This window comes from Bos indicus, chromosome 12, assembly GCF_029378745.1.
Source record: "Bos indicus isolate NIAB-ARS_2022 breed Sahiwal x Tharparkar chromosome 12, NIAB-ARS_B.indTharparkar_mat_pri_1.0, whole genome shotgun sequence".
Taxonomy (NCBI): domain Eukaryota; kingdom Metazoa; phylum Chordata; class Mammalia; order Artiodactyla; family Bovidae; genus Bos; species Bos indicus.
This window is the reverse complement of record NC_091771.1, coordinates 24,979,681-25,101,576: the sequence shown is the minus strand read 5'-3', so window position 1 is coordinate 25,101,576 and position 121,896 is coordinate 24,979,681. Positions and strand designations below refer to the sequence as shown.

Below are 121,896 nucleotides of genomic sequence, written 5' to 3'. Positions count from 1 at the left end.
ATGAGTATATCATTAAAAGCAAGTGTAATGATGCCAACCTTAAGGCTTACTAGGATATTTAAAAAATCATAAGAATGCTATTAGATGGTTTATGGTCTTGAGAAAATTACTTTCATACAGACAAAAAAACAAACTTCTAGAAGAAAAGCTAAAGATAAGATTGATAGCTCTTTCTTATCTATTTCATTCCCTGAAAAGTATGTGAACCATTAACTTCACAAGTTAAATATTAAAATGAAAAAAGGTAAGAAATATAAACTATCCAGTTCAGGAATCACAGATTGAATTTTGAAAGACAGCTTGATCTTGAAATCTTTTTTACTGGTCCTCTCATGGCATTCATTGTCTTCTGATTCACTGAATTACATCTTACCCTGAAATAAGATAAGCATTAATCATGATTTTTCAGTTACCATTGTGTGCAACAAAAACACTAGTATGTCACATGGGGAGAATTACCTAGTTCTCCTAGTTCCCCCAGTCCACAGTCCTTCACAGAGAAATCTCTCTATGCAGATTTTCTGTTTACTGTATAATCCTAAACAGCCATATGTTACAGCAGCTCACCAGGCTCCCCCGTCCCTGGGATTCTCCAGGTAAGAACATTGGAGTGAAAATGACAGAATAGGGACCCCCAAAAAATAATTTCCTCCTTAAAAACAATGAGACAATTTACAAAAAAAAAAAAAAAAAAAAGGTCAGAAGCAAACTTTTAGAACTCTAGAAATTAACCAAAGGCTTGCAGCAATCCTGGAGAATTTAATACATACACACACACACACCTATGGCAAAATCCAGTAAGAACACTGAACTCTGTAGCTATTTAACTCGCCCTACTCCACTCTTTCTTCAGCTCTGTGGTAAAATTCCTACGATGAAACTGACGAACTAATCCTAAAATGTATATAGAAAATAAAGGGACTCTGAACAACCAAAACAATCTTGAAAAGAAGATTAAAGGACTCACTCACTGATTTCAAAACTTTATGAAAAGTTATAGTCATCAAGACAGAATGGTACTGGCATAGGGACAGGCTTACAGACCAGTGGAATAGATCTGAGGCCTAGAAATAAATTTATATATTTATGGCTAATTTTTATTTTATTTTTTTATTTTTATTTTTTTTAATTTTATTTTTAAACTTTACATATTTGTATTAGTTTTGCCAAATATCAAAATGAATCCGCCACAGGACGGCCCAGAGGGATGGTATGGGGAGGGAGGAGGGAGGAGGGTTCGGGATGGGGAACACATGTATGGCTAATTTTTAAAAGGATGCCAAGGCAATCCGACTCAGTAAGAATAGTTTTTTCAGCAAATGATGCTAGAATAATTGAATCAGTTCAGTTCAGTTAAGTTCAGTCGCTCAGTCATGTCTGACTCTTTGCAACCCCATGAATCGCAGCACGCCAGGCCTGCCTGTCCATCACCAACTCCCAGAGTTCACTCAAACTCACGTCCATCGAGTTGGTGATGTCATCCAGCCACCTCATCCTCTGTCGTCCCCTTCTCCTCCTGCCCCCAATCCCTCCCAGCATCAGAGTCTTTTCCAATGAGTCAACTCTTCGCATGAGGTGGCCAACACATGCAAAAGACTAAAATTAGATGTATTTCACATCCTATACAAATATTCACTCAAAATGGATTGAAAAAAAGAGCTAACACTATAAAACTTAGATGAAAATATGTATAAATTCGTATGTTCTCGGATTAGGCAATGATTTATTAGACATGATACCTGAAGCACAAGCAACTGAGAAAATAAATCCTAGGAAGCCAGTAACAATTGGACTTCATCAAAATCAAAACTGTCTTCTTCAAAGAACATCATCAAGAAAGGAAAAAAACCAATAAATGGGAGAAAATATGTGCAAATCATTTATCTGATTAGGTCCAATAACTAAAAAATATAAAGAACTCTTATAATGCAACAAAAATAACACAAACAAGCTTTTTAAAATTGGCAAAGGACTTGAATAGCTATTTCTCCAAAAAAGATATACAAATGGCCAGCAAATATATGGGCACTAAATATCTAATGTGAGCCCCCGGAATCAACCTTCACAGCTCATTGCTGGAAGAACTAAGTTTCTGCAAAACTCCACTGGGGGAACTTTTAGAAGCTTGTGCCTGGTTCCCTCCAAACTTCATCTCACACACCTCTTTCCTTTGATGGTTTTGCTTTGTATCCTTTTACTGTAATAAATCTTAGCTGTGTGCACAAATAGATGCTGAGTCCTGTGAGTCGTTCTAGTGAACCACTGAACACGGGAGTCGTCTTGGGGTCCTCTCAACACAGAAGTACAGCATTTTTCAGAAGGAAGTCCTTTTCTACAATTGACTTAAATGCTTTAACTCCATTGTATTTCCATTGATTATTCATTATCTTGTACACTTCAAGTATTTATGATTACTCAAGGAAGAATAAATACATTCTTATCCATCTAGCCAAATTCTGAACAGAACGTTGCTATTCTATGAATTTCCACCAAAGAAACCTATTATACTACATGCACTTTGAGTGCCTGTGTTTGAAAAGAATTCTGATCTATAGATAGTTTATATCTTTGCTTACAATTTTAATACTGTTAAGTTTTATATGAATATATTGTCTGCGTGAGATAAGGTTATAGAAGACAAGGATTGCCTGAGTAATTCTTCTATACTTAGTACAGGACCAGAGAAAAGTGTGTGTAGACATAACCTCCTAAACTTCTAAAATATTCCTCTATTCTTTATTCATCCTAAATTATTTTTATTCACATACAAAAACATAGTTTAAATTGCATTGACACCTACATTTATTTCAGTGTCCATACTTGCTCATTAAAAGGTTCAGTTCAGTTTAGTCGCTCAGTCGTGTCCAATTCTCTGTGACCCCATGGACTGTAGCACGCCTCTGTGTAGATCGCCAACTCCTGGAGTTTACCCAAACTCATGTCCATTGAGTCCGTGATGCCATTCATCTCATCCTCTGTCATCCCCTTCTCCTCCCACCTTCAATCTTTCCCAGCATCAGGGTTTTTTCTAATGAATCAGTTCTTTGCATCACATGGCCAAAGTATTGGAGTTTCAGCTTCAACATAGGTCCATCCAATGAACACTCAGGATTTATCTCCTTTAGGATAGACTGGTTGGATCTCCTTGCAGTCCAAGGGACTCTCAAAGGTCTTCTTCAACACCACAGTTCAAAAGCATCAATTCTTCTGCACTCAGCTGTCTTTATAGTCCAACTCTCACATCCATACATGACCACTGGAAAAACCATAGCCTTGACTAGACGGACCTTTGTTGACAATGTCTCTGCTTTTTAATAAGCTGTGTAGGTTGGTGATAACTTTCCTTCCAAGGAGTAAGCGTCTTTTAATTTCATAGCTGCGGTCACCATCTGCAATGATTTTGGAGCTCAAAAAATAAAGTCTGCCACTGTTTCCACAGTTTCCCCATCTATTTGCCATGAAGTGATGGTACCGGATGCCATGATCTTAGTTTTCTGAATGTTGAGTTTTAAGTCAACTTTTTCACTCTTTCAGTTTCATCAAGAGGCTCTTTAGTTCTTCTTCACTTTCTGCCATAAGGGGGTATCATCTGCATATCTGAGGTTATTGACATTTATCCTGGCAATCTTGATTCCAGCTTGTGCTTCACCCAGCCCAGTGTTTCTCATGATGTACTCTGTATACAAGTTAAATAAGGAGGGTGACAATATATAACTTTGAAGTACTCCTTTTCCTATTTGGAACTGGTCTGTTGTTCCATGTCCACTTCTAACTGTTGCTTCCTGACCTGCATACAGATTCCTCAAGGGGCATGTCAGGTGGTCTGGTATTCCCATCTCATTCAGAATTTTCCATAGTTTGTGGTAATCCACACAGTCAAAGGCTTTGACATAGTCAATAAAGCAGAAATAGATGTTTTTCTGGAACTCGCTTGCTTTTTTGATGATCCAGCAGATATTGGCAATTTGAGCTCTGATTCCTCTGCCTTTTCTAAAACCAACTTGAACATCTGGAATTTCACAGTTCATGTTCTATTGAAGCCTGTTTTGGGGAATTTTGAGCATTACTTTGCTAGTGTGTGAGATGAGTGCAATTGTTCACTCACCCAAAAAATGCCTTTCTTTGGGGCTGGAATGAAAACTGACCTTTTCCAGTCCTGTGGCCACTGTTGAGTTTTCCTAATTTGCTGGCATATTGAGTGCAACACTTTTACAGCATCATCTTTTAGGATTTGAAATAGCTCAACTGGAATTCCATCACCTCCACCAGCTTTGTTCATAGTGATGCTTCCTAAGGCCCACTTGACTTCACATTCCAGGATGTCTGGTGAGTGATCACACCATCACGATCATCTGGGTCATGAAGATCTTTTTGGTACAGTTCTTCTGTGTATTCTTGCCACCTCTTCTTAATATTTTCTGCTTCTGTTAGGTCCATACCATTTCTGTCCTTTATCGAGCCCATCTTAGCATGAAATGTTCCCTTGGTATCTCTAATTTCCTTGAAGAGATCTCTAGTCTTTCCCATTCTATTGTTTTCCTCTATTTCTTTGCTCTGATCATTGAGGAAGGCTTTCTTATCTCTCCTTGCTATTCTTTGGAACTCTGCATTCAAATGGGTATATCTTTCCTTTTCTCCTTTGTTTTTCACTTCTCTTCACAGCTATTTTTAAGGCCTCCTCAGACAGCCATTTTGCTTTTTTGCATTTCTTTTTCTTGGGGATGGTTTTGATCCCTGTCTCCTGTACAATGTCACGAACCTCCATCCATAGTGCATCAGTCACTCTATCAGATATAGTCCCTTAAACCTATTTCTCACTTTCCCTGTATAATCGTAAGGGATTTGATTTAGGTCATACCTGAATGATCTAGTGGTTTTCCTACTTTCTTCAATTTAAGTCTGAATTTGGCAATAAGGAGTTCATGACCTGAGCCATAGTCAGCTCCTGGTCTTGTTTTTGCTGACTGTATAGAGCTTCTCCATCTTTGACTGCAAAGAATATAATCAATCTGATTTCAGTGTTGACCATCTGGTGATGTCCATGTGTAGAGTCTTCTCTTGTGTTGTTGGAAGAGGTTGTTTGCTATGACCAGTGTGTTTTCTTGGCAAAACACTATGAGCCTTTGCCCTGTTTCATTCTGTACTCCAAGGCCAAATTTGCCTGTTACTCCAGGTGTTTCTTGACTTCCTACTTTTGCCTTCCAGTTCCCTATAATGAAAAGGATATCTTTTGGGGGTGTTAGTTCTAAAAGGTCTTGTAGGTCTTCATAGAACTGTTCAACTTCAGCTTCTTCAGCATTACTGGTCAGGGCATAGACTTGGATTACCATGATATTGAATGGTTTGCCTTGGAAATGAACAGAGATCATTCTGTCATTTTTGAGATTGTATCCAAGTACTGCATTTCGGACTATTTTGTTGACTATGATGGCTACTTCATTTCATCTAAGGGATTCTCACCCACAGTAGTAAAACTAAAAGGTTAAGACAGATCATTTAATTGGATTTGTTGTTAATGGTGTAGTTCTAAGCTCTACTTGGGAACAGTATCATTTTAGCTTAGAAAATAACATCATGTTTGAGGATGAACAATATTCCTGGAACCTACCAGATATATATATAAATAGTAAATGGAGAATACAAACTTCTCTAAGTTCTCTTAACATCTGCTATTTTACATTGTTGCTATAAAAGTTAAGCTTCCAAAATATAATGGACACCTGTTTCGTGAATACCATTCACATTTGAATGTAATTAATTAGAATGGAAAGATCTAGACTTAGGTTTTCACTAGATTCTCTTTCATTTTAGGCAGTTGATCCATCTGTTTCCTTTGAGAAACTTGGTAGGAGCCAGAGGTCTGAAATACAAATAGTTGAGCATTTATCCTCTTATTTCTTGATTGCTTTCAGAGATAAGAGGAATAGTCAATTCTCAATTAACTCTTTCCTAACCAAGTATGGATACTGTATGTTAGATATAATGCTGTTGTACTACATTACAGTGTAAAAAAATTTAATATGGACTAGAAACCAAAAAATTCATGTGACTCACTTTATTGTAATATTTGTTTTATTTTATTGTGATGGTCAGGAATCAAATCTGCAATATCTCCTAGGTATGCCTGTGTATCTTTTTTTCTCCTTTCTTTCTTTTTTAATTGAAGTATAGTTGATGTACAATATTATATTGTACATCAAAATTATACAGTATTGTATTGTACTGGTGTACAATACAGTGATTGACAATTTTTACAGGTTATACTACATTTTGGGGGCTTCTCTGGTGGCTTACATGGTAAAGAGCCTGCCTGCAATGCAAGAGATCTGGGTTTGATCCCTGGGTCAGGAAGATTCCCTGGAGAAGGGAATGGCAACCCACTCCACTATTCTTGCCTGGAGAATTCCATGGACAGAGGAGCCTGGCAACCTACAGTCCATGGGGTTGCAAAGAGTCAGACACAACTGAATGACTAACACTTTCACTTCATTTTGCTGTATACTGTATAGTTATTATAAAATATCGGCTAGATTGCCTGTATAGTATTAAAAAGCAATGTCCATACTGTCCACATACCGTGTAAATTGGAAGAATCCTAAGATGTGGAAACTCAGTTTCAGCCAAAACTGTGAAGCCAGCAGAAATATAAACAGCAGACTCAGCAAACAGCTCTAGTTATCTACTAACGAATCAATTATTTATGTATTCAGCATGGAAAGAATGGCAAATCATTCATTGACCTTTCCAGTCACCATAGTATCCACATAGTCAGAACAATCTTTGACTATAAAGATTAACAATTCACTCTGGAGTGAAAATCCTTATTAACATTTATACAGGGAAACAGGATTAACATCTTCCTGGGAAGCTGTTAAAATAGGCTTTGATTGTATGTTCAGTGATCCTGTATAATCAGAGTAGGAGCTATTCCACCCAAATGATTTTTTTTTCAGATAAACAAAGCTAAAGGAGGATGGCTAAGGCAAGTAGAAATGCTGATGCCCCTGTCACAGAGGGAGGGGCTAGGGAGGTTGGAAAGAAAAACAGGAAAATAATATTCAGTTTATTGGAATTTAGAACCAATTATGTGCCAGGCATTTCACTCAGCACTTTACATACATCATATCTCCAGAGCCTCACAAATCCCTGGCAGGATACTCCAACTACTTCCCTTATACAGAGGAGGAAAGAAATCGAGGCCTCCAAAGGTCACACCACAGTAGGTACAAATCTGGGATTCGAGTCCAATTCGCAGTGACTCCAAAGTCTGTGGCCTCTCATCATCATGGCCTCATAAAGGAGAGGGCGTTTTGCTACACCTTGAAGGAGGCAGAACTGGAATGTAGGAGAAGCAGCATATTCTGAGGACACAGAGAGTGTGGTCTGAGGAAAGGCCCCTGGATGCCGGTGCAGCAGGAGGAAGCAGGGCTTCCAGCCAAGCACCCAGGACTATACAAGGTGGACTGACTGTCCATTTCATGGGCAAGAGACCATAATTTTGTCTCAATTTCCTACTTACCTTCGTTGGCACTAGAAGTCCAAGCTTGCCTTTACCCCTCACCCTGACTTTCATTCTCAAGTTGTTCTGTGCACCCCATTCTCTATTCCAATTCCCAAAGCTAACTCCCTTCCTTCCAGTCCCTTCATTGAGCCTCTGGAAACACCAAATCAGTGATCAGCTGATTACTTTTATGTCAAAACCAGCCCTCAAGGTCCTCTACCTCAGTGTCTCAGGTACCTATGTCTTGAGGACACTGACCCTCTTTTCGGCTCTTCTTCCCTGGCTATCACTCCTGAAACTCTTCAGAGCTGTATCTCAGACTATCTCTTCACCCTGTGTATTCTCCCTGATGCATGTGATTCATTCACATGGGGTCATTTACTATCTATATGCTAATAAGTTCTAAATCCATTGCTTCAATCCTGATCTTTTATTTTTTTCTCTTAGATTCATACATCCTACCCCTCTTTGGACACTTCCATTCAAATCATGCACATTGAAAACTGAATTTGCATCCTAACCTGAAAACATATATCAAAATAGTTAATAAGGATTAAATATCTAAATATCAAATATTAAGCCATATAAGTACTAAAGAGATGTGATGAATGTTATGAAACACTGAGACAAAGACAGTCTTTTAAAATATGATACAAGAAGCCATAAATAAAAGATAGGTCTGACAACATCCAAACCAAAACTATATACCAACAACATCATAAATAAAATGGAAAAGGGAATGAAAAACTGTGGAAAGTATGTGCAGTGTCTTTCATAATTCATTGACCACTTCCTGTCCTGCTGCTTGTAAGTGCACACTTTCTAGCAATAGCAGTGTGGGGTCTATCTTAGACTTCATCATGCATAGCTATGAGATAAAATGCCTTGACTTTCATGACAGAGAAGTGATAACTACTTGTTTGAATTCTAGTAATTACAAATCAAACTAAAGGAACAACTAAAGAAACAAGTACAGAAAATATAATCTTAATTTGGGAAACATATATCTTATTTTTACCTTTTTATAAAAGTTACATATTTTCTTTTTCACCTTCCATATATAGAAACTTGGTACTGTTTCTCCTTTAATTCCAACAGCTGCTTCTCTACTAAACCAAACCAATCAAAAAACCTAGAAAAGTGAAAAACATAATTTACAGTACCTCTTAAAAACTGAAGGCAAAGAAACAAAAGTTACCTGAGACATTTCAGCAGGGTATGTACGGCGCTCATTGCTGGTCCTGTGGCAAGCTTATGTGAAAGATATAAAAGTCAAGAAACTGGTATCAAAGAAGATTTACAATACTAGCAAGACCACTGCTAAGTTATGTCTCTATGCTTTTTCCAAATAGTATACAAAATGGTTTTGTAAGTATACTGGAAAATTATATAGTATGTTTTTAATAACACACCAAAAATCATGCCAGTTCCAAAGGAATTTCTTAGCATAGAAATAAAAACAAACCTTTGACTCTTGTTCCAGTCTCAGTGCATAGTCTTTCACTTGATTTTCAAGATTCCTTTTCTCTCTAATTGTTTAAGCAACGCATTTAAGGATTTCTGAAAGTATAACAATGTTTTTACATGCACTCACATTTTAAATAATATTAGGACCACCAATTTCTTCATTGGCAAATTCCTTCTATTCCATATCATTCTGTGACTTCAAAAGTCTATAATATGTACCTTTTCAGCAATAATATTTATTGTTACAATATGCCATGTACTGTGCTAAATCCTTTCTACAGATTATTTAATCCTTATTACAGCCATGAAGATGGCTAATATATTCATTTTACTGTTGAGAAAATTGCATCTGATAGAGCTTAAATAACTTGCCCAAAGGCACAGAGCTAGTAAATGGTAGAGCTGGGTTCCAGGTAATCTGACTCCAACGACAATACACACTAAATGATTACTATATGTGTGTATTCATACGATTGCTATCAGGGTAAGTACAGTGTTAGAACAGGCAGTAAGGCTTTCCCTGGTGGCTCAGTGGTAGAGAATCTGCCTGCAAATGCAGGAGACATGGGTTTGATCCCTGCTCTGGGAAGATCCCACATGCCACGGAGCAGCTAAGCCTTTGTGCCTCAACTACTCAGCCTGTGCTCGAGAGCCTGGGATCCGCAACTGTTGAGCCCACGTGCCGCAGCTACTGAAGCCAGGGCCCTCAGGAGCCCGTGCTCCACAACAACAGAAGCTCCCACTGGTGCAGATAGGGAAAAGCCCACACAGCAACGAAGACCCAGTACAGCCATAAATAAATAAATAAAAAGAGGAACAGGCAGTAAAGTTGATAATCAAGGGAACTGTGAAAATATGGCAGAGTAGAATAGTTCTGGAAACCATGACATCAACCTATCACCACAAATAGGTGAACAGCATAGAGGAGAAAAGGGTTAGCCAAGCACCAGAACAATAATGCATTACACAGATTGGGTTTAGAATGTTAATTCCGAAACTAATAACTGATCTTTCCCAATAACTCCCATTATTTCTCATATTCTGACACTTTAAATTTAAAAATCTCCAAGTCAAATTCTACACAGCTCTTGCTGGTCATGATCTGGGTCACCGAATCTATTATAAGAAACATTCAAATAGAAATGGAAGCAGCTGATTTAAATCGCCACAAAGCAAAACAAGTTATTTTAGAGCTCATACCCACCTCCTGAAATTCAGCTCATTCTCTAAAAACTTACTGATTTTCTCTTAGATACTTGCTGGTAATTATTAGAAGTGTAAAAAAATTGTATTAATGGGAATAATTAGGTCAGCTGTAACAGGACAAGTTCTAGTGTCTAAAAATAGCAGCAATGATAAAACAAATCCTTTGGAAGTGGCAATTCTCCACTGTGCATGTTTGCTTAACATCTCTGTTAAAACATGGTCAGTGATACTTCTCAGGCAGCAGTTACTTGTCTTCAAAAATTATGCACTGGTGTCCTAAGTGGTTTCCAACCCCCCACCCCCAAATACAGGCTTCCCTGGTGGCTCAGCGGTAAAGTATCCGCCTGGATTGCAGGAGATGCAGGAGACCCGGGTTCAATCCCTGGATTGGGAGGACCCCCTGGAGGAGGAAATGGCAACCCACTCCAGTAGTCCTGCCTGGAAAATCCCATGGACAGAGGAGCCTGGCGGGCTGCAGTCCATGGGGTCGCAGAGTCAGGCACGACTGAGCATGCATACATACATACATGCCTCCAAACACAAACTTGCTCCAGAAGAAAATCAATGAAAGCCCTATCAGTAGAAGAGGATAAATGGACTGAGTTCTCTACAGAAAATTAAACCCTTACGAAGTAAACCAATGCTCCAAAATAAGAGTTATTGAAGGGACAATCAAGGAGTGATGGATGTAGTCCAAAATTTTGCTACATAGACCCTTGTTCCAAGGATTCCCAGCTTTGCTTTCTGTAGTAATACGCTTCACTTACATCATTTGTTAATACATTTTTAGAGATGTAAATAGAATCTAATCATTTTTAATACTGAGTCAATGGACAAATGCACTTGAAATACTGAAAGAAATTAATTTACAAATAAACAAATGCAACGCAAGTTATTTTCATATTAATGAGATATGAATGAGATACACTCCAAAACTCTAGAAGCTCAAACAAGAAATGTAGATAGGAAATAGATGAATTCAAGAGCTGAAGGAAAATATCTGAGCAATTAATAAGAGGCAAGGTAAGATAACTGGGGAGGAGAAGACAATGGCACCCCACTCCAGTGTTCTTGCTTGGAGAATCCCAGGGACGGGGGAGCCTGGTGGGCTCCCATCTATGGGGTCGCACAGAGTTGGATACGACTGAAGCGACTTAGCAGCAGCAGCAGCAAGATAACTGGGGAAGGTCCTGGTTAGAGAAGGCTTAGGATGCTAAGTTCAGGAGTCGAAACACCACAGCTATTGAAAGTTATTAAAGAAGTGATATGATGAAAGCAGGGGTTTAGGAATATTAATCAAGTGGTAGTTTCTACAATAAAAGGATGATTTCTGTTATTTGTCAGTGTGGGTTTGCAGTTTTAACCTTTGAAGCTTAAGTATTTTCCATCTGCTTTCTCTGTGTTAAGACTGTATCTTGGTGCTATTCCAATGACGATCTGATTCCTTGTCTCCCAATTTTACAATTCATTCCTTTATGCAAAAAATATTCATCAAGCACCTCCTGTGTGTCAGGCATTGTGCTGGGGATTCCACAGTGAGACTGACAAGCCCAGACCCTAACCTCATGAAGCTCAGAGTCTAATAGGGTGCCTAGAAGGTGCTTTACACTGGTGAATGTTACACCCAAGCTTGAGGAGAATCTGTATTCTGCTGTAGTGGGATGGGACATTCTATAAATGTCAACAGATTGAGTTGACTGATGGTGCTATTCGGATAAGCTATTGAGTATTTTTATTGATTTTTCTGCCCTCTTGATTTATCAATTACTGACAGGGCGTGTTAAGTCTCCAACTTTCATAATGGATGCGCCTATACTTCCTCCAGTAATGCATCACAATTACCATTTAAGTGTTCCTATCAGTTTGTATACTAGGCTAAGCAGATCTCAATGCCTGTCTGGATTTGTCTGTTTACACAGATTTCAGGGTGGGAATTTGCTCTGCAGATTCAGTTTTTAATGAGTAAAGAAGAGTCACCGATTTTCAGGTTACCCATCTTTGCTGTTGTTGTGGTGACAAGATCCATGACTTCCAAGCACTATACATACCTGGAACTGAAACTAGAAGCCACAGATTGGTCTTGACTCTCTTTTCTAGTCAGAATGGAAAGAGTATACTCTCCAAGCAGTGGCTGCACACCCTGCACTGAAGACCTGCTAGTCTGCTCGAGCAGTGATACCACACCTGGCAAAACAGGTGGGGCTACTAACTGGTTAAGCCTGCAGTAACCTACAGTCTTTCTCTAAGATACACCCAGGTTTGCAGAGGTCAGACTGGCAAATTAAACAGAGCGATGTTAAGCCCTCTGCTGTCTTCCCTGGGATAAGAAATTATTTGTGTTTGGCAATTTTGGCCTGGGTGGGGGAAGGCACCATTTCCCACATTTCTATATGGTTTTCTGCACCATGATAGCTTTTACTTCAGAGATGAGGGCCTGATGGAAGGTTAACGTCAACTGCCAAGTATATGGACTTCACTAGATATTCAGGGACTGAGAAAATCATCACTGTGGGGTTAGGCGAGTCTGTGGGCACATGGCCCACTGTGATTTGGACTTCAGGCTTAGACCCCCATCCTGGTTATTTCCTTTCCCGCAGTGTACAGCCACTTGGGCACGCGGTCAGAGGTCTCTTGAGGGGCAGACTGGAGATACTGTCGTGATATGTACTTGGACTGCTACTGCAGGGTCCTTCCTTCCAGTAACCCAGCCGCTTCTTTGGTCAGTGATTTCTGGATCTAAAAATTGGTTAGCTCTGGGAAATAAGGAAAGACTCATGCTTTTCACTAGGCTAACTGTCCTCAGCCTCCACTCCTCTGTTCTTAACTTTTTAATTTTAAAAATTATAGATGTTGAACACCACCCTCACTGATTGTCTTGGCAGCCAGGAGAAGAGGTGGGGACAGCTCCAGAGGGGGCAGATGGTCGCCCTGTTGGCGAGAGGCCTGTGCAGCAGCTTCCAGGACTGTGAGTGCTCCAGCCCTTCCCAGAGCTAGACGTGGGCCGCCCCTGCCCACCCAGAGGGGCCGGGTGGAGGGGTAGAGTCATTACGGGCAGTCATCCAGATGTCCTGCCACAGGTTTAGGATCCCTGGTTCTTCCCATCAGGGCCCTGCCCTTCCCAGCAGGCCTGCTTGGACAGCCCTGCTGTTCTATTGTGGCTGCCCTTTCACTACTGTATAGACAGCCTCTTGCAGACACCACCACACCAAGGCTCCCTGCTTTTCATTGTTAGGCATTAAGGGCTTGCTAACTATTCTCAGACGCTCATTATCTTTATGAAGGATGGAAATACAACTTAGTAATAAGCCTGTATTTTCCAAATGCCTGCATCATGGCTTCTTTCACAGAATTTTCCTCCACAAGAACATTTTCCAAGGTTGCCATCGGCGAAGTCCTTAGCAACTGAATGCCACACTGAGCCAGGATCCACTGGTGCCAATCTATTGATCAGGACAGCACCTTCTGGCTGTCACTCAGTAAGTGAGCCAGGCCCAAATCTCACGTTACCGCTGTTTTCTCATAGCACCCCCAGTACCACTAGCTGTAGATGCGGTCTTCTAAGAAGCAGATACCAAGATGGGATTAGATGTGAAAATAATCCATTCTTAGAAATGCCTGTGTGAAAGGAAACACGAAAGGAGCAGGAGAGGGCTGGGAAAGCAGTCAACTGTAATGCAAGTGTGACCCCCCGTGAACGGGAGAATGGGAGGTCAGGAGAAAGCGGAAGCAGCCCAGGCTGGCAGCCGCCTAAGGAAAGTCTGGCAAAGTTACCCACAACGGGCTAACTGTGTTTCCCAGGAATACGTCTGCCTTGGTATCCCCTTGCTTCTGACCATGTGGTAGGAACAGTGGGAGGTGTGGTCTTGATGAAAAGCAGTGATGGACTTCGAAGCCCAACACCAAGGGTCCTCAGTCAACGAACCTTCCTGTGCGGGGAAGTCTGTGAGATACATTCTCCGGGTGGACACACTGACTGCTCTTCCTAAGGGCATTTTAGTTTCTCAACTGAAGAACTCCCCAATTTCCTATGCTGTGAGGAGTAATCCTGGCTGCTGGTTTTCTGGGAGTAGAGCAAAGGGAAGAGAGCTGAGAAAATGAGGACAAATACTGGATTTTGTGAAAACTACATTAGTCATGGACCATTAAATGCAAGACATTTGTGATTCCATTTATAAAATTATTATACACATTGGAAATCCTTTAAAAATTATAAAGTCATACTACAATAACGTTAAGGTTCATTCTAGATTTTGATTCTTTATTTTACTGACTTCAAAATAAACTAGTATTTAAAAATGATTTTATCAAAGGCACACAGTCTCTTATCCCATCACATCCAAATCACTGGAAGACTCACAAGTTCTTGGTCTTCCCAAAGAGCTGGTTTTATCTGATTATATAATCAGTGGTCACATGCTAGAAAATTGCAGCTTGGAAAGATATACTGAAGCTACAGCTAAATTGAAGACTCCACTAGAAATTATGCCCCTTCCCCACCCCTGCCCCATCTCACACACACACACACACACACACACACACACACAATTCAACTCCTATTATGGAAAAGCTGTTTTGTTTTATTTTTGAAACTAGTCAGTTCTTAGCATTGCAAGCAGTATCATACTTCACCTATATTCATGTCTTAATCTGTAAAAAGTCACCTTCTAACAGAAGACTGAAACAACAGGGTAAGAATAAGAAATTTCAGGGTATATTTACACACCTGAAATCAAACATACTTAGATTTTTATGTCCCTTTTCTTTATCCCAAGTAGAAAAGAGGCTCTATTAGCCACCTCAATTCAGTTCAGTTGCTCAGTCGTGTCTGACTCTTTGCAACCCCATGGACTGCAGCATGCCAGGCCTCCCTGTCCATCACCAACTCCTGGAGTTTACCCAAACTCATGTCCATTGAGTCGGTGATGCCATCCAACCATCTCATCCTCTGTCGTCCCCTTCTCCTCTTGCCTTCAATCTTTCCCAGAATCAGGGTCTTTTCAAATGAGTCAGTTCTTCGCATCAGGTGGCCAAAGTATTAGCCACCTATTTTTCTAAATAATGGTAATTGCTATGCTAAAGAACATATAAAAACTACAAGCTTTAAAAATCACTCTATTGAATGTTTACAAGAGAAAACCCTAAGAAAACAGTTAATCACAACTTGTAGATATGCCATACTTCTCAAGGAAGGCAATTTTAACAATGCATGCTTAAGTGTCAAGCGCCCCCTGGTGGACAACAATAGATTTACATATAAAATTTGTTTTAACTTTTCTCTGATTTGAGGTTACATTTGTCTCCAAATTAACCATTCTGATCTTTGGGGAGAACACAAATCTGGTGATGTCTGTGACAGAATACCTCATATTGATTCTACAGACCATTTTCAACAAATTGAACCTTCCTGAAAATGCCTTAAGATATAAGAACAAATTATAAGGATTTGGATTTTGGCAAATTGTCTTTCCATGAATTGATTTTCTATAGATTGACCAAGAGTCCTGCAGAGAACACTTGAGGTGGACCAAATATTTTCCTAAAGAATGTTTTTTTCTGTTTCTACACCCCCTTCCTTGTGCCTCACACCACCAGCCCGTCTTGTTGGCTTTAGGAAAGAATCTCCTGTGCTCTAACCATCTGATTGACAGACACATGTGTTGGTGAGAGGTTTCCTTGAAGGGTCCGAGTTGTCTGGATGTAGTGGAAAACAAAGGAGAGGACACTGGGGGAAAATTAGAAACAGAGAGAAACAGGGGTGCTACAGTCTGAGTGTCCCTCTCCCAAACTCATATACTGAAATCGTAATGCCTGACGTGATGGTGTCAGGAGATGGGGGCCTTTGGAAGATGGTTAGCTTATGAGGGTGAGCCCTCATGCACAGGCTTAATGCTCTTATGAAATAGAACCCCCCGCCCCGGATCTCCTTCGCCCCTTGCACCATGTGAGGATACAACAAGAGGGCGGCGTCTATGAACCGGAAAGCGAGCCCTCAGCAAACACTGAATCCGCTGGCATCATCATCCTGGACTTCTCAGCCTCCAGAACTGAGACAGATAAATTTCTGCTGCTTAAAAACCACTCATTTTGTTTGTTTGTTTTTTAATAGCAGCCCAAACAGACTGAGATAAGGGATCACTGTTTTCATGATTCCAAGTGTGTCAAGACTAGGACTTCCACTTTGCAGTAGAGCGGGCCATAGGGAAATGGCGAAACTTGGTGATAAAAACTTTATAGTAACTCTTGTCACAAGACAGGCTGTCTTGCACATCTTTCTCTGAAGGATATAAATTCCCCAAATCTTTTTTTTTCCCTTCAAATTGTTCTCTACAATAGAACCTATTGAAATGCCTGCTAAAAATACTAGTGTTCAGGGCTTACCCTAGACCTACGAAATGAGGATCTCTTAGAGTAAACCCCAAAACGTAAACTTTCAATACATTATCCATGTGATTCTTAAAGAGTTTGAAAGTTAAAGAACACAACTTGATAGACTGGCTAGCAGCTAAGGATGTGGCAGTGCTGGTCAGTAAAGGGACGTTGGGAAGCAGAGGAGCCAATCTTCTTTCCTGTGTGTGGCACAGTGTCATGGGTACGAAGCTTGACTTGGCCTAAGGAAGCTAACCTAGGAAAGAAGGCACACACTGCCAAATGTTAGTCACGACAGTAAAGCACTGAAAGATCGCTCAGCACACTGCTGGGGAACCATCCGTGGGGCTGCATAGCGGAGGTCATCAAGTTCTGATAAAGAGCATAGTGCATCCTCAGCCCGTAACCTGCCTAAATGAGATTAATGAAGAAACCCAGAGGGCCAGGTCAGAACCTGAGAACTCGCTAGTGCTCATCAGAGGTGAAACAGCCTAATTAGCCTTGACATTTAGTTGTTTGGTACACTTAAAACAGATTCTAGCTTTCCAGGGAAAGGCTGCAGATCTTTGTGGGACACATCTGAAAATTCCTGGAACATTAGGGAGGCTCTAGGTTCTGTTTCCAGTGGATGCAAACAAAAGGGGCTAGAAAATGTACAACCCAGCTGGCCCAAGGGGAGTAAAGGTTCTACACTTTTTATTTGAAGCATTAAATCCCTACAGAGGTCCCTGCTATCTGCTGCTGCTGCTAAGTCGCCTCAGTCGTGTCCAACTCTGTGCGACCCCATGGACTGCAGGCTACCAGGCTTCTCCGTCCATGGGATTCTCCAGGCAAGAACACTGGAGTGGGTTGCCATTTCCTTCTCCAATGCATGAAAGTGGAAAGTGAAAGTGAAGTCGCTCAGTCATGTCTGACTCTTAGCGACCCCATGGACTGCAGCCTACCAGGCTCCTCCATCCATGGGACTTTCTGGGCAACAGTACTGGAGTGGGGTGCCATTGCCTTCTCCCCCCTGCTATCTGGACAGGTACAAAAAACCACAGAATTCTACCAGAGCTTTAAGAAGGTACCAGAAGATTCACAACTTGAATGACAGCAGAGCTTAGTAAGTCAGATTGCACATCTCTGGGCTTTGCCCTCGCCCTTATTCCTTCAAGTGGATCAAGGTTAATTTCACAACAGACTTGCTTCAATGAAATTATACTTCTCTTTTATCAAGGGAAGGAAGGAAGGGAACTAACATGCAGCTCACTCTGTCAGGCACTATGTGTACTGGTTTTATATATCTCTAGTAGCCTTCATGACAAAAGAAGCGTTCATCCTTTTGTTGCTCATAAGCAAACTTGCAATTTGTTTTTTTTTTTTTTTTTTTTTTGCAAACTTGCAATTTGAAGTTACTCAAAATCAGTATTCAAACTAAGAAACATCAGTTTCTTAAGTATGCATGTATAGGTTACTCCAAAAGACTAAGCAATCTACAACAAGGATAAAGTGTCTGTAAATTTACAAACAAAAACAACTAATTTAAGCCCTTTTCTCTGATTATCAACCTAAAATTAACATAAAACCAAAATGTTTGCATTACACAAATGGTACATGTCTGATCCTCACAAATATTGCTTTTTATATAAAGAATAAGACAATACCTCTTCAGTCCTTGGAAAAGAGAGATTTCTTGACTGGATGCAGGATTCTAGGATCCCAAGTTTTTTTGCTTAGCAGTTGGCTACTTCCAACTTCCCTCATAGCTGAGTTGGTAAAGAATCCACCTGCAATGCAGGAGACCCCTGGTTCAATTCCTGGGTGGGGAATATCCGCTGGAGAAGGGTAGGCTATCTACTCCAGTGTTCTTGGGCTTCCTTTGTTCAGCTTCCCTTGCTCAGCTGCTAACGAATCCACCCGCAATGCGGGAGACCTGGGTTTGATCCCTGCGTTGGGAAGATCCCCTGGAGAAGGGAAAGGCTACCCACTCTAGTATTCTGACCTGGTGAATTCACAAGGAGTCGGACACGATTGAGCGACTTTCACTTTCACTGGCTACTTCCAGCACCAGCTCCGTGGCTAGATTCCTAATCCCTGCTCTTTAGACAAACTCCTCCTGAATTCCGCTGTGTAAGAAAACCAGAATACTCAGGGTACCTCCCAGAGAAGAGAGAGGGTCAGTGCCTTAAGAACCTGAACTTTCATTATCTTTCCTTTCTGCTTAGTATGTGGCCCCACATTCTTGGTTCTTCTAACATTTTTTTGTTCTTTTGAAGAGAAATATAATTCTCTATTTCTTAGAGAATGACATTTTCTTCAAGAATAACAATTCATCAAGGGAAATAAATGTATTTTTCATGAACATTAGTATGTCACAGAGTCTGAGGTAGCAATGAGAAAACTGATGAAATCCTTCCTAGATATGCAGCGGAGTCTTCTCTCATGTCACACCAGCACTCTGTTGCTAACTTCCATAATGCTGCTGCTGCTAAGTTGCTTCAGTCGTGTCCGACTCTGTGCGACCCCAGATGGCAGCCCACCAGATCCCAGCTCCGCCGTCCCTGGGATTCTCCGGGCAAGAACACTGGAGTGGGTTGCCATTGCCTTCTCCAATGCATGAAAGTGAAAGTGAAGTCACTCAGTAAGTGTCCGACTCTTCGTGATGCCATGGACTACAGCCTACCAAGCTCCTCCGTCCATGGGATTTTCCAGGCAAGAGTACTGAAGTGGGTTGCCATTGCCTTCTCCGTAATGCTAGATGCCCTCATTTCTTGAGCTAGGACTGGGGGTGGGTTATCTAGAAGAAGGAAGCCAGAACGTTTTATATTCTGTAGGCAGTACTTGATATTTTATATTCTGTTGGTGCTGCTGCTGCTAAGTCGCTTCAGTCGTGTCCGACTCTGTCGACCCCACGGACTGCAGCCTACCAGGCTTCTCTGTCCATGGGATTCTCCAGGCAAGAACACTGGAGTGGGTTGCCATTTCCTTCTCCAATGCATGAAAGTGGAAAGTGAAAGTGAAGTCACTCAGTCGTGTGTGACTCTTAGGGACCCCATGGACTTCAGCCTACCAGGCTCCTCCGTCCATGGGATTTGCCAGGCAAGAGTACTGGAGTGGGGTGCCATTGCCTTCTCCTCATAGACGGCAGCCGACCATATTCTGTAGGCAGTAGTAAAATTCTACCGACAGTTAAGAAACACTACATTTAAAACAGCCCTTGCAGCAATTTCTAAATACCACAAGATGGAGCTATGACTCCATGGCAGAGGAAAAAAACTTGGCCACTTTTCCAACAAGAAAAAAGAACAAACAAAAAAACCATATTATTTTCCTGACTTTCTAAAACACAGTCACAATGGTATTTCTGGATTGTACATAACAGGTTTGCAAAAAAAGTTACTTTATCCCTAAATTCATTAACAAAAGTAGACGATTTTTCTATACCTTTCATTAAAGGTTTGCAGTTATTCAGAGTATTCTCCATAAATGCCCAGGAATACAGCAGGCACTTAGTGCCTTACCACAGGTACTAAAACACACATTACTTCTGATTAGCAGTATTGCAGGGTTGTTGGTACAGCAGAGTTAAATGGCATAGTTTTAAGAGTAAGAGAATTTGAATCCACATTTCCAGATGTGTGAAACTGAGTAAATCATTCAGAGTCTTTAAGCTTAAAATCACATATATTAAAATAACAATATTAAATTTTATGACATGGGGTTTGTTGCAAGACAGAAATAATGTGTATGGAATTAATTTGCATATTATATACATATGTTTAATTATGGACAAATTATTATTACTATTAAGAGTAATGTTAAGTCCTGCTAATTTAGTTGAGTATTGTATCTTCATCTTCATGCACAGTACCCTTGATTTATTTACAAGCTTTTCATGTTTCTCTGAGTATTCTTGCAATAAAAACAGCAAGAGTTCGACATAAGTCATGTTAGGGGCCTCCTCTACATTTTAAACAAATATTCAAAAATATTTGAATGAATTAAATGCAAATAAATATGCTCTGTAAAGTATAAAACATAAATTCATTTATCAGGGATTAAAATTAGGAGATCCAACCAGTCCATCCTAAAGGAAATCAGTCCTGAATATTCATTGGAAGGACTGATGCCGAAGCTGAAACTCCAATACTTTGGCCACCTGATGCAAAGAACTGACTCCTTTGAAAAGACCCTGATGCTGGGAAAGATTGAAGGCAGGAGGAAAAGGGGACAGCAGAGGAGATGAGATGGTTGGATGTTATCACTGACTCATTTGGCATGACTTTGAGTAAACTCCGGGAGTTGGTGATGGACAGGGAAGCCTGGCGTGCTGCAGTCCATGGGGTCGAAGAGTCGGACATGACTGAGCTATTGAACTGAACTGAAAATTAGCTCTCAAAGGAAAAACAATGTCGATAGGCAACCAACAAACGAAGTAGGTAAAGCAGGCCAGTGAGGTAATTGAATGGGTTGTTAGATTTTATACATATTGTGTGTGTGGTGTGTGTGTGTGTGTGTGTGTATTCTAGAGGAACTAGGATGGAATTGATGGGTATGAGGAGAGCTATTTCCAGTTGGCGCTAGTGGTAAAGAATCCATCTGACAATTCAGAAGACACGAAGAGACGTGGTTCAATTCCTGGGTTGGGAAGATTCCCTGGAAGAGGAAATGGAACCCACTCCAGCATTCTTGCCTGGAGAATCCCATGGACAGAAGAGTCTGGCAGGCTACAGTTCATAGGGTCACAAAGAGCTGGATATGAGTGAAGTGATTTAGCACACAGCACACAGGCACTTTTAGATTACAAGGAACAGATACACTCAAGCCTGACCACTGAGATCCTTCCAGTTCTATTTGGTTTGTACTTGCAACAGAATCTCTGTCCAAGTTTATAAGGGAGAGATCAAGGCCATATGTATAGGATTCCTTACATCCTGAGAAAAGCTCCACTGAACAAAGTATTTTATTTGGACCTTTAAAATTTTGTGTAGAATCTGCCTGGGGGCAGGAAATACACATAATTTCCTTCAATTATTCCTTTTATTTAACCATCTTTTACTCACCACTGGCATCTGTTCATAGACTCAAATAGAAGACAGTCTGTCTATAACAAAGCAAATATAAGTAATTGATCTTTTATCAGTTTTTACTCAACTTATGAAATATACATATATATATATAGTTGCTTCCATATCTGAAGGATTTCCACGATTTTTTTCCATTTTCTCTTTGAGAGAAACAATTTGCTTTTCTAGTTGATCATTTAGTTCAAATTGTGTCTCCTAATTCACCACCTGAGTGAAAAGGGGGGCACCTCACCAACTCTCATTATTCATGAAAACAACATTAATCAGCTCAGCCTGACTGTGTCACTATACTGGGCTTTATCAGTAACACAGATGCACCAGAGTGAACTAATGTCTCTGTTAGACAGGATCTGTGTAGACAGCAGACTCATAGGTTCCCACCGGCCTGGACCTCACAGTCACTGTTCTATGATTCCTAGTCTGCTCACTCTCTGCCCGCTTTTGTTCTTTGAGTTCTTTGTGTATACTTATAAGGAATTCTATTAGAGGAAATATCAGTAACACGTTTCTTTCCTTAGAACTTGAAATAGCTATAATTCGGCTGGCCGAAAAAGTTTGGGTTTTTCCATAAGATGTTATGGAAAACTCAAACAAGCTTTTTGGCCAAACCCAGTGTTACAGCCTGAAAAGTACTAGCCTCTCATCCAATGTAATATTCTCCTTTTTTTCCTTTGCAAAAGAATTCTGAGTCCATTTAACAACTACAAATTATGTGTTTGCTGTGTTAAAAGCACACAGTGCCTTATATATATTAGCAGATTCAATCCTTATTTACAAACATTTAGTTATCCATTTAACAGATAAGGAAAACAGGCTCAGAGATGTCAAATAACATTATTAAGGTGACAAAGCTAATAAATGGGGAACTGGGGTTTCAACCCAGTTTGTTCTGACTTGAAAGTGTGTCCTCTTAACCTCTGTGCTATGGTAATTATCTGGCTACCTGTTCAAGCATTTTTTCTTATCTGTAAGCAGTTTTCTTTAAATTCCTTTGGCTATTGAGGCCAAAACATCTGTCTTATTGCTCTAGGCAGAGGAGGAAGATACAGCCTAGAATCAAAAGCTCCTTTTCGTGATGTGTATCTTCTTTGTGAATTGTATCTTTTACCATTAAAAATATTCATGCTTATTTCATTTAAAATATACAAATTTTAAAAAATGTAAAAAAATAAACCAAAAATTTTAAAAATAAGACATGAATGAGATTTAAAATTTTTCAAGAAAATATTAAATACTTAAAAGAAAAAATAGAAGTACACACATACACACAAAGCTCCTTTTCAGCTTTAAGGCTCAAAGCTAATTTTTTTGTTTTTGAGTCTGGAAAGTCATACTTTGTAAAAGAGAGAAAAAAAATAGCTTGTTTCTAAACTTTAAATGTTTTTTACATATATGAGGCAATTTCTACTACACAATAGTTGATGGAGGAGTCTAAGCAGAAAGACATTAGCTCACATTACTACCAATGTCTTCAACCCTGCACAACCCTGCCCTCACCCTCATCTCTAAGCAAATGTAGTCTACAAGGAGAGGGGGCAGGAATGTCCTCCCATACCCAAGTCCAAAGTCATTAATCCAAATACTCAACAAGTGGATGGAGGTCCACAAAACCGGAAATTAACAACTTTTTTGCTTTCTTGCTACATAACAGTATTGCTGCCCCCAACCCCCAATCTGGTCAATTTCCTACTATCAACTGTTTTATTTTTCTGAAAAAAATGAGCACACTGAGCTTTATTTTCCCTACCACATTTTGTTCTGTAATAAGCCAAAAGTATTGAATATATATATATAGGAGCCGTGGCTCCATGGGTGCAGGAGGGCCTAGAGGAGCTATCCCATGTTGAAGGTCAGGAAGGGCAGCGGTGAGGAGATACCCCTCATCCAAGGTAAGGAGCAATGGCTGTGCTTTGCTGGAGTGGCCGTGAAGAGATACCCCACGACCAAGGTAAGAGAAACCCAAGTAAGATGGTAGGTGTTGCAAGAGGGCATCAGAGGGCAAACACACTGAAACCATACTCACAGAAAACTAGTTAATCTAATCACACTAGGACCACAGCCTTGTCTAACTCAATGAAACTAAGCCATGCCCGTGGGGCAACCCAAGATGGGCGGGTCATGGTGGAGAGATTTGACAGAATGTGGTCCACTGGAGAAGGGAATGGCAAACCACTTCAGTATTCTTGCCTTGAGAACCCCATGAACAGTATGAAAAGGCAAAATGATAGGATACTGAAAGAGAAACTCCACAGGTCAGTAGGTGCCCAATATGCTACTGGAGATCAGTGGAGAAATAACTCCAGAAAGAATAAAGGGATGGAGCCAAAGCAAAAACAATACCCAGCTGTGGATGTGACTGGTGATAGAAGCAAGGTCCAATGCTGTAAAGAACAATATTGCATAGGAACCTGGAATGTTAGGTCCATGAATCAAGGCAAATTGGAAGTGGTCAAACAAGAGATGGCAAGAGAAAATGTCGACCTTCTAGAAATCAGCGAACTGAAATGGACTGGAATGGGTGAATTTAACTCAGATGACCATTATATCTACTACTGCAGGCAGGAATCCCTCAGATGAAATGGAGTAGCCATCATGGTCAACAAAAGAGTCCGAAATACAGTACTTGGATACAATCTCAAAAATGACAGAATGATCTCTGTTCGTTTCCAAGGCAAACCATTCAATATCACAGTAATCCAAGTCTATGCCCCAACCAGTAACGCTGAAGAAGCTGAAGTTGAACGGTTCTATGAAGACCTACAAGACCTTTCAGAACTAACACCCAAAAAAGATGTCCTTTTCATTATAGGGGACTGGAATGCAAAAGTAGGAAGTCAAGAAAGACCTGGAGTAACAGGCAAATTTGGCCTTGGAATACAGAATGAAGCAGGGCAAAGACTGATAGAGTTTTGCCAAGAAAATGCACTGGTCATAACAAACACCCTCTTCCAACAACACAAGAGAAGATTCTATACATGGACATCACCACATGGTCAACACCGAAATCAGATTCTTTGCAGCCAAAGATGGAGAAGCTCTATACAGTCAGCAAAAACAAGACCAGGAGCTGACTGTGGCTCAGACCATGAACTCCTTATTGCCAAATTCAGACTTAAATTGAAGAAAGTAGGGAAAACCACTAGACCATTCAGGTATGACCTAAATCAAATCCCTTATGATTATACAGTGGAAGTGAGAAATAGACTTAAGGGCCTAGATCTGATAGATAGAGTGCCTGATGAACTATGGAATGAGGTTCGTGACACTGTACAGGAGACAGGGATCAAGACCATCCCCATGGAAAAGAAATGCAAAAAAGCAAAATGGCTATCTGGGGAGGCCTTACAAATAGCTGTGAAAAGAAGAGAAGCCAAAAGCAAAGGAGAAAAGGAAAGATATAAACATCTGAATGCAGAGTTCCAAAGAATAGCAAGAAGAGATAAGAGAGCCTTCTTCAGCGATCAATGCAAAGAAATAGAGGAAAACAACAGAATGGGAAAAACTAGAGATCTCTTCAAGAAAATCAGAGATACCAAAGGAATATTTCATGCAAAAATGGGCTCGATAAAGGACAGAAATGGTATGTACCTAATAGAAGCAGAAGATATTAAGAAGAGATGGCAAGAATACACAGAAGAACTGTACAAAAAAGATCTTCATGACCCAGATAATCACGATGGTGTGATCACTGACATAGAGCCAGATATCCTGGAATGTGAAGTCAAGTGGGCCTTAGAAAGCATCACTACGAACAAAGCTAGTGGAGGTGATGGAATTCCAGTTGAGCTATTTCAAATCCTGAAAGATGATGCTGTGAAAGTGCTGCACTCAATATGCCAGCAAATTTGGAAAACTCAGCAGTGGCCACACGACTGGAAAAGGTCAGTTTTCATTCCAATCCCAAAGAAAGGCAATGCCAGAGAATGTTCAAACTACCGCACAATTGCACTCATCTCACACGCTAGTAAAGCAATGCTCAAAATTCTCCAAGCCAGCCTTCAGCAATATGTGAACCGTGAACTTCCTGATGTTCAAGCTGGTTTTAGAAAAGACAGAGGGACCAGAGATCAAATTGCCAACATCTGCTGGATCATGGAAAAAGCAAGAGAGTTCCAGAAAAACATCTATTTCTGCTTTATTGACCACGCCAAAGCCTTTGACTGTGTGGATCACAATAAACTGTGGAAAATTCTGAAAGAGATGGGAATACCAGACCACCTGATCTGCCTCTTGAGAAATCGGTATGCAGGTCATGAAGCAACAGTTAGAACTGGACATGGAACAACAGACTGGTTCCAAATAGGAAAAGGAGTACGTCAAGGCTGTATATTGCCACCCTGCTTATTTAACTTCTATGCAGAGTACATCATGAGAAACACTGGGCTGGAAGAAACACAAGCTGGAATCAAGATTGCCGGGAGAAATATCAGTAACCTCAGATATGTAGATGACACCACCCTTATGGCAGAAAGTGAAGAGGAACTCAAAAGCCTCTTGATGAAAGTGAAAGTGGAGAGTGAAAAAGTTGGCTTAAAGCTCAACATTCAGAAAATGAAGATCATGGCATTGGGTCCCATCACTTCATGGGAAATAGATGGGGAAGCAGTGTCAGACTTTATTTTTGGGGGCTCCAAAATCACTGCAGATGGTGACTGCAACCATGAAATTAAAAGACGCTTACTCCTTGGAAGGAAAGTTATGACCAACCTAGATAGCATATTCAAAAGCAGAGACATTATTTTGCCAACAAAGGTTCGTCTAGTCAAGGCTATGGTTTTTCCTGTGGTCATGTATGGATGTGAGAGTTGGACTGTGAAGAAGGCTGAGCGCCGAAGAATTGATGCTTTTGAACTGTGGTGTTGGAGAAGACTCTTAAGAGTCCCTTGGACTGCAAGGAGATCCAACCAGTCCATTCTGAAGGAGATCAGCCCTGGGATTTCTTTGGAAGGAATGATGCTAAAGCTGAAACTCCAGTACTTTGGCCACCTCATGCGAAGAGTTGACTCATTGGAAAAGACTCTGATGCTGGGAGGGATTTGGAGGCAAGAGGAGAAGGGGACGACAGAGGATGAGATGGCTGGATGGCATCATTGACTCAATGGACGTGAGTCTGAGTGAACTCCAGGAGTAGGTGATGGACAGGGAGGCCTGGCATGCTGCGATTCATGGGGTTGCAAAGAGTCGGACGTGACTGACTGATCTGATCTGATCTGATTGAATATACTGAGGTTTGCAATTTTTTTGCAAAATTTCTTGAAAAATAATTTTTCATCTGTCTTTAAAATGCAATACTATTTAAATTATGCTCTCGACTGGGAATAAGATTAACAATTAAAAATGGCAAATTTTGGAAATAATCTTGATTCTAAGGAACGTCCAGAGCCATCTGAAAACATCCCAGATAAGAGATGTGGTGCTGTCATTAAACAATCACAACAAACATGACTCCAAAAAAGATGATCCATGACCTTGAGCACAACAGCAGCCAAACTATCAAGGCCTAAGATGAACCCATAAAAAGTCATTATTAAAATGCAGATTATGAGGATAAAAGTTTAGCAGAAACATCTGTGTCTCTTGGGAGAAAAAGTACCCTGAGTAATAATTCCATGAAACCATTGTCTTTATGGTAACTCTAAACACAAACAAAAAACAAGCAGTGTACTTTGGAGGGGAAAAATCAAACTGCTTTGTAATCTCAAGAGGGATCTTGGCTAGAATCACTACAATGAAAAGCAAAATCACACCAAAAATTGAAAAATACTGGAAATTTGATTTATGGTAAAAATTGACGTTAAAGGAGGAAGTTCATAAAGCAAGACAATATTAGGTGGAGGCCTACCTTTCTGATATGGACTTTTCTTTTTCCCCCAAAGAGAGATAGCATGTTAACAAAACAAACAAAGCCCAACTAAACAACAATGCCAAATATTTTAATTGTTAAAAAGAACATAGTTAAATTGAAACTTGACCCTACATAGACTTTCATGTTTGTGTTGTTCACTATATTTATTACAGTGATGGAGTTATATTAACTTGAAAAAACTCTGTAAAATAAGAAAATGTTAACAAGGAAAGGAAAGAGCTTACTATGTGGCACTATACAAGGCACGAGGGATACAAAACTAAAATAGACATAGTCCCTGCTGTCAATCAGCAGTAGGACAGTTAGGAAGCATGAAGAGTACAGAGACATACCCAGAATATTTGTGAGAGTCTTTGGTTAATTGGATGTAATGGAACACAGAGAAGGACATCCAACCTGGAAGGTGGCAGAAGGGAATGAGAAATGAGATCAAGACTGAAGAGGGGCAGAAAATGCTTCTTGAGGGAAATGACATCTATTCTAAGCCAGAGAATAAGAATATTCAGTGAGAATTACATGAATAAAAATACCAATATGTCCCAAAGGGAAGTATGGTGCAAAGAGTATCTCCTTTGGGTAAAGTTGTCCCCCTAACCAAATTTTCAAGAGACTCCATAAGGAAAAACATCTCCAAAGAAGGACTAGTGGGTTTAAGTCATGTCTCCACCATTTACTAGTGTCTTTCTGTGATCCTGAGCAAGTTACCTTTCCCGTGCCTCAATTTCTCATCTGTAAAATGAGAATAATTAAAGTTCCTACCCTCTTGGGTATTGAGAGGATTAATTAAACGTGAAATTCTTAAGACAGTGAAACACACACAGAAATTGCTATAGAAATTAGTTGGTTTTGTTATTATCATTTTTATCATTAGAAATTTGCTGCAAAATTGTTTCCCCAAAGGGTAGTACTACATTGCTTTCAGTAGAGTATAACATTCCCATTTCACTTAAAATAAAACCAAAAAAACTCTACTTTTTTAATAGGCAACGCATTTCTTTCTTTTTTTTTTTTTTTTAGGCAACACATTTCTTTAACTTAAAAACAATTTGGGTCCTTTTCCATATTTATGAGTTGTCTCTATGTCCTACTTGTATTTATCTACTGGGACTTAAGTGTTTTCTAACTGAAACTGCAGAGAATACAAGCCAAGAAGGGAGATCTCAGAAGAAACCAACTCTGCCAGTATCATGATCTTGGATTTCCAGTATCTAGAACTGTGAGAAAATAAACCAGTCTGCAGTACTTTGCTATGGAAGCTTTAGCAAACTGGTACACTATCTATTCTGTTCTACTGATTTGTTTCTAGTTTTAGTCATTATAGCTTTATTTTATTTTACAGGAGTCCCTCAACCCTGTGTCAACTACAAATTGGCACTTACCTAAAGCACTGCCAACGAGAGAAGAACAAAGGCATTTGCCCTCTGCCTCTACGGAGACTGAACCCCACGCTGCTATAGCTGTTTACCTTCAACACACCCTGAGGGAGTTCAGAGTGGCGTGAGGCACTCTGTGCTCCAGGGAATCTCCTGGGACAGGTCTTTAGATAGTTGGATGTTTTTAGGAACAGATTTTATGGTCTCAACCCTTGCATCTCCTCATATCTAGAGAAACACTAAATCCCTTCATGGTGACATCAGATCCTCACGACTAATAAAAACCTTTTGTAAAATGAGTGCTTCATGGCTCTGAACTCCCCTTCACCAAAACCTTGCACGTTGACTTTCCCCCACTGCTGCTTTGGAGCAGTCTCTCAGAGATATCTGAGATGCTGCCTCCCGGGCTGCAGTCCTCATTTTGCCCCAAATAAAACTTAACTCACAACTCTCAAGTTGTACATCTTTTTTTCAGTCGACACCCGCTACACAAATTCTTATCAGTTATCCATGTCTACTTATGTACCTAATTAACTTTAGAGTCAGTTATTGAAGTTAAGAAAAAACAGCTTGGTGTTTTAATAAGAGTAAATTAACTTGATGAGAATGAGCACATTTATAACATCCAATTCTCCGATATAGAAAAAGTCTATGTCCTTCTTATAAAACCTTATTAATAAATTCTCCAATTAAATTTTATTTTAGGGTTTCTCTCCAGTATTACATTTCTCATGTTAAATAAGTGAGAATTCTTGCTGAATGGCTATTATCTCATTATAGTCACAGTCTTTTTTCTCTTCATATGGATCCTGACTATTTCTTATCAAGTATATTATCAGATATTTGATGATTTAGGCCAGAACTGTTGTGCAATATTAAAAAACTATTTTCCAACTGTTACTGCTACACAAAATGTTTTTAATAAATATTTCTTCCACTATTGCATTCAACCATTTTCTAATTTTTTACTAATATACTAGTTTTTCCACTGACCCTCTGGAAAGTTATAGATATCAAATTATAAAAGTTTAAAATTATAATAATTTTATATCTTCCTATCTAATAGCTATAACTCTTATTTCTGTTTCACATTTTATTGCTTGACTGGAACCGTCAGTTCAGTTCAGTCACTCAGTCACGTCCGGCTCTTTGCGACCCCATGAACTGCAGCATGCCAGGCCTCCCTGTCCATCACCAACTCCTGGAGTTCACCCAAACCCATGTCCATTGAGTCAGTGATGCCATCCAACCATCTCATCCTCTGTCGTCCCCTTTTCCTCCTGCCCTCAATCTTTCCCAGCATCAGGGTCTTTTCAAAGGCGTCAGCTCTTCGCATCAGGTGACCAAAGTATTGGAGTTTCAGCTTCAGCATCAGTCCTTCCAATGAACACCCAGGACTGATTTCCTTTAGGATGGACTGGTTGAATCTCTTTGCAGTCCAAGGGACTCTCAAAGAGTCTTCTTCAACACCACAAAACAACATTAAATTTTAATTGTGGCAGGAGGCATCTTTGCTTTTTTTTCCAGGAATGGGGATGCCTCTAACGTTTCATCATTAAGTATTATGCCTGATCAAGATAAATAGAAACATCTTTTAATAAGGAAGATTAATTTTATTAAAAACATATTTTAGCATTTACTGAGATGAGTTGTAAAAACTATTTGATCTACCAGTATATTACTTAAATTGAATTTTTTTAAATAAGAAAGACAAACTGAATTTTATGAAAACACTTTTTAGCATTTATTGAGATGAGTTGTAAAAACTATTTGATTTACCAATATTTTACTTAACAGCCATAGAGTTTTAAACTAGAAACCAGCCTATAAATGAAGACGAAAAAGGAGTTCAAAGGAGAGGTCTGGGATGGAGATATGTCTGTGTGTTGTACACAGATGGCATTTAATACCATACGACCAGAGGAGATCCCCTAAGTAGTGGGAGCATACATCAGAGAAAAGTCAGAACAGAGGCACTCCAAGTTTTTAGAACTCATGAAGATGAAGAGAAGTGAGGAGTAGCCAGTAGATATGAAGATAACCAAGGGAATTTGGCATCCCAGAAGACAAGCAAAGGGTTTCACGGATGAAGGTGATCAGCTGTGGCAAGACTGTTAATAAGTCAAGATGAGGACTGAGAGTTGACACTGTATTTTGCAAATTGACAGTCACTGATGACCTTGATAAGAACAGTTTCAGGAGATTCGAGGTGAAACTTTTGATTGGAATGATCAACTCCAAGACAGAATGAGAAAACTGTGCTTGTGCTGGGCAAATTCAGCCCATTTTTATGCCTAGATTATCAATGTCCCAGAGCCTCAGTAAATCAAGGTTCTCTTCTCCAGATGAAAAAAACTTGAGAAGCAAACTTAAGAAACTTCAGTGGAAAGAAGTAGAAGCTGAGTTTGGGCTCTGATGCTGGAATGCCTGGATCCAAATTCCAGATCTGTCCCTCCCCACCTCTGCAGCCTTGAGAAAGCCAGTGAGAATCCCCAAGGCTGTTTTTCATCTATAAAATGAGGTGATACATTTTTTAAAGGGTAGTTGCAAGGTTTCAATTTTTAAAAATGCACTCAAACCCCCTACACCAATATGACTCTTCTCACTTTTTAAGTCTCCTGGATATTTTTTTTTCCTGTTCCTTGTCTTGTGGCCAAGTTTTAAGATGGTGAAATTCAGATTTACTTCAAACATAAACCACTTTTTTGCATATAGTTTCCTATGAATCCTAAAGGGCTTCAAAAGGCCACTAAAATATGTGAATCCTTTTGAAGTTCATTGTGTTGGCCATTTTGCCTAAAAATTAATCCTGTCACAAACCAAGTAGATTAAATGATTAACTAGGAATAAAGAGGTAAGAGTGGAAATTAAAAAAAAAAATCGAAGAGTTTTGCTATACATGGAGCAGTGAAAGGGGAAAGGGGATAATGGTAGAAAGTGAAATGTGGAGCCAAAGGAGGGTTGCTATTTGTTTTTTAGATAAAATAAAGTCAGCTTGTCTGTGTGCTGTTGGGGATGAGCCAATGGAGCAGCGAAAACAGATGGTGCAGGAAAGAGAGAAGATGATCAATTGTTGAAGTTATATCCTGGAGGAGGTGAGGGTAGACCAGATCTGCTGCACAAGTGGAGGGATTATCCTTGAATCTTGAACACAGAACACACAGAGGAACAGGAGGGAAGGAAGATGAGGTGTAAAGATGCAGGTAAGTGGGTAGCTCAGTTGAAACACTTGGAAATTCTCTTCTGATTGTTTCTTATCTCTTTTTGGAAGAGAAAGGTACGCTCATTTGCTGAAAGTGAGAATGGAGAGAGAGGTGACAAGATTTGAGGAGGTGGAAGTGTGAAAGAATTACCTAAACAGATGTGCATGTATTTCTTTTATAATGTTGAGCAATAATAAATTTATTTTGAAAACTCCTTTAATCATCCCATTGCCTTCAGGATAAAAGGGCTTTCCTCATAGCTCAGTTGGTAAAGAATTCACCTGGAATGTGGGAGACCTGGGTTTAATCTCTGGGTCGGGAAGATCCGCTGGAGAAGGGATAGGTTATCCACTCCAGTATTCCGGCCTGGAGAATTCCATGGGGTCGCAAAGAGTTGGACGCAACTTTCACTTCACTCCACTTCTTCAGGATAAATAAAAATACATCAGCATCATATTAAAGATTATTCTTCCTCTTCTTCATAAACCTTAATCTCATCTCCTGCCACGTTCTCGTCACAATCTATGTTCTGTCTTCATCAGTTACTTCAGAGTTCTCAAAAGACATATTTAATGCTCCCTATGGCAGACTGAATTTTCCAAAGATGACTGCAAGAATCTATCTCATCTCACCTGACCTTGTGCAATGTGACCTTGACAAGTAGATTTTCTCCATCCTCTCAAATCTATGATTGTTTTGACGAATAGAATACAGTGGAAATGACACTGTCAGTTTCGGGAGTAGCCCTTACCTAGCCTGGCAGTTTCTGTCCTTGCTCCTTTTAGTATGCTTGCTTTTGGGTACAGCCTCTTGGAACCCAGGTACCATGTTATGAGAAGCAAAAGCTGCATAGCCAAAAGCAGGCACTTCTGATGGGCCGTCCCAGCTGGGCTCCCAACCACACCCAGGATGAGATGCCAGCCATGTGAGTGAATCATCTGGGAATGTCTAACCCCACTGAACTTACAGATGACTGAGTGCCAGACTACATCTGACTGCAATCACATAAGAGACCCGAATTAGGAACATCCTAGATGAAGAAAGTCAATCCACAGGCTGTGAGAAAGATGTTATTTAGGCCCCTAGATCACAGGGTGATTGGCTGTGCAACAGGAGATAACCAGAACTGTTGAGCACTGACCAGGGAGACAGCAGTCATCATGGTAATGGTGGTAGTGGTAGATAGGTGATTTAGGATAAAGTCATGGTTCTGCTGCTCCCTGGCTGTGATCTTAGCAGGCGACTTAAATTCCTGAACTTCATTTTTCCATAAATGGGGATAATAATAGTCACCTCTGCTGGCCTTAGCTGATGCTGAAGAAGGCATAAAGGTTTCCACCTTCCATCTTAGGCTTTAGCTTAGCCCACTGAGGAAAGAACTTTCTCACCTATCATTTTACCTTTTCTCTTTATACCCACAAACCAGCTCTTCCCCGTGAGAAGAGCTGTTGGTAATACAACTTGTTGGGCGTACATTTTACCAGTGACCAAAGTTATTGCATTGTGTGTGTACCTGTGAGCATGACCTGTTTTGTCTATAATTAGCTGGACGAGGAAAGTCCAGCCAGCCTTAACAGTGCAAATACTCAGTAAGTGTACTCAACAGTCTGCACTCATGGAGCCGGTTTCATTAAGGATATAGATAGGGAAGCACAGGAAGCTACTTCAGCCTTGAGATAAAGTAGTGTTCTCCAATCAAGCTCTAAGAGAGCATTAGGCATTATGAAAAGTAGCATTGTATTTGTCATATGGCTGCTAATCCATTCTGTTTACAGCTTCCCCAATAGAATGGAACAGCAAGAGCTGGTTTAAGAACCAAAGCCCAGCCCCATAACCCTAATAAGCTCCTACTGTTCTCTAGCATTCAGTTCAAGACTGCCCCTTCCCTCATGCAGGTTGTGTTAGGTTGCCCTTACCTGAGGTGCCATTTCTCCTTATGCAGAATTTACATTACTTGTCATGTTCATATTTTAATTTGACACTTCCTCCCAATAGTCAGTGAACCTCTTTAGAAAAGGGAAAAGAAAGGTCCTCCATTCAAAGTGTTGACATATGGCAGGATCTCAATCAATATTCGTGTAACAAATTAACAACTTATATACATTACAAATTTTAAGGACATATGGATGCCTGTGTGTTAGGTGTGCCGTGTGAGTGCAACACTCACCTGCCCCTTCCCCATTCTTTCAACACAAATAGTCAAAACCTAGATAAGGATTTTAAGGTTATACTTCAACTTTAGCAGTTAAGGTATAAAAGTTATTACTCAAGTTATGTAGAAAACTTTGTGATAATTATTTATTTAAATAAATATTAAATTATTAATATAATTAAACATTAATATATTGTAATAAATCTTAATATCAGATATTGTCTATTCAATAACTTTATCAATATTATTTTATTAAATATTTACTTTATAAATAATATATTTATATATTTATTTATATATAATAAAAATATTTTTATTTATCAATAATGAATTGATTTCACATAACAAAGGTTCTTCTAATTGAAGAATGAACATTTTGAAATCATAAGTTGATAAATAATTATAAAATAACAGGTTTGACATTCCAAAAATCAATTTTTAAAGCCTCTATATTAAATTATTATTAATGCTGCCAAAAAGCAAGACTAAAATTTGGGCACTATTATTCCAAATATGTAATGTACTATAGATATCATAGTACAATGAACAGTAACTATCTAGGAGTCACACATAAAAATATTTACTTATATACCTTCTTCATCAGTATTGAGTTTGGTTTCCAGTTCTGCAATCTTGTGTCTTATTTTAAGCACTGAGAGTTGCACTATATCGCTATTACTGAACACATTTAGTTGATTATGATTCAATTAAAAATAATATGAAAAGAATAACACATGGTAACTCACTACTTCAGAAACACCATACTATGAAATATCCCTCACTGATGGTCTGGTCGAGAACAAGGAATCAAGAAAAAAACACAGGCTTCTGATAACCTGGGTCCAGAAGGACACTCAAATGCACTAAAGCTCAAAGCTCTCCATGTAACCACTTAACACTCTTTATTCTTAAAGTTGACCCCAAAAAGTCTGACAGTTTTTGGTTATCTGGTTTCTCAAAGCCCAACAAATGAGCTGCAAATTACTATAGAAAGGAATAGCTAGGACAACAGGTAACAACTGGCAACCTGATATAAACAGAAAAAAAGAAGCACTAAAAAAAAAATACATACGTAACACTACAGAGATAATCTATTTAGGACATCAATAAGCATAGTAGTTCTCAAAATATAATAGAATCATTTATTCAGTACATATTTTTGAATGCCTATTATGTTAGAGGCATTGTGATAAGTGCTGAAGATACACCCAAGTAAGAAGAGCAATATGCAGCAGCCAACTTCCACTGAATGTTTATCACAAGCCAATGCTGAGTGTTGCAAACATTTCATTTAGTCCTGGTAACGACCACATGATGTGTGAGATAAACATTTCTACTACAGTCTTAGATTTGAGAATACAGCAGCTTAGAGGTTCATTAACTTGCCCAAGATCATGTAGTTGCTGAGTGAAGAGTGCTGGGATTTGAATTTGTACAGGATTCCTCTAAAGTACTGGTACCTATACTCTACTGTTTCAGGGACTACAGAACCTGTCCTCAGAGGGCTTACAGCTTACTGTCAGACCAAGAATTGACTGGGCAACTAAAAGAGTGTGTTTGGACCTGTTAACAGTGGAAAGCAAAGGAAGCTATAAAGACCACTGCTTCCACACAGGCGGGTCTACCCTCCTGTGGCCTACTGGTGGGGACAGGGGAACCTTAAAAAACAAAACAAAACAAAAACTGCTTAAAATGTTCCAAAGTTTTAGTAAGAATGCTTATATGGAGAATTTTAAGAAGTATATATATAGGAGGGGCTTCATTTTTACAAAATGTCACCAATTCTTAAGTGCTTCTAAAGGGATGAACGGAGCAGGCAATGGCACCCCACTCCAGTACTCTTGCTTGGAAAATCCCATGGACGGAGGAGCCTGGTAGGCTGCAGTCCGTGGGGTCGCTAAGAGTCAGACACGACTGAGCAGCTTCACTTTCACCTTTTACTTTCATGCGTTGGAGAAAGAAATGGCAAACCCACTCCAGTATTCTTGCCTGGAGAATTCCAGGGATGAGGGAGCCTGGTGGGCTGCCATCTATGGGGTCGCACAGAGTCGCACACGACTGAAGCGACTTAGCAGCAGCAAAGGGATAAAACAGCAGTATAATAACTGAACAAAATGTCTGGCAATTGAAACAGAAAACCTGAACCTACTGGAACATCAAAAGTGCACACACACATTTTAGCATTAGAGCATATGCACATAGTACACTCCATTTGACTTGATCTTGAAGGCAGTTCAAAACCTGCCTCTTTGTAACACCAAATGTACCAGGTCAATGAATCTATACTGCTTTCAGATGTCACCAGCTCTGCCCGGATATCAGTGACCCTGCAGCTGTCACATCGGCCTCAGGGGCTTCGACCTTGAGCCCTGGACCCCCCCACCCCCCAGACGCCGGCCTTCGCGTTGGCGGCGTGGCCGTGACCCCCACACCCGGCGGGAGTGCGCGCTGGTCCCCAACTCACTTCAGGTGCATTTCTTCCTGTAACTCCAATTTAAGACGGTCGGTGCTCACATAGTTGAAGTCGTCGCCTCTTCCTTCCAACATAGCGTCAGTTCAGAGGCCACCCACGCCTTCCCCTCACACAGCTGACACTAGACCTGAGGGGACACTCAGAAGCCGGGTGAGGGGAAGATCTCACAGCCGTTGTCGGGGGAACGGCCTCGCTCTCGGCCAGGCTCCTTGTAACGTCACAGGGTGGCGCCGTCAGGCTGGGTCTCTCAGTGGTTCACAGGTGTTAGAGGGCCAGTACTGGAAGTTTCGAATTGAATTGTTTAAACAGAACGTGATGTAGTGGCATGTTAGACGGAGAGGGTGTTTAGTGTCCAAAAGAACAATCCTGGGTTGTGGGCCAAAGATAATTGGCAGCATTGTGAGGCATCAATTCAATTAAATACAATTGAAGGCTTATTTTGTACAAAGTGATGTGTAAGATACCAAGTACGTGCACTGGCTTCAAAGAATCTAGTTTAACTGAAAAGTGCAAAAGAACTCTCCTCACAGGATGTCAATATCACATGGTATGGCAAATTTAGTACTCCTAACTTCTGTGCCCAACCTGAGGCAGGTTGTGGGGAGCGAGGTGCTGGTCACCTCTCAGACACTCACCAGTGTCTGTTCTGTCTTGGTGGCTCCCCTTCTGGTCCTTAGCCACTGTTCTTAGTTCTCTCATAGACTGGGGAGGTGGGGTGAGAGTGAGCTGGATGTTAGAGAGATCGTCACATATTTTCCCAAATCTGATTCACACATAAATCATAGCTTTTGAAATGTCAAAATCTAAGAACTGATGGGTTTATTCTCTAGTTTGTCTATAGAACTCCTGCTCCTTTGGGTCAGGAGAGTCAGAAATGCTCTCTGCCTCTAATGCTGCTTCCAGCATCACTACACGCTTCCATCTTCATGTAAAAACCCACTCCTCTGATACGCCATCTTGGGTGTGACACCATCCACTTTTCCCCTTGCTTCACCCAGACTTACTAGTCACAACCTGTCTACTGACTGACTAAAAAGGTAATCCTTCCACTGTCAATCTTTCTTCACCCTTCAGTTTGCAACTCCCAGCACTTTAATTTCCACCCCACTTCCACAGTTACAGACTGAATACTGTCATCAGTGTGGTTTTAGTTCAAAAGCCTTAATTTAAAAACTGCTGTTGATCTGAAACAGCAACCCACAAACAAGTGAACAGAGTAGAATGAAGTGAAAGGGACAAGTAGGTTTCTGTTGCTGACCTGTGCTCTAAGATAATTTTTTAAACTCCAGGCTCCATTAATTGTCATTCCATTTCTTAAATAAGGCAGAGACTGACTGAAGGCTATTTACTAATTCGACTTTATTTCCATTTCAACTAGAACATTATCCTTGGCCCTAGGAAAAGGCTCTGATTCTGTGTTCCTGAAATACAAGCCCATGAATACATCTGAGGCCAAGTAAATCAAAGACAGTTTATTCACAAAGTGCACTCTTTAGCTTCAAATAAAGTCTAATAAAGTAAATAGCAATTGGAGATTCAGAAATATCAGAAAGGACTATAGTATGAAAACCAATGCCAAATTTTTTAAAATCAAGAAACAAAAGTAAAATGCCATTAGCTATTTTTATAACATGTTTGTAGCTTACAGGTCTGTGAATATCCTGTCTTCTGCCAAAGTGGACACCATTATGCCATTCACGATGGATAAATGCCTGAAGTCTTCACATTCTTTACCTGAATTATGAATAAAATCTTTCTAATAATTTAATTCATTGGCTTTTTGGTATATACAATTTTAACGACTGAATCCCAAAATAAAAATTATTTACCGTACATTAACTCAACTGTTTATATTTTAGTTTTCACTAAATTTTAGCCTTTTGGAAAAACTTACAGTAGAAGTGATTACATTTTTGTCCAACTGAACTGATAATAATCACTTTGTATTGTTACAATACCAACCACAGTCCGAAATTTCCTAGGCTCCTAATAGATCAGTAACAGTATAAATCTAGAAGACTTAATTCTAGAAGACTTAAAAATCTGTTTGTAATCATTTAAAATCAAAAAGACTGTCCCATTTACTAACAAAGAGATAAACTACCAAATAATTTTTATAGAAACTCATTTTAATTTTCATGATTAGTCTATTCCTTGTTTTGAAAAAGTCTTTTAAATGTTATGCAAGAATTCTTTTCATTTAGGATCACAGTTTTTGTTTAGCTTACATACTGACAATTCTGACAAGCACCCTAAAAAAAAGTCCACAATTAGTGCAAAAAGAGGAAACAACTTTTTAAGTCATTCCTTCCTAGTACACATAGAACTAAGGTTACTAAGTGCCAATTTTATGTATATGTGAATATAATATAATGATTTCCTACTTCACTTTCTGAAAGACAGCAAATACAAAAATAGTTTAACATTAGGTTTAATGAGGTTTATAACACATCTATTATTAGTCTTATTTTAACTGCAAAAATATTTTAGCCACATTTAGAAAAAAATAAATTCACAGAGAATGTTAACTATATTTCTAAAGATCAGATGCAAGAATACTGATTCTTTTCCACAGAAGTAGAATACATGACATAAAGCTTATGAAATAGTCACTTTGTAGGAATGAATACATTTTAAAAATCCTGGTTAACCTGTGAGGATTATCACATTAGCCTATTTAACAAAATTGCATCCGTCTATAAGGCTTTGGTATAGGCAATGCATAGCACTTCCATCACTTATCTTTCTTCTTTGCCCCGTTCTTCTCTGGCCCCTCTTTCTGCTCATCTTTCTCCCCTTTCAGGTTTGCACTTGCTCCTCCTCCTGGATTTTCCCCCTTAGAATTATCAATGATTTTATAGTCCTCAAGCAGTGTGTGTCCTGTTTGTTTTGCAGTTTTCTTCACCATTGCTTTGATGCCAATGTTGTCAATATTATAGGCAGTTACACCAACATTGATGGCAGAATCTACTGCGTTGTGTGTAGCTTCTCCTGCAGTATGCCCATATCTTTAAAAGAAAGATTAGAGAAAGCACAACAAAATTACAAATACAAATCAAAGTTTTCTGAATTTTAGTGTTAAATAGCGCACATGATTAGTATGTTATCCTTAGAAACAAAATCAAAGATTATGTTTCAATTTAATGAATAACGTAAAACACAGTAAAGAATAAAATCGCACTGTGCACACACTCTATTTTCTCCTTCAGTAAAAATACTACGAAAATAAACTGAGGCTGAGATTAATGCAATGAAGACTGTTTATGCTGAGTGTAAATTTTAATAAAGGTTGTTAATCAGTCATTATTTCCTGTTTTGTCTCTTTCTGGAAATATGAGAGAATTTTAACTGAAACAACTATCAGTTCAGTCACTCAGTCGTGTCCGACTCTTTGCGACCGCATGAATCGCAGCTCGCCAGGCCTCCCTGTCCATCACCAACTCCCGGAGTTTACCCAAACTCATGTCCATCGAGTCAGTGATGCCATCCAGCCATCTCATCCTCTGCCGTCCCCTTCTCCTACTGCCCCCAATCCTTCCCAGCATCAGAGTCTTTCCCAATGAGTCAACTCTTTGCATGAGGTGGCCAAAGTATTGGAGTTTCAGCTTTAGCATCATTCCTTCCAAAGAAATCCCAGGGCTGATCTCCTTTAGAATGGACTGGTTGGATCTCCTTGCAGTCCAAGGGACTCTCAAGAGTCTTCTCCAACACCACAGTTCAAAAGCATCAATTCTTCAGTGTTCAGCTTTCTTCACGGTCCAACTCTCACATCCATACATGACCACAGGAAAAACCATAGCCTTGACTAGATGGACTTTGTTGGCAAAGTAATGTCTCTGCTTTTGAATAAGCTATCTGGGTTGGTCATAACTTTTCTTCCAAGGAGTCTTTTAATTTCATGGCTACAATCACCATCTGCAGTGATTTTGGAGCCCAAAAAAATAAAGTCTGACACTGTTTCCCCATCTATCTGCCATGAAGTAATGGGACCAGATGCCATGATCTTCATTTTCTGAGTGTTGAGCTTTAAGCCAACTTTTTCACTCTCCACTTTCACTTTCATCAGGAGGCTTTTTAGTTCCTCTTCACTTTCTGCCATAAGGGTGGTGTCATCTCCATATCTGAGGTTATTGATATTTCTCCCGGAAATCTTGATTCCAGCTTGTGCTTCTTCCAGCCCAGTGTTTCTCATGATGTACTCTGCATGTAAGTTAAATAAACAGGGTGACAATATACAGCCTTGACGAACTCCTTTTCCTATTTGGAACCAATCTGTTGTTCCATGTCCAGTTCTAACTGTTGCTTCCTGACCTACATATAGGTTTCTCAAGAGGCAGGTCAGGTGGTCTGGCATTCCCATCTCTTTCAGAATTTTCCACAGTTTATTGTGATCCACACAGTCAAAGGCTTTGGCATAGTCAATAAAGCAGAAATAGATGCTTTTCTGGAACTCTCTTGCTTTTTCCATGATCCAGTGGATGTTGGCAATTTGATCTCTGGTTCCTCTGCCTTTTCTAAAACCAGCTTGAATATCTGGAAGTTCATGGTTCACGTATTGCTGAAGCCTGACTTGGAGAATTTTGAGCATTACTTTACTAGCGTGTGAGATGAGTGCAATTGTGCGGTAGTTTGAACATTCTCTGGCATTGCCTTTCTTTGGGATTGGAATGAAAACTGACCTTTTCCAGTCCTGTGGCCACTGCTGAGTTTTCCAAATTTGCTGGCATGTTGAGTGCAGCACTTTCACAGCATCATCTTTCAGGATTTGAAAGAGCTCAGCTGGAATTCCATCACCTCCACTAGCTTTGTACATGTAGTGATGCTTTCTAAGTCCCACTTGACTTCACATTCCAGGATGTCTGGCTCTAGGTCAGTGATCACACCATCGTGATTATCTGGGTCATGAAGATCTTTTTTGTACAGTTCTTCTGTGTATTCTGGCCACCTCTTCTTAATATCTTCTGCTTCTGTTAGGTCCATACCATTTCTGTCCTTTATCGAGCCCATCTTTGCATGAAATGTTCCTTTGGTATCTCTAATTTTCTTGAAGAGATGTCTAGTCTTTCCCATTCTGTTGTTTTCCTCTATTTCCTTGCATTGATAGCTGAAGAAAGCTTTCTTATCTCTCCTTGCTATTCTTTGGAACTCTGCATTCAGATGGGTGTATCTTTCCTTTTCTCCTTTGCTTTTCGCTTCTCTTCTTTTCACAGCTATTTGTAAGGCCTCTTCAGACAGCCATTTTGCTTTTTTGCATTTCTTTTTCATGGGAATGGTCTTGATCCCTGTCTCTTATACAATGTCACAAACCTCTGTCCATAGTTCTTCAGGCACTCTATTAGATCTAGTCCCTTAAATCTATTTCTCACTTCCACTGTATAATATAAGGGATTTGATTTAGGTCATACCTGAATGGTCTAGTGGTTTTCCCTACCTTCTTCAATTTAAGTCTGAATTTGGCAATAAGGAATTCATGATGTGAGCCACAGTCAGCTCCCGGTCTTACAACTATAGGTCACTATAAATGGTTTTGAGTTCTAACTTAGACTCTAGTTAAGCCTTTCAAACTACTGGAATCTGAGTTTGTCTCTAAACAGAGATTCTACAACTTTCTCTCTCACTCCACTCCACACTACTGCAGACTCAATGGCCTTCCTGCTGTTCTTTGAACCCACCAAGCACACATGTAGTGGCCCTATGACCTTCGTACTGGCTGGTATCCACCTAAGACTACTCTCACCACAGGTATCCACATGGCTAACTGCCTCACCTTCTTCAAGTCAGGTATAATCCTCTTAGCATTTAACCTATTTTAATTGCCTCATCCCACAGCCAATCAATCCTCCCTTAACAGCTCTTTCTTCTCTAACTTAATGCCTGTTTCTTCTATGGAACTGACTCACTGGAAAAGACCCTGATGCTGCAAAAGATTGCAGGTAGGAAAAGGGGATGACAGAGAATGAAATGGCTGGATGGCATCACCAACTCAATGAACAGGAGTTTGAGCAAGCTCTGGAAGCTGGTGATGGAAAGGGAAAACTGGCATGCTACAGTCACAAAGAGTCGGACATGACTGAGCGACTGAACTGACAACTACAGAACAACTTTCTAAACACCAAAGCAAAAACCCCCACTGTTTTTGTTTTGCTTGTTTGTCTCACTAGAATATAAACCTCATTATAAAAGGATCTCTTTGCTTTGTTCATTAATGTATCTTAAGTACTTAGAACAGTGCCTAATACCTAATATTTGTTGAATGAATAAAATAAGTAAGTCCTGCCCTAGCCATCTAAGAGCTTCCTGGGTTCTCAAGTAGAGCAAAGGACTGGGGAAATTGTAAAACATCACACAAAGCAGTTACTTCTGACCATAATCAATACAATTGATGGTGTTTAATACCATTTCCATAAGAAAATACAACTTGAGGCATATACAAGGACACTAAACCTTATTCTACTTTGTTTTACTCTTTACCTTTTTCTAAGTACCAGGCTTTAAAATCTTTTCCTGTCCATAGGTTTCCCCAAATAGAGGACTGCTTAAACAACAAACAAGAACAAAGAGGCAAAATTCTACAGTCTTTTTTTCCAGAACATACTGAAGTTTCCTAGATGCTTTGTGACCAGTATCTGGACATTTTTTCTTACACTGGATCAGATCTCCAAATTAACAAGTCCTCTATTAGTATCAGTCTGGCCTTCTGTGGTTTGCGATCCTACTGGTTTATTCATGTTTTTTGTTTTTTTTCAACTTCAGTGCTGGAAATATGCAATAATCTTATAATGCTTCTGAATATTCCATTCACAATGTTAGAGCACAGCAGAGCCTACAATCTGTCAAACCTTATGTCTATACCACTCTTGACTGGGGTTTTCACAACAGTTACCCAATGGAAAAGCTCCTGACTGCTTTTTGCCAGTCCCTGCTGCTTTGCAACCCCTCGGAATTCCACAGAATTGCTGATGTTGCAAAAGACATGGGGCTTTCTCACAGTCAATTACGCCCCGGTCACAAATACAGTCATCACGTGGCAATGGCTCAGGCTCAATGAGAAGAAAGGGGCGGAGGCAGTTTCAGCACTGGAAGGGTACCCCAAACTCCTGGTTGAGCAGGTCCCTCTCAGGGCTTCTCTCTCCAGGCCTGGGTTAACTGCAGTCAAGTGACATGATGACTGAAGAATGTGGCCATATTAGTGTTTGGAGAAAACTACTAAACTGGGAGTCAGAAAATGAAGATTCTAATACCAAATGGGCCAACAGTTAGCCATGTGACCCAGGTGAAGTCCCCACTCTCTGTACCTCATAAAATTTCCTCTCCTTTATGAGATGTGTATGTGAAAGCACTTTGAAAATTCCATAGGACTAAATATATTTTTAAAGACCCTACAGAACAGTTTTTCAGAAGTTGTGTTTATTTTTTAAATATCTTCTCACTCATCACCTCTGCTTCCCAACATGCCCAGGAGCCAGGATTCCTGGCAGACATCCCTTTCTCCTCTCTTGCCTTAATAACTCTTCAGTTCTTCTCTTTATTCAGACTCAAACTACACCGTTAAAGACTCCTAGAAAGCCTATCTCTGGCCAAAAAAAAAAAGCTTATTTTTTATTCTTCCTTTTAAAAAAGTTAACTATAATTAGCTAATTGAATTACATCTTACATACTGAATACTACCAATTTAAGAACAATAAAAAATGAATATAAAGAATGTTCTAAATAAGTCAATGGGATTCGGATGTCAATTTGAATGACACTTTTCAGGAATTTCTCCAGTGCATTCAGTAACATATAGCAAAATAGCACCCTGGCAGTGATTCCAGATTTCACTCATTATAGCAAAATTTCATCACAACTTTCTAATAAATCTGCCTAAAATTCAATTTACATGCAACCTTCAAAGTTATTCTTAGAAATATTAACCTTAAATATTTAAAACAGAAATAGCTTCTTAATAGTTCTCAAACACAGATGGGTTACAAGCAACCTTATAGGTGAAGCTAAGGAGTTTAAACTTTATCTTGAAATCAGTAGGAACGGTATGACCAAATTTGTATTTCAGAAGGATCTATCACAGGTTGCATTGTGAACTGTAAGGGTTTAACACTGAGGACCAGTTAGGAAACAAGTTTTGAGCTGGATGAAAAATGATGAAAATATATTCTAAGGTAATGCTAATGAGGCTGGAGCTAAAGGGATCAATTAAAAAAAAAAAACCTGTGGATTGAATGGGTGCAGTGGTATGCAGTTGGGATGTATGAGCCTATAGATTAAAAGTTAAGAGGAAATATAGATCTAAGAGCTGCTGAGATATAGGTGATAATTGTGGCCATAGATGTGTGTGTGTGTGTATATATATATATATGATATCCACAAAGAGCAGAAAAGGGAGTACAGAGTAAAACCATACACAAAACCAATATTTAAGAAATGGGTGTGGAAGACAACCACCCTAAGAAGTATCTGTAAGACAAAACTGAAAGGTGGGAAAAGACAATACTGTTAGGAGATGTGTAAACAGCTGACCCACCAGTCTCAATAAGTATTAAATCTTGGATAAAGATCAATTAGGAAGAAAGGCTACAGTAAGCATGTGATTTGACTTTATCCACACACACACACACACAAAAAAAAAACCCTGTGGAAAAAAATCTTAAGATGTAAGAAAGACACGTCTTTCAACCTACAGGTAACTCAAAATGTAAGGCTAACATGGCACACATCAAAATCTGAAGCCAAAATGATAGAATTAATGATGGGTCAAAATCAAAATCAACGAAGTACAATTAAGCCAGAATAAATGTAAAGTTTTATTTAGGTACAAATATCAACCGTCTAAAAATAAGGCAAAGGTTCAGATTGTAAAGCAATTATAATTCAGTTAAGAAAAACAAGTTTGATATGGGTCAATAAAGTAACAGCTACTATAAAGACATACCCTTTGTCTTCTATTCCATATTTATCACATGCTAAATATGACCAAAACAAGGGAGACAACCCCACTGTATTCAATCTGGTTACAATACCTCTAGAATATTAGATTCAAGTCTGGGTTCCATATTTTGAGAACATTCGTGAAGGAAAGATGTGGAAACCATACTATACATGGAATTGTTAAACTGGGAGTATTTAGTAGAAAAGAAAAAATAAGCAAAATACATAATGACCATATTTAAATATTTGTACAGTTACCATATTGAAAAGACCAAGACTGATCCTATACAACTCCTGAGTAGATGTGATATAGAGTTTTATGGATAATATGACATCTGCTAAAGGGGATAACCTCAAATGGATTTGAATTTGTCCCTTCACCCAGTGAAAATTTAAGGGAAACTTTAATTAAAATTTACTAAATAAACCAGTTAAATACTAGACCTTAAAAGAGTTAATTTGCTACAGGAAAATATTTTTACTAAGCTTATTCTTCACAAATATATGTTCTAAGATAAAATATTACTGAGGGGGAAACAAAAATGTACCTAACTTACTAAAGTTATATTATTTTCCTCTAAACAATTTAAAGTGGAAAAAAGGAACTTAAAGGTGAAAGTTAGAAGCTATGTAGAAGAGTGATGAATTATTTAGCAGACACTATACTGCAATCAGGTATAGTAGGTTTAAAGTTACTCAATTGCTTTTTCCTTATTCCTGTAGGTCTTCTTGCTCCTAAATCTATATAACAAAAGTAGTAATATAACTGACAAAAATAAAGTATTAACAAATCTTTCTTATACATTTACCTCAAAAAATTAGGAGTGTATTTAATTATATAGGTCATTGGTAAGTCATTCATAATGAATGAACACAGTCCTGAATTAGAATCAAAACCATAAAAGGCATGGAGAATATACTTATCTAATACAACCTGCCTTTAAATATACCTAAATTAAAAAAATAATAATTCTTTGTATTTGCTTATACTACAAGAAACTTGATATGGAAATTTATGTAACATATTTTTCTCTTAGGCATAGTGCAAATAATTAAGGCAGATTTGAAACAACTACTTGGGAGAGTAATTTCTCATAGGCAATAAGAATACACATGTTCAAAAAATAATAAGTTTTCTTCATTATACCATCATCAGTGGATTAGAGTAGAAAAATACAAATGTTACATCTGTATCAAATAGCTTTCATAGTCTAAATAGGTATAAATTCATAAATATAAACAAATATAAATTTATGTCAATTATGGAGAACTAAAATTGTTCAGTGATAAATATCACTGAATTATTACTGGTTTAATACCTGCAGTTTCTTCCCCTAAAAAGCAATTTCTACTTCTGGGCAAGATTATTCATAAGTGAGAAAATAGTATTACTTGGACAAAACCTGTTATTTCCACTGTCCTTCCTGTCTTTCCAAGTTTCTAATTAAGTTACTGCTAACACTAAGGTATCCTGATAATTGGAATTACAAATCTAATTAACTAAATCCTCACCTGCTTCTTTTCTGAAAAAAAGAACTGAATCTTTGGAGGAAAGGATAAAACTAGCAATATACACCATAACAGAAATAAATTAGCTCCAAATCACAGTAAAAATACTCTAATATCACATTAAGTTCTCCTCACTAAGGACAAAAAATACAAAATCTACACTAAAACCTTGTACTTCCTAGTTGGGTAAACTTCAAACTTTTTAAAAGACTCAACTTAATTCAAGTACTCAGGTACATTTTTTTTTTTTTAAGGAGTAGGAAATGGACAAATCTAATAAAGCACTTCCTACTTACTCATGTGACCACCTATTTACCCAAGCTAGCACATAATAATCTAAAAATAATCCACTTTTGGTCTAAAAGACACTTCTGACTTTCTCCTGTGCTTGCAACAAAAAAAGAAACCATTTTTCTAATGATGACTAATCCATCAAAGTAACCTAAAAGGCGTAACAAAAAGAGTATTAGATTAGAGGTCAATGCCAAGAGTAGCAAGAAGTCAGCTGGGAGACTTGGGTTTTACATTTCCATCAAAATTTCAGATCTACTCTGCATCTGCTTTTCCAAATCCTCTGGTAAAACTGACACTCCTTGATGACAGGCCATGTTACTTTTACTCAAAGGTATGTTTGCCCCGGACTGAGCAGACCAAACCAACTTAGGCTGGAAATTAAGTTAGTAATTTACTAGTTAGCTAATTTACTATGATGGGAGGGAGTCTAAACGTACTGATGTAGTGCTGGAAAAGAATTCCAGATACTAAACTCACACAGATATCCCGTCAAGGGGAGTGGTGGCCCGGCACTGTTCCCTGACACTGCACGATAAAGACCTGGCTTATATCTCAGCTCTACCCCTTACTAGGGTCCAATTCTTAACCAGGTATTTAATGTTCTATGCTCTTGGTTTCTTCATCTATAAAATGGAGATAACAGCATTAAAAATTAAACACTACATATGAAAAGCAGTGAACACAATGTCTGATGCAGAGGTATGAACTCAAATGCTGTCAGTGAGTAAATAATTAACACATATAACCAAGAGCTGAGAACACGATTTTTTCTTCTAAATAAACATTAACTATTAAGCTCTAAACAAACTCAAAGTTAAAAAAGGCAACTCAAGTCCTTCATACTAAATTTGAGTTTAGCCTTCTAGTACTTATAAAGACAGAATAAAAAGCTAAAATCCTGTTTTTAAGTCTCATCTTTAACACCACTTATCAGATGAGCTTGGATGAATAATTCAGTTCTATGTTTGTTCATTTCTTAATGGCATGTCTTATACCATCTGTCTGTTCCAATACACATGCACAGTGGTACATTCAAATAAGATGTGAAAATTTAATATTCTTCGTATATAGAAGGGACTAGTACTAACAAAGTGTAATACTTCAAATATAATTCAAGTTTTCCCCACCAAAATCACAGATAAATAAACACCACTCACAAGAACATGAAGGCATATAGAAACTCCAGGCATTAAAAATAATATGAATCTATTCTTTCCATTAATGATGAACAAATATAACAATTAGTAATACAAGGCAAAGTCACAGTAATACTATTGATTTCTAGAATCTTTACTCTTCTCCCTATTTAGAAATAGCAAGTGAAAAAAACTGTTTTACCAGATATTTAATCAAAAATAGATATACAATCATTTTAATTGTCCCCAGAGTTAAACAAATGCTATGAGATCTCATTATTAAAATGATAAAATTCAACTTACTTGTATCTGACAGTTTGTACAGTTTCTGCTGAAACATTGTTAACAATGCATTTAGCTGCACATTCCAATCCTTGCCAGACAGTTGAGAATCCTGAAAATACAATCAAAGGTAAATAAAACCAACCCTTGGCAAACAGACCTTCCTAAGTTTTCAGAGTTTTATGTTACCTTGAACACTACTTGCTGCTACAACCATAGCGCCATCCAGGGTAGACTTTCCATTTCGGTCTTTTTTAAGAGATTCTGGAACAAGTTTGCTTCCGTGCTTCTTGACGTGTGGAGCTAATTCCTTTCCAACACAATTTGCCACAGTACAAACTCCATCAACTAATATAACCATTTAAAAGAAAAAAAAAACTTAGAAAAACATGTATTTTTCCCTTGATTTTACCATTCTCATTAAGCAAAATTTTTTCATGAGTAACTAAAGTTGTTTCATTGTACAATGTTACCATTCCTATTTAAAAAGGATGAAAACAAGGCTGGTTATTTTTTTAAACAAAGGCTATTGTTTGGTTTAAGGATGTGTTTGCAAAGCTTCAGTTCAGTTCAGTTCAGTTTAGTCGCTCAGTCGTGTCTGACTCTTTGTGACCCCATGAATCTCAGCACTCCAGGCCTCCCTGTCCATCACCAACTGTGAGTCTTAAATATAATGTTTCATCATTTTGCTTAGAAGAGAATCATTCACCTCTTCTATTTAAATGCAAGACTGGTAGATCCAACTATCATGTTTTCCAGCTAAGCGAATTTGTACTTTTTCTCCCTATCAGCAAATACTCAACTGAAATAGTAATTAAGTATTTAAGTGTATATGAAAGTAACACACCAAAAATCTGATTCAAATGCAGTGACTTGTCCTTGAAAGCATGTGTCATACTCCAGGATGGTAGATACACTTGGCAAATACATTCCCTTTCAAAGGCACAGATGCTCCCCTCTCCAACCCATCAAAATAACCTTTAACCAGTGCTTCTCAAGCTTTAATCAGCAAGTAAGAATCACTGAGACATCCTGTGAACTGGAAATACCCAATCAGTATGTGTGTCAGTGCCTGACATACTTCTAAGGCTTTCAGGTCGGTGCTGCTGGTCTACAGATCCCACCACAAGTAGCAACATAAAGCTTCTTTGTCCGAATTCTTTACCCTCAAAGTTAAACCATCTAAATGAGATTAGATTAATGGACTAAAAGAAAATTTTTAATGTAAGTAAAAAGTAGTAAAGGAATCTAAAGTCACTTTACCCAGAAACTGACTGACTTTGGCTGCTCCTCCAGTCGCCTGCTTTGCCATATAAAGTCCCTTGGTCACAGCTGGACTAACTTCCACAGGCTTTTCTTCTGGTTGAATTCGTTCTCGAAGTTTAGACGCTCCTTTCTGGATGGCTTTGCCAGTAAACTCAGCACCTTTGACCAAACCCCAACTCACCCAGGAAGCACCTTTTAAAAGGAAAAATAACTGGATAAAATTAGGACTGATTATCTGGGTTAGATCCCTGGGTTGGGAAGATCCCCTGGAGAAGGAAAAGGCTACCCATTCCAGTTTTCTGGCCTGGAGAATTCCATGGACTGTACAGTCCATGGGGTCACAAAGAATTGGACACAACTAACTTTCACTTTCATACTTTCATTGTATACATTTAATACCTATACCAAGATTAAGAGGGGATTTCCAAGGGGAAAGGAAAATAACTTATTTTACGTTCAGAGTTATTCTGAAAGCTTGGGGTTTCTTGAAGCTTTTCACTACCAATTCTCCCAAGAGTAAAAAAAGAAAAATAAACCAAGAAGAACTTACACCAATATGACAATATGTAACATTCAAAGAGATCAGTTCTATTTTTAAGTATTTATAAACTGATCATTTAAAACCAGAATATAAAATAGTATCTTTCCAACTATTCTCTAATGGGACCCACCCAAAAGCTTCACATCATAAGCGAAAAAAGTTATCATTACTGTAATACCTGACAAAATGTTGTGAGCCACTTTCTCACTCCATTCAGGTAACTCCTTTGCTTTTTCTTCTGAAACTGGCTCACAGGGTACAATGTGACTCAGATTAACTTCTTCACTTGAAGTTCCTTTGGTCTAAATGGTAAAAATGTTTCAAGAAGTGAAAATAATAAAAACTAAGATGAAGGAAAACCATAAGCATTTTGTAATAAAATATTAAGCCAATAAATACTAATGAATGAAAATATTTCTAGCCAACCTAATTATTAGTACATTTTAGTACATAAAACACAATACCCATAACCACCATGAAGCTGAAAACTGTTCTGGTCTTATGCTAGGTCCCACTGGTAAGTAAGATTTAAATACCAACATACTTCCAATACAGCATTTATTAGATTATATTTAAATTGACTTTTTTCTTTCCTTGACTAGACCGAGTTCCTTCAGAGGGCTATCATTCCCCTAAATACCCATACGCATACAGTCTTCGGTAAGGTTAAAAGATGTGTTAAATAACTCAATCAGTAATGAAGAATGCATCCAAATGAACTGGTTTTGACAGACTTCCAGTAAAAGCAAATAAAAATACATAAACACAGAATCTGCCATTCCATTTGAATGGAAACAAGAAACATAGAAATACTTGCTAATTCAATGGCTAGGGCCAACACTCAAAATTTCAAAGCTAAATTTATTTTTTCATTCTAAATACTTAGCAGCAGGCTAACTCAGACCTCATAATATTATAAAACAACTTGAAACTCAAATTTAACCCAACAGAAATACAACCTGATTTAAAATATAAAACATTAAAAACAAAAACTCCTACATGTGGGGGAAAGCCACTCATAAATAAAACCTAAAGACAAAATGAACAAAATACTTGCAAGTTCTATCTTTGACAATGGGCCAATGTCCATAATATATAAAGAGTTCTTAGAAAATGAGAAGGACTGGCAACCCAGTACTAAAAATGGACATGACTAGACATCACAGAGAAAGGATATGACTAGACACCACACAGAAAACAAAATTCGAGTTACCCTTATACATCTGCTCAATTTTACTCACAAAAAGAGCAATGCAAATTAATATATTCCAGTATATTTCTCTCACCATTGCACTGCCAAAATACAGAAAGAGCAACCATCCACTCTGCTAGCAGGCTGTGGGGAGACAGGTGTTCATGTACCCCTAGTACCATCTGAACTGTGTAATCCTTAGGAAGGGTAATGTAGCAAGATCTATCAAAATCACAAATGCATTTATCTGTTGACACAGTAACCCCACCTCTAAGAAATTGATGAATTACCTACAGATGTATGAATCAATAGCTCTACAAAGTTATTCACTGATGCATTGTTTGTAATAGCAAACAACCACACCAAATACCCCTCAATAAGAGGCTGATTAAATAAACTGTGATCTATTCATACAATGAAATACAACGTAAAAAAGACCAAGTTCTGGGACACTCTATATGATGCCACCTTTTATATAAGAAAGAGAGAGAAATAATAACAGATTTTGTTTGCTTTTATCTACTTCAAAAAACCCAGAAAATAAACAGAAGACACTAATAAAATTACCTACAATGGCAGAAGGAAAGGTGTAGATAGGGATGAAGGTGGAAGTAAAGCTTTTCGAAGATATCTACCATCTTATGTAATTTGATATTTTTTAATCAAAGAATTAAATTTTAAAAAATGAACTTCTAACTTCCATTTTGAATGCCCATGTCCTCATAAAGCTGTCTAAGATGCTCAACATAACCCACAGTGACAGTTGGTGTGTAAAAGTACAATATTCATGTGACATTCATTAATTCCAAAGACAATTACCAAGCACTTAAGAGTTACAACAATAAACAATGCCAAATTGTTTACTATTCAATGCTCACACAACGGTACTTTCCTTCTTCACAGGTTTGCTTACTTCACCTCAGGACTTATCTCAGCCATAATGCCCCCCGGAAGGAGCCTCCTCAATTGCTTCCCACACCACACATCTTCTTGGAAGGCACAACCGAGTCTTCTGTACAACTTGTGTACTTTCATCTAACCATCATGTTGGGCAGAAATTCTCTCTTTGCTAATCTATCCTCTACACTAGATGGTAAATATTTGAGATGAGTAATTTAAACTTTTTTCTATTATGTTCAGTTTTCTCAGTTTAGTTCAGTCGCTCAGTCGTGTCCGACTCTTTTGCCAACCCGTGAATCGCAGCACACCAGGCCTCCCTGTCCATCCCCAACTCCCGGAGTTCACCCAAACTCATGTGCATCGAGTTGGTGATGCCATCCAGCCATCTCATCCTCTATCGTCCCCTTCTCCTTCTGCTCCCACCCCTCCCAGCAGCTTTCTAGCACTCAATAAATACTTACTGACCTCTAATCCAAATTCAACATTTGGTACACAACACAGAATCTAAGAAATGAAAGAAAAAATGCTAAATATGTATTTTTAAAAGGCCATTTTCTCTGTTCTGCTGACTACATGAAGAAATAAGGAACTGAATAAAAATGGCAGTATAAGGAAAAGTATATCTAGACCCAAGATCTTGGTGTATACAGGAAGGTAGAAGATAATACAAAACAAAAAAGCATATGCATCATTAATGTGAATATAAAAATCTTTCCAATAGTTGAAAAAGATGTATCCTCCAAACACAGACTATTGTTTAAGACAGTTTAAATAAATACTTGGAAAGGGAAACATTAACACTGGTTCTAATTACTTTAACCAGTGATCACTCTGTGGTCTGGAAGTTGCTCTGCTTTAGTAAATGGGGATCTTATAAATAAACTGGTGAAAGGTACCTTTAGGCTAGAACACACCCTCATACCTTATTGATTTTTCACTCACTTTACTTACCTTTTTCCCTCGTTTTCCCTTCTGACGCACATCTTTACTGCTTGGGTCCAACTGTCTCACGTCAGTGCCACTGGCTTCCTTCAACTGGTCAGAGGCAGATCCTGATATTCCAGGGATCTGGAATTCATTTTCTCCTTCTGCCCGGTCCCAGTTGGTCTAGGAATAAAGGACTCAGTTTAGTTCAAATTCACATTTCTTCTAAGCTATGGTGCATCATGCTGCAGTAATATACTTATTCAAATGACAGTGTTTTACAACTACTTTTGCTAGTCTTTCTCTATATTTTTGTCTCATTATCAAATCTCAAACCTTTTTGAGTTCTCTGGTTCACGGGGATAGGGCCTAAAGTAAATTTCAAAAAACAAAAAGGTATGCAAGATAAACTTACAGCAGTTGCTGGTGTAAGTGATCACAAAATCAGATGCAAATACATTTGAATTTAATTAAACAATAAATGTTTCAGGAAACACATATAGGACTAAATGAGTTTAAAGGAACTCATATCCAGTTTAATTACTCTGCATTGTTGGAAGGCTGCTTTTGTTTTTTCACTTCTGCACTCAACACTGAAGGTAATCTGCTTACATACACTTTGCTGAATGAATGCTTAAGAGTAAAGACAAGTCAAAAGTACAGCGAGTAACTAAGCTTTTCTTTACTGCTGGAGCTCTAGGACAATACAGAAAACTAAAAATAACATGCAACCGAAAAATAAAACTGAACAGAGGACATAAACAACTAAACTAAAGGTCAGTTTAATTTCTTGCCTAGAGCTTGGTAATACAGGTCAAATGAATGTAGGGGTGAAGAGAATAACAGCTCCATAAAGTCTGGATTACTTAAAAATGTCACTGTCTTCAGCTAGGAAACAGCAAAGCTTAGATTTGAACCCACACCCATTTAACCACAGTGCTGTCTTTGTAAACTCTCCTGAGCATATTGAGGCTACACACACTTCCGTACGGGGGTCAAAAGTTTTGTTGGCATAGCTTAAATATGTGGCATTTTAGTTCATACTGATCATCAGGTCACTCTCATATACTGTTCTTACAATCTAATGCTGAGATGACTCTCTGACCTATCTCTTACCTGGTGATCTGCTCCCATCACCTTTGCCCTTAAATGTTTGATATAGGTATGGACTGAAGGTGTATTCTACTTTCTGAGATAAAAGGAACAAATCTTTCATAACTGGACTCAAAACTATTTTGTGAAATCCTCCCTGACCTCCTTTCACTTTTTTCCATTATCGATTACACTATACTATTGTTATTTGACAGACTATTAACATGTTCAAGAATAGAAGCTATTATGTATGTATTTTTATAGCCCCCTCTGTTCTTCCTTACCATTCCATCATTTAACACAGAACCAGGTTAAATAATGAATTCTAAATATCTGTTGATTGAAGGAGAAAATAAAAGGTTTTCTATATATACTATTATGTATATATTACCCAGGCTATCAATCTTCTTCAACCTCTAATAACTGTCAATATGCACAATCAAAAATGGTTTCCTCCCTTGTCCTACATTAGGATGGGCAAGAACAGCTAAAGAAAACATCCCCATTATACTCTATTTCAACTTCCTAAAACAGATCAGTATTGGGCAGAGAAAATGGGTTAAATGAGGCAAGTTCACAGGATGACCAACCACTTTTTAAATCACATTTTGCCTTCGTTCATCATAAGAACAAAGACAATTTCCTGAGACAAAACCTGTTCCTCAAGACATACCCCTAAAACATCTAACACTATCCATCTGCTAATGCTGAAATTAACTTCCCTGGTGGCTCAGACAGTAAAGCGTATGCCTGCAACGTGGGAGACCCTAGTTCAATCCCTGGGTCAGGAAGATCCCCTGGAAAAGGAAATGGTAACCCACTCTAGTACTCTTACCTGGAAAATTCCATGGAACGAGGAGCCTGGTAGGCTACAGTCCATGGCGTCGTAAAGAGTCAGACACAACTGAGCAACTTCACTATCAATGCTGAAATTACCTCCACTTCACCATTGAGTCCCATTTTGGGGCTCTTTCAGCCCAGTTTTCCAACCGAGAAGACAGTGGTCATAACAAGAGCTAATACCACACTACTTGCTAGCACTGATGTAAGTGTCTTAAGGCATTAACTTTTAATCTTCATCATAGCCCAATAAAGTGGATGTTAGTATCTTTATTTTATGATAAAGAAACTAAAGTATAGGGAACATCAACATTCAGGTAACTTTCAGTTATAGATCAACTTGAATTAGACAGCTATTAAGTGCAAGAGTTCAAATTCAAATCGAGACAATTTGATTTCGGAGACCACAATAATCATTATTTACAGCCAATTCCCAACGTGTATTAAATATTTGTGAACACACAAGCAAATTATATACTATTTCCTACTGATCAAACTGGAGCTTATTACAATTTCTTTGAAAGCAGGAGTGATTACGTTAAAGTAGGTTTTCATCCTGAAGGTGGCACACAAGTTACCTGGAGCCGAAGGTCAGACATTTGTCTTAATAGATCCTCGAAGAGTTCTCTGTCATCTTCTGGTAATTCAGATGACAAGACGACCCCCACAAAGCATCCCGATGCTTGTAACATCGTATCAGGAAACATGTAGGCACCTACAGTACATTTAAGAACTGGAGACCTATCAGGAACTAGAGGATACAACCAGTCACAAACCTGAAAGGATTAATTAAAAACAAATCAATTAACAAAGTTTTCACTGAGGTTTTAAATATTGTTTGATTAGCAAATACACACTTTAAGGTTTGAAATGCATTTTATAAGGCTTTGTAGAACCATCAGCATCAACAAACCCCCAATAAAAATAAATCATTTGCTAGCCTGATTCCCCTGCAAAACACAGGAACTGTGCTAAAAATCTTATTACTCCTCTAATTTAACAGTCTTAAAACCAGTGCCCTGAAATAGCCCACTGTTAACCGATAATGAGTCTAGCTCTAAAGAAATAATAGTCAAAGTAAATTAAGCTTTTCTTTATTATTAAACATCTCTTTGTGGAAACTAAATAAAATCAAACTGTTCCTAAGTACTCCACATGTATTTACTGATTTAATCCTCAAAACAATTCCATGAAGTTGGTTAGTGTCATTTTAACCACAAGAAAAATGAGGCACTGAGAGGTTAATTAAGTTGCTCAGAGTCAACAACTAAAAAGTGAAGCTAGGGTTTAAACACGTGCTATCTGCCACTGGAGAAGCTAAACAATTATTTTAATTAGAAACACAGTTGTTTGTTTGTTTGTTTTTACTAAGTCCAACCTGATCTGATAGAGCAAGAATACTAAGTTACATTTATGGATTTACTATCTATTTTGAAGTTAAACCAAAAGCTGCCCGGCAACATCATACGGGGAGGTCAGATTATCAACTAAGACTTAAACTCACCTCCTAGAGATCTAAATTCAGAAGAAATTAAGTTTAAATCAGAACATCCAAATGTATTAATTTCCATTATTCTTTCAGTGACCAGAATATAATTTTTCACCTCACCAAGACATTTTCTAATATTAAGAAACTTGGAAGAACAATTGATTATTATCAAATATTGTGTGATGTATATGAGTCAAAGAGATGAAAGGTTTCATATAAACAATGGAAAATTCTGGTATACTATCACATCTCTGACCAACAGAATACAAATATGTAGAGATCAAGCATGCAAGTCTGACTCTTTCCTAGAAAAGTGCTTAACAAACATTTTCAAATTCTTATTTTAGTGGATTATCTTTGTTTTAGTCATTTTAAAAGCCACTCTCCAGCTTTCATAAAAATCAAACTTCAGACAAGTTACAATAAAACTGATGGCTGTATGTTCCAAAGTATGATATATAACCATCTGTAGTATGTGAAATGACTTCAAGTAATATACAAACTATTTAAATTTGAGTAGCTACATGTATTGAAATATGTAGGAAAAAATACAACTTCTTTTCCTCAATTTCACAGTTGTTATTGCTTAGGATAAAGTTAAAAAAATAGACATTTAAAAAAATATGAATAACAGGTGGTGGATTTAACAACAAAAAAAAATTGTAATTGTTACACTTAAATGATTAAAGTTAGGAAAAGGTTTCTTTTACTGTGTCATTATTTCTCTAAGATAAACTACATTCTGGTCACCTTAACTGAAATGGAGTATCCTCAAATCTTCTCAAATAAAATTTATAGACCTTTCTCAGGGCAGAGTATTATAGATTGGTGAGCTCACCCACCACAGGCTGATTTCTCCCAGTTTCACTTTCACAGAGCAACTTCATATCCAAGTTCCATATGAATTGACGACAAATCTGACAGGTTTAAAAAGTATATTAAAACTAAATTCAAGAAAAAAATAGTTTTTAGAAGCCACAGAATTCTAGTCTGCCAACTTTAATTTCTAATTTCCTAAATAAAGCAATAGTGATTTTTAAGAACAGAGAATTCAGTAAACACATGGCAACTCTCTTTTAGGGCACTGCTATAAATAACTGAACACGTGTAAATGAGAGTCCTTAAAAAGACTCACATTTGGGGTACAATTTTACTTTTTTTATTTAGGACTCAAAATAGGAGCTACTAGAAAAACAGAATTAAAAGCACAGAACAAATTTTTACTAAAGGACAAGTCATTTTAATGGTTGAGCTCATGTAATGAATAGAATGTTTCAAATTTTCATTCCCTGAACCTCCAGTAGCCCAGGACCCAAAGGTTTTTTAAATTCCACTCTTACAATGCCATTTTATTATCAGTTCAGCAGAAAATATTTTATCTTTTATCAGACCCCTCAGAATCAATAAGCCTACTCTTTTAAAAGTTAAGGCTTCTTTTCAAAAAATAACTTATGATTCACACTATTCTTCCTGTCCACTAATGAAATGTTTCTTCCAACAATGCTCCCAGATATCTCCTTCATACACTCCTAGTAAACCTCCAACTATCTGTAAACAACCTTCGTGTGGACTTTATAAAGTAAAAGCTGCATAAGAATTGAAAATATATCAAGAAAGAAAAAAAAATGTAGATAACTAGTACTGTAGCTAAACCACATCACCTGGACTTTTAAAAGCACCTGCCTTCTCAAATAGTCATCTCCCTGCCATGCAGATCCTTTTGTTATATCCAATGAATACTGAATCTGTACTTCCAGAAACCCATCTCCCCATACTAAGACAGATTGATACTGGACCATCACCTTCAGAATACCTCAGGAATTTCACCTTCAGAATACCTCAGGAATTCCATAAGTGTCCTAACCTCAACCTTTATTTAGCAACAGTCTTTGCTCTTGGACCAAGTGTATCCTGGTAAATCTATATACTTGGAAAGTTAGAATTGCTTCTCAGATGATCATCATCACAGTCTCTACTTGTAGACCATGGTTTCTTAATCTTGGCATGACTGACATTTTCAGTTATTTTTTTTAACTGATAAGAGCTATCCTGTTTAATGCTTAGCAGTATGCCTGGCCTCTACCCACTATATATTCCAGGAGAAACAGCACACACCCCAGTCCCAGCTATGACAACCAAAAATGTCCCCACTACTGTCAAAATATCCCAGGGTGTGTGGAGACGGCAGGGGTGGTTCCTACTAGTTGAGAACCACTGTTCCAGACACCGGGCTGCATCTAACCCAGTCTGGCCCCTCAGTGGGGGCCTGACAACATTTGTGGAAATTTAAAGTTACACATTCACACAAGAGTTACACAAATCCCTTTTGAAATTAAAGTTATTAGGTTTCTTCTTCAGATAAAAAACTAAAAGGATGAATATTCCAATCTCCTTCAGGTCCTGTCATCACACATTTAATACTAAAACAAGACTTTATATCTAAAGAAAAAGAAATGTTATCAAATACAAACGTAGATGCTGATGGCACATAAATTTCATGAATTTAAAAAGGAACTAGAAATTATAGTAACCTTTTTGCATTCACTGTCTTGGACACATCATAAATATTATCAAATAAAAGTAGTATGTTCTACACATATTTCAAATTTGTTTACCTCTTTCTTTGGCTTACCTGGAGAAATCCAGGAGGACGATTTAGAAAGGTATCAAGAGAATTATCCAAGAACCTCACGATTCGAAGGTACCCAGGATATGAAGGTGCACTAACCTCCCCTGCGGGATTTACAAAGAAAATTTGTACTCCGTTTGGTATCAAAATCAACTCATCTGCATCCAGCCCTAAGGTCTCAAGAGGAGGTGGCTGAGAGTGATTCCTATAGAAGTTCTCCCCAACTGACGAGAACTCCCCAGATTCTGTTCCATAGGATACAGTGTAGTGACCCTCAGCAGCCTGGGGAGTGTAAGCAGGAGGTGCTTCGGACGGATGACTCTGACACGGCAAGGACAAAGTAGTAGGTGTACTACTTGATTCTGCACTTGCAGTTGAAGTGCTGCCATTTACTTCACTGTGCTGAGGAAGTGAACTAAGGCTCTGAGGCTCTGGTGACTTTTCAGACATGTCTTTAGGTGGAAATTCTGGATACAACTTGGGCACCTCCTGAAGATCATTCCGTAGAGAAGTGGCAAGACCCTTCTCTAGAATTTCCAACCTGGTACGTACATTCTGTAGCGTTTCTTTCATTTTCTGTTGCATCTGCCTGGCAGACTCCCACTCAGGACCTGTGTACTCAGGATCTGTTGATGAAATGCTGATTCCTCTAAGCAGGTGTCCTATTCCTTGCTTATAGTAGTTCTTTGCTTCTTCCTTTTGACCTAATTCATCTGTATTCAGTCCTTTATTAACAAATACAAAGGCTTTCTTGTATGCTTCCTTGATGATCTTAATTTCAATAGGTTCTCCATCTTGGGGTCCTTGTTCCATTTCTGCAAAACAGGAAATATATTTTTAATTACCTTATTTAGATATTTGTTTACTTATTTAGTATCAATTCCTCCCACCTGAATATACTTCAGGACTGGAGCCTTGCTTGTCTTTGTTCACTGATGTATTTCCTAAGCCTATTTAGATGTGACATACAGGAAATACTCAATATGTATTTGTTGAATGGATAAATATTACTCTTGCTCCTATCTTTTTAATTAAAGATGTAAGAGAATAAGACAGAATATAGCTACTGAATAATTTTCTTGTTCCAGTTTCTTATAAGAAAGAAAAGTTTCCTATATCTTTTAGGTTGGAACAAAAGAGTCTCATTCTACAACTCATTATACTTCTGGATTACAGCAGCTAATTAAAAATGAAGTTGAATCACATACTGGAGAGGACAGAAATGAGGGGGAGGAACGTATCTGAATGAAGCTTTAAAGTTACCTTACTTTCATTTAAAGGTGGCAGATTTCTCACATGCAGTTAGCCCTCTTCTCTCCCCAAACTCCATTAAAGTGACTCACAAGATTATTTAAAAGGCATAACCATTCCTTTCAATGAGAAAGAGGCATGAATGGATACTTCACAAATGGCCATGTGAAAAGGCATTCAACACATGATTCCTTCATGGAAATGAAACTAAAACCCAGCTGACTACAGCTGACCCTTGAACAGTATGGATCCACCTATACATAGATTATTTTCAATAAATACAGTACTGTATTTTCATTTTATGGCTCTTTAATTAAGTGTGGGGAAAAGTTTGTGTTTGATTAGAGTCATCACAACATGCGGAATCAAAAGAAAGAGGGTCTGTATCCTGATTCAATCCAAAGTGTTTCAGTTTTCTGTCCTTGTTATTTATCAATTCCTTTATGTCTGAGGCAGAGACAGTAATACAGAGATTTTTAACTATGTGGTGATTGGCACCTCTAATCCCATTGTTCAAGGTCAACTATATATACTTATCAGGTGGCTAAAATTGAATACTGGCAAATGTTAGAGAAGATGGAAACTGGAACTGTCGTATACTTTGCTGGTGTGAGTGAAAAATGGTACAGCCACTATGGAAGTCTGGCATTTCTATCTAAGGTCCATTCACCCACTTTATGATCCAGCAATTCCACTTAGAGGTATATAACCAAGAGAAATGAATGAATATACACACCAAAAATATGTACAATAATATTCAGAGCAGCTTTATTCATAAAAGCCAAAATCTCGAAACAATCCAAATGCCCACCCACAGGAGAAGGGATAAACAGTGGCATGTTTATATTGTGCAGTAATACACAGGATTTTTTTTTTAAATTGATGCCCGCAATGCTGATGACTCACCAAGTCTTTGGACAAAAGAAGCTACACACAAAAGATTTCATACTGAGACTACTATCCTGTATGATTTTGAGGAACAGGCAAAACTAGTCTTTGATGACAGAAACAAAAACAATGATTACAGGTGCTGGTATAGACTTGAAAGGGACACAAGGGGACGACCTTATAGCATACGGAAATGCTCCCTATCTGGATCTGAGTGGTGATTACATGGGTGTAGGCATATATTAAAAATCTGTAAACTTAAGATTAATGCACTATATTTCACCTTATTATATCCATTAATAAAACAAATAACGGAGCCAAAACTCACAAAAAGGGAGGGCGGAGGGAGTCAACAGTGCTTCGTTTCTGAAAGAGGCGGCAGATACCGCAACTCAGAAAACAGATGTGAGAAAATGGAGGCCTACACTGTCAATCAGGAAACCAGAGAAGCAGCCCCACATATATTTCATGGTAGAACCTCCAAAGGCACAGGAACTGATGAGATTCAGTCCTCCTTTGGGAGAGAGAGTAAGGACTGAATAAGGGATGGAGTCAAAGCTAATTTACAAAGTAGACCCTCAGATCTCTCCTAACCAGCCCAAGAACACTATTTCTCTCCAGCCTGGAAAGAAGACTGGGTGCTTTAATTCAAAAGAGCATAAAAGAAAATACCTAATGTTTTCTTAAGTTTTCAGAAGAGATCTATATTAACTGTGGGAGGACTCAGGGTTTAATCAGCAATAAGTACATGGTAAACTAAGGAAATAAAAATCAAGACAATTATTAACTCCAAGGAAAACAAGATGCTGAGCTAGAAAGAAAAGTAATCAATGTACTGCATGTTTCAATTTTGATTAATATCATAATAATATAAATAATGAATCCTGATACAAGCCAAATTATAATACAACCATCTTGAGAAGATGGGAAGATGAATGGATAGAAAGTTTATGTGCCTGTGGTACAGCATGGGAGACCTAAAATTCCATCTTTCCTACTAGAAAGTTAATGGACAATGCCTAACACTGAAAAATAAAGTAACAATATAAGCATCCTATTTATTATAGATTCAGACAGAAAGACCAGAAGTGGTAAGAAAACAGATACAAGCTTTGGGAGTAAGGGATGAGACCAGGGTGGTGGGATCTCTGATTTTCACTGCAAGCCTTATAAAAATATTTAATTCTTTATATGTGCAGGATAAAAACAATTATTAATTTTTAAAAATTAAACTAAAGCTTTAAAGCAGCACTAACAGAATTATAAATGTTAACTACATATGTAATTTAAAATTTTCTAATAGCCACATTTAAAAAGTAAAAAACTTCAGTGATAGCATTTTATTTATCCAAAAACATCCGAAATATTATTTCACCATGTACCCAATATAAAAATTATTGAGATAGTTTTCCTTATTTTTGGCATTAAGTCTTCAAAACCTAGTGTGTATTTTACGCTTGAGGCATATCTCAATTTCAACTACCTTCATTTCAAGCCCTCAATACCCAGATGTGCCTACTACAGACACTGTGGTTTTATTTTCCTATGATCTCAGTAAAAATTATAATGATAGGATAATTTAAAGGACTTAAGGCTCTTTTAGCAACCATCTGCACTATAAAGGCATCACCAAACTAGCCTAACCATACTTTCTAACCTGAAAAATAAACCACTGGTCAGTCACATACAGGGACATCACGGTAGTTGAGAGAGAGAGTGTGTGTGTGTGTGTGTGTACATTTATATATATCTGTCCCCAATTTAGAAAACATCACATAAAATCGACTATCATCAGAGATCTTACTTGTCCCACCTTGAATCCCCTATGAAAACTGACAACCCCACACTGGAATCTGTCTTTAGAACAGAATGCCAGTAGAATGCTTTCTTTCCTCAGACATCATGGGACAGAAATTCTGCATTCCACCCTCCTTAAGATACAAGCAGGCTCAGAGTTCAGAAAGCAAGACAGCAGAGGTTACACAGGCTATGGCGAGCTGACCCAGGAATTTAACCAGCACTCTTTCTAAGTTTGTTCAAATGACTTACTTGAACAGGGTCTTGAACAACACTGTGACTTGGAATTTTTTGCTCTGTGCTATAGGATACCACGTGTTCTTCCTTGATAGCTCAACTGGTTAAAAAAAAAAAAAATCCACCTGCAATGCAGGAGACCCCAGTTTGATTCCTGGGTCGGGAAGATCCCTTGGAGAAGGGACAGGCTACCCACTCCAGTATTCTTGGGCTTCCCTTGGGCTCAGCTGGTAAAGAATCCGCCTGCAATGCAGGAGACCTGGGTTCAATCCCTGGGTTGGGAAGATCCCCTGGAGAAGGGAAGGTTACCCACTCCAGTATTCCTGCCTGGAGAATTCCATGGACTGTAGTCCATGGGGTTGCCAAGAGTCAGACAGGACTGAGCGACTTTCACTCACACAGGACACCACGACTACCAAGGACACCATTTACAGAGCTTTTAATGTGTGCTGGAGACCAAGCTAGATATTCATTTCATTCAGTCCTTACAAACAACTCTTGAGACATTGTTACTATTACCAGTACTTTGCAGAAGGAAGAAAAATGAGGTTTGAAGGCCATAACTGCTTTAGATCACATGTTTCTGAAAGACCTTGGAGCTAAGAATTACTTTCGTATTTTTAAAAGGTTATAAAAACAAGGATATGCAACAGAGATTTATGTGGCCCACAAGCCTAAAACATCTTACCATCTACTAAAAAGAGTTTACTGACCCATTGCCTTAGATTACAGAATTAGATAGTATGATTCCTGAATCCTCTAAATCAGGGTTTCTCAATCTCAGTTTGATTCACATTTTGGGCTGGAAAATTCTTTGTTATGGGAGATTGTCCTGATCACTGCTAAGTCACTTCAGTCGTGTCTGACTCTGTGCGACCCCATAGACGGCAGCCCATCAGGCTCCCCCGTCCCTGGGATTCTCCAGGCAAGAACACTGAAGTGGGTTGCCATTTCCTTCTCCAATGCATGAAAGTGAAAAGTGAAAGGGAAGTCGCTCAGTCGTGTCCAACCCTAAGCGACCCCATGGACGCTAAGGAGCCCACCAGGCTCCTCCATCCATGGGATTTTCCAGGCAAGAGTACTGGAGTGGGGTGCCATTGCCTTCTCCGGTCCTGATCACTGGAGGATGTTTATCCCCACTCTGATCTCTATCTACTAGGTGCCAGAAGCAGCGACCACCTCTACCCACCACATGATGATCAAAAATGTCTCCATGGTGGCTCCGTGGTAAAGAATCTGCCTGCCAACGCAAGAGACACAGGTTTGATCCCTGATCTGGGAAGATCCCACTTGAGGCGAAGCAACTGAGCCTATGCTCTAGAGCCTGGGAACCGCAACTACTGAAGCCCAAGTGCCCTAGAGCCCATGTTCTGCAACAAGAGAAATCACAACAGGAACTAGAGAAGAGCCCGCAAAGCAACAAGGACCCTGCACAGCCAAACATTTAAAAAATAAATAAGTAAAATTGTTTTTAAATCTCCAAGCATTGCCAAACGTACCCTGGCTGCAAAATCATCCCCTGTTGACAACCACAGTTCAAATGGTCTTTAAATGAGAGACTGTGTACCCAGGGGAACATGAAGATTTGTCAAGGAACATGTAACAACAACATATACAATTTTAAGAAAAAGGCTTTCAGATCCCTCCTCACTAAAACTGACCTATGGGCAACAGACCTGCAGTTTAGCTATCATGCTATTGCTTTTCCTATTTCAAGCTCCTTTCACAATCTTCCCAGTTTGCAAAACTTTACCAAATATACCACACTCCCATTTCTATTTTTACTATGGTGTATTTCCCAGCATGGAAAGGCAGAATTCATGGTAGAATCAAACAGCCCAAAAGTCACAGGTGTTGATTTCAATTTTAGGCATGACTCCAACTATTCATCTCCTTAAGATATAAATTTCCACTAAAATTCCATTTTTATATTGAATTATCCTTTATCAAAATCCATCGGGTATTATGCTGTTCTATTACTACTTGTAATAATTCAATCCAGAAGAAAAGAAACTCCTAGAGCTATAGTCAAAGAAAAATTTTAAAACTTAGTTTCAACTTACACAAGTATTTTTATTAAAGAAAAAGCTTTTGAATATAAATAAATTACATTAAAAGAATACTCAGGAGTGAGTAAAAGTAGAAATGGATAAAATCAAAGTACAATTTCAAGAAAAAGGAACCATGTAAAACAGCATATATTTTAAAAACTGATGGTGATGTATATAAAAGTGCAATATTATACCCCATGAGATACAGTTAAGAGTGATGAACCAATTTTATATTAAAATGTATCTATGCTACGTGGGATACTGCATCCTTTCCAACCACCTGAGAGTATAATGCAAAACATTATAAACCAACTTAAACCTATGCAAGTGGAATTGTTTTACACAAATTATTTTGGGGGTTCACAAGTAAATTAAAAACACAGTTCTAAATCCACTCACTATGATATTATATTGCAAACATGAGACACACATGGTCTGTGACACTTAGAAGCACCGTAATTTACTACCTTTTATTAAGCTCTCTGGATATGCTCGGCACTGTTATATGCTCCATTTACTCCTCATATCCTTGGAGGGTTGTTCTAACTTAGAAAATGTTTAACAAATACTCAGCAGCTTGCTCAAGAACTAGTCAATGAGGTGGTAAATGGAAAAGATAGATTCAAAGAGTCAGGCTCAATAGTATTTGTCAAGAAAATGACCTAACTCCAAAGTTAAACCTCCCGCTACATGAACAAGTAGTGAGCAGAGAGAAGGAGGTGTGAAGGGTAACTGAAGTGTTTCAGTTACTTAGACTTCAGGCTTAAGTCTTAAAGGGTAGATAGCATTTGAAGACAGAAAGCATGCACGATAAAGAAACCCTAGGTACAAGCAGTATTACCTTGCAAACGTCTTTATTTAAAAACTTATTTCACATAATGAGCTGAAAGATTTCCTAAATGTGTCACTGGAGGAAGGGGGTGGGGGCTATTCACAGGGAAGACAGGTGTGTGCGCACACGTCCATTTGTGTGTGTGTGTGTGGGTGGGGGGGGGGGGGGGTGGTTCCATGGGTCAGCTGCTGCTGAAGAGCCTTCCTTGCTGTCGTCTTCACTTTGAAGAGGGAAATATATATATATATATATATATATATATATATATATATATATATATATCACAGAAAGAAGAAACTTTCTACTAAAATATTACATTTTTATTTTGTGGTTGTTACGGGATTTGCTTTTTCTCAGTACTCTCTGAGAAGATGCATTTCACAGAAAAAAGGACTATACGATGGTGACTTAAAAACAAAGAAGTCTATCCTACTCCTAACCATAGTCAAGTGCTTATCAAGTGTCTTGAAAAGATAAAAACTATTATTACATGACTTCCCACTTTAATTTTTAAAGTTGAAAACAGAAGACTTTGAAACGTCAATCTGAAGTATCAAATAAAACAATACCTACACCACTACATTCATCTTCAATCACAAATCAAAACCTGGCTCCAGATACCAATGGCGCATTTAACCTATTTTTTAAATGTTCTAATAAAAGTAAAATGCATTTATTTCATGTAACAGTGTGTGTGTGTGTGTGTGTGTGTGTGTGTGTGCGCGCGCGCGCGCGCGCGCACGCAAGCACAAGTGCACTTTAAAAAAAACACTAGGAGCAAAGAAGTTCAATTCTGGACCAAACACTTTGTCTTTATTTATTAGTTCAATCTCATAAACACTTGGGAGAAAGCAATGGCACCCCACTCCAGTACTCTTGTCTGGAAAATCCCATGGATGGAGGAGCCTGGTGGGCTGCCGTCCATGGTGTTGCGAAGAGTCCGACACGACTGAGCGACTTCCCTTTCACTTTTCACTTTCATGCACTGGAGAAGGAAATGGCAACCCACTCCAGTGTTCTTGCCTGGAGAATCCCAGGGACTGGGGAGCCTGATGGGCTGCCGTCTATGGGGTCGCACAGAGTCGGACACGACTGAAGCAACTTAGCAGCAGCAGCATAAACACTAAAAGTAGTAACAATCATGCTAACAATCAACATCACAAGAAGTCTTTAATAATATAACCATTCATCTCCCCGGAGAAGTCAATGGCACCCCACTCCAGTACTCTTGCCTGGAAAATCCCATGGATACAGGAGCCTGGTGGGCTGCCGTCCATGGTGTTGCGAAGAGTCGGACACGACTGAGCGACTTCCCTTTCACTTTTCACTTTCACGCATTGGAGAAGGAAATGGCAACCCACTCCAGCGTTCTTGCCTGGAAAATCCCAGGGACGGGGGAGCCTGGTGGGCTGCCGTCTCTGGGGTTGCACAGAGTCGGACACGACTGAAGCGACTTAGCAGCAGCAGCAGCAGCAGCAGCAGCAGCAGCAGCAGCAGCATTCATCTCCCTAGAAGGCCTTTTACAAAATAAAACCAAGCAAACAAACAAAAGGAGCAGGAACTTTTCCCAAATATCTATCTGTAACTGCCTCTGTAGCAACTCACCCTATTTTGGTTTGCTAGAGGAACTATATATAGTGACATTTCACAAAGCCTCACAGGTAAGAGACTGCGCAGGAAAGAAGAGCTTCTTATTCCAAATACGTTTCACATAAAGTCACCAACTTAAGTCTGCTAATGTAAAAGAGAGCGAAACAAAAAGTACTTCCACTTATAAAGGCAGGGGGGCCTTCTCATATTACTTTTGCGTTCGGAAATTTCAAAGAAAATAGTTGAATTTCTAAACATTTTGAGGCCACGCATTTCAGAGGCAACAACAGTGAAGACAAGCTCATTAAATTACAATACAATAAAGCAAATCTCGAGCATCCTCAAGAGACAGAGTAAAGCAATTCATTTACAATAAAGAGAGTGGCGAACTGGGCCAACCCTACAGTAACGCAATAATGCTGTGTCACGGAACTGCGCATTCCAAAAGCAACTTTCTCCAGGCAGAGAAATTAAGTCGGAGGGATCTTCTGCAGTGCCCCCCCCACCCCGCCCCCCCAAAACACGAACAACTGTTTTCGAAGGAGTAAAATCGTGAGCTACCCACCCCCATGTGGCTGACTTTCTGTAAAGAAAGGTTTCGGAACTTTCTCTAAGCTGTAAGCGCCGGGTGAGGGTGAAAAATCGGTAAACAGCGGGGGTGGCGAGGCCAGAATGGTCCACAGATGCTTCGGGAAGACCGCCACCCGAGGGGGCCAGGCGGCGCCCTCCAACCCAACAGTAAACAGGGAGGGGGCGTAGCGAGCTCGAAGGTTCCGCAGATACACGAGGTGAGGGTTAACTAAGAACTTCTCAAATGAATCCCTCCCGAAACCGCTCCCTTCCACGAAAGTTCCACCCCTGAGACCTGGATGGGGGCCCGAGGCCTTCTCGGCCCTTCCGGCCCGGCCAGCGCGCAGCCGGCCCGGGGAGCCGACGCCACCCGCCCGCCTTGGGTGGGGGGGTCCGCGCAGGGGCGACTCCTTCCCTCCCTCTGGCCGCCGCCCCACCTGTGCCTGCCAGACCGCCCGGTCCTTCGGCCGCAGCGCAGAGTCCGCTCCCTCAGACGCGGTGCCGCCGCCGCCGCCGGCCCCCAGAGCTCCCCGCGGACTGACCCGCGGGTCCCGGAGCCCCGCACGCCGCGGCTGACAAAGCCTGAGGAGGCGCGCGCTGCGGAACGCGCCACGTCACGCGCCCGCGCCGCCCCGCCCGCCAGCGCGGCTCCCGCGTGACCCGAGCGCTCAGCCCCCGCAGCTCGGCCCTCACGTGACGCCCACGCGGGCCCGCTCCGTCGCGGACTCGTCCCCCGCCCTCCCAGCCTCAGTTTTGTCCGCTCAGACCTTCTAAATGGCCTCTGCGGCGAAGTCAGTCCACTTGGAATGTCTGAGTCACCATAAAACTCTAGAGGGAGTAAAAAATAAAGGGCCGAAGGCCAGGGAAGAACCACTTGAGCCAGCGACTCAGCGCGGACTGCCCAACTAGGGTCTCCCGGCCACGTCGACGGTCCGGCGCTTGCGCAGTCTCTTACTCTCTAGCGGACCCCAGGCCGCGGGAGGGAGTGGTCCAGAGCGGTGGGCGTTGAGGCTTGATGGTTAGGGGGAGCCGTGTGTGCTAAAAGTTTGTAGAAACAGCACGGTTAAAAAAAAAAAAAAAAAAAAAAGTTCCTGACTGCTAAGGTTAAATAGCAAATGTGCTGATTCCATTTATGATTATGGAAAGTCAAAAGGAATATCAAAGTAAACATAGGCTTCTTTAAATGTTCTTTAAAGTTAATAAGATAGTTTCGGTGCGTGGACAGGGAATGTTGCCCGATTTTCCAGTTCTGCAAGGATCAAGCCAGTGCAGCCGCCCCTGCCCCCTCACATGAGCCCCGAGGCCAGTTTAGGATGGAGAAAAACGCAACAGCGGGTCTGTGCTTTGGTTACTGGTCCTAGATAGTGAAGATGCCTATCTAAAGATGAACCCAGACTCTTGCATCTTCTGATATAGAGAAAGGGACTAAGATCATGAACTTTAATCTGTTCTTTGTGATTAGCAGTAATCTTTTGAAGTTCCACGTTTTTTCCCCTTAAGGGGAAAACACTCCACAAAACTACATATTCTGGTTTCTTTCTCCCTGATTCTTCAGAGCAGTTTTTCAAAATTATCTAAGAGGCTGTCTCCAGGGCAATAGCCTTTAGTAAGAGCCTGGTATAAAACTTAATCTTGAAACTTTTAGATTGTATGTTTTTCTTCAGTCTGCAGATGGCAGATTTTACAGTCTTGAATAGACTTGCATTAAAGTCTATATATAGTGCCCTGAGCTCTTAAGACTAGCTAAGTGACTTGTTTGAGAATGGCAGTGACTTAATTCCAGATGAATTGTTACTCCGTTCAGTCAAACTTGGGCTTCCCTTGTGGCTCAGCTGGTAAAGAATCTGCCCGCAATGCGGGAGACCTGGGTTCGATCCCTGGGTTGGGAAGATCCCCTGGAGACGAGAAAGGCTACCCACTCCAGTATTCTGGCCTGGAGAATTCCATGGACTGTATAGTCCATGGGATCCCAAAGAATTGGACACCACTGAGCGACTTTCACTTTCTTTCAGTCAAAATTAATGATGGGAAATATTGGATGACTATTGGGGGAGGCTTTTGAGTTTAAAATTTGGTAGTTCCATTTGGTATTAATAGTTCTCCGAAATCTCAAAAAGATAACAGCCATCCATCCCAAAGAGAAAAACCTATGGGGGGTGGGGGTGGTATACATTAATACAGTGGTTTTAAATGATTTTTCTCTTATACACCTTAAAAAGAATTATGAGAAACTGTGACTATGTACCTTCTCCCTCATTTTTGATTGAGCATCAAAAATTTTCATCTCACTTAAAGAGTTGTAAAGGATACAAATTGTTTTCTAGTAACTTGACATTCTAAAATAAGAGATACATAACTTTTAATTGTAGCCAGTAGAGCCTAAATACCAGATAGTTTTATATCATCATCAATTTTTAAAACTATATTGACAAGCATTTCTTTAATAGAAGAAAATGTTACCCCATTCCTTTTCTTCTTTTTATTTATTTATTTAGCTGCACCAAGTCTTAGTTGTAGATCCTGTAGATCTCAGACAGGATCTTTTGTTGTGGCATGTGGGATCTAGTTCCCTGACCAGGGATCAAACCTGTGCCCCCTGATTTGGGAGCACAGAGAGTTAGCCACTGAACCACTAGGGAAATACCCATTCCTTTTTGCCCTAAACTCATGTTTCCATGGGGCTTCCCTGGTGGCTCAGAGGATAAAGCATCTGCCTGCAATGCAGGAGACTTGGGTTCGATCCCTGGGTTGGGAAGATCCCCTGGAGAAGGGAATGGCAACCCACTCCAGTATTCTTGCCTGGAGAATCCCATGGACAGAAGAGCCTGGCGAGCTATAGTCCACGGGGTCACAAAGAGTTGGATACGACTGAGTTACTTCACTTTCTTTCACTTTCATGTTTCCATATCACTTGATGAAAATTTACCCTGATATTTATTCTGGTTATCCCCAAAATATAAGCAATAAAAAGAAAAAAAAAAAGGTAAATTGTATGTCATCAAAATGAAAACAATTTGCTCTTCAAAAAACACCATCAAGAAATCGAAAGTATAACATACAGACTGAGAATATATTTTTGAATCATCATATTTTACTTGTATTTCAAACATATGAAAGTTATTAGGTTAGTTATAACCTAATAATCAACAAGCTAAGTAATAAAATTTTAAGTGGGCAAAAGATTTGAATAGGTATTTCTCCGAAGATATACAAATGTCCATGAAAAGATTCTCAATGTCATTAGTCTTTCAGGAAATGCAAGTCAAAAACATAACGAGATGCCGTTACTTACTCACTAGAATGGTTGTAATAAAAAGACACTAACTAGTGTCGTACAAAAATGTGGAGAAATTCAAACCTCATGCATTACTAGTAGCAATGTAAAATGATGCAGTCATTTTTTGAAAAAGTTTGTTTCTTAAAAGGTTATACATAGACTTACCATTACTATATGACCTAGAAACTCCTCTTATAGGTGAAATTCTATAGACATATGTTTTCATTTTACTTGGTTCAAAATATTGGGAGATGCTGCTGTTATAAAACTCTTTCTACACCTATATATTTATTAATAGTGTGTTTAGGTGGCTAGAGTTTCTCAGTTTTCACATCTATAAATATCAATATTGAAATAGGATGTTGAATTCTGTCTAGTTCTGGAAATAGTTTACATATAATACAAACAATAATATAAATACTTGTACACACATACAAAGTGCACAAGAGGACTTGACAGAAATGTTCATAGCAACCTTATTTAAAACAGCCAAAAAGTGAAAACAACCCAAATGTCAATCAGCCAATGAACTGATCTTTGAAAATGCAGTATATCACTACAATGAAATATTCTATTCCCAAAGTTTCCACAACATGGATGACCCTCAAAAACATTATACTCAGTGAAAGAAGCCAGACATGAACATAAATTTCTTTTTCAATGATTTTTCTTTGAAAGGCAAATATAAAGAGGCAGAAAGTAGATTATTGGTTACCGAGAGCTGGGCTTGGTAATGGAATTGACTGTAAATGGACAGGAGGTTTTTCCTTTAGGATGATGAAGATGTTCTAAAATTAGATTGTGATGATGGTTGTACAGCTCTGTAAGTACAATGAAATTCACTTGAATTGCATATTTAAAATGAGTGAATTTTATGATATTTAAATTATATTTAAACAGTTTAAAAATATCTACTGGGGAATTTCCTGGTGATCCAGTGGTTAGGACTCCACATTCTCACTGCTGAGGCCTTGGGTTCAGTCCCTGGTTGGGGAACTAAGATTCCACAAGCTGCAGGGTGCAGCCAGAAAAAAAATAACAACTCCTTGATTGACTATTATTTATATTATATGTATTATACATTTGGATAAACATTTATTGAACAAAGAGTATATATTTACTGGAAATATACCCTGATAAGGTGATAGAGACTTCTTCAATTGATTCATATATTTGTGGATGACTATCATGGACATCACCAGATGGTCAACACCAAAATCAGATTGATTATATTCTTTGCAGCCAAAGATGGAGAAGCTCTATACAGTCAGCAAAAACAAGACCAGGAGTTGACTGTGGCTCAGATCATGAACTCCTTATTGCCAAATTCAGACTTAAATTGAAGAAAGTAGGGAAAACCACTAGACCATTCAGGTATGACCTAAATCAAATCCCTTATGATTATACAGTGGAAGTGAGAAATAGATTTAAGGGCCTAGATCTGATAGATAGAGTGCCTGATGAACTATGGAATGAGGTTCGTGACATTGTACAGAAGACAGGGATCAAGACCATTCCCATAGAAAAGAAACGCAAAAAAGCAAAATGGCTGTCTGGGGAGGCCTTACAAATAGCTGTGAAAAGAAGAGAAGTAAAAGCAAAGGAGAAAAGGAAAGATATAAACATCTGAATGCAGAGTTCCAAAGAATAGCAAGAAGAGATAAGAAAGCCTTCCTCAGTGATCAATGCAAAGAAATAGAGGAAAACAATAGAATGGGAAAGACTAGGGATCTCTTCAAGAAAATCAGAGATACCAAAGGAACATTTCATGCAAAGATGAGCTCGATAAAGGACAGAAATGGTATGGACATAACAGAAGCAGAAGATATTAAGAAGAGATGGCAAGAATTCACAGAAGAACTGTACAAAAAGATCTTCATGACCCATATAATCACGATGGTGTGATCACTGACCTAGAGCCAGACATCCTGGAATGTGAAGTCAAGTGGGCCTTAGAAAGCATCACTACGAACAAAGCTAGTGGAGGTGATGGAATTCCAGTTGAGCTATTTCAAATCCTGAAAGATGATGCTGTGGAAGTGCTGCACTCAATATGCCAGCAAATTTGGAAAACTCAGCAGTGGCCACAGGACTGGAAAAGGTCGGTTTTCATTCCAATCCCAAAGAAAGGCAATGCCAGAGAATGCTCAAACTACCGCACAATTGCACTCATCTCACACGCTAGTAAAGTAATGCTCAAAATTCTCCAAGCCAGGCTTCGGCAATATGTGAACCATGAACTTCCTGATGTTCAAGCTGGTTTTAGAAAAGGCAGAGGAACCAGAGATCAAATTGCCAACATCCGCTGGATCATCGAAAAAGCAAGAGAGTTCCAGAAAAACGTCTATTTCTGCTTTATTGACTATGCCAAATCCTTTGACTGTGTGGATCACAATAAACTGTGGAAAATTCTGAAAGAGATGGGAATACCAGACCACCTGACCTGCCTCTTGAGAACTCTGTATGCAGGTCAGGAAGCAACAGTTAGAACTGGACATGGAACAACAGACTGGTTCCAAAGAGGAAAAGGAGTTCGTCAAGGCTGTATATTGTCACCCTGTTTATTTAACTTATATGCAGAGTACATCATGAGAAATGCTGGGCTGGAAAAAACACAAGCTGGAATCAAGATTGCTGGGAGAAATATCAATAACCTCAGATATGCAGATGACACCACCCTTATGGCAGAAAGTGAAGAGGAACTAAAAAGCCTCTTGATGAAAGTGAAAGTGGAGAGTGGAAAAGTTGGCTTAAAGCTCAACATTCAGAAAACGAAGATCATGGCATCCGGTCCCACCACTTCATGGGAAATAGATGGGGAAACAGTGGAAACAGTGTCAGACTTTATTTTTCTGGGCTCCAAAATCACTACAGATGGTGACTACAGCCATGAAATTAAAAGACACTTACTCCTTGGAAGGAAAGTTATGACCAACCTAGATAGCATATTGAAAAGCAGAGACATTACTTTGCCAACAAAGGTTCATCTAGTCAAGGCTATGGTTTTTCCTGTGGTCATGTATGGATGTGAGAGTTGGACTGTGAAGAAGGCTGAGTGCTGAAGAATTGATGCTTTTGAACTGTGGTGTTGGAGAAGACTCTTGAGAGTCCCTTGGACTGCAAGGAGATCCAACCAGTCCATTCTGAAGGAGATCAGCCCTGGGATTTCTTTGGAAGGAATGATGCTAAAGCTGAAACTCCAATACTTTGGCCACCTCATGCGCAGAGTTGACTCATTGGAAAAGACTCTGATACTGGGAGGGATTGGGGGCAGGAGGAGAAGGGGACGACAGAGGATGAGATGGCTGGATGGCATCACCGACCCGATGGACATGAGTTTGAGTGAACTCCGGGAGTTGGTGATGGACAGCGAGGCCTGGCGTGCTGCGATTCATGGGGTCGCAAAGAATTGGACACGACTGAGCGACTGATCTGATCTGATCATTTATTTTTAGAATGGGACAGGATTTAGCATCGGTTCTATCCACTTTTAACATTTAAAAATGTAAAGCTTGAGAAACTGCTTGCATAAACAAAATAAAATTAACAGAAGGAATTTTATAACAGCATCGTCATTCAATTCTTTAAACTATCAAATCTTATGCTGCATATCACTATGATACATCATGCAAATTTGTATTTTACTCCAGTGGATCCTTATTCCATTTTTTAAATTAAAAAACTGAAAATCACTTGACAGCCAAAATATCTGTCACAAAGTTATAATGTTATTTACCTCCTCAATTTCTGGGACGAACACCAAAAAGGCTTTATTAACACAGACCATCTGGTAACACTGAGGTCCCAGTATCCTTAGTAATGCCACATTCAAGGGAGTGCCTGAATACCTCTAGTGGTGGCTGGGCACAAGGAGGGAACCCCCACGTCAATGCTACACTCACTCAGAACTCCGCTTCAGCACCAGGTAACTGGGGCAGGAGGATCGCTGGTGCCCCTGACCCTCCTAGACAGACAGCCCCCCACTGCCAGGTGTGGGGAGTGGGAGCCACACCTAGCAGTGGCGTGGGAAGCACTCCTAGGTCTGGGAAGTGGGAGAGGAGGGGGTGGGAGGGTAGAAGGAAGGAGGGAGTGACTCTTGATTTAAATACCACCAACTCTCTGTGTTCTTCTGATTTCAGATCTTTTGGGGGCGTGGTCTGCAGAGTGCCTTATGCTGTTAAGGCAGAATTGACACTCTCAATAAGGCGGGTTTTAATTGCCTTACTGAAAATCCACAAAAACTAAACTCATATTTAAGTTTTCCTCTCTGTGTTTTATCCTGTATAACTTGATTAATTTTGTAGCCCTTTAAACATTACCACTCTATTTTAAGTTATCACCATAATGTGGGCTATTTGGTTAACTGTTAAGGTCCTTTATTTGCACAGGCTATTTGCACAGGCTTCTTCCAAGGTAGCACTTAAAATGTGCTTACCTGTATGTTTTACTAAAATTTGCAGAAAGAAAAAAGAGTTTAGTCACAATCAGTTAAGACCACTGACTCTTTACACTTGACTTCCCTTCCTGTCCTTGGTGTTTACATGACTGCAGCGCGTTTGAGATCTAGGCTTCCCTGGTAGCTCAGAATCTACCCACAATTCAGGAGACCTGGGTTTTATCCATGGGTCCCTGGAGAAGGGAATAGCTATCTACTCCAGTACTCTTGCCTGGAGAATTCCATGGACTGGTGGGGTACAGTCAAAGGGGTCTCAAAGAGTCGGACACAACTGAGCAACTTATACTTTCACTTTCAAGGAGAAGTGGAGTTGGTTGTTGTTGTTGTTCAGTCCCTCAGTCGTGTCCAACTCTGTGACCCCACGGAGTGCAGCACTCTAGGCTTCCCTGTCCTTCATCATCTCCCAGAGCTTGCTCAAACTCATGTCCATTGAGTCGTTGATGCCATCCAACCATTTTATCCTCTGCTGTCCCCTTCTCCTCCTGCCTTCAATCTTTCCCAGCATCAGGGTCTTTTCTAATGAATTGGTTCTTCCCATCAGGTGGCCAAAGTATTGGAGTTTCAGCTCCAGCATCAGTCCTTCTAATGAATATTCAGGACTGATTTCCTTTAGGATGGACTGGTTTGATCTTGCAGTCCAAGGGACTCTCAAGAGTCTTCTCCAACACCACAGTTCAAAAGCACCAATTCTTCGGTGCTCTAGTTTTTTATGGTCCAATTCTCACATGACCACTGGAAAAACCATACCTTTGACTAGACAGACCTTTGTTGGCAAAGTAATGTCTCTGCTTTTGAATATGCTGTCTAGGTTGGCCATAACTTTCCTTCCAAGGAGTAAGCGTCTTTTAATTTCATGGCTGCAGTCACCATCTGCAGTGATTTTGGAGCCCAGAAAAATAAAGTCAGCCACTGTTTCCCCATCTATCTTTTATGAAGTGATGGGACCAGATGCCATGATCTTAGTTTTCTGAATGTTGAGCTTTAAGCCAACTTTTTCACTCTCCTCTTTCACTTTCATCAAGAGGCTCTTTAGTTCCTCTTTGTTTTCTGCCATAAGGGTGGTGTTATCTGCATACCTGAGGTTATTGCTATTTCTCCTGGCAATCTTGATTCCAGCTTGTGCTTCATCCAGCCCAGCGTTTCTCATGATGTACTCTGCATAGAAGTTAAATAAGCAGGGTAAAAATATACAGCCTTGACATATTCCTTTCCAATTTGGAACCAGTCTGTTTTTTCATGTCTGGTTCTAATTGTTGCTTCTTGATCTGCATACAGGTTTCACAGGAGGCAGTTAAGGTAGTCTGGTATTCCCATCTCTTTAAGAATTTTCCACACTTTGTTGTGATCCACACAATCAAAGGCTTTAGCACCGCCAATGTTGTGCATTTAATTATGAGATATGTTTATAGTTGCTTCTGTGTGTGATTGTGTTATTGCTAGCCATCCTGTTGTAGCACTGACTTCCAGGGAAATTCCTATTCTGCTGGCTTATCTGTTGCCATTTAACATAAAGATGCCAGCTAAGGGTCATATTGCTCTATGAACGTGTCCTACAGTACACAGCATCAAAAGACTGATGGAAGAGAAACAACGTTTGAAATATATAGGGCTAGAAGCAAATCTATTTCAAATGATTCCAGTCATCAGACATGAAAGGATTCCTGCATGGGTGTGTGCTCAGTCATGTCCAACTCTGCCACATCACGGACTGTAGCCCACCAGGCTCCTCTATCCATGGAATTTTCCAGGCAAGATTACTGGAGTGGGTTGCCATTTCCTTCTCTAGAGGATCTTTAGTTGGTTTCTTTAGCAAATACATAAATATCTTTTAAAAAGAACCTATTAATTAAACTACGGAAAGCAATTCTTTTAACATTTCTTACTAACCTGATTTGGCTTTGTTCTGATCAAGTTGATACTCTTTATATTATAAAGAGGTTAATGACATGCTCAGTAAAGTACCTTATTTTCTATATATTTATATGTATAAATTGGAGAAGGCGATGGCACGCCACTCTGGTACTCTCAAGTGGAAAATTTTTGGACAGAGGAGCCTGGTAGGCTGCAGTCCATGGGGTCATGAAGAGTTGGACACGGCTGAGCGACTTCCCTTTCACTTTTCACTTTCATGCATTGGAGAAGGAAATGGCAACCCACTCCAGTGTTCTTGCCTGGAAAATCCCAGGGACGGGGGAGCCTGGTGGGCTGCCGTCTATGGGGTTGCACAGAGTCGGACACAACTGAAGCGACTTACAGCAACAGCAGCAGCATATGTATTAATACGTCTCTGTTAAAAAGCAGAGATATTGCTTTACCCTCAAAGGTCCATATAGTCAAAGCTATGGTTTTTCCAGTAGTCATATATGGATGTTGAGAGTTGGACTATAAAGAACGTTGAGCACCGAAGAATTGATATCTTGGAAAAACTCAAAGAACCGATGCCTTCGAACTATGGTGCTGGAGAAGACTCTTGAGAGTCCCTTGGACAGGAAGGAGATCCAACCAGTCAGTCCTAAAGGAAATCAGTCCTGAATATTCATTGGAAGGATTGATGTTGAAGTTGAAGCTCCAATACTTTGGCCACTTGATGCAAAGAGCTGACTCATTGGAAAAGACCCCAATTCTGGGGAAGACCGAAGGCAGGAGGAGAAGGGGACAACAGAGGATGAGACGGTTGGACGGCATCACTGACTCAGTGGACATGAGTTTGAGCAAATTCTGGGAGATGATGAAGGACAGGGAAGCCTGGAGTGCTGTAGTCCATGGGATGGCATGGCAACCTCCTCCAGTATTCTTGCCTGGAGAATTCCATGGACAGAGGAGCCTGGTGGCCTATCTAGGGTCCATAGGGTCGCAAAAAGTCAGACATGACTGAAGCTACTGAGCAAGTACACATGAGTGCCTAAAGACACAGGCAAATAAGAGAGAAATAAATGAAAGAATATGCATAGCATTTTGTAATACTGTTACAGATTAGAAATGAGCAGAGATTGGCAGCAGGTGGAATGAAAAATGAGAAGCAGTGCACACTCAGAAGAGAGAAGAAGGCAAGCAACCCAGCAGACTGACAAAAAACCTCAAAAGAAAAAAATTTACCTCATATTGCATTTGATTCTGTTTTGATTTGTGATTAAGAAACCTAAATTTCCTGAATCCTTAGTGTAGTTTGCCAAAAAAGAAAAGAAAGAAAGAAAGAAACGAAATGCATTGTGCTTTGTTTTTGTTTAATTTGAACTAAAAATTTTGGGAAATTTCTCTAAAATTTCAATATCCATCTTGCTTACATTGTCCAGAACAAGACAAATATACAGTTGATGCTGAACAGAACTAAACTAGGGAAGGCATAATCTCAGAAACAGAAGTGTCCTGTAGACTGTGAATGCCTTGGGAATGTCTGGACATGTGGATGAGATCGTCAGATTTTCTACAAGAGGTGGAGATGGAGGCTCAAAGGAAATGTCAGTGCCCTTCAGTCTAAGACCATCAAGGATACATACGAAGTCTAAACTTCTATTTAAACACTGTTTGTCTTTCTGTAGGAGAAACCTGTGAGTGGAATGTGAGAAAACCCCTTGATAAAACAGTGAAGTTGTTTCTTTTTCTCTATAGCAAAAATGGTGGTTATATTTAAGTACTCCATGTACATGTGTAAAGGTTTTCCAAGTTCTGTGTAATTAGGGATGACAAGCATAAAGGGAAGAGGGTATCTTTAGTGCTGGTTGGCTAGTTATGTTAGCCCCTTCTCCCTCTTGAGTATATTACCTATGGGGAAGTTGGGAAGAAAAATGTGTGATGACTCAAAACCGACATAGTTCCATGTATTCTGGCATCTAGTATTACTGCTAAAAGTCTAGAAAGATTATCATCTTAGCGATTTTCAAAAAAAATTTTGAATGAGGCTTAAAACTTCTAATTCAGTTCCGAGAATATAAATACAATTGTTAAAAAAAAAAAAAAAGAACAGGAAATTAACATGTGATACAGTGTTATTAACTAAAGTACAGAGTTTTGTTTAAATTTCACAAAATGTCATGCAGTGTCTATTATTTGTTTTCATATCTTATTCAAGATTCTGCATTGTATTTAGTTGCATTGAGCAGCATGCAACAAATTCCGGTAAATTCTCTTTTCATTTTTATACTGTTATTATACATTTCTATACTGTTCTAATTTTCCTTATTATGGCTTCATAAATACACTCATCATTTAAAAGTGGACATTTAATTTCCAAATGCCTGGAGTTTTTAAGTTATCTTTCATATTAATTTTCTCATTTAAATATTTTCTTCTCTGCAATCACCCCCTCTGTGTTTTTTCAGTCTTCTAACTTTATTAAGACTTTCAATGACTAAGTCAAAGATCTCTCTTGGTAAATGTCACATTGCACTTGAGAATATGTGAGTTGTTTTCAAATACATTTTGATATTGATTTCTAACATAATTCCACAGTGTTAAGAGAATAGACTCTGACTTTAGTACCTTTAGGCCATGCAATTTTTGTACCTTGTTTTATGTCCCTGGTTATGTTCCAGTGCCTCCTAGTTTATAGTCTTTGGCACTTGAATAGAATTTGTATCCTACTCTTCTGTGAAAATTGTATAAATCTTAATTATGTTTTGTGTTTTTTTGAAAGAAAACTGTGCAATGAGTTGCTACTAAAATCCACTGAACACCAGGAATTCATTATTGGACATCCTTGATTGTCTTGGGGGGATTCCCCTTATAGAACAGCTAAGTCTTTTCTGGCAATATTCAGGCGATTTGAATGGAAAGATCTAGGTCCAGAAATTCCATCCTCAGCACTTTCATTACTTGGGGCAGATCCATCCTAGCCTGATTGTCCCCAGAACTGATGTTACAGCAGATGACACAATACTGGACACAGATTTGAATGCATCAGTTCACAGAGAGTTCAGAAGAAAAGATGCTATTCATGGGGGAAAACAAAGTCTGCTATTTTATGAAATTTTGTAAAAATACACCAAGGATTACACTTTACAATTTAAAACTTCAAACAATTCTATCCAGAAATTCTTTCTTTATTGTTCAATCATATTTATTTCCTGAACAGACTGTGTTTCTTAGTCTTTTTTGCATGTTTGGATTTCTAACTGGTGATGTTGCTTTAAAAATAAAGTTTCTTTTCCTAAAGTAATGCAAACTTTAAACAATATTCATCTTCCTATAATACATCTGCAATGACTTGGTGTCATAATTAATATGTGAAGATAAGAAATCCAATAAATTTGGATTATTTTCTTTTCCTACAGTCCCAGTTTGTCTGGAACACTTATTATTACCAACAACAAAGTTATTGGCTTTTAAAAAATCATATTCTGGATAGAGGGTGATCTTGAGGATGCTTATTTCTTTTAGAAGAGCCAGTTCTGCCATCCAAAACATTTCTTTAGTTTAATTTGCATATAGACAAGTCCTTGGGTTATCAGCTCACAGCATAACTAAGCATCACTGATCTTTATTTAGTCACAAGACTTAATTGTAACAGCAGGGTGCTTCTTAGGCAATTCTAAAGTAACAGAAATTAAAATACTAACAAAATCATGTTTAAACCAGTCCATAGGAAACTGTGTATATATATTAAGCCTGCTCTCAGAGTCTATAAATTACTCCATCAGAGTAATTTAAGAGTTTTTGGAATTTGATTAACTCAGATAAAAACAGTTTGGATTTTCTTTTAAAAATTTAAAATAAATTAAAAAAAAAAAAAGAAACAATGACATACCACTTAAAAAAAAATAAATTTTTTGAAAAAACAAATTTGGGGCTATAGTAATAAATATCGTTTTTGTGTAGACCAACCCTGTGGAAGGTCCTCTACTGGCCATTTTACCTACTTCATTTTATTTCACCTTCTATGAACCAGGAATAAGAAGGCAATTGTCAGATGAAGAAATGGAAGCTCAGAAGGTTTATACATTCTAAACCACACAGCAAGTACCTGACAAAGCCAAGATTCCCAAAGATTGTTTTCAGAATTATTTTGTTGAAATTGACATTTTCTACTACTGTATTTCAGTATGAGTAGTTTCCTTATTATATCTTTGAATTTCCCCAAACAGTATGGAATGAGGTTTATTAACATTCAGTAATATGATCAAAATCTCAAGGCTAGTAAAGTGGTAGAACTACAATTTAAACTGGAATTTTTGACTTTAAAATGTTAGCATTTCTGGGACCTTCCTGGTGGTCCAGTGGCTAAGACTCTGAGCTCCAAATGCAGGGGGTCCAGGATTGATCCCTGGTCAAGGAACTAGAGCCTGCATGCAACAGCTAAGAGTTCTCGTGCCACAACTAAAAGATCCTGCAAGCTGCAACTATGACCTGGAGCAGCCAAATGAGTAAACGAAAATAAGTATATATTTTTTAAAAGTTAGCATTTCCTACTATAAGATAGTGTCTCGTTGGTTATCTAAATCCCAAGGGGTAACATATTTTGGAAGAATCTGAAACATCCTAGTAAAGAAAATTTTACCAAGACTAGAAATTCAGGAGTTTCTTCAATTTAGTTCCAAAAATAAACATAGAATCATGAACTATCAAAATGTGCTTATGTTTGAATCCTTGCCAGTTTTACCTACTACCTACATCAGTTCAGTTCAGTTCAGTCGCTCAATCATGTCAGACTCTTTGCGACCCCATGAATCGCAGCTCGCCAGGCCTCCCTATCCATCACCATCTCCCGGAGTTCACTCAAACTCACGTCGATAGAGTCAGTGATGCTATCCAGCCATCTCATCCTCTGTTATCCCCTTCTCCTCCTGCCCCCAATCCCTCCCAGCATCAGAGTCTTTTCCAATGAGTCAACTCTTCACATGAGGTGGCCAAAGTATTGGAGTTTCAGCTTTAGCATCAGTCCTTCCAAAGAAATCCCAGGGCTGGTGTCCTTTAGAATGGACTGGTTGGATCTCCTTGCAGTCCAAGGGACTCTCAAGAGTCTTCTCCAACACCACAGTTCAAAAGCATCAATTCTTCAGCGCTCAGCTTTCTTCACAGTCCAACTCTCACATCCATACCTGACTACTGGAAAAACCATAGCCTTGACTAGATGTACCTTCGTTGGCAAAGTAATGTCTCTGCTTTTCAATACGCTATCTAGGTTGGTCATAACTTTCCTTCCAAGGAGTAAGTGTCTTTTATGGCTATTTCATGGCTGCAGTCACCATCTGCAGTGATTTTGGAGCCCCAAAAAATAAAGTCTGACACTGTTTCCACTGTTTCCCTATCTATTTCCCATGAAGTAATGGGACCCAATGCTATGATCTTCATTTTCTGAATGCTGAGCTTTAAGCCAACTTTTTCACTCTCCTCTTTCACTTTCATCAAAAGGCTTTTTAGTTCCTCTTCACTTTCTGCCATAAGGGTGGTGTCATCTCCATATCTGAGGTTATTGGTATTTCTCCTGGCAATCTTGATTCCAGCTTGTGCTTCTTCCAGCCCAGCGTTTCTCATGATGTACTCTGCATATAAGTTAAATAAGCAGGGTGACAATATACAGCCTTGACATACTCCTTTTCCTCTTTGGAACCAGTCTGTTGTTCCATGTCCAGTTCTAACTGTTGCTTCATGATCTGCATACTGATTTCTCAAGAGGCAGATCAGGTGGTCTGGTATTCCCATCTCTTTCAGAATTTTCCACAGTTTATTGTGATCCACACAGTCAAAGGCTTTGGCATAGTCAATAAAGCAGAAATAGATGTTTTTCTGGAACTCTCTTGCTTTTTCCATGATCCAGCAGATGTTGACAATTTAATCTCTGGTTCCTCTGCCTTTTCTAAAACCAGCTTGAATATCTGGAAGTTCATGGTTCCCGTATTGCTGAAGGCTGGCTTGGAGATTTCTGAGCATTACTTTACTAGCGTGTGAGATGAGTGCAATTGTGCGGTAGTTTGAGCATTCTTTGGCATTGCCTTTCTTTGGGATTGGAATGAAAACTGACCTTTTCCAGTCCTGTGGCCACTGCTGAGTTTTCCAAATTTGCTGGCATATTGAGTGCAGCACTTTCACAGCATCATCTTTCAGGATTTGAAATAGCTCAACTGGAATTCCATCACCTCCACTAGCTTTGTTCATAGTGATGCTTTCTAAGGTCCACTTGACTTCACATTCCAGGATGTCTGGCTCTAGGTGAGTGATCACACCATCGTGATTATCTTGGTCATGAAGATCTTTTTTGTACAGTTCTTCTGTGTATTCTTGCCATCTGTTCTTAATATCTTCTGCTTCTGTTAGGTCCATACCATTTCTGTCCTTTATCGAGCCCATCTTTGGATGAAATGTTCCCTTGACATAAACATAGGCAATTTACTGTCAAAGCTTCAGTTCTCACCTTTACATAACTGGGATAACAATAACTACTTTGGAAGACTGTCCTGACCAATAAGAAAGATAATGTATGCCACACTCTGTACCCTACAAAGAGGCAGCAGATTGGAGTGGTTAAGAGCTCACAGCCTAAAACCAGCTACCCGAATTCAACCTCTGAGTCCCCACGTCAGCTCTATGATCTTAGGCAAATTTACTTTACCCATCTGTATCACCATTTTCTTGCAAGTAAAATGAGGTAATGATAATAACTACTTGATGAGTTACCGTGTGTAAAGTGCTTAGGAAAAAATTTGTTCCATTAAATTAAATGTGCCTGGTATATTGTAAGCACTATTTAAGATGTTGTTAAATTTTAAAAATACTTTGAACATAATAGATGCTGAATAAATGGTAGCTACTTGGCAGTTACTTGGGTGATTTTAATATTATATATATATATATATATACACACACACACGTATGGATGTGAGAGTTGGACTGTGAAGAGAGCTGAGTACCGAAGAATTGATGCTTTTGAACTGTGGTGCTAGAGAAGACTCTTGAGAGTCCCTTGGACTGCAAGGAGATCCAATGAGTCCATCCTAAAGGAGACCAGTCCTGAATACTCATTGGAAGGACTGATGCTGAAGCTGAAGCTCCAATACTATGGCCACCTGATGCGAAGAACTGACTCATTGGAAAAGACCCTGATGCTGGGAAAGATTGAAGACAGGAGAAGAAGGGGTCAAGGGAGGATGAGATGGTTGGATGGCATCACCGACTCGATGGACATGAGTTTGGGCAAGCTCTGGGAGTTGGTGATGGAAAGGGAAGCCTGGTATGCTGCAGTCCATGGGGTCACAGAGTCGGACACGACTGAGCGACTGAACTGAACTGAATAAGTTCCCTGGAGTTTGGGAGTGGAGAGGAGATATGGAGGGGAAGGGATTAAGCATAGTTTTTAGACTGGAGATTAACCAACTGGCTGTGCCTCCAGGTGCTGTTACTGAGATAGGAGACACTGGAGAAGGACTGCACATAAGAGAACTACCACCTGTTTAGTGTTTCTCAGGAACCTCACACGGTGCTGGGCACTTTGTATATATATTACGCCATTTCCCTCTCAGGGCCATCCTGTGGATACCACTCTCTCCATTTTACAGATCGGTGAAAATCTTTGAAGAAATATGCTGTGCCATGGAGGCAAGTGAATCAACTTGTCAAATGAAAAAGTTTTTTTTTTTTAACATAAAGTGGCAAGAGTACAGCCCACCTCCTCCCCTTGCCCTTAAATTCTGAAATTTCACATCTATATTTCTATTGTTGTGTTGGAACAGTCACTACTTTCAACCCAAAGTGACCCTTTTCCTATTATTCCCTGAAGTCCTTTATTTAATACTTTCATAGACAAAGAACATTTTGAGATGCCATGCAGTCTGTAAAAGTTCACTAACAACTTGGAAATCTATAATTAGATTACTCTGCCCAGAAATAACTTGCTGCTGCTGCTAAGTCACGTCAGTCGTGTCTGACTCTGTATGACCCCATGACAGCAGCCCCCCAGCCTCCGCCGTCCCTGGGATTCTCCAGGCAAGAACACTGGAGTGGGTTGCCATTGCCTTCCCCAGTGCATGAAAGTGAAAAGTGAAAGTGAAGTCTCTCAGTCGTGTCCGACTCTTCGAAACCCCATGGACTGTAGCCTACCAGGCCCCTCTGTCCACGGGATTTTTCAGGCAAGAGTACTGGAGTGGGTTGCCATTGCCCTCTCTGAGAATTATCATGAGAGTTGCTGTATTTCTCTAATACTTACTTTAGGCACAGACATACGAACATGGAGCTAAAATGCATGTGTATGTGTGTGTGTTAGTTGCTCAGTCGTGTCCAACTCTTTGTGACCCCATGGACTGTAGCCCACCAGGTTCCCCAGTCCATGGGATTCTCCAAGCAAGAATACTGGAGTGGGTTGACATGCCCTTCTCCAGGGGATCTTCCCAACCCAGGGATCCAACCGAGTCTCTGGCATTGCAGGCAGATTCTTTACCATTTGAGCTACTTGGGAAGCAGTATTGCATATTCACTTAGTAATGTTGTCTATTATCAGCTTCAATACTAATATAATATAACTGGTTTCAACTGAAAGCAAATAAAATTATGTTTATACTCCAGTCTTTTGAATAATGCATACCATCTGCATTATCTCAAACTTCTGGGAAAAATGCAGTAAACTAAGCATAACCTCAAATGGTCAAAAGAATTTGTCTTTTTAAGGGAGATATTCTTTAATTTTCTGACAACAACCAAAAAATACAAGTACTGAATCATATAATCCTTGATGTTTTCAAAAAAAGCCCCACCAGAGGAAATTTTAATTCATTTTAAAATTTTACTATAGTGCAAATATTGGGTTGTTATTGTTGTTCAGTCACTAAGTCATGTCTGACTCTTTGTGACCACATGGACTGTAGCACGCCAGGCTTCCCTTTCCTTCACCATCACCGAGTTTGCTGTGTAGAACCATACAAAAGCACTGATACAAGCACTTTAATATGGCTCCACCTAATAGTTCATAAAGAGCATAGTTCATATGATTTTGTTCCTAGACAATTTAAAAATTGATCTTATTCCACTGCTTTTTTGCATATGTGAGGTTATTCTCCCATGGTGGCAGGAAGTGCCCTCTTTATTAATTTTCTATTGATGATTATGAATGTGGTGGAAGGGCAGGATTGGCTGGGCCAGGGCTTTGAATTCTTCAGCTTGCACAGCTTGAACTCTGAACTGCAAAGCCTTCCTCTGAAGGCTTTAAAAATACCAGATTCAGATTCCATACGTCTGAGGAGGGGCCCTGAGATTCTGCATTTCTGGCAGGTCCCCAGGGAATGCCAATGTTGCTGGTCCACAGACCACATTTTGAGAGCACAGCACTAAATCACTTCAAACAATCCTTACATCCCCAAGGATCTGTGAGAATAGGACACATCCAAAGATGATTAAGGGCTTCCCAGATGGTGCAGTAATAAATAATCCGCCTGCCAGTGCAGGAGACACAAGAGATGCAGGTTCAATCCCTGCATCAGGAAGATCCCCTGGAAGATGGGAACCCATTCAGTATTCTTGCCTGAAAAATTCTGTGAACAGAGGAGCCCAACAGACTAGAGTCCATGGGTTTGCAAAGAGTTGGACACAACTGAGCGACTGAGCACATACACAAAGATTATTAATGATTCTGTTTTTCTGAAGGCAACAACAACCCCAAAGAAAAACTAATTGAGTTTACTTTTTCTTTGTTAATTTTTCTATGGAAGTGTTTCTTAATGTCTGGGAATAAACCAAGTGTTGGGTTGAACAGGTGTTTCTCTCTCTCTCTTAGATCCACTCCCTTCTAGAATTTTCCCCTCTGATCTTCTCTGCCTCTACCAGAGTCTTTTCATTTTGTTCCTATAAAGACTTAGGGTTATTGTTGACCTGAGACAGATTGTAGCAGGAATGTCACAGTTGTTTTAGCTTGTGCAGTTGGTTGCATTCTTTAGAACTTAGCCTGAAATGAGATTGCTGCTCAATAAAACCATAAAATAGTATCAGCACACAATATCTTACTCCAAATTATCCAACAACTTTGAATCAGCCTTATCTATTAATAAATGAGTATGTCGGTCACTATCTGCAGTGAATATGTTGCAGTCAAGGCTTTTTTTTTTTCAACTTTTTCTAATTTTGAAATAAAAACAAAGAAGAAGATGCAAAAATAGTGATTTCATGGACTTTTAACCTAACTTTCCCCCCAAATAACATTTTGAAAGTGAAAGTGAAGTCGCTCAGTCATGTCCGAGTCTTTGCGACCCATGCACTGTAGCCTACCAGGCTCCTCTGTCCATGGGATTTTCCAGGCAATGGTACTGGAGTGGACTGCCATTTCCTTCTCCAGGGGATCTTCCCGACCCAGGGATGGAACCCGGGTCTCCCTCATTGTAGTCAGGCGCTTTACCGCCTGATCCACAACCGTAATACATGATCAAAAATGAAATTTATACCAGTACAGTACTATTAACTCAACTGCAGACCTTAATTGGATTTCACCAGTTTTTATATGCACTCTTTTTGTGGGGGAGGGCAGTGCACAGTATTTTGAAATTATATAGATTCGTGTAACCACCATCACAATCTGACTCATTCTTAAAGATTGGTGTCTCCCAGGATTCTGTTCTGAGCCCTCTTCAATTTTCATTTTACACATGCTCCTTGGACCTCCTCATCCATAATTGTGAGGTTAACTATTTTTTGTATTTGGATAATTTTCAAATTGATATCCTCTCTCTTGAGCACTCTGGGTTTCCCCTGTGGCTCAGTGGTAAAGAATCTGCCTGCTGATGCAGGAGACACAGGTTTGATTTCCATAGGTTTGGGTCAGGAAGATCCCTTGAAGAAGGAAATGGCAACTCACTTCTGTATTCTTGCCTGAAAAATCCCCATGGACAGAAGAGCTAGGCATGCTACAGTGGTCACAGAGTCAGACACAACTCAGAGCCTGGACAACAACTCTTGAGCTCTCTAACTAACCATTTCACGACTTACTTCCTTCTGTACACTCACTGAATATTTTATCTTCACTTTAAATTTCGACATATCAAAAACTAAACCGGTATTCCTTCATTTTAAAACTAAATAGTCTCTCTATGGGAAATTAGCATGCTGCAGCCCAAGCCAGAATACTCAGGGATCATCCTAGACACACCCACCATCTGTATTCCACCTCCACATAATAGAAGCAGCTGACACTCCAGTGGAAAGTACCATGTGTCACACACTCAACACAGATTAGCTCATTTCACCCTGAACGCAACGCTAAGCCTTATCAGAAATGGCTCCAAGTTTCCCAAGGCCTGAAACTTGTATGGTTTCAGGGGTTGTAAAGAAAAAGAACAGAGAAGTATGAGTACCAAAAAAAATCCTGCAAAATAGAGCAACGTGGATGAAACCTGAAGACAGACATTATTATAGAAGTGAAATAAGCCAGTCTCAGAAGGACAAATACTACGTAATTCCACTTCTATGAGATTCCAAAATAGTCAAATTCATAGAGTCAGACAGTAGAATGATGGTTACAAGGGGCTGGCAGAAGGGGAAATGGGGAGCTGTTAATCAACAAGTAGCTTAAATTATGCAAGATGAGCAAATTCTAAAGATCTACTTAAGACATTGTGCCCATGATTAACAGTACTGTGTTGTACACTTAAAATTTTGCTAAGAGGATAGATCTTATGTCAAGCGCTCTTACCACAAGAAAATAAAATTAAAAAAAAAAAAAAGGAAATCACAATTACCAAAATTAGTACTTATAACAGTGAAAAGTCCTGAAAACTTACCTTTCTTAGTTTCAAGATGCACCTCCCTTTAAGGCAGCTGCTATTCTTATTTCCATTGTACAGGAGGCACAGGAAGGTTAAACATCTAATTTGACCAGAGTCTTCTTGCCATGGGAGGTCCTGTGATCTCCCAAACACTAACCAGCCCCGCTTCAGTTCATTCTTCGTGCTGACTCTAAATGGATCTGTGCATAGGACCTGGTCTTTCTCCTGATTAGGAGCTGTACCTAGTTCCCTATTACCTTTTTTTTTAACCTATTTCTTCTGACTTTTTATGTATTCATTACAATTTTTTAAAGTCTTTATTGAATTTGTTACACTGCGGCTCCGGCTTTATGTTTTGGTTTTTTTTGGCCCGAAGGCATGTGGGATCTTAGCTCCCCGACCAGGTATCGAACCCACACCCCCTGCATTAGAAGGTGAAGTCGATGACTGGACTGCCAGGGAAGTCCCTCCCTATTACATCTTGCAGGCACGATGTCCCGGCTGTCTCTTGCAGGTGATGCTGAACTCTCTCTCCACTCTGCAAGCTTTCAACCCCTTTCCACTCACCTTTCCTGCTCCCAGGACTATTGTCTTACTATCCTCTTAACTACCTCTCAATGCTCTTGATCATTTTTCAAAAGCAGAAATAGCATTATTAGTTATTTTTAGCTTATAGGGTAATACGTAGTTAAATTAAAAATATATACAGATAAATGCAAAAAAAAAAAAAAGCACAAGAAATTAAATAGGAGCCACCAGATCACCACCTCATTATCTGAGAAGAACCATTATAAATAATTTAGTGTATACATTTTCCATTTTTCCTGCACATTAGTGTTTGTGTGTGTGTGTGTGTGTGTATGTGTATGTGTGCGTACACTATTCTATAAAACTGGGATATGTTACTGTGATATTATTATTATTTTTAGTCTTTATCAGTCTGCCAGTCTTCCCCACAAATGTTTTGTGTTGTTGTCTTAATGGACAACACTGATCACTAAGAAAGCCAAGCATCTCTTCATGTGTTTCCTCTCCCAAGAACTGCCTATCAATATCTACCCACTTTTTACCTCTTCGGCACCAGAATCTAGCACAAGCCTTCAATAGAATAGGTGGTTGATGAATATTTGTGGAATGAGTGGACTAAAGACACATCACCTCACTTTACAGTGCCCAGTGTTTTGGAGGTGAAGTCTCACCCTCTGATTTCTTTACTCCCTGCACAGGATCAACAGCCAAACCTTGTGAATTTTACTTTTGAAATGTCTTTAAACCTCCCACAACCGCCGACCTAGTTCAGACTACTGTCATTTCTTACCAGGATTTTTGCAATAGCCTCCTCTGTCTAGTCTCTCTAACCCAATTCTTTCTCCAACTATGACCAGAGTTTTCTAAAACGTAATTTGTTCATGTCATTCTTTCGCTTAAAAGCTTTAATATTGCCTGGAGAATAAATCTAAACTCTTTACAAAGGCATCCAAGACCTTCCATAAAATCTGGTCAGACTTTCCATCTCAGCCTCAGCCCTCTTCCCTTCCTCTCTTCACATCTGTGTTCCAGCCGCATCACACTTTCAGCTGTTCTAGGATAGACTTTGCATTCCACAATTCTTTGCTTTTCAGATCTATTTCAAATGTCAGAAATACTATGGAAGCTCATCCTATCCCTCCACCAGAATTATCACACCACAATCACACCACCACCGCCACAAACACCCTTGTCTTGCATACCTCTATACTTCCTCATTGTTTTATATCTCTCTCTTTATTCTAACTTCCTGCCTGCATAGGAATTCTGGATCAGCAATTTTAAAGCATCAGTCAAATATCTGAGTATCTATTATGTGTAAAGTACTGAAGTTTATGATACTCAACTTAATTTCCAGCTAAAATTTGGAATGCAGCTGAGTTCCAAAAATAAATTAGCTATAAAAGGCTGAAAACTTACATGGACCTTGGTCCTGCTTTATTCAGTCTCCCCTCCACCACCACCTTTTTTTTTTGGAATACTTCAATCCTGAGGGGACCTGGGGTGGGACAAGAAAAAGAATGGATAAAGAGGCTAAACTCTGTAAGGGAACCCATAAACTCTGTAAGGGAACTTGGTTTTAGGAGGACTCAGTTTCAAAAACATTACCTCCCCACAATCTCTATGATTCTCATCCAAGATATTTTACTTGTCTTTATTTTTAAGAATTTGCCCATAGAAAGTTATTTCTAACATGTCATTTAAATGCCTTGCCTAAAAGATTTGCAAATCAAAGTGTTACAACCTAAAACATCTTGTCAAGATAATCAGTTGGTTACTATGTGTCAAATTTAATACTTAGAGATATTTAATATTTAGACAAGTCCAAGTTGTTAATATATTAAGGATATTTGTTTTAATTTTCCAATCAGTTATTTAGTTCAGTTCAGTTGCTCAGTCGTGTCTGACGCTTTGCAACCCCATGGATTGCAACACCCCAGGCTTCCCTATCCTTCACCAACTCCCAAATCTTGCTCAAACTCATGTCCATCGAGTCTGGGATGCATATTACTGAAGCTAAAATATAAAATCTTAATATGTTGCATGTAAGTTTTTTGAGCACAAATAAGATGATTAAGAAAAAAGAAATCTCAGAATTTGTTCTTGAAATACTTTATTTTTTTTCTAAGTTAAATCAGCTATTGATTTGCTTCCAAAGTCATTTGCCTCCCACCTTTTTTTTTTTCTTCCAAAAGTCCACATATTTTTCACTTCACTGTTTATTAAGACTTTAAATAGCAAGAGGCCCAGGCAAAATGAAAAAAAATTTTTTTTTATTAATTCATTTAGTCACTTAAAAGCTATCATAGAAGTGGTAGTAGGAAAAATAATAGAATTGTTAGGAGTATTGCAAGGGAAAGTTTATCTGACACTTGAGTCTTATACTCCTCAGAGTAATAGGTATTGGGCTCTCATAGTTTTGATATTAGCAGATGCCTTCTATGTTATATGATGGAATATAACATAATTTGTCTCAAAATCCTATTGTTATCTCACTGTTCCTTTTTTGTTAGCACTGAGTTTTCATTTTCAACTAGAACCAAAGTCATCCCAGTTTTGAAGATTGTCTGGACTCTGACTTGGAACATTTCCAAACCCAAGTTACCTTCCTTCATGAGAATACAGAAGATCTCTTTGCCCAGACTCAGAGACACATATGGATCTGGTTTGCTGTGCTTTATTCCAGGGTAATCCTAACATGACCCTATGTACTCTTGGAATCTTTACTCCTAAAGGTACAAAACAAAGGATTCAACTCTTAGGAATTTATCCTCATCTGACAAATGGGAACATTTCCCCAGGCTTTCCACTGCCAGTTTCCCTCATTCCTCTTTCACATCCATTCAGTAATTCACCGAATATTCATGGACCTCCTAATGTGTTCAAGGCAGTGAACTCAGCACTGTAGGAATGACTGAGACACAGGTCCAGGTCTGACTCTCCAACCGGTTGCTTTGTAAAGATGTTGTGATCTGGAGAGGGTGGGACAGATACCCATCCCTTAAAAACAGTCTCCCCTTACATACCTTCTGAAGGAAGGAGGGATATTGTGCATAAATAAAATAATAGTGGTTAATAATTATAATAAAGTGTATTCTTTCACTCACTCAAGAGCAATTCTCCCTGGGCAAATTGCTTAGGATTTCTTTCCAGAATTGAGGCATGCATTCACAGAAGGATGGTGGGGGCTATAGCTGGTGCCATGCCTGGCATGGGGGAGGGAAGAAGTAGAGAGTGAAAAGGCTCTTTCATTTCCTTGGCAGAGTGAGCCTTGCAGCTGGGGCCACGGTCTGCACTACTGGCATGGCCTCCACAGAGAGCATGTGTTCCTCTAAGGATCTGAGTCTTAGCCACCAGCCTCTGGAAGCAGCCAGGAGATAGGGAAGACAGTTAATTAAGCCATTTAATTTCACAGAATGTGGTTAAATATTTTATTTTTTCTTTCAAATCAAGCATATCTACTCAATTTGAACACTTACCTGTGGTCCCTCTTCCTCAGAACCTAGATTATAAATTTCTGTTTCACAGGAGTGTCAGTAACTCCTTACCCATCAGGTTGCTCATCTGTAAAATGAGAAGGTACCAGATGTTCCCAAGGTTCTTTCCAAATGAAAATAAATATGATTTTTACATCAACAGATTTTCCAGGGCCTCCCACTTGATAAGTTAAAGAATATATAAAACAATTAGCATATTTTCTTATTGACCTTTTTCTATCATTTTAAGATTGTTGTTGTTCCCTCGCTAAGTTGTGTCTGACTGTCTGCATCCCCATGGACTGCAGCACGCCAGGCTTCCCTGTCCTTCACTATCTTCAGGAGTTTGCTCAAATTCATTTCCTCTGAGTTGGTGATGCTATCTAACCATTTCATCCTCTGCCACCCTCTTCTTCTTTTACCTTCAGTCTTTCCCAGCATCAGGGTCTTTTCCAGTGAGTCAGCTCTTTGCATCAGATGGCCAAAGTATCATTTTAAGATCACTGGTTGTTATTTACTGACACCACTTTCATTTTTATTATTCCCTCCATTCATGGATCAAAAACAAGCAAACAATTAAAGGTTATTATCTTCTAAGATTTTAAACACACATGCACACAAACACACTATGGGTGGTACAACATGGAAATGAAAGCCCCACCAAGATTTAACTCTGCTGCTGCTGCTAAGTCACTTCAGTCATGTCCGACTCTGTGAGACCCCATGGACTGCAGCCTACCAGGCTCCTCCATCCATGGGATTTTCCAGGCAAGAGTACTGGAGTGGGGTGCCATTGCCTTCTCCGAAGATTTAACTCTAGTGGTTCTCAAACTTTAGCAAGTATTCGAATCATCTACCTAGGGAGGTAAAGAAGAGTCCTAGAATGAATGTCTCTAAAAAGTCCCAGGTGATACTGATCGAGGTACTAGTCCAGCTGATCCAGGACCACACATTTAGAACCACTGTTACTGAGCACAATCCCCTTAGAGACACAGTCCCTGCATCTGTTCTCTTCAAATCCCTTAAAGTCATGATGTGTCTCACACAATCTTTTCTCCCTTCTATTTCTCAGTTGTCAGAAAGTCCTGAGGATGGTAGTGTTTTCCTTCATGTCAAAGCACTTTCCACCTATTTCTAATCCATCGCCTACTAATTTCTCTGTTTCCTTGATTGTTTCCTTGAAAGAATTTCAAGCCACTGTAAAGCATGCATTTTAACATCTAGCATGAATCTTTTATGAACTATCATAAAAGCATGAATATTAATAACCTCAGATACGCAGATGACACCACACTTATGGCAGAAAGCAAAGAAGAACTAAAGAGCCTCTTGATGAAAGTGAAAGAGGAGAGTGAAAAAGTTGGCTTAAAACTCAACATTCAGCAAGCTAAGATCATGGCATCTGGTCCATCACTTTATGGCAAATAGATGGGGAAACAGTGGAAACAGTGATAGACTTTATTTTGGGGGGCTCCAAAATCACTGCAGATGGTGACTGCAGCCATGAAATTAAAAGACACTTGCTCCTTAGAAGAAAAGTTATAATCAACTTAGACAGCATATTAAAAAGCAGAGACATTACTTTGCCAACAAAGGTCCATCTAGTCAAAGCTATGGTTTTTCCAGTAGTCATGTATGGGTGTGAGAGTTGGACTATAAAGAAAGATGAGTGTTGAAGAATTGATGCTTTTGAACTGTGGTGTTGGAGAAGACTCTTGAGAGTCCCTTGGACTGCAAGGAGATCCAACCAGTCCATCCTAAAGGAAATCAGTCCTGAATATTCATTGGAAGGACTGATGCTGAAGCTGAAACTCCAATACTTGGGGCCACCTGATGCAAAGAACTGACTCATTTGAAAAGGCCCTGATTCTGGGAAATATTGAAGATGGGAGGAGACGGGGACGACAGAGGATAATATGGTTGGATGGTATCACCAACTCAGTGGACATGAGTTTGAGTAAACTCCAGGAGTTGGTGATGGACAGGGAGGCCTGGCGTGCTGCAGTCCACGGGGTTGCAAAGAGTTGGACACCACGGAGCGACTGAACTGAACTGAACTGATGAAACTTTTCCTTTGTTTTGCTTTATTTTTTGCAGCAGATCAAGAACTACCACTAGTGCATATCCCTTTTTAATCCCACAGCCACCGTGGTCTGAAATTCTTTGCAAGAACTTTTGTGCTGCCCAGAACAGGAAATGAATGGAAGGACAAGAGGACACTCAAGTGAGGGCAGTAAGGCATCGTGTGTGCAGTGATTCAGTGTGTGCTCCTACAGGTACAGGGTCTATAGCAAGTCTCCATCTTTGCTTTAAGCAGGACAGGAGCCCAAGATTGTAGAAGGAAGCAGTCACTCTAAAAAAATTTATTTTGTGGTATTTGGGTAGACAGTTTTTATTTAAAAAGAAGCATTTTATGTCTACAGGACTAACTACAGGAAATATCCTTCAGTTAATGCTTCTTCTTCTTCTTTTTTTATTTTTTGGCTGTCCCATGAGGGATGTGGGCTCTTAGTTCCCCAAGTAGGGATAGAAACCGTGCCTCCTGAAGTGGAAGTTCAGAGTCACATTTCTTCACATTTCTTTAGAATCAATGTGATCTCAGATCTCTGTCTTCTAAGAGGGATCTAGAGAATAAATTACCCTGGCAAGTTTGTGGTATAGCAGAGGAGAAGGAAGAAGGGATGTTGATTTGCATAAAATAAAACCCATAACTTTACCAAAAAAGTACTTAGATGACTTAATTTCTTAAAAGGCTGATACCATATGCTAGAGATAACGGTACATACTCTATTCATTTACCATCTGCCAATATAAGGAGTCAAGCCCGATGTCTTGTTAGAGTGCCAGCATTTAAAGAGAATAACTCTAGAGACTTATTTAGCGGCCCTTTTCAAGATGATGAAGCAAGGCCCACTGCTTTGTTATGTGCTCCTTTTTCCCATTCCCGCCATCCCCCCACACCCCGCCCCAACCAGTCCATGAAGAGGAGGAGGCCAGTGGGAGCAGAGAGAGCAGAGGGTTTTCCAAGTTCAGGTCACCCAGTGGGCCTCCCAGGCACTGAAACATTTCTTTCCCATTCATGGTGGTTTATGACATACTTAAAGACTTGCATGTGAGTTTGCAGTACCTGGTGGTGGTGGTGGTGGTGGTGTGTGTGTGTGTGTGCCTGCGCGCTCATGTGTTTGGGTGGGTAAGGGTCACTATGCTTCAGGACTTGACCATCTTAGATGTTGCCCTCTATCTCAGGGTTTCAAAATTATTTCCCTCTAAATGTTTCTGAATTAAAACTTTCTGTCAAATTTAATCTACTCAGTAGAACTTCAAACTTCCCTTTAGAATGGTTTAAATCTGTCAAATAATTTCTTTTTCAAAGCTTCTCACTTCATGACATCCTTGACACCACATTTCCAGAAACATTTATCATATCTCACTGAAGAGATTCCAATGTCACACAAAACTTATTCAACACATCGCTTTGACTTTAGGGGCTATGTTGTGAATTATTCCTGTGCTCAGAAGGGATAGTATTACTCCATGACTTCTGTTAGTAAAGACTGACCTAAATATTTATTTTTCTAGATTTCTTATATTTTATTTTATGCTTTAATTAAATTGAGGTATTAGAGTGCCCATTCCTTTTGTAAGTGTGAATATCCTCATTTCTATTGCCATTTATAATACAGAAATCGATGCTTCCTATTTATTCACTCTGGCCAGGGGCATTATTTATTTATAGAACTGATAATGTTATATGACCCTTGTAAACTAATCTGTATCAGGGTCTTATTGTTCTAAATTTTGCTTTCCATTTAACTGCAATCTTGAGCTAGTACAGATGTTTGTTTTTAGCTTTTCATTAGGTATTCAGGTCAAGAAGATAAAAGATCTCCTATTCGAACCCTGTGTGATAGCAGAACTTCTCTGAGGAGCTTCTAAGAGCTGAATCCCTTCAAGACTGAAACTGCTGTTCTTATCACTTTGGTAAATCTAGATTCAACCTTTTTTTTTTTTTTTTCCCCTTTGCTGATTTGTGATGTAGTTGTGTATATGTTTGCTTTGGAAACGAACAGAGATCATTCTGTTGTTTCTGAGATTGCATCTAAGTACTGCATTACGGACTCTCTTGTTGACCATGATGGCTACTCCATTTCTTCTGAGGGATTCCTGTCCGCAGTAGTAGATATAATGGTCATCTGAGTTAAATTCACCCATTCCAGTTCATCTGAGTTTGCTGATTCCTAGAATGTCGACATTCACTCTTGCCATCTCTTGTTTGACCGCTTCCAATTTGCCTTGATTCATGGACCTGACATTCCAGGTTCCTATGCAATATTGCTCTTTCCCAAAGAAAGGCAATGCCAAAGAATGCTCAAACTACTGCACAATTGCACTCATCTCACATGCTAGTAAAGTAATGCTCAAAATTCTCCAAGCCAGGCTTCAGCAATATGTGAACCGTGAACTTCCTGATGTTCAAGCTGGTTTTAGAAAAGACAGAGGAACCACAGATCAAATTGCCAACATTCGCTGGATCATCGAAAAAGCAAGAGAGTTCCAGAAAAACATCTATTTCTGCTTTATTGACTATGCCAAAGCCTTTGACTGTGTGGATCACAATAAACTGTGGAAAATTCTGAAAGAGATGGGAATACCAGACCACCTGACCTGCCTCTTGAGAAATCTGAATGCAGGTCAGGAAGCAACAGTTAGAACTGGACATGGAACAACAGACTGGTTCCAAATAGGAAAAGGAGTATGTCAAGGCTCTATATTGTCACCCTGCTTATTTAACTTATATGCAGAGTACATCATGAGAAACGCTGGAAGAAACACAAGCTGGAATCAAGATTGCCGGGAGAAATATCAATAACCTCAGATATGCAGATGACACCACCCTTATGGCAGAAAGTGAAGAGGAACTAAAAAGCCTCTTGATGAAAGTGAAAGAGGAGAGTGAAAAAGTTGGCTTAAAGCTCAACATTCAGAAAACGAAGATCATGGCATCTGGTCCCATCACTTCATGGGAAATAGATGGGGAAACAGTGGGAACAGTGTCAGACTTTATTTTTCTGGGCTCCAAAATCACTGCAGATGGTGACTGCAGCCACGAAATTAAACGCTTACTCCTTGGAAGGAAAGTTATATCCAACCTAGATAGCATATTGAAAAGCAGAGACATTACTTTGCCAACAAAGGTCCGTCTAGTCAAGGCTATGGTTTTTCCTGTGGTCATGTATGGATGTGAGAGTTGGACTGTGAAGAAGGCTGAGCGCCGAAGAATTGATGCTTTTAAACTGTGGTATTGGAGAAGACTCTTGAGAGTCCCTTGGACTGCAAGGAGATCCAACCAGTCCATTCTGAAGGAGATCAGCCCTGGGATTTCTTTGGAAGGAATGATGCTAAAGCTGAAACTCCAGTACTTTGGCCACCTCATGCGAAGAGTTGACTCATTGGAAAAGACTCTGATGCTGGGAGGGATTGGGGGCAGGAGGAGAAGGGGATGACAGAGGATGAGATGGCTGGATGGCATGACTGACTCGATGGACGTGAGTCTGAGTGAACTCCGGGAGTTGGTGATGGACAGGGAGGCCTGGAGTGCTGTGATTCATGGGGTCACAAAGAGTCGGACACGACTGAGCGACTGAACTGAACTAAACTGTGTACATGTACTACAAAGTTGCTGAGATTCTTGAGAATCCCTTGGACTGCAAGGAGATCCAACCAGTCAATCTTAAAAGAAATCAGTCCTGAATATTCATTGGAAGGACTGATGCTGAAGCTGAAACTCCAATACTTTGGCCACCTGATGTGAAGAACTGACTCATTGGAAAAGACCCTGATGTTGAGAAAGATTGAAGGCAGGAGGAGAGGGGGATGACAGAGGATGAGATGGTTGGATGTCATCACCGACTTGATGGACGTGAGTTTGAGCAAGCTCCGGGAGTTGGTTGGTGATGGACAGGGAGGCCTGGCGTGCTGCAATCCATGGTGTCACAAAGAGTTGGACATGACTGAGCGACGGAACTGAACCATGATGTAGTTGTGTACATGTACTACAGAGTTGCTGAGACAGAGAACGTAAAGGATTGGCCTCTAAGCTATGACTGCCAGAGGAGCCAGGAAAGGGCTGGGGAGAGAACAGCTGTCAAGGGCTTGCTTTGCTTTTGCTGCTCATGGAAAAAAAAGAAAAAGCCTCTCCGGTTACCTCCCTTCTCCTGAAATATCCTGTGAGTCCCCTCACCGACAAACCCAGACATGTACTCAGGTTTCTAACCAGATGCTTGGTGACCAATGTACCTCAAACAGCTGTAGCCCCGGGCACATAAGAAGACAAATTCTTTTGAAAGGGAGCCAAACCAGTGTTAACCAGAGTAGCCTTTCCAAACAGAAATATATTATTATTAATATCCATGAAACTTATTTTACCCAGTTCATCCTATAATCTCAAGTCTGTGAGTAAATACTAATAATGATGATAATAAGGATGATGAAGTTCATGATGATGACTTAATTCCTACACATCAAGAGATCCACATTGCTTATTTTCAGAACAAAGACACATTCCAGAGGCAGAATTTAGTAGTAAGGAAATTTTAAAGAGTGATTATATTCTTTGCTTTTATTCACTGAATAGGGTTAGAGGGATATAATTCAGAATCCAGGGCAGTATCTTTTAATAGCCCCTTCCTCCAGGGCTTCCCTGGTGGCTCAGATGGTAAAGAATCTGCCTGCCAATGCAGGAGACTGGGATTTGACCCCTGGGTCAGGAAGATCCCCTGGAGGAGGGCAGGGCAACCCACTCCAGTATTCTTGCCTGGAGAATCCCATGGACAGAGAAGCCTGATGGGTTACAGACTGTGGGGTCATAAAGAGTCAGACAGGATTGAGCAACTAACACACAACATAATCCTCCAATTTTCCTGGGCCCAGTATCTCTCCTGTGTCAGTGCTCTAAAACCATCCCTCTAGCTCTGCCTTTCATTGAACCCTTTTCTCTTCTTTCCTGCTCCTATTGTAGTAGGCACCTTGACTTCTATCCCAGCAATCTGGAAAAAAAAAGTCTTCTTTCAGCAGACGAGAGGAGGAGACACCTGGGCAGGTATTGTTTTTACTGGATTCCTGGCTGGACTGGGTACAGAAGTGGAGAACTAGGAAAGGTATTCTACTTAATAATTTTGAGAGTTAGTAATTATTGCTGTAGCACAATAGCTGCCCTTTATCATGCTATTACCACATTGCTACCATGTATCAGAGGCTGTACTTGTGTTTTATCATTTAAGTCTTACCAGCCTCATTACAAAGAAGAGATGTCTGAGCTTCCTAAAGAATAATTAATATCCCCACAGAGTGTTGCCTAAATGCAGTCAAATCAAGATCTGAATTCAACCTTTCTTCCTCCAAAGTTTGTGCGTCTGTCACTAGTCACTATGCCTGTTATCTTAAAGAATTAATTCAAAGGGAAACAAATCATTCATGTACGTCATTTAGATTAAATACCGGTCAAAGTGTCAAGGCACAAAACTCTGATTAAGTAAATTATTATCCAGGAACTTAACAGACCTATGTAGCCATTGAGACTTCGATTAAAAAAAAAATTAAATGACATTTAGAATACGTATAATTATAACCATTTAAAACTAAGCATACACAGAATTAAAATTCATAAAAGTTATAAAGATGAAAAATATGTCTCTTAAAGGGAAGGGAAGTGGGTTATATATTTTCTATAAGATTATTTAAATTTATAGGACTTTTGTTTGTCTTTTGAAAGAAAAGATTGTCATTCCTCAGACTGTACGATTTCGCCGATTATAAGCTTTGCCAACTCAAATTCAAGCTGGCTAAATTCCCACTGTTTTGGAAGATTAAGAGAATTCACAGTCTTTATCTCCTTGTTTCTAACAAAATAGTACTTGACAGTAGCATGCTGCTGCTGCTGCGTCACTTCAGTCGTGTCCGACTCTGTGCGACCCCATAGACGGCAGCCCACCAGGCTCCCCGATCCCTGGGATTCTCCAGGCAAGGACACTGGAGTGGGTTGCCATTTCCTTCTCCAATGCGTGAAAGTGAAAAGTGAAAGTGAAGTCTCTCAGTCGTGTCCAACTCTTAGCCACCCCATGGACTGCAGCCCACCAGGCTCCTCCGTCCATGGGATTTTCCAGGCAAGAGTCCTGGAGTGGGATGTCATTGCCTTCTCCGTGACAGTAGCATAATCAAAAGCAAAACAAAAATACGACCAAAATTCCTGTCCTTCTGCCCTGCAGGGGGCACTGTGGGCTTGATAACATTGAAGACGCCTGGCGCCAGTTCCAAGCAAAGTGGTAAATTAGTGAGTCTGACCTCAGCCTGCCTTTAGGCCCATTCCTCTGATGTCAGACTCTAGTTCCCTGTCCCCCTGACTACTCTGACAGTTATCCTAGTAGAAAAGGTTGGTATCATTTCAAGTGTGACTTCTCCCTGGGAGATTTGTGTTAATCTCAAAGCCTCACTCTCCAAGGGAAATGGAGACCCTTAGCTAAACGGAACACAGGCCTTGTTAGGAATGCTGGAAAAATACACTTAAGGCCAGGCACATTCTGCTGGCCCAGATCAACTTCTTTGCTGGTGTTAAGACAGTCTTCCTGAAGGCTGTATCCTCAGTGGAAACTGTTCTTCTTTTTTCTTTCTAATAGCAATTCTGCTGTTTATAACTTTCACAAAAGATGATGTTTGAAAGAGAGACTTACCAAAGTATATAAAATAGCTTTCTGTGCTCATACATCAATTCATGCATTTTTCTAAGGAAGTACCTCTTTTTTTCTGAAGATGCATGTGGAGTCTCTTACTAAACAACTGATATGAAAGTTCAAGATTCAATAACTCTACCATCCTCTTGGGCAGATCTATTTTAAATTCAGTTTTTGTCTTTCATAATTCATCATAATTCATCAGGGAGATGCCTCACTGAGCTCCAAATGTCAGGCTTTGTTAGGACTCTGAACTTCTGGCAGCCAAGGTATTCTGTGTTCTGGGCATGGACTTCTGGTTGATGGTGTGGATTCAAGAAGGTATAAGCAGAAACATTTCATCCTCTGCTACTCTCCTTCTATTTATTGCATTTTTATGCCCATCATATTCAAGAAGTTGCCTAATATCAAGGAGTCAACAATCCCATTCTCTCATCTCATTGCTTGTACCTTTTATTTCATTCATGTATCAGACTATGTACAGAGCCCTCTGGCATGGATCCAGTAAGTAGTTACTAGAAAGCTATTCAAGGAAGCAACTCCTTTTCTATTCATGCACTCATGCATTCATTCCAGAACACTACTGAGTGTCTACCACGGGTCCAGGACTGTTCTAGAAGCTATGGTTACAGTGGCAAACCTATGGAGGTGAGTCGGACAGTCTCTTTATTTCTTTATCCTTGGAGTTTATATTTGATTTCTTTTTGAGTTAGTTTTCATCCCCAAACATTAATCTCCAGAAGTTGTTTGAGGATGGTCAACAAGGCCAGCATAGTGGGAACCTCCTTCCTCCACCCTCAGTCCAAACAAACAGTCCTATTTCTCTCCTAAAAACAAACAAACAAAATTATCTGGCTGTGCTGGGTCTCAGTTGTAGCATGTGAGACCTAGTTCCCTGGTCAGGGATTGAACCCAGGCCCCCTGCATTTGGAATGTAGAGTCTTATCCACTGAAACAACACAGAGGACCCCTATTCTCTTTTTTAAGAGGTTTCTCTGACTCCTGAGACAATGTCCCACATCTATCCTGAATAATGACCATCAGTTCAGCTCAGTCGCTCAGTTGTGTCTGACTCTTTCCGACCTCATGGACTGCAGCACTCCAGGCTTCCCTGTCCATCACCATCTCCCAGAGCCTACTCAAACTCATGTCCATCGAGTCAGTGATGCCATCCAACCATCTCATTCTCTGTCATTTCTTTCTCCTGCCTTCAATCTTTCCTAGCATCAGGGTCTTTTCCAATGAGTTGGTTCTTTGCATCAGGTGGTCAAAGTATTGGAGTTTCAGCTTTAGCATTAGTCCTTCCAATGAATATTTAGGACTGATTTCCTTTAGGATGGACTGGTTGGATCGCCCTGCAGTCCAAGGGACTCTCAAGAGTCTTTTCCAACACCAGAGCTCAAAAGCATCCATGCTTCAGTGCTCAGCTTTCTTTATTGTCCAAATCTCACATCCATACGTGACTACTGGAAAAACCATAGCTTTGACTAGATGGACCTTTGTCGGCAAAGTAATATCTCTGCTTTTTAATATGCTGTCTAAGTTGGTCATAACTTTTCTTCCAAGGAGCAAGCGTCCTTTAATTTCATGGCTGCAGTCACCATCTGCAGTGACTTTGGAGTCCCCCAAAATAAAGTCTGTCACTGTTTCCATTGTTTCCCCATATATTTGCCATGAAGTGATGAGACTGGATGCCATGATCTTAGTTTTCTGAATGTTGAGTTTTAAGACAACTTTTTCACTCTCCTCTTTCACTTTCATAAAGATGCTCTTTAGTTCTTCTTTGCTTTCTTTCACCACATAAGGGTGGTGTCATCTGCGTATCTGAGGTTATTGATATTTCTCTCAGTGATCTTGATGCCGGCTTGTGTTTCATCCAACCTGGCATTTCTCATGATGTACTTTGCATATAAGTTAAATAAGCAGGGTGACAATATACAGTCTTGATGTACTCCTCTGCCAATTTGGAACCAATTTGTTGTTCCATGTCCAGTTCTAACTGTTGCTTCCTGACATGCAAACAGGTTTCTCAGGAGGCAGGTAAGGTGGTCTGGTATTCCCATCTCTTTCAGAATTTTCCAGTTTGTTGTTATCCACACAGTCAAAGGCTTTTTATTGTGTAGTCAATAAAGCAAAAGTAAATGTTTTTCTGGAACTCTTGCTTTTTCGATGATACAGCGGATGTTGGCAATTTGATCTCTGGTTCCTCTGCTTTTGCTAAATCCAGCTTGAATATCTGGAAGTTCATGGTTCACCTACTGTTGAAGCCTGGCTTAGAGAATTTTGAGCATTACTTTGTTAGTGTGTGAGATGAGTGAAATTATGTGGTAGTTTGAACATTCTTTGGCATTACCTTTCTTTGGGATTGGAATGAAAACTGACCTTTTCCAGTCCTGTGGCCGCTGCTGAGTTTTTCAGATTTGCTGACATATTGAGTGCAGCACTTTCACAGCATCATCTTTTAGGATTTGAAGTAGCTCAACTGGAATTCCATCACCTCCACTAGCTTTGTTCGTATTGATGCTTCCTAAGGCCCGGTTGACTTTACATTCCAGAATGTCTGGCTCTAGGTGAGTGATCACACCATCATGGCTATCTGAGTCATGAAGATCTTTTTGTATAGTTCTTCTGTATATTCTTGCCATCTCTTCTTAATATTTTCTGCTGTTAGGGCCATACCATTTCTGTTCTTTATTGTGTTCATCTTTGCATGAAATGTTCCCTTGGTATCTCTAATTTTCTTGAAGAGATCTCTAGTCTTTCCCATTCTATTGTTTTCCTCTATTTCTTTGCATTGATTGCTGAGGAAGGTTTTCTTATCTCTCCTTGCTATTCTTTGGAACTCTGCATTCAAATGGGTGTATCTTTCCTTTTCTCCTTTGCCTTTCGCTTCTCGTCTTTTCTCAGATATTTGTAAAGCCTTGTCAGACAACCATTTTGCCTTTTTGTATTTCTTTTCCTTGGGGATGGTCTTGATCCTGCCTCCTATACAGTGTCACAAACCTCTGTGCATAATTCTTCAGGCACTCTGTCTATCAGATCTAATCTCTGGAATCTATTTGTCACTTCCACTGTATAATCATAAGGGATTTGATTTAGGTCATACCTGAATGGCCTAGTGGTTTTCCCTACTTTCTTCAATTTAAGTCTGAATTTTGCAATAAGGAGTTCATGATCTGAGCCACAGTCAGATCCCAGTCTTGTTTTTGCTGGCTGTATAGAAGAGCTTCTCCATCTTTGGCTGCAAAGAATATAATCATTCTGATTTCGGTAGTGACCATCTGGTGTTGTGTGGGGGAAAAAAATCACTTTCTTTAAACTAATACAATGTGTCTGTCCCCTAAAATAGAATTGGCTGCTACTTCTCTTTCTGAAGCACTCTCAGGAAACCTAAGTAATCACTAGAATTCTGAAATTTGAATACATATAATCTTTTAACTGTGGCTTATGTGACTCATACAGCATTAGAGAAATTAGCTTGACAGTCTTCCTTGCAGAAAAAATTCAATTTTCTTTTGGTCTCAGTTGCATAAACTGGAAATTTGCTGAAGGGATTTTAGCAAAAGGCAAATCTATCATTATCTCATTAGGATTTATTAGAGGCAAAAATGGGACCATTAGTTAGAAACTCCAGCAGAGAGTATATTTTAGCTGTTTATACTTTCAGTGAAACTACGTAAAACAAGAAAGTCCCTACTGGAAATAAGATTTTAGAGTAGCAGGATAATTGCAGGATCTGTTCATTCCATCCTACTTGAGAGTTTTTTTTTCTTTAATTTTTTATGAAATTCTAATCATTATTATATGGAAATGCTAATTAGTCTAGGAGTAATTAAAAATTTGCCCAAGCCCAAAGAGATTGCCTATTTGGCAACTGAAAAAGAAGAAATTTTCCTTTGTAGCTATTCATTTGTTTCCCTGGTGGCTCAGACAGTAAAGCGTCAGCCTGCAACGAGGGAGACCCAGGTTTGATCCCTGGGTTGGGAAGATCCCCTGGAGAAGGAAATGGCACCCACTCCAGTACTCTTGCCTGGAAAATTCCATGGATGGAGGAACCTGGTGGGCTACAGTCCATGGGGTCGCAAAGAATCAGACACGACTAAGCGACTTCACTTTTCTTTAGTTTGCAAAGACATCTTGCATTCTTGTCAGGAAAATACTGGGACTTGATAGATCAACTTTGATGATATGAGTAGTATATAGTACTACTATAGTAATACTTTAAGTAATACTACTAGTACTACTATACTAAGTACTAGTAGGGTACTAGTACCCTAGTAGCTCAGCTGGTAAAGAATTGGCCTGCAAGGCAGGAGACCCCAGTTTGATTCCTGGATCAGGAAGATCCCTTGGAGAAGGGATAGGCTACCTACTCCAGTATTCTTGGGCTTCCCTAGTGACTCCTCTGGTAAAGAATCTGCCTGCAATGCAGGAGACCTGGGTTTGATCCCTGGGTTGGGAAGATCCCCTGGAGAAGGGAAAGGCTTCGGGATTCTCCACTCCAGTATTCTGGCCTGGAGAATTCCATGAACTGTATAGTCCATGGGGTTGCAAAGAGTCGGACACAACTGTGTGACTTTCACTCACACTTCACTTGATGATATAAAAACTTTGAGATTTTTCTGCAAAACAGTAATAATATAAGCACCATAGGCACTGAGTACCAGGAATATCATTCCTACCCTAGCACTGAAAACACTTAACAGGAACATTTCATAGGTTTATAAGTTAACATGTTGCTGCTACAACAAATTATCACAAATACAGTGGCTTGAAACAGCATACATTTATTATCTCACAGTTTTGGAACTCAAAAGTCCAAAATGAGGCTTATAGGGCTAAAATCAAGGTCTCCACAGGGCTGGTTCCTTCTGGTACCTCCAGGGGACAGTCCACTCCTTGCCTCTTCTAGTTTTTAGAGGCTTCCCACATGCTTTGGCTCATAGTCATTTCCTCCCAGTCACTCCAATCTTCTACTATCCTCATCATCTTCTGGTTTCTCTTATAAGGAACTCTGTGATTTCACTGGGCTCACCCAGATAATCCAGGATAATCTCTCCATCTCAAAATCTTTACCTTAATCATATTCACGAGGTCCTTATACCATGTAAGGTCTCTTTTATTATTCACAGGTTCCAGGGATTATGCTGTGGGCATCTTTGGAGCATCATTATTCAGCCTACCATATTCTCAGGTCTCATATTAAGTCCCAGTCTATTTAAGTCCGAGAACATCTCAAATGGAGAAAAAATGAAATGAAGATGTTTTGTAAAATCTAGAAAGATGATACCCATATTAATAGTTAATGCCATATATCTAGTTCTGTGGGTCTATCAAAATCTCACCCCAATCAGAAGAGCTTCATTACTCTTTACTTTTCAGCTTTACTGAGGTATGACTGACAATAAATTATACATATTCAAAATGAACAACATAATTATTTGACATAGGTATACTTTACAAACCTATGGCAGAAAGCAAAGAGGAACTAAAGAGCCTCTTGATGAAGGTGAAAGAGGAGAGTGAAAAAGCTGGCTTAAAACTCAACATTGAAAAAATGAAGATCATGGTCTCTGGTCCCGTCACTTCATGGCAAATAGATGGGGAAACAATGGAAACAGTGACAAGACTATTTTCTTGGGCTCCAGAATCACTGCAGATAGTGACTGCAGCTATGAAATTAAAAGACACTTGCTCCTTGGAAGAAAAGCTATGACAAACCTAGACAGCATATTAAAAAGCAGAGACACTACTTTGCCAACAAAGTCTGCATAGTCAAAGCTATGATTTTTCCAGTGGTCATGTATGGATATGAGAGTTGGACTGTGAAGAAAGCTGAGCACTGAAGAATTGATGCTTTTGAACTGTGGTGTTGGAGAAGACTCTTGAGAGTCCCTTGGACTGCAAGGAGATCAAACCAGTCCGTCCTAAAGGAAATCAGTCCTGAACATTCATTGGAAGGGCTGATGCTGAAGCTGAAGCTCCAATGCTTTGGTCAACTGATGTGAGGAGCCAGTTCATTAGAAAAGACCCTGATGCTGGTAAAGACTGAAGGCAGGAGGAGAAGGGGACGACAGAGGATGAGATGGTTGGATGGCATCACTGACTCAATGGACATGAGTTTGAGCAAGCTCCGGGAGATGGTGATGTTCAGGGAAGCCTGAATGAACAACATAATTCACAAGCAGGTTAATTTACACATCTATTGCCTCATATAACTGCATTTTTTGGGGGTAAGAATGCTTAAAATCTATTCTCTTAGGAAAGTTCAGTTACATAATGCTGTATTATTAACTCAATCACCATGCTGTACATTCAGTCCCCAGAGCTTATTTATTTTGTAACTGAAGGTTTGTACCTTTGACCAGCATTTCCCTATCTCCCCAATTCATCAGTTCTTGGTAACCACCATCCTACTGTCTGTTTCTGTGAGTTCAACTTTTTTTTTTTTAAAGGTTCTACATTTATAAGTGAGATGGTACAGTATTTGTCTTTATCTGGCTAGTTTCACTTAACATAACATCTGCTAGATTCATTCATGTTGCTGCAAATGGCAGGTACTGCTTGTGCTGCAATTTCTTCTCAGCTGAAGATTCTCCTGAAACTCTTATCAGTTATAATCAAGGATGTGAGTTGGGTGGGGGCGGGGGTGGGGGTGGGTCTGTCCTTGATCTTAAAAAAAGAGAAGCTAACATCTCCACCGCCCAGAATGCTAGGACAAAGCTGCACAGAAGGGGCTCAATAAATGCTTGCTATTGAATGGAACTTCACACTGCTTGCTCTTATATCATCTCTGCTTCTCTATAATCAAGCCCTGTCCTATGGGGGAGCCAAGGGTTCAAAAGTGAGTAAGAAATCACCATAAGATGTGGTTGGAGCAGGAAAAATATCCTTTTTCTTCTACTAAAACCACAACATGTTCAGATATTGCCAGAAAAAAAAAAAAATTGTTCTCACTATTGCAGTATGCCAACAGTTCTTAAAGTCAATGGCAGTTGCCCCAGTTTGGAAATATGAGGGTGGATGTTAACTGAATGGAACAAAGGGACACGTAGGTAAGGGAGTCAGTATTGAAAATGGTATGGATTGGAGAAGGAATTAAAGGACAATGAAGTATTGACCAGAGTTGAAGCTGCTATTTGCTAATTAATACTATAGCTGTGAAATAAGAAAAGAAATAAAAGAACGTGATGGCAAGTAGGTGATGATTTCAGGATGAAAGACAATAGTACAGTGATTATGTAAGTGTTGGTTTTTACAGAATATCATGCTCATTAACAACTTTAAAAAGTGACAAGATTCAAGTACAGTCCAAAGCTGATAATTGATACTATAAATATCTTGTAACATAACTAAAAAGAAATGTGAATTTAACTATAGAAATGTAATTACACATAAAGATCACAACTTCTTCTGGGAGGTTGACCAATGGTGTTTGAAATGCTTCCAATTATTTTAAAATCTGTTTTTGGCTATAATATGACGAATTTGAGAAAATTTAAAAGTAATATTAAAGTTTTTAAGGTATAAGTCAACGGAAATCTAAAACTGCCTCATTAACATGTTATTAAAATATGTGGAATGCTAATGTATTTTAGCATTGTATTATTTTAAAGCCCTCAGATCCAAAGCCCATAGATCCAAAATACAAATTTATAAAAATCTCCCAGTGTGTTATAAAATGTCACCATTGGTTCCTTGGGTAAAAGGAAACTAGCTGTTCAATCAGTTAAAACTTGAGCACGATACTTCCCCAAGGGCTCAGCGGATAAAGAATCCATCTACCAATGCAGGAGATGCAGGGACGAGGGTTCGATCCCTGGGTCAGAAAGATCCCCTGGAGAAGGAAATGGCAATCCACTCCAGTATTCTTGCCTGGAAAATCCCAAGGACAGTGGAGCCTGGAGGGCTACAGTCCATGGGGTCTCAAAAAGTTGGACTCAACTGAATGACTAAGCACTTTAGGAACAGAAATTCAGAGATTCATCTCTTTAAGCTTTTCTTCATGCTGAGTTGGATGTAGCTTGGAGGATCTCAGAGGAGGATGGATGCTTCTTAGGACATTAGATAATCATAGCTGTTATTGCAATAGAAAAATTGCCAAGGAAAAACTTGCTGGTGGGTGAGAATTATCTTGGATGAATCCATAGTCACCAGCTTTCTTAGGCTGAGGAAAATAAATATTACCAGTGGGTTTGAAGTTGAGGGAATTCTCGGGGGTTGATTTATTCAAACCAAAAGTGAGACTCATAAACCTGAAAATTAAGGTATTAATTTATATTGGGAGCAATAACTCAGGATACTTTGGTACCTGCCACTTGTTAAGGGCACTCTGTCCTGGAATCCACTCCGAGGAATGAATATGAGGCTGAGAGCAGAGGTGGAACAAAGGGAATGAGGGGTTGACTAACAATGAATGCTCTATGCGACAGGAGACAAATCTGTCTAGGCATCAGATCCTCTTCATCAACCCACTGTCATCTCAGGTAGCTGAAGGGCTGTCTGGTCCTTGACACATCACATCTCTAGTCAGCTCATTTGGCTGATGATATATATTTAAAATATTTTGAGGCTGACTGATCTCTTTATCATTTTATTAACTCTCTACATTTTACGTGTTGGATGACCATATTTTCTCATCTTATCTCTAACTTTTCAGACATTTTCTTGGACAGCTCTACAGACTGACATTCAATTGTATCTAAGTGTTCGACTGGAAATCCCATCTTATGATTTACCTACCACATAGATGGCATGAAATGTATCTAAAGGCAAATCTAACCATGTAACTGCCCAGCTTAAAAACACTCAGTAATTCCCTGCTGTTCATGGGCTTCCCAGGTGGTGCAGTGGTAAAAAAAAAAAAAAAAAAAAAAATCCACCTGCCAATGTAGGACACCCAAGTTTGATATCTGGGTAGGAAGATCCCCTGGAGAAGGAAATGGCTACCCGCTCCATTTCCTTGTCTGGAAAATCCTAAAGACAGAGGAGACTGGAGAGCTATAGTCCATGGGGTCACAAAGAGTTGAACACGACCAAGTGACTGAACGTGCACACAAGCTTCTTAGTTATGGCAGACCAATTGCCTCCTGAGCTGACCCTTGCCTTTCTCACCAGCCCTGTCTTTAGTGGTGGCCCCAGCCCCTCTTTTTTTCATGCTAAGGCCATGTGAAATTTTTTTGCAGTTCCTCTAATATGTTATATGATTTCACTCCAATCCTCTCTGAACACACATGTATCCTTCTGCCTGGAATGCCCTTGATTCCCTTGCTGGCTTGGAAATACATTTTCTATTAAGTTGTCACCAATCTCCTCAGGTTTCATAATCAATTACTCCCTCCTTTGTTCTCCTAAGGGTCTAGGATATGTTGGTGACAGCATCTCTAACATGGTATTTCCTGTCCTTATTCGTCTACCTGTCCAGACAGTAAGCTGTTTGGTTATTTCCAGTGCCTGGCACAATCCCTGGTGAAAAGCAAGTACTCAATGAATGGTTGCTGAAAACATGAATAAAAGTCTTACATTTATAAATTTGCAGCCTACAGTACTGAAAGAGACAAAAAAAAGGGGGGGGGGGTGCGGAGAAAGGCCACGTGTTAAAAATCTTTGAATGATGAAGCCAAGGACTGATCACATAACAGGAGAAAGGAATGTGATGGAGGAGAAATTTATGAAGTAGATTAAATGCTTTGATAACCCTGCCAAATGTCATTCCCTAAATTATAATATTTGTATAGATTTATCCATATTTGCAAATTTCTTTGCTATTCATTCTTTTATCTCAGTTTTTCCTTGTGGAATAATTTTACTTATTTCTTAAGTAAAGGAAAATGTCTTTCTTTTGTTCACACTCCTGAGTCACATTTTAGCTAGATAAAGTACTCTACTTTGATGTGATTGTCTCCCAGCATCTTGAGGATATGATATTTTTCACACAATTCTGGCTTCTATTAAGACTTCAGTTGATTGTCAATGCTTCTGTTTTCTCTCATTGTACATTTCTTTCTACTTATCCTACGTGGGATATATCGTGCTTTATTAATCTGATAAACATATGTGTGTGTGTGTGCTTAGTCATTAAGTCATATCTGACTGTTTCCCGCCAGGCTCCTCTGTCCATGGGATTTTCCAGGTAACAACACTGGAGTGGGTTGCCATTTCCTTCTCCAGGGGATCTTCCCAATCCAGGGATTGAACATGTGTCTCCTGCATTGGCAGGCAGATTCTTTTCTGCTGAGCCACCAGAGAAGCCCTAAGATATGTATCATATATATTAAATTCCTTATATGTGTAATATGTATAAGAAATAATATGTGTTAATAAATAATATTAAAATAATTTATTGAGATGAAATTCATACAGAAAAATTAACCATTTGAAGTGAACAGTTCAGTTCCCTAACTCTTATATTTTAGAATATCGTTTCTGCCCTATTATGCCTATTCTCTTTCAGGAACTCCATGTAATATTCAACTTTTTTATATTCAGTTTTTTGTCTTATCCTCTATGATTCTGATCTCTCTTATTTTTCTCTTTGTGCTATATCATGTGTAATTTCTTCAGTTCTGTCTTTGACCTCAATAAATCATCTGTGAATATATCTTTCTTGTGATGAAAACTTTTAAGATTTACTCTCTGAGCAACTTTAAAATATACAATGCAGTGTTATTAACTATAGTCACCATGCTATTTATTACATCCATATTACTTACTTTATACATTTATACATTTTGACCCCCTTTATTCTTTCACCTACTCACTACCCCCATTTCTGGCATCCACCAATCTATTCTCTGTATTCAAGTTCATTAAAAAAAATATTCCACATATAAATAAGATCATACAGTATTTGTCTTTCTCTGCCTGACTTATTTCACTCAGCATAATGCCTTCAAGTTCCATGCTGCCACAAATAGCAAGATTTCCTTCTTTTTTATGGTTGGATAACACGCCATTACGCATGCACACACACACACACACACACACACACAAATGTGTACCACACCTTCTTTATCCATTCATTCATCTATCCATGGACACTTAGGTTGCTGCCTTCAATGACAAAATTTTTAATTTTAGAAGTTATTTTTGGTTCTTTTCCAAATATCCTGGTCATTTATGATACTCTGCTATTGTTTACTCATATTTTTGACACCTTTAGAGGAGTCACATGGAAACTGATGGCTGGCTTCTATAAACATTTATTTTACATTATCCATGAGATAATTTCAATACGGAAATTCTTTGGCATCTTATTCAGCCATGACTTTTTGCTCATGGTAAGTCATTTCACCATTTTTTAAAATTTTTGCCGTTTTATGTTGGTGTCACTGGCAAAGTCCATTAAATAATTCCTGGGGAATAAAATCAGAACCTGGGTGATAAAATCTAACCTTTTTTTTTTTTTTTCTATTGTGCTCAGTCTAGTGTCACTTGCTCTTAGGTGCTACATGCATTAGCCTTGAGCTTGGCACATCAGACCCAAGTTCCCTGGGGGAATGGCTGTGCAGGCACCTCAGCTCTGTGGGCAGACACGCACTTTGGGACACTCTAGCCAAGATGGCGGGGGTGGCACGGGGAGGGGCAGGTGCAGAGAGGATGCACCCCTGCACTGTGATGGCAGCCTGCACAGAACAGCTGCATCACCCCCCTGAACCTCTCCCTGAGATCCCTATAAAGCAGTCTGCCCACGGCCTGTCAGGGAGAGTGTGTCCTCTACAGCCCAAGCTTCTGCCTCTTCTTCCTTTGGTCAAAGAAGAAAGCTTTCCTTTGCTTCTGAATCTAATTCAGTCTTGTTCCATTGGCTCCAACAACACCGGGCAGGCAGACCCTGGTCAGGGACTGACTTGGGAGGCTTGGTAATAATACTGGGAGCTCACATTTGGCTGATCTGGGGAATCCTAAATTCTGACATGAGGGTATATTTTCCTATAGAAGGCCTGGATAATGGAGGTAGTATGATTTGAAACACAATTCCAAGTGAAAGGGCCACAGTTAAAATTTCTCAGGTAAGAATTTCCAATTTTTATATTACTCTTTGACCCAGAGCAAGAATCAGAATACAAAGTTTCCCAGTTTTCTCCCTTTTCCCAGGAGACAGGGCCAATGTCTGCTGGTGCCTGGATTCTAATTCTGCTTTGTTCAAGTCGAGGGCTTTCTTCTTATTCCAGAACGGTCATTAAAAACCTAAAGTTCTGGGGACTTCCCTGGCAGTCCAGTGGCCAAGACTCCATGCTCCCAAGGCAGGAGGCTCAGGTTTGATATCTGGTCAGGGAACTAGATCCCACATGCAGCAACTAAGAGTTCACATGACTCAACTAGAAATCCCACATGCTGCAACTAGGACCCAGCACCCAAATAAATAAAATAAACAAAAATAAAGTATCAGCACAGTATACATGGCTCAGTGGTAAAGAATCTGCCCGCAATGCAGGAGACTCAGGAGACGTGGATTCGATCCCTGGACCAGGAAGATCCCATGGAGTTGGAAATGGCAACCCACTCCAGTATTCTTGCCTGGAGAATGTCATGGACAGAGGAGCCTGGTGGGCTATAGTCCATGGGGTCACAAACAGTTGGACACGACTAAGCGTGTGCACACACACACACACACAGAGTATACATTGTAAAAGGCTTATTAATCTTCCAATATTAAACTATAAATCTGCAGAACTGTCTTTAAAATAAAGAAAAACAAACAAAAAACCTATGGTTCTTTTTACTATATTTGAAGTGTTTTTGTGGAGGAATAGTTAATTTTCTAGTATGTGCTATATCACTGAAAGGAATTATCATCTTTGACAGTGGAAACACCTCCTGGACCATTTCATATTAAACATATAAAGAAATCAGGAATTATGAGTTAACCATATAAAGTCTGGTAATAATTTTCTTAGCAATTTTTGATAAAGAACAAAAATACAAGCTAGTTGACATATGATACAAGTTGAGATATATAGTGAAATTCTAACAAGAGTTTTATTATAGGATAATACAGATACAGTGTTTATTCTAACATGATAGCCAAAAGACTAATAGTGCAATTTGGAACTTACTAATGAAAATCATTACTCAGATTGAAGCATTCAGTTAGCACCCTAAAAATCTATCTTTTTATATGTTGTTAAAGGAAATTGGCTTTGATCTATGAATATGTATGTATGCATCAAGAGTAGTTCACAGTAGAAATGTCAGTTTAGATCATGAGAAGCCAACACATATTTTTCCTTGAAAAGAATTCCACTAAAAAGGAACTGATTGGAGCTTAAAGGTCATTTAGTACAAGTTCCAGCTAACATGAATTGTGTGGTCAGTTCACGTCAGTTGAGTTCAGTCGCTCAGTCGTGTCTGACTCTTTGCGACCCCATGGATTGCAGCACGCCAGGCTTCCCTGTCCATCACCAACTCCTGGACATTGCTCAAACTCATGTCCATTGAGTCAGTCAGTTGATGCCATCCAACCATCTCATCCTGTTTTCCCCTTTTCCTCCTGCCTTCAATTTTTCCCAGTATCAGGGTCTTTTCCAGTGAGTTATTTCTTTGCATCAGGTGGCCAAAAATTTGTTGTGTTTCATACAAATTCCATTCTTGCCAATAGATTAGTGAAAGTATGCTTTTTAAATGTTGAGACTTATTTTTTGCACATTGCTATTAAATGAAAGAAAGCCAGTCACTTTTCATGTAAGTATTCTGGGAATTCTCCGTCTAGTTTCTAGTCCAGCAGTAGATTAATCAGAACATCTCCTAAGGATATCTAGTCTAGATTTACTTTGGGGAACCACTAACTCATTCATATTGAGCCAAAGGAAAGTTGGGAGCAGACAGTCAGTCCCAGGAGATGGCTTCTCCACTTCAATATTCATAGAACTCACCAGGGAGTCAATGGGAATTCCTAACATAATCTGGGCAAAAAGCTCCTCCTCTGTAAACATGAAAGCTGAAACACATGTAGATTGTCAGGGTGCTTATTAATAAGTGAATGCTATGAAATAATAGGGCTTCCCTGGTGACAGATGGTAAAGAATCTGCCTGCGATGTGGGAGACCTGGGTTCGATCCCTAGGTTGGGAAGATCCCCTGGAGAAGGAAATGGCAAGCCCACTCCAGTATTCTTGCCCAGAGAATCCCATGGACAGAGGAGTCTGGTGGGCTACAGTCCATGGGGTCACTAAGAGTTGGATATGGCTGAAGTGACTTAGCAGCAGCAGCAGCATGGAATAACGATGATGATGATTAAACAAACAAGGCTCTAGTTCTATGCTGTTCAGATGTCTTGAGGTCAGCTGAAGCCTGTAGCCAGACAAGCTTTCACATATTAGTCCTCTCTCACGTTCATATAATCTCAGATACACTTTTTACACAGTTTTGTGAAATTTATCTGGTATCTAGGTGTTCTGTTACAGGAGGATTTAAAAATATCTGTCTGCCTTCTTGCCAGAAGCAGACTATCCTAACCATCTTGGATCCCTTATTTTTGATTCTTAGTAGGTAACTATGATGTTTTTGTGAAATGCAATAATAAGCACATTCATTAAATCATTGTTAAAACAAAAATGAGAGAGATGCTATCCGCTCCATTGCTGAGCAGTAGCTTATCTCAAATATATGTGTTCGCTCAGCTGACCCTTTTGTTCATTGTATGACTTTGGGATTTCAAGAAAACAATACAAGTAAGAATGTCTGCTGCTCAGTCGCATCGGATTCTTTGTGACCCCAGGGACTATAGCCCACCAGGCTCCTCTGTCCATGGGATTCTCCAGGCAAGAATACTAGAGTGGGTTACCATTTCCTTCTCCAGCAAATCTGCCCAACCCAGGATTGAACCTGTGTCTCTTGCACTGCAGCAGATTCTTCACGGTCTGAGTCATCAGGGAAGCGCCACAAATAAGAGAAATAATATCAAACAGTCCTACATGCCCTTTTAATTTTCTTTCAAAAGCAAATTTAGATAATGCATTTTGTTTTTAACCTGGTCCTTTTTCTGGAGTGTTTTTCTTTGTCTTAGTAAATAAATAACAACAACAACAAGATCTCTGAAGCCTCTAAATACTCTTACTTTTCTTAGAGCCTGTATGGTATCTCTGTAGTGTAAGTTAATTTGAAAAGCTTTGAGGATGTTTGAAATGACTTTTATATCATTTCTAAAAACTAGCAAGGGAAATTATCTCTAAAGATATCAATCTCATTGGCTTGGCAGTTTTATTAAATTTTAATTGCCTTTTCAATATTTCCATTATTGAGGAGTACATGTTCCCATAAGGTAATATTCAGCCATCTAGAGCTCGAGAGATAAACATATAATTTTCATAAAGATCCTTTAATCCTTAGACACTGGTTGAGCAATAACACAGAATTGAATAGAGTTGTCAGCACCAAATCTATGACTGAGTCATAACGGGTGACCTGTGCTCTGGACAGAGGAGCTTGGGCCCTTGTGCAAAAGCAAAGGTATTTGAAAAGATCACTGCTTCAAATCTAGAGTTCAGTAGAGAATTTAAGATAATGGGTAGGATTGATTCACAGCCACTATTAGAAGAGAGTAGATTAAGAAATTCTGAGGACAGGAACTCACATTGCTCTTTGACCTGTTGCAAACCCAATACCTAACAAGTTCCTGGCACAGAGTAGGTGCCTAATAAATATTTGATGAAAAATGATGAGACTAATACACAAACAGGAAGGGGCAATAAAACTTTATGGTTTTAGGTATAGTTCTGATTCTCAGCCAAGAGCCTTTCCATGAGTCCAGACTCAGCTTACTTATAGCTTAACAGAAGTCTGAGAGATTGTCAGAAAGAAAATAGCAATCATTATTCCACCTTCATTCTAAATACGTTCTAAAAAATACTTACATAGAGACTCAACGTGGATAAATATCAGGTTAATTTTTAAGACTCAACTACAAAAACATAAACTAAAATGTTTGGTAATATATACATATATATATGTATTTTGCAAAACACATCCTAACAACTGCAAAAATATAATTAATTTATAAATTACAATTCAAACATCATGGTAAGGCATTGCATGCAAGAATATATTCATTCAAACCTTTAAAACAAATTTTATTTACTTACGTATTCGGCTGTGCTGGGTTTTCATTGCTGCGTGGGCTCTTCTCTAGTTGCACTGCACTGGTTTCTCACTGTGGTGGCTTCTCTTGCTCCAGAGCATGGGCTCTAGAGCAGCTGGCTTTGGTGGGGCTTCAGTAGTTGTGGCACGTGGGCTCAGCAGCTGTGGCTTCCGGGCTCTGGAGCACAGCCCAGTGGTTGCGGTGCATGGGCTTAGTCCCGCAGCATGTGGGATCTGCCTGCGCCAGGGATTGAACCCATGTCTCCTGCACTGGCAGGCGGATTCTTTACCACTGAGCCACCAGGGAAGCCCTCATTCAAACTTTCAAAATTTTCTACAAATAAGTTAAATTAAAGATAGTATTGGGGGCTAGATTTGAGGTATTTTAGAGGCATATCTAGAAAGCTACTAAGGAAATCAGAATTTGGAACTATGCCTATTTCTGTTCTGAAAAACAATATTTCATAATAGTAAAATAATTATTATACACAGAACATAATAAACTTCAAGTATTAAATTATGCTTTTTCCAAAGATAATATGTAATGTATGCTTTTCTTCTCCCAAAGGAACATAGGAATGTTCAGAAAAAAAAATTTTGGTGTGCAATTTTGGTTTTACATAATTCAGATCCTTATTTTTCCCCAAAAGTGCACTTTTAAAGTGGAAAATGAAGAGAGAGGTGATTTACAGCTCATAGGAAAAAAAAAAAAGATTAAACAAAGTCTTTTTGATCAATGATTTAAATCAGAATTTAAATGGATATGTTTAAATGAGTTCCACCCTGAAACACCTTAGAATACACTGTAACAGATGATTAATTTACTCAAATCAGTTAGAATTTGCATTTTATTTATCACATAAAGATCACTGTTATTGTTGAGCTGACAGATGGTCAGTCCTCAACAGATTGCACTTTATTAGAAGGAAAGAGGAACATTATACGCCTCATATCTGGGGGACATGCCTGGCCCTGTTCCTCCAGCTTCAGAAGCTTTTCTCTTTTTATTTCTTCCAGTGGGATGCTCTCTCTCTCTCTTTTTTATTTTTGCAGTGTTTCTTCCTCACTACTGTTTTGGTCTTTGCATGAAATCAACAGAAATTTTAATCTGAATGCTAGAAGTTTCCATACTTCATATTCTGTTGACAACAAAATAATTTTCCCCCCATATTTCTTCAGTAAAAGGGTCCAAAGTCAGCTTCTTACACAATGAAGACAACTTAAAAATGATTCAGTTCTAGTGGAATAAAATATTGTGTATTCAAAGTAAACAAAAAGAAACAAAGAAAATATCTATTATTTTCATTACCATGGATATTGCTCAGGGTATTCCCTTATTTCCAAGTCCCATTTATAAATTATGCATTACATTATCACTGTTTATTTGAACTTGTTTTCATTAACTGGGTAAATAAGTTTCCTGGTTATTTTCCTTAAGGGTTGGCATAGCAACACTTGTTTAGACTGATCTAACTCCCTTTAACTTCCTGTTTCTCCCATGGACCTGAATTACAAACTCTCCATTTCTCTTCTTTTTCATCCTCAGTGAAAATTTATAATTTGTTCTAAATGAAATCTCTTGGATTTGAAAGCCAAAAATAACTCATAACTCTAGTTGTATACCTTCTATATTCATTGAAATTATAAAGCTTTCTCTCAGAAAATTTCTACTTGAAAAACCTATCATCTTAATAATGTTCCTAATGTTATTCCCAGCACAATTCTGGAATTTTTAATCACTATAGTGCTCTTGCTTTATCAAGTAAGTTTATATGAAGGAAAGTGCTATGGAATCTATTAAAAAATAATCCTACTCAATGAAAGGAATTAGAGAGAGAAATGATTACTTCCCTGTAATATCAAGAATCAGAATTGTGAGCACACTGTTGCATAAATTAACTCTTATCTTCTGGAAAGCAGAAGTTTGTTCCTACAGATCAACTGTCTCATCAGTTGGGAAGCAAGAAACAAAACAACAGATCCCAAATAAAGACGGATCTTGGGTACTGATCAAATATTGGTAGAGAGAGGAAGATTTCATAAACACTGGTATTGATCCGAGAAGAGAGTTCTCAAATCAGGGAAAGACAGTATGAATTTGGTCATAAAATTCAAAATACAACTTTAGTGACAAACATAAAGCTTAAACTGAAATTTATATCAACTATTACATAAGTCCAGCATTCAGCATACCCAAGTAAATAGTTATAGCTATAAGATGAAATTGGAGAAGGCAATGGCACCCCATTCCAGTACTCTTGCTTGGAAAATCCCATGGATGGAGGAGCCTGTTAGGCTGCAATCCGTGGGGTCCCTAAGAGTCGGACACGACTGAACGACTTCACTTTCACTTTTCACTTTCATGAATTGGAGAAGGAAATGGCAACCCACTCCAGTGTTCTTGCCTGGAGAATCCCAGGGACGGGAGAGCCTGGTGGGCTGCCGTCTGTGGGGTCGCACAGAGTTGGACACGACTGAAGCAACTTAGCATAGCATAGCATAGCATAAGATGAAATGGCCAAAGTTTGATTAATGCACCAGGTGAACAGAATTCAACTTGATCTTTCAGTTGTTTTGGCTCTGCCTCTAGATTATTGCCTGATTGGGGGAAAGGGTGAACTTCTCATTTTAATGAGGGAAAATGCATTTTTTTCCTTGTTCATGTATTAATGGGTCCTCTTTATGGCTCAGAGGATAAAGCGTCTGCCCGCAATGCGGGAGACCTGGGTTCGATCCCTGGATTGGGAAGATCCCCTGGAGAAGGAAATGGCAACCC

At 39.3% G+C, this 121,896-nt stretch overlaps 2 protein-coding genes across 6 annotated transcripts; both read right to left on the bottom strand.

Annotated features, from left to right (window-relative positions):
• Positions 1-1,210: 1,210 nt before the first annotated feature.
• On the bottom strand, positions 1,211-37,872 carry CCDC169 (coiled-coil domain containing 169). Its single transcript, XM_070800603.1, is given in 8 exon segments — positions 1,211-5,860; positions 8,700-8,752; positions 8,963-9,031; positions 9,034-9,061; positions 21,586-21,624; positions 21,715-21,836; positions 34,796-34,911; positions 36,668-37,872. Coding segments are annotated over 8 exon segments (591 nt in total). The 5' UTR covers positions 36,751-37,872; the 3' UTR covers positions 1,211-5,779.
• Positions 37,873-38,018: 146 nt separating this feature from the next.
• On the bottom strand, positions 38,019-69,818 carry SPART (spartin). Of its 5 annotated transcripts, none has more exons than XM_070800192.1 (11): positions 69,679-69,818; positions 59,699-60,510; positions 57,909-57,983; positions 56,156-56,353; positions 53,673-53,828; positions 53,187-53,225; positions 50,808-50,931; positions 50,086-50,280; positions 49,012-49,170; positions 48,844-48,934; positions 38,019-39,684 (listed from the first exon to the last, which is right to left on the bottom strand). In XM_070800192.1, exons 2-11 carry the CDS (start codon positions 60,506-60,508, stop codon positions 39,411-39,413), a joined length of 2,121 nt encoding a protein of 706 aa, XP_070656293.1. In that variant the 5' UTR covers positions 60,509-60,510; positions 69,679-69,818; the 3' UTR covers positions 38,019-39,410. The 5 variants fall into 5 exon arrangements, with proteins under 5 accessions (XP_070656293.1, XP_070656292.1, XP_070656294.1 ...); XM_070800191.1 differs by lacking the exon at positions 69,679-69,818 and adding an exon at positions 69,349-69,522; XM_070800193.1 differs by lacking the exons at positions 53,187-53,225; positions 69,679-69,818 and adding an exon at positions 69,349-69,521.
• Positions 69,819-121,896: the final 52,078 nt, after the last annotated feature.

Coding starts and splice junctions, on each gene's coding strand:
- SPART (XM_070800192.1), bottom strand. CDS start 60,508: ATGGAACAAGGACCCCAAGATGGAGAACCTATTGAAATTAAGATCATC. Junction 57,984..59,698: donor GTCCTCCTGGATTTCTCCAG/GTAAGCCAAAGA, acceptor TAAACCTGTCAG/ATTTGTCGTCAATTCATATG. Junction 48,935..49,011: donor AGCAGCAAGTAGTGTTCAAG/GTAACATAAAAC, acceptor TTGTATTTTCAG/GATTCTCAACTGTCTGGCAA.